General features: G+C 44.0%; 1 protein-coding gene across 2 annotated transcripts; it reads right to left on the bottom strand.

Moving 5' to 3' along the window:
* Nucleotides 1–80,279: 80,279 nt before the first annotated feature.
* On the bottom strand, nt 80,280–128,732 carry LOC144495903 (cytosolic non-specific dipeptidase-like). Of its 2 annotated transcripts, none has more exons than XM_078216698.1 (12): nt 128,520–128,732; nt 111,689–111,778; nt 104,556–104,699; nt 104,106–104,268; nt 99,794–99,882; nt 97,038–97,238; nt 96,266–96,350; nt 94,689–94,849; nt 92,547–92,711; nt 86,618–86,759; nt 82,034–82,181; nt 80,280–80,724 (listed from the first exon to the last, which is right to left on the bottom strand). In XM_078216698.1, the coding sequence occupies exons 2-12, from the start codon at nt 111,746–111,748 to the stop codon at nt 80,658–80,660; spliced, it is 1,425 nt and encodes a 474-aa protein (XP_078072824.1). In that variant the 5' UTR covers nt 111,749–111,778; nt 128,520–128,732; the 3' UTR covers nt 80,280–80,657. The 2 variants fall into 2 exon arrangements, with proteins under 2 accessions (XP_078072824.1, XP_078072825.1); XM_078216699.1 differs by lacking the exon at nt 128,520–128,732 and adding an exon at nt 117,011–117,140.
* Between the last annotated feature and the right edge of the window lie 15,447 nt (nt 128,733–144,179).

Genomic DNA, 144,179 nt, shown 5'->3' with positions numbered 1-144,179 from the left:
TGAGAAGGAATTTCTTCAGCCAGAGAGTGGTGAATCTGTGGAACTCTTTGCCACAGAAGGCTGTGGAGGCCAGGTCATTGGGTGTCTTTAAGACAGAGATAGATAGATTCTTGATTAATAAGGGGATCAGGGGTTATGGGGAAAAGGCAGGAGTATGGAGATGAAAAAAATATCAGGCATGATTGAATGGCAGAGCGGACTCAATGGGCCGAGTGGTCTAATTCTGCTCCTATGACTTATGGTCTTATGTCTTCAATGATAGGTCCATTGCAGTGATGTTAGCCTCAAACAAATCAGCACTTTTCCATTCTTGCTTCCCATATGTTGAGAGCAACATTATAGGTGGTGTCTCAAAGTATGTTTCATTTTGCTTCTACACTCTGTGGGAATGCCAGGGAAACCAACTGTTCAATGGAGTTGGGGGACTGTTGGGTTTTATCTGGGTAGGCAGTATGGTTGATGTTGGTACAAGAACAACATTTTTGCTTTGAATGAAAGAGCTTCAAGGATTGCATCCTCACCCTAGCAAATACCAGGGAGTGATCTGTATCGCAGTCAGTGCGGTGATCTCTGCGCGTGTTGTGAATATTGTTCAGAGAGTTACATCTAGTGATGATCGGATCCAGCTGGTGCCAATACCCTGATTCTTGGATGTCTCCAGGATACTTCGTGGCATGGTTTGCTCTGAAATAAGGTGTTGACTACACAAGTTATGCTAGCAACAAAGCTCAAACAGTCTCTTTCATTCTCATTCATCTTTACCAAGTCATGAAGTCTGAGCCAGGGGGGCCCGGTCTCACTGACCACATTCATTTTGGATTGAAATCCTCCAGTCGATAATGATGTTCTAGCTTAGGGATTCTGTTGATTGCAGTGGCAAGCTCCTCAGAGCTGATCTTTCCCCTTTGTAGTGGGGTACAGCATTGGAGCATAAATATTCATGGGGTTAAGTGGCCCTGTTTGAGTTAAGAGGCAGGTGGTGAGAACATGTTCAGAAACATTTGCAGAGGGTTCTATCATCGAGCGTAGTGAGGTCCTTACCACCAAGCCTACATCTTGTTTATGTGTTTTCTCTTCTTTCAATAACCCACTCTCTAAGAGCCTTCCTTGCCTTTTGTTTGGAAACCATGTCAATGGTCCAGCCTATCAATCTGATCACATCTGTCTTGTACATGTTATCAACCAGCTGCAACTCATCTGCCAATCTGTGCACATTGCCCTGACTTGTATTGTGTGGAATCTTGCTGTGTGTCAAATGGCTGCTGCATCATGCCACATTAGTTCACAAGTTTATTTGAATGTGCCCACAGTTTGATGTGATGCGTTTAGTGTGCAAGTGAAGAGAATTAGCATGCTTCCAGCTTTTATGTGCTAGTTCCAGCTTGTCAGTCAGAATTGTTATCTTCTTTCTTTTTAATTTGTTTCCTGTGTTTGATGAATGAGTTGAGACTTTAACTAACCTCCAAACCTATTGAAGCAGATGGACTGTGGCGGTCAGCAGCTTACTAGTCAAGGACTGCCTAACATGAGGTGGGCTGTGACAAACCATGATGATCCATTCCACCGTTGGAGGCAATCCGTCTATTGCACCCGCTCTCTGTGCCAATCGAGTTGGGCTTGTCACTTGTATCTGTTGTTTCCAGTGCTGTATTAACACTCTACAGTGAAACTGGAATGTCCTCTCCAGGGTGGAAGCTGGATAAAATTTATGGAGACACTGGGCTGCCCAAATATCAGGGTCTCTTTCTCTCCCTAGTTGCCCAGTTGGGTTGGAATGTGAAGCACTACATTTGTCAATGGTTTGGTTATAGGAATTGTCAGAAAGAGGATATATTTAGACATCAGTCCATCTTTAGGCTCCACACCAGATTTTTTTGTCAGTGTTTACCCCAGGATAGTTTGGTTATTAAGTGCTGGGGTGGGTCCACATGCTGATGGGCCTGAGGGTCAAACCTCCACCAAGTTCCTCTGAGCCTTTAGCCTTGGACCCAGCTTCCATGTGTCACTGCAGGGCCGGCAAAGCTGAAGACTTGCTGATGGAGAGGCTGTACACTGACAAGAATGACACTTATGTCTCCTTTTCCCATTGCTACTAACCTATAGTGAAAGCTAATGCAAAATATCTGTTCAATTTATCTACCACCTCCCTACTTTCCATTATCAATTCCTTAGATGCACTTTCTATAGGAATGTCATGTTCTAAGAAACTATCCCAAAACTTTTCTACGCTATCATTGATTTTTCTAGTCTATGTGTGGATTACAGTCCCTCATGATTATCACTGAACGTTTCTGACAAGCTCCTATTATTCCTTCCTTTATACTCTATCTTACTATTGTTGTTACAATCTGGGGGCCTGTACATCACTTCGACAAGTGACTGCTTGCCTTTATCATTTCGTATCTCCAAATGGCTTCTGTATCCTGGTTTCTTGAATTTAGGCCTTCCTCTCTAATGTGCCATAATTAATTAACAGAGCCACCCCTCCACTTTTTCCTAACTTCCTGTCCTTCCTAAATATCAGGTGCCCTTCAATATTCAGGTACCAATCTCTGTCGTCCTCTAGTCATGTCTAATAATCATCAGATCGTACTTAGTCATTTCTATTTATGCTATCAGTTTATCTCTTGTGTTTTGAATGCTACGTGTGTTTAGATACCGAGCTTTTAGTTTTGTCACTTTATTATTTTTGTAGCATCTAGACTTATCTGTTGATTCACTCTTAGATTTGTATGCTCTGTCTCTTCCTGTTACTGCCAATTTATCTTTTTCCAAGAAGTGGGGCATGGTTCCCAATTGTGGATTAAGTCCAATTTCTGCAGTGTGTTACAATCAGGGAGAGGAGCCCGATTGTGGGGGGAAGAGTCCTAATAGTGGTTGGGAGGGCTAATTGTGGATAAATGTCCGATCGTTGTTAAAGAGTCTGATGGTGGGAGTATCTGAAATTGGAGTGGTGTACAGCAGATGTGGGTGGGGGGATAGGGAGCAGGGTGGATGTCGCTGGTGGTCAGATGGGGTGAGTAGAGAGAATGACGGGCGAGAGTTTACCAAGTAGCTTGTTTGACCTGGAAGAAACAGCCCTGATCTACCTGGCCCAGGAGCAGCGCCGCCAGGTTTTCCGAGGCTTGTAAAAGTTAGCCAACGTGAGATTAAAAATAGAATGATTGTTAAAAGGAAGGCAAGTGCCTCATTATAATATATCAATATACCCAACTCACCTCCAGCAAGCGAATTGCTCATCCACCCCTCATCTTGCATGTACTAAAACCTGAAATAGGCAAATTGGTGGGCTCCTGTCTCAGAGTGTCTGCATTTTAACCTCTGACCTGAATCCAACCCACCCATTTTTGGGAGTTAAGATTCAATCCATTGCTTCCACTAAGAAAGATTGATTTTTAACTGCAAATCAATAGCAAGGAGGCATAAAGATCATAGATACCCTCCAGTGCAGAAAGAGGCTATTTGGCCCATCCGGGTGCTCCAGTTTCCTCCCACGTTCCAAAGATGTGGAAAAGTCTACTTTTCCATATTTAGTCACCTTAACATTTGCTTCCCATTAGAAACTTTCAGAGTACTGAGGTTAAGTTGATTGGCCATGCTAAATTGACCCTAGTGTCAGGGGATTAGCAGGAATGTGTGAGGCTATGGGGATAGGGCCTGGGTGGGATGTAGTCAGTACAGACTTGATGGGCTGAATGGCCTCCTTCTGCACTGTAGAGATTCTATGAATAAAAGGGAAAGGGGAGGAAAGTGGCATTAGAGTAATTGGTACATCAGCACTGGCAGAATAAGGGGAGCTCTGACAAAGGGTCATCCAGACTCAAAACAGATGCTGTCGGACCTGTTGAGATTTTCCAGCTTTTTCTATTTTTGTAAGTGGAATGGTCCTATTCTATGTTAATTTAAAAGATTCAATTTCAGAATAGCTCTCTGCTTCTTCCCTGACTGATGTTCTTTCTTACTTGCCTCACAGACAACATCAAAGACACCACCATGAATTCCTTCTGAACGATGCCGCAGAATAAGAGTAAGATTGTCTGATTAGTGTGTTTGCTGGATTTTACAGAATGGTTGTAAATGTGATAATCACAGGACTGGGACTTCCTCTGGCTGTAAATTTTCACCCTGGAAGCAGCTGTTCTACACATGTGCTAATTGCCACATTTCACCTTCAGACGCTGTGAACCAACATTTCTCCCCTGGTGAAACTTCAAAACTCAACTTTCTCTGGGCTCATCTCTGTTTATATTGGAATGCAGGAAAAAGATCAAATAGTTATCTCTCCATAGAATACAGTACTCTGAAGGTTTCTAATGGGAAGCAAATGTTAAGGTGACTAAATATGGAAATGTAGACTTTTCCAGAAACATTTAGATTACTTGGTCATTAACGTTGCTCAGATAGCTTAATCATTTTGTGTATTTGCTACCGATCTGTTGTTATAGGGCAAGACCTTCTATTACTTTGAAGTTACTGAGATCTCCACAGCTATATGCAAACATATGAATATACAATTAGGTGCAGGAGTAGACCACTTGGACCCTTGTGCCTGCTCTGCCATTCAGTAAGATCGTGGCTGATCTGATTGTAACCTCAACGCCACATTCCCACCTACCTCCAATAACTTTTCACCCTCTTGCTTGTCAAGAATCTATCTATCTCTGCCTTAAAAATATTCAAAGCCTCTGCTTCCATCACGTTTTGAGGACGAGAGTTTCAAAGACTCACAACCTCTGAGAGAAAAAAATTCTCCTCATCTCTATCTTGAATAGGTGACCCCTTATTTTTAAACAGTAACCCTTAGGCCCTGATTTTACTGACACACCTGCTTCAAAATCGGGGCAGGCAAGGCTCACAGAACAGCATTCTCTGTTGGCCTCAGGCACGATCATACAAGCCTCGGGCGGGCGTGCCGGTAAAATTCCGGCCTTTGTTCTAGATTCTCCTCCAAGAGGAAACATCCTCACCACATGCAACTTGTCAATACACCTCAGGATCTTATGTTTCAATGACATTCCATCTCACTTTTCTAAACTCCAGCGGACATAAGCCTAGCCTGTCCTCATAAGACAACCGGCCCATTCCAGGTATTAGTCTAATTAATCTTCTCTGAACTACGATGATATTGGTATTTCAGGCTATAGAGGGTTCCTCCTATGGCCTAGTGGTATAGGTCATTGAACTAGTAAACAAAAACCTAGAGCAATGCTCTGGCATTCCAGGCTCGAATCCCACCATGGTAGATGGTGAATCATCCTGCGGCAGGCTTGGGTGAGCTGAAAATTTATCAAGGTCTCAGCTGTGGAGAGCTAGTGGTTTGTTTGATTCCATCTTGAATTGGAGATGGAATAACTGCTCAAACAACCAAAGCGACAAAGGCTAAGTTTTTCAGTCCCACCCACTCTGCGACAGGTTTTCCAACAGCAGAGATGGCTCATCATTGGCTGCCAGCAGGATCTTCCAGTCCCACCAAAGACAATGGCAATTTACATGGCTCTCTCATCCCGCCACCAGGGCACCCTTGGCTGGGTGTTGACTTTGTTGGGATTGGAAGATTCTGCTGGTGGGAAGGGTTGGAAAATCCCACCCAAAGAGAGGTAGAAAATCATTATTGTTCGTTGAGATTGCTCAGTAACATAACTTTGCTCCAAAATCCATTTTCTTCTGTATCTGGAGGGCTACATGAGGAAAAAATGAGTGTGGGTGAATCAGAAACTGCAACAAAACTTTGAAATTAAAAGATGAATGACAGATATTGATTCCTGTGGTGCTTTTGGCAGTAATTTTCAGGCACAGGCTTGATCCAAATGTCCTTAAACTGTTCAGCATTTACATCGAGACTATAAATATTACAGATGCTGCATGATTTATGATAGCTTTGGCTGGCTTCCACAGAGAATAATGATGGAAAGAAATAAAGCCAACCCATGTCATACTTTTCAAACTGATACTGCCCATAGCTGAAGCCTATACAACCTCAAATACCACTATCACCACGGAGATCGCAATAGCTCTGGAGTATGTAGCCTTGTCTTAAAACACAAACAGGCCGGATTTGTCAGGCATAACCTTGATCACTTAAACTAGTCAGAAAACATAAGAAGTACTGAACACAGTTGGAATGATGATCAATTATTAAAGAACTCTATTTTTTTTTTGTTTCAGCAATCCAGTTGATCCAAATTGGTCCTTAATTATTTTTAACATGTAATCCAAACATGACAACTAAAAATGACATCTTTAAAGCTAAGGATTTCCAAGTTAAATATAACAATCTTTTATTTCAACTACTCAGCTACAGTGCATGTAAGTGATCAGTGTCAAAATTCCAGCAAAACATTGAACAAACTCTGCATCTTTCATTTTAAATGATGCGAAAGATTCCTACTTTATATTTAATTGGAAAATCTGCCACGTGCCATCTATCTTCAGGAGATGGCCAAGTCCCAAGAAAAAAAATGAGAGTATATTTCTTTTCTTCCTGACAGTAATCTCTATCTCTACCCTGAAGAAGAAGGGGCTAGCATTTTCCCAGCACGGGCTGATCAAGTCCCAGTTTCAGCAACTCTCCAGCCTGTGCAAGTAGCCAGCAGGACCAACTCAGAGGTTGCTGCATGACCTGCCATCCTCGGGCTGGCTCTCAATGTTCACTCCACAGTCAGAAGCCTCCACATCCTCTGCAGAAGTACCAGGAGAGGTTGCTGATGATGAGCGTGCAAGGAGAACAAAAGGGCCCCTCTATATGGAGGCAACCTCACAGGGGAGATAATTCCTGTGCCAGGGCCAGACTGGTAGACCCTGGCATTTGGAGGGGAAATCCCTTCAGTGGTGGTGCAGAGGCAATCGCCAGGAACCCCCTTTTTCAGCCTCTGGATAATATGCTTCCCATCCCTTGGGAAGCTGCTGGGAGCTTGCCTCCATGCAACTGGAAGCCTCCACTTGTGGTAGGAGCCCACGATACCGCTAGCAAGATACCATGCTCCTATATGCATCAGAGACCTAGACAACGTACAGCAGGCACCTCAAAGCACTGAAGAAATACCACCAAAGATGCCTTTGTAGGTCAGTGGCAAGAAAGACAGTCCAACAGCATCCCAAACGTCGTGCCGCTCACTCAAAAACAGCTCCACTGGGCAGGACATGCATCTTATGTGCCTGTTACCAGACTCCTGGGACAACTGCTGCTCTTGGAACTCAGTTGCAGCAGGAGACTCCTATAAGGTCAGCATTCCTGTAGCGTTCAAACATACTCCCCAACTGGTGGGATTCCCTGACAAAAAGGAGATTTGTCTGGGAAGACATTGCGAAATTGCATGAGGAACATGCAGAAATGAAGTTGAGGTGTAGCACGGAGTGCACAAACCTCTAAACAACTCAACTATCCAATCCTTCAAACAATACCTGCCCCACACATGACAGAGCATGCATTGGATCTCAGAACCCATCTGAATGGGAGCAAGTCATCCTCCATCCGAAGGGACTGCCTAAGAAGAAGGAGCAAAATGCCAGCAGCCTGGGAAAGTACTGCCAACTGGCCTTTAAATTGGCAGCCCATCACCTGTCAGTAGGCAACATTGCCAGCTACCATTCCTGCCATTAGAAAAAGGTAAGAAGTCTCACAACACCAGGTTAAAGTCCAATAGGTTTATTTGGTAGCAAATACCATAAGCTTTCGGAGCGCTGCTCCTTCGTCAGATGGAGTGGAAATGGAGCACATTTCCACTCCATCTGACGAAGGAGCAGCGCTCCGAAAGCTTATGGTATTTGCTACCAAATAAACCTGTTGGACTTTAACCTGGTGTTGTGAGACTTCTTACTGTGTTCACCCCAGTCCAATGCCAGTATCTCCACATCATTAGAAAAAGACCCATTGATGAGACTGTATCAGGAATCCCTCTGCATGTAGCTTCCTGGCACTTTATCAGTCATCCCTGCCTCATAGCACTCTGTCTGAGAGCTGGTAAAATCTTGTTCCAGCGTCTCAATACAATTCAAGTGTGACTCTTCATCAGAATGTTTCCATGTATGATTGTTCACTTGCAGGAATGTTAATCTCTGCAAAGTAATCAATAATGGGAGCATTTTAAAGTTGGGCAAATGCCACATTTTGCATTTGCCAAGTTCTGATGCCAACTTTGATGTAACAGTTATTTGTCTAGAAGATAATTGTGCTTTCCTTCATTATTATAGTGTTTGGTTACTTTAATTTGGCTCTTTTTATACGTATCATGTAAGAGATCTGATGCAATGTTATTGTGGGAATTAAGTTACAACAACAAGGCAACTCTGTCAGCAAAAATGGAAAAAGTTTATTCTCAAACAAGGCCTCATTGAGGTCAGCAGTTGCATATTCAGGAAAGAGACTAATCTAACCTTGCGTCAGTTTCATAAACACTGCATTCCCGGCTTTGGCCACAGGATGAAACAAAGACAGGTTACCATGACAAATGATATGTCAACATATTACGCTAATGAAGGAGACAGTTTTCTATTGGATAAGAAAGGCAAAAAGCTATGCTATGATTGGCAGACTATGTATGCAAATGAAGGATTAAAAAGTTGTTCATTTCTCATTTGCTGTAACTATTAACTAGAACTGCGAATTATCTGTATGAATAGGGAGAACATCAAGCAGTGCATTGTGCTGAATGTGTGCTCTCCTTGCTAGCAAGTAATAAAGCTTGGAAAGATTGAGTACTCACTGTGCATTGTCTGGTTAATCCTCAACAATATAACTTCAGAGATGTTGCGATTTGTGCATGATGTACCATGAGTCATTTCAGTTGTTATAGCAGCAAACGTAATGGGAATATTTAAGAACAACACTTTCCTGCAACTCAGTAACCTGATGCCCTCAGCAATGGATCACTGAAATGCACATGGATGATTTGAAGTTGACATAGAAAATCTATTTTTTTTAAAAATACACTTCTGGATACCTGCTGTACTTGATAATAATGTTTCGTATACTTTAAAATAAAGATGCCCTCAATGCCAGCAAAACTCTTTTCATCGCACTGCTCTCTTTTTGCATGGAGATTAGCGAGTATATGTGAAAAATGAATGACTTGCCATCTTAAACTGTTGCTTCCAGTGCTAAGATTATACACACTTTCAATTCTGTGCAGTTCTTCCAATTCCAATCATGAAATTCTCAGCCGTCAATCTGAATGTTGCTTTCATAAAGCCCTATTCTTAAAGTCTTATGTTGGAAGAAGTGATAGTGCAGTTTGTTTTCAGATTTTCAGCTTCACCACCTGGTTGTAATCTAATGGAAATCAACGGCTTGAAAGGCAGCCAATTTCTACAAAGAATGGACAATCCCCTCGAACAGAAATCTTCACAGCAGCAGTAGTCTGCATGTGCCACTGCCTCATAGGTTTCTATAAATTCTGCCGTAGGGCTACTTTTCATGGAGGGTCTCTGTGTTGATTTGTGGTGATTGTCCCTTTAAGGCCAGCACAGCAGCAAAGGGTCACCTGGCTTGGATGACCAATTGGGACTCAGAGTGGGTAATCATCCCGGGGGGAGGGGGGAGACCTCAGGAGACAGGTAAGGAGCTAGGTATAGCCATGAGGCTGCTGTTCTCTTATTATTAATCCTTTCTGTGTTCTCAAATGGAGTCTGTGAAAGTGTACCATTACGGTCTCCTTTTGACCAAGATACTGGGGGATTAAAATACAGGATGCTATTGCTGCTAGTGAACTTAGAAATAAATTGCGGAAGGTTATATTGAGACATTATGAAAATACAGTGCTCCATGCTTACAGAGAATAGGACAACATGCTGCCTCAATCTCAAATGGCAATGCTGCCATTCATGTAGCAGAAGGACAGGCACTTGTGTCTCTTCTTTGTGTGAGGCCTATGCCAAAACCAGGCTCTGTACGAATAGTACACGATGCACCTGATTTCCCAGGATTTAAAATACAGAACGTTGCGAGTCCAACTTAATCCCAAAAAATAAGTACAGCTCAGGTGCCAACAAAAATTCCAAGATCATGCTTAGGACACCACACGGGCATCTTTCGTGTCCATTTCTTCTATTAGAAATAATTTACAGCACAGAACATGTGGTAGATCAGGATATCAAAAAGTATTTGCACAGCAACACATCATATTGCACATACCAGAGGTGCGTACTTTTCCACCACTAAACAATCCTTCACTGAATCCTAGCAGTACCATATTTATTTACAGTTTATCTAATCTGTCTCAGATTTTGTACAGATGAGAGTACTTCTGCACCACAATACTTGCAGTCAATAGAAGCAAGATTGTTGTAGAATATCAGGTGTTCTGCTCTTCATCCACTGGTTGGGCCTTGTCCTGTCTTCACAAATTCACTGTGTCTTCCCTGGAGCAGTGGAATTTGAGGTTTCATCTATTCGGTGTTACTCTTCAAGTTCTGAAGAAATGCCTAAAAACAAGTTTCTATTGTGAAGCATTCAGTTGTTTACTGCGATAACGCGGCCCCTTTAAGGGGCATTCCTTTGCAGGCCTAGTGTTCGGGCTGGAAGCCATGGAGAGGCCGCATGGGAAGCTGGGCCAATCAGGAGTGTGAGCGCGTGTCCTGGGAGAAGAAGGACCTTTAGCTGAAGCCAGGGAGAGAAGAGAGTAGAACCATGTAAATGTCTCTGTCAGATCCTTATCTTGCATATATATATATTTATATTAGTTAAGAGATCCTTCATTGTTGGAGCCACAACTAGTCGCCTCCAGTTATTACAATTACTTTGCCAAATCTTTCTGAGGCTTATTGTAAGATTCCACCATGACAGTTTAAGCAGTACAAAAGCCCATAGCAATGGCTCTCACAGGGACTGTCTGCAGTTGTCTTACAAGGTAAAAGCTAGTTCTCTGAACTGTAACTGCCAGTGCCACAACAAACTTAACAACTTCCTCTGTAAAGGTCCTATGTTAACAGATGGTATACAGCAATGATACCCCTTCATCATAGCCTGAGCTCCCAGAAGGAAAAAGCAGTAAAAAGGGAAAATAAGAATATTGGTCTCAACTGGTCTTGTATAATTTAAAATGGAACACCAGTGAAAAGGGGAAGTAAGAATACTGGTCTGAACTGGTTTTTTTTCCTTGTGGGCCACTGGCCCTTTTCCACTGAGAGTCTAGGATTGTTGACTTTGGGCCAATACACTCCATGGTCCCAGGCTGCTGCCTGCTCATCTTTTGCCAACTCTTAAGTGATGTTAGGACTGGCTGCTTACCCCATGTTGTGTATTAAAGAAAACAAGCTGTAACTCAAACTGACTTGCCAGTTGGATCAGCAACCAGCACAATTCCAACTGCCAACTATTTATGGAGAGAAATACAAAATAACCATGATTAAAGAAAGGCCATTGAATTTATCCCAATCTCCCATTAATTGACACTTAATGAGAATTTAACAATCCTAAGAAGGTTGATTAAGCAAACTAATACTCTGGGGGAAAGAATACAACAATATTAATATTTATGTTATGAATAAGGCCACTTTACGCTGTTACAAAATCTTAATTATGCAGACGTAATGCTGAAGTGCTTTATTAAGTCTGATAAGAATACTTCTAGTCCTTATTCCTTTGTTCTCAATGGTTTCCATTCATACTAGTGAAACCTGGCAATTACTTGTTTGCATTTGGATGCCGAACACGTTCATGTGACATTTATCTTCAACTTTAGCCAAAGCCTCAATTTTAAATAAGTTAATACTTCTATTAAAATAACACATAAAGGAATGCTGAAAGAACTCTTCAAACATTCATGCATTAATATAACAAAGTGCCATTTCTACTTATTTAAGGTCCTCATCTCTCTTTATTGCCTGTTGTTCCTTCCATCGTTTCTACTTACTGCTTAAAATTTAACTGGCCTTGCTTTTATTTTGTTCAGATGACTGATTTCAGTCATTCCAGTTATTGTCCATGCAGTCTCATTATTCATAGAATCCTGCAGTACAAAAGAAGGTAATTCTGCACTGACTCTCCAAAAAACATCCTACTCAGGTCCACCCCCAGGCATACTCTGCTAATCCCCCTGACCTACACATCTTGGGACACTGAGGGGCAATTTAGCATGGCCAATCTACCTAATCTGCCCATCTTTGGACTGTGGGAGGAAACCGGATTACCCAGAGGAAATCCACCCATGGAGAATGTGTAAACTCCACTTATTCCTCATTCTCAACTTTCCCAATTCTTTCCCTCTCGGAATGTCTTTTCCTCAAATGATCAGCACTGTGGGCCTTTCAGGGAATCTTTCTTCTTGAATTTCAGTCTTCCTCTATCATTCTATTGCAACCAATGCTTTTCTGAGATCACTGCAGAAGGCAATACTCCCCTGAGGTACTTGGTGTTATCCTTTGGCCACTGGATTTCCAGCCTGTCACTGCTTGCGGGGCTGACAGTCTGAATAGCTGTCTCAGGAAACAATCAGAACAATGAGCCACTCCAACAGAGTTCCAGCAAGACAACACTGCAATTCTGTGGCAAAATCTCCTTTACAATCAATGCGCTGACTGTAAATAGGCTACTATTCAGCATTAATTGGGTTGCATCTCACATACACATACACTGCAAGAGAGCATCTGAGGAGAATTGGAAGACCAACCCACCAGTGCTGTCATTACCAAAACTGATTGGCAGAGGTAGCATATGTTTATTGGATCCAAGGAAATTACACATATTTTTCACTACAAAAGAGTGCAGTGTTAGACCCTGAGAACAATGTTTTTAAGTATTAAGTAATATCTCTAAAAAGTCTAAATATAATTTTTTCACCATGCTGGAAAGGAATGTTCGTTATGCATATTCCAATCTAGCCTACAACTGTAAAGTGTAGAAGTTAATGATTTGGACCTAAAAGTTCTTACCATCGACTGCTGACATTAGTAAAATTCAGCGTTTTGTTTTTGTTTTATTGCTTGTTCCTGACACAATGGGGGGAGTTTTCCATCCACCACGGGAATCGTAGTGGGCGGTGAGGGGGGGGGAGGGACCATGCAAAGGTCCATTGATTTAGGGCTGGATTTTCCGGTTTTGGGGCAAGCGCAGCCAGAAAATCCCACCCAAAGGCTTTGAACTTGTAGTTTGTGATATAGATAATACCATATATAACATGAATATCATGTCTTTAAAGAATGTATTCATAGAATATATAGAATATATCAACAAAGTGATAGAGCATTTGGATATCATGCCACCTTTTCTGGGGAGTAGCTGTCAGTAATGGTGATTTTTATTGCTCAGGATAAACAAAGTTCCAGAATACTTATCTCCGAAGTAAAATATATATCAAAAATATGTTGAATAGCAGAAATATTCTACTTATGACCCTCATAGTATAACTTTACAGAGATAATGCAATAAATATTTGATGTACACGGTGCTTCAATGTAACAAATTTTTGAACACCAAGAAACTGTAGCATTAATCTTTTAGGCATTTCGTTCAGTATTTTAAAATTTATGACATTTTCAGGTCTAATTGGGGGAGAGATCAAATAACATTCACATATCACTGACTGCATGATTTGAAGTAGACTTTTGAATTAGAGGTCAAGCACATCAAAGACAGATTCAGTTTCCAATTTAACAGTAAATCTTGTCAGAGCACAAAGAGTTGTCAGTTATAAGAGAGTTGAACCTCTAGATCTGTGATGTGCTGTGTTCCATCCATTTGGCAATCACAGAATGAATACAGACATAAACTGGTGCTAAAACTTTCACTTTTGTTTAAAAGTTATTTTTTCTGATATTGAAGAGGTGAGTTTAACTTCCCCTTCAGCTTAATGGGATTGGTACTGGAGCAGAGTTAACATTTGGACTACTTGCACCTCTTTCTCACTCGATTTCATCCCATTCTGCCATCCTACCCATGCCATTCTTCTGCACAGCAGAAGAGGATGGGAGCTTCATGAATGCTTGGATGTTTGGACCGAGATGCAATTTTAAAATGTGAAAACAAAGGATATATCCAGCACCAAATTTACTGAGTGAAGCCTAGTGGCATTTGTTTCCAAGGGAAGCAATATTTAAAGAGGTGTTTGCCTGCCAACAGTCAGATCATAGGTATCTGTTTCCTGCTGCATTTTTTTGGGGAGACTCTCAGAGGAGAGTTTGCCATTACTTCTTCCAAATTCATCTGTTTCCATATCCTCAATATGGATCTGATGAATGTCAGCCTTGGAATTTTCCTATGATCACAAGTAAAGGAGCAGGAACAGCAGTAGTAGACACCCTTCCTGCAGGGAGAAGCAATTGGCCTGTTAGAAATCAATGTGTGCCAAGGTCTTTGCCTGAGAAGTGCATGGTGAGGCTGCACTTGTCCAGATGGTTATCCAGACACCTCTGCAACCATCTACTCATACTGGGGCATGCTTTTTCAGTGGAAGGCACCAAACTTGTACTTTTTTGCTTCAGGATGCCAAAAGATGCATTTCGGGAATCTTTCAACCTGCAACTTATAAATTTATCAAACAGAATGCCAGGTCCAAAACCTACTTTAGTTTCTCAGTTGTCAGAATGGAGTGCTGTATGGATTCACTCAGTAGCTAGTTGTTTCCCTTTATAAACTAGTTAAAACCAATGTTCAACTGATTTTCCTTGAGGTATGAAGCTATTAGGGCATGGGCATTGTCACAAAATCATTCAATGTGGTGGCCAGGTTTCCAGCCACTGTAATGATTGCTTCATTCTACAGTGGTCAACCATTCCCTCACCATAATCCACCCATCATGAACATTACATGATGACTGCAAGGGAACAAGGGCTACCCCCATTATATATCCCCACTATATGTGGCTTTAGCTACTATTCCATAACCCCAGCATGCCCACAGTGTTGAAGTACAACCAAGATCTATGGGAGCTACCTACCTCTTCATTGAATGTATGGTTGGACTCCTGCAGCATCAGTTTAGGTACCTGGAAAGGTCTGTGGGCTCACTTGAGTACAATAATTAATACTTTCTGAACTGCATATTCCAACATTTGTTTTTTTCTGTGAATTTCTAAAATCCTAAAACACGTCAGTTGGAGAGCTCTGACACTGAATCCTGGTATGGCCCCTCAGCCTCTGGATTTCCAAACAAGTCTGATAGAATTGTTTCCAGGTAAAAGAACTGCGCAGTAACACAGTATTCAAAATAGCTAAATGAAACAATGATCTGACGATAGGAAACCTGAGACTACAGAGATCCACAAATTAAAACAGTACCAGCTTCAATTTGAACTATTTGTCAATTGAGAAGTGTAACTCAAACAGGTGGGCTACATAGACCTTCCAGGGGATTTAACAGAAGAATGTGCTTGATATTTTAGATCTGAGATTGATAGGTTTTTGGAAACAAAAAATACTACAGGATAAGGTTAAAGGCAGGTGTATGAAGTTAGGTGATAGATCAGCTGTGATCTCATTGAGTTGTTGTACCAGCTAAAGCGTCTAAATGGCCATACGCCTCTTCCTGTGTTCTGAATGTGAGTATTAAGTGAACATGTGGTGGCTGCACTACCTCCTAGTTCACACCAAACCCACTTCCAGCCTGTATAGCACATGCATGTACAATATAGACAGGTCAGGCGAGTCATTTATTCCATTTTATTTTTCTGTGACAGTGAATCATGCATTATGACAAATAGTGAGAGACAGCAGGCTGCCTGATTAATCACACATTGTAAAGTAAATGGCTTTGAATTTAATTTTATAGCATATCCTACATAATATGGCCATAGAGTGGAAACTCTAAGATCTGTATTTCAATTATCTGCCTTCATGACTGTCAGAATTTTAATGGGACAGAAAACTTACATGATGCATCAAAATTGCATGATGTTGGTCAAATTTACATTATAATTGCTTTACTTTCTTGTATAGGGAAAAGCTTATGTGTAATGGGGGTCATCAAGGCCAACACTAAGAGGGTGGCATCCGCGGTGGAGACCTTGGCATGGTTCTGTCATGACCTCCATATCTGAGGGCATGAGTTCCATGGTGCATGGCTTTGACTGCATGGTGCAGGCCTGGTGGGAATCCACAACTGTTAATGCCAGAGGACGGCGGGGCTTCGGGATCTCACTCCAGCTGCCCCTCCATCCCCTGGAGGAGCACAGGGTCTCCCGGGGACCTGAAGGGAAAAGAATCAGCAGAGCTTCCACCCTGACTGTTAATGCCACCAAACTTGGGGAACCGTTCACCCGGCACCTAATCTTTGTGGGGTGTGAGAATGGTAGTGTTATGTCCCTCCCACACTGCTGATGCAATAAGGAGGCGCTGCTGCTGGCACCCCTCTGCTCAGAGCCCATCCACCAAACCCCATCCATGAAATGATGAACCCCTTCTCCCTTCGCCCCCTCCCCTTAATCAAAGTGTACCCCTCTCATGTCTAATTGTGTTCTCTAGTGATCACGAGGTCAAGGGCTCTCAAGGTGCTGGCTGCCAACTAGGATGTAAGATGGATGTGAACACCAGGACCGCTGATGTACCTGGGACCTGTAGCAGGTGATACTATGCATCCCACCTTTCCGAGCCCTCTGATAAACCCGTTCGATGGCAGCAAGTGTAAAGTTCTCTGTCAGGCCGGAGTCAGACATATCGCTGAGGATGAGAGGAGCATCGCACTGTCCTCAATACAATTCGTCATCATTCTCCCGCAGAGTCCAGGCAATAGCTTCAGCACCCTGCCCTGCTGGCATCTGCTGGCAACAGCATGGGAGCATACGGTTGGCACCACATTACTGGTTAGATATTAGTCTCCATGGTGGGAGAGCTCTTTGCTCCCGTGTCCTGTTCGTCCCCGAACCGAGACGGCATGAGGTCATTCCTGGATCGTCAGCCCAGTCGGTCCCTGTCCATTGCTCAGGGTTCTTCCACCTCCTCCTCTGCGTGGTCACCCTCACCACCCTCCTCAACATCTTCCTCATCCAAGGAGATGTGGCACTCTTCCATCTCCTCCAGGTTCTCTTCCCTCTGCAGCGCCAAGTTGTGGAGGGCACAGAACACCACAACAGTGCAGGAGATCCTCTGAGGGCTGTGTCGTAGGGCACTCCCCTGACTGATCCAGCAATAGAAACCGCATCTTCAGAGTCCAATCGCCTGCTCGACCAGCATGCACTTTGCTGCGTGAGCCTCGTTATAACGAGTCTCAGCAAGTGTTTGTGGCCTCTGCACTGGCATCATCAGCCACCTCCTAAGTGGGTACTCCTTGTCCCCAAGGAACCATCCCTCCAGCCGTCTCTCTCAAAGATGGCTGGGATCTGAGAGCACCCCATGATGTAGCTGTCATGAACGCTTCCCGGGAAACAAGCATACATCTGCATACAACGCATCGTGTGGTCACAGACGAGTCTAACATTGAGGGAGGTGTAACCCTCGTGGTTTATGAATGGTGTCGTGTGATGCTACGGCGTGCACTTGGCCATGTGGGTGCAGTCAATCAAACTTTGTACCTGGGGCAAGCCTGCTAAGCAGGCAAAGCCAATGGCTCTGGCATCTTGGCATGCCTGGTCCCGGTCCAATTTAAAATACAAGTGAGCCCTCGTATGAAGGGAATCTGTAACTTCCCGAATGCTTTTGTGTGTTGCTGATGAGGAGATGCCACACAGGTCACCCGTGCTGCCCTGGAATGAGCCACTAACATAGCAATTCAGAGTGAGTGTGAGTTTAAGAGCCACAGGGAATGGGTGTCCTCTCATTCCATGTGGTGCCAGCTCTTGCAGGATCTGGCAGAGGTGGTCCACTATCCTCCAAGATAGACAAAGTCTTCTACGGCACTCCAAAATTTGCAAGTAGGAAGATTGACATTAGAATACCCTTTGTTGGTACCTGCGAGGCTTATGCACCTGTGCTGTCACTCCCAGAACAGTGACAGGGCCAGTCTCTCCCTCCTCCACAGGGCGCTGGTCTTGGCCAGATGCCACAGCATGTTGGTGTCTCTGCCACTGCTCTATGGTGATGAGTTGGATAGCCTATACGAAAGGCTCCATGATCCTCCAGCCCATGCACTGTAAAGAATGAGCTATGAGCGTCCGTTAGAGAACCCTGACCCTCATTCCCTCAATTCTGCTGGGATTACCACCCATTCACAGCCCACTCAGGTGCCTCAACGCCATTCCCCCACTAAGGAAGGCACTCCTCTCAGCTGCACTATGGACAGGAACCCCGTAAGGAGGACAGAGGAAGCGTTGCCTGCATACCAGCCTTCACAACCCCTTTAGCGCAAGGGGCGCCCTGACATGAAGGGACGGTAAGGCCCCTCTCCCTGAAATTGCGATTCTGGGACCCCCCACACCTGGATCTGACTTTAATTTATCTGTGTCCGCCGAGTCCTCTCTGGTGCCCCCTGAGCAATGTACATTGTGGAGGGAGTTGGCTGCCTGAGTGCTCACATCGGAAATCTCCCTTTGAGGTGAAGCCACCAGATTCACGCTTATGTAGACCTGTTGTAAATGGTGCCAGCATGACATCACACCAGCGTCTGCTGAATATTCAGTTTGGGGGGAAGTTCAGGGGCGAGTACTCACTAATCATAGAATCATAGAATTCATACAGTGCAGAAGGAGGCCATTCAGCCCATTGAGCCTGCACCGACAACAATCCCAGCCAGGCCCTATCCCCATAACCCACATATTTACCCTGCTAATCCCCTGACACTAAGGGACAATTTACCATGGCCAATCAACCTAGCCCGCACATCTTTGGACTGGAGGAGGAAACCGGAGCACCCCGAGGAAACCCATGCAGACATGGGGAGAATATGCAAACTCCACACTGACAGCCACCTGAGGCTGTAATTGAACCCAGGTCCCTGGCGCTGTGAGACAGCAGTGCTAACCACTGTGCCACCGTGCCACACTTAAATGACACGGTAATATATTAAAATGAGCTTCCTGGGATCCCGTGGTGTGCTTCACTCGTGTCTGCCAGTGAGGGGGTTGGGAAATTGGAAATTGGAAACTCGCTGGCGAGAATGGCATTTTCGGAGTTTCTCCAGACATTGCGCCCACGCCACCAATCCTGCACATTGGAGAATGTGGACTCAAATTCCCCCCAAGAACTCAACATTCTGCCAATTTGCAGTTCAGAGCAGATAAAGAACATTTCACTGGATGTATGGTTACAATATAGGGTATTTTCCTCACATTATGCGTGAAATGAGTACATGCATTATATGTGTACAATCAACACTTATAACTGTGTTAATAGGTCCAACTCTATGGGCACATTTATAGGCGGCACCTGGTCTTTAAGTCAGAAAAACCTATTTAATAAAGGGGTACTTTATACAAGTGAGCCCATTATTTACTGTGTATGAATATGTGCTTTCTCCCCATATAAAGGCTAAATAAATGTACCTGAACACAGAATGAGTCTTAAACATCACTTCGCATTTGCAGAACACAAGTTCAAGTAAAAATACCATTTAAAGGTTTGTGAGAAACAACTCCTAGATATGTGTTTGTACAAATGCTGAGTGAGGTTGGGGAGGCCGGGTGGGAGGGGAGTCCATGATAGCTAGACGTTTGAAAAGGGCCAATTCGACTGGTCTAACAAGTAGTGCTATGCAGACCAGTCTCAACGTGCTGTAACATTTTACTGTTCTTCCCAGCTGTACCTGCACTAGATCAGATTACTATGCTTTCTTCTGGTTTTTGACAAAATCTTCACTTCAAACTGAAGGACATAAGTTGTATTGTAAATGGGAACTGAAAGGAGAATGCAGTGGAATATAAACTGACACTGTATACACAGTAACGTATTATTTTGCCTGAAGTGATTGCTATAATCCTTCTTATCCTCTCGGAATTCTCAGTCACTGGAAATAATTGCCAGGTCAATAGAAATCCTTTGGATATGTAGAACATAACTCATAAGATTTAATTAATATCAGATTTCTCATCAGAACAAATCAATTATTCTTATTTATGATTGTTTTATTCTTTATTGAAAGTAGTGCTCACTTTTTTCAGATTCGGAAAGTATTCACTAGAACTTCCACACCTCTTAGAATTTGAGTATTCCTAAAAAAAGACATTTTGTCGAAGATTTTCATCGAGCACTCATCAGGGCAATTGTAAGAATACCAATGTCAGGTGGAACAATATTTTTTTCTGTATAAGAGTGCTGATTGGTTGGCAAGTGGAGTCTGATTGGTAGAGGCTTCGCCATGGAGAAAACACCAGTTAATGGTGACTGACAGTTAACTGCCAAAAAAGCAAAAAAACTGTGGATGTTGGAAATCTGAAACAGAAACCGAAAATGCTAGGTAAACCTGGCAGGTCTGACATCAACTGAAGATGAGCCATATATACTTGAAATGTTAAGTCTGGTTTTCTCTGCACAGATGCTGCCAGACCTATTGAGTTCATGCAACATTTTCTGCTGTTAAGTGCCAAACATTGTTTGAAAGTTTAAAGTAAGCAGTTTGATTCTGATTGGTCAAGGCATTGCTCTGAGAAATGAATCAGCAGATGATTATCAATTACTTTGTTTAGCTGAAACAGGCACAACGTTCCTTCTGAAACAGGCACAACGTTCCTTCTGAAACAGGCACAACGTTCCTTCTGAAACAGGCACAACGTTCCTGTTCCTTCTGTCTGCAAAGAACAGGGCTCTGTGTGTTAATATATGTAGCTTCCAGAAGATGCAAATACGTCACGCTATGAACCTGATTGACAATCTTAAATTGCCTGTCAGTATAATTTTGGCATATTGAGGATTATTTAACTAAAGTTGCCAAATCATAGAATCACATCTAATGTTGGATACTGTATTTTGAGCTTTGCAAACATGAGCTGGGCTGAGTACAGTCTGTACCTTGTCCATTGTGAACAGCAGAAGAGATTTGCTGTTGATACAATCCAGCAGTCTTTAGGACTTACAACCTACATACCGAGCATCACAGTGGCACTGAAATCCATATACTACATAACTCATTTGTGTGATGGACAGAACGTCTTTTTGGCTTGACAGCAGCATTCTGTTAGTGGCGAATACCACTTGTGTTGCTACTGCACAATAGCTCTGTGAGACAACTAGCTTCGTCTGTTGCTCAGATGTTTGAGATACCTTGCCCTTCCAGGGTAATCAGAAGTAAACTGGGCACTTTTCAGGGCTGAAAGTGACAGTCTTGGTCCCATTCATGAAATTGTGCGATATACAGTGCAAAATAATACAGTCAGAGGAACTCCTCCCTGTCCTTGACGTACAAGTTGAGAACTCTGCCAGGTATTTCTCCACTACTGTCTACGACAAGCCTACCTTCACTGATCAATCCACGCATCGGAAATCTTACAGTTCCGTGGTATAAAATTGGCCTTATCAGCAAGGTTGTGAATGGGCCCTGAGCCATTTGTTCACTGTGCAAGCTTGATGCTGAAATAGGGCATGTCAAAGATCAAAGGCATCCTGTGGGATAATGGTTATCCTGATCAGATCATTTTGCATGTATTTTGTGCAAACTCATGAACTGGCCCAAGACAGTCAATTCCAGCCTTACAAAATGCCAGTTTACCTCCAATTACCCTGGAAGGGCAAGGAAACTCAAAGCTTTGAGCAAGCAAGTTATCTCACACTGCTACTATACCGTCGCAACACAAGTGGTATTCGCCACTAACTGGGTGCTACCATCAAGCCAACAAAAACACATTCTGCCTGCCACACAAATGAGTTATGTGCTTTATGGATTTTGGTGCCACTGTGATGCTAGGGATGTAGGCCATACACATCAAAGATTGGTGGATCGAATCAAACATAACCCTTTCATTGTTTGCAATGGGCAAGGTACAGATCACACCCAACTAGCCCTGGACGGACTTAAAACTGGGAGAGTTTCAGACCTGACTTTTAGGCCTGCTTTTAGCGCCCCCCCCCCCCCCCCCCCCCCCCATATGCACTCTGCCTGCAAAATTTTGAGCGCATCAGATTCACACTGCAGAAGCTGGTGAGCGGGGCTTAACAAGACCTAAAGCCTGCAGAGGGAGGAAGTACGCATGTGCAGGCCTCTGATGCTGCACATGCGCATTAGCAGTAGCAGGGATTTGACAGACAAAGAGAGCGTTATCAGGCCCCTGCCACTGCAGGCACCTTGAAGCACCTCCTCTCCCCCCGCAATCGCAAGGGCCCACGGCCCAACATACAGCCCCCGCCAACCGCCCCCACCTTCCAGACCGATCGCGGACCCCCTCCCTCCCCCATCAATTGCAGACCACCGTCCTCCCCCCTCCAATCACTGTAGAGTAGCACCGGGCCCCCTCTCCCTCCGTCCCCCCACTGATCGCTGCAGAGTGGCAGCGGGCATCCTCTCCATCCCTCCCCCCACTGATCCCTGCAGAGTGGTAGCGGGCCCTCTCCCCCCATTAGCACTGGCCCCTCCCCAATAGCCCCACCCCCATTGCCCCCCATTAGCCCTGCCCCTAATCTATTTCTCGCCAGCAAGAACCTTTCCCAACGAGGTCATTAAGGGGGGCGAGCCCAGATAACTGAGCGCTGGACTCACGAAGCAGATGCAAATTACCATTTTAATAAATTTAAACATATTAACCTGCTTCCCGCCCATTTCCGGTGAGAGGCTGATCGCACCAGATATCTGCCACTCGTAAAATGGCGCTAGCCGTGAAAACCAGCGCCGATCGCTTTCAACACTTTATGGCCCACTTTACCATCGTGTCACACCTGAAAACGGGCACAACGTGATGGTACAATCGTCCCCAGGGTGTCCAACACTAGATGTGATTCTGTGATTGGGCAACATTAGCGAAATAATCCTCAGTGTGCTAAAAACTATGTTGACAACTGTAACATCCTAACTATGTCAGGGGTTGTGGGTTTTAAACAAAGAGAAAAGATGTGCTTCATGCAACCAGTTAACCAATTTAAGATTGTTAGTCGGCTCACAGTGTGGCATATTTATGTGTACTGGAAGCTACATATATTAATATTCAAGGCCCTGTTCTATTCAGACAGAAAGAACATGTACACACTTTGTGCCTGTTTCATTTAAACAAAATAAGTGATAGCCATTCACTGGTTCATTCCTCAGAGCAATGCCTTAACCATTCAGAGTCAAGCTGTCTGGTTTAAAGTTTCAAACAATGCTTGGCAGTTAACTGTCAATCATCATTAACTGGTGAATTCACCATAGCAAAGCTGCTATCAAACAGAGTCCACTTTACAATCGGCACTCTCTTGTACATTGGTGTTTCTCCTGAAATTGGTATCGTTGCGATTGTCCTGATGACCTCAAGCTTTGATCAAATGTATTTTTCAGCAATACTCAAGTTCTGTACTACCAAATGACGAATCTTAAACTCCTCGGTGTATATGGGCGAGAAGAGGATATCAGCAGGTTCATTCTAGTTTGATTAATGTCACCAATGAAAATAATTGGTAGGGTGCCTGGTTAAGAGTGAACAATGAGAATAACATGGATGATTTACTGTTTCTATCATTAACTGGAACCATGGAAGTGTTTACAAAAAGTCACTGACCAAAATTGAATAATATAGTCGGGGTACTACTATCCTGTAAATGGTGATTATAGCAAAATTGTGCAGAAAACTATCTTGCTATAAATATATGCAGTTGAGTGGATTCGGGGCATGAAGCAAGCCAGGTAGAGTCCATGGCAAGAGTAAATTATATATTGGCTGTGGAAGGAAAGGTAGTTTAGTTGATCTTGTGTAGATCATCTGCTTCTGAATAGTTTAGCTTTTAAAGTTTATTTTATTAGTGTCACAAGTAGGCTTATATTAACACTGCAATGAAGTTACTGTGAAAATCCCCTAGTCGCCAAACTCCGGGTGCCTGTTCGGGTATACTGAGGGAGAATTTAGTATGGCCAATCCACCTAGCCAGTACATCTTTCGGACTGTGAGAGGAAACTGAAGCACCCGGAGGAAACCCATGCAGACACGGGGAGAAGGTGCAGAGTCCGCACAGGCAGTGACCCAAGCCGGGAATCAAACCCAAGTCCATGGCACTGTAAGGCAGCAATACTAACCACTGTGCTACTGTGCTGCCCAAAAAATAGTTAAATTGCTGTGTGCATACAGAACAGAAACCATATTTTTCATGCTTTACATGAACTCTGTTTGAAATTATAGAATCAGCGTGTTGTGAAGAGACCCATGTGGTAATGAATTCACGATGTGGAGATGCCAGCGTTGGACTGGGGTGAACACAGTAAAAAGTCTCACAACACCAGGTTAAAGTCCAACAGGTTTATTTGGTAGCAAATACCATAAGCTTTCGGAGCGCTGCTCCTTCGTCAGATGGAGTGGAAATGAGAGCACATTTCCACTCCATCTGATGAAGGAGCAGCGCTCCGAAAGCTTATGGTATTTGCTACCAAATAAACCTGTTGGACTTTAACCTGGTGTTGTGAGACTTCTTACTGTAATGAATTCACTCCAGAGGTTAATATAGAAATGCTCAATTCTGCATCTCTTCAGTCTGTGAAGTTTCACCCCCACATCAACATTGTACCATGATTAATGTGCAATAACAATGTGATTTTAAAAACTATTTTAAAAGTCAATACAAGTGTAGATCTGTGGGTGTTTCAATCATTTTGTGGCACATTGTCACATTATGTAAGCAATGTGGGGCTGAAATAGTGGCAGTGTTGTTATGACTGCCGTTTTAAGATATGCATCAATGCATGCTTTGGGTTACAAAAGAAGTGCTGCATAAAGATGAGAAAGGAAAAAATCAGGTAAGGTCAAAAAATCTAAAGCAACATATCACATTGCGTATTATCTATCTAGTAGGCTGGATAACTGGACACTTTTTTAGTTGAAATATGTTTGGTGAAATATGTTCATAAGTGTTGGAAAGGAAATATCTCATTCAGAGATGAGTGAAGCCACTACTTTGGGTGAAAATTGATGAAAGCTAAGTAATTGAGCTTGCATTGTGTTGACAAATGGGTTGACAGTTTGGATGTTATCAGTGCAGGTGATAGATCTCAGCCGCAGGTTCTTTTCAGAACTAACCACTTTAAAATGATCTATGGCACCTTCTCAGCAGTGTGAAGGCCTGGGTTCATATGACATTTCTGCACTCCATACTCCTTAGGACAGAGATGAGGAGAAATTTCTTCACCCTTAGGGTGGTGCATCTGTTGAATTCACTATCACAGAAAACATTTGAGGCCAAAGCATTGTATGTTTTCAAGAAGGAGTTAGATATGGCTCTTGGGGAGAAGAGGATCAAAGTTTACAGGGTGTAGGTGGGATCAGACTATTCAATTGGATGACCAGGCATGATCATAATGAATGGCCAAGCAGGCTCAAAGGGCTGAATGGCCTCCTCCGGCTCCTATTTTCTATATTTTTCTAATGCATTTTCTTGTTTAAAAAATGTTTTATTCTTTGTATTAAAAGTTCATCAGCAGACTCCTGTAAGTTTGTTCAGTAACTGTCCACCATGGTTTCTGTTTAAAACAAAGAGTAAGGCCAGAATTTTATCACCCCGCCCGCCACGGGAATCGAAGCGGGTGAGGGGTGGATAACGGAAAGGGCCGTTGACCTCGGGCAGGTCCCTGGGTGCGTTGACCTCGGGCGGGTGAGACCGGAAAATTTGCCTGTTTGCCTGGAGAATGGCATAGACCATTCTGAAGTTACCGGTGCAAAATCTTGTGGCCAAAATATTCAGCACTAGCATAATACATATATGAACTAAAGACGGTCTGATTTGACAGACATTCTCTGAAACGTTTCTAAAGGATTTACCAGAATGAAAGCTTTTTGCTGTGGTAAGCTGTCCTTCCAACAGAACAGCCATTCAATGTTACTGACATTGTCTGCAGGTTATTATGTAGGAGATGAGACACTAAAGATAACAACAATTTTCATTTAGGATATATAAATATCCCCAGGCACTTCACAAAAGCATAATCATACAAAAATGCATGTCAAACCAAAGTTAGAGATACTTGGAAGATGTGGCCAAAAATGTGTTCAAAAAGGTGTGATTTAAGGAGGGTCGTAAACAAAAAAAAACATGTAGAAAGTAGGAGAGGTTGATGAGGGAATTGTAGAGCAAATTGCTCAGAAAACTGAAGGCACATCTGCCAACAGTGGGACAAAGGTTTTTGTGTATTATTTTCTCATCCAAACCATGCAGTAAGGAATCTTTAAACAAATTCTTATCCTCAGCACGCTGATGATATTTCAATGATAGGAGCAATGAGGAGCAAGAAAGTAAAACATGGGGTGAATTTCTTTTTACAAATTCCGACCCTGTTGCAAAATCGACGCCCAGACATTTGTGCAGCAATATGTTACTGTAAATGGAGGGACGTGATGGTGCAGCGATATTATCACTAGACTAGTAACCCAGAGACCCAGACCGCAATTTTACCATTGCTCCCTGCCAGTCTGTGGTGAACCATCGTTGGTTCCCACTGGATAGTACTGAGCCAGGGTCTGGCCAGTACTACAAGGATGTCTTTATGTTACTGTTGGGTTGTGCTACTTGTTGCTGTTGGGGTTAGGGTGGGGTTGTTACACCTTTGTACTGTAGTGTTGTGGTACATCCCAGTCGGGCTCCGCCTCCTGGGAGAGGTATAAAAGTCCCTGCTCTGGCTGGGACCCCTCAGTCTGGGATCGTGTATATAATTATTGACTGCTTCATTACAGTAAATAAAAGCCTTTATTTCCCGAGCATCTAGCCTCGTGTTTGATAACGCGCATCAATTTTATTTACTGTCGTTAAACTCTTGTCAAAAAAAAAAGAGAGTATGGAGCAGATCCTGAAGCCGGAACGCCTTACATTAGATCCACGTGCGGTGGGCGCCTCTAACACCTTCGACCACTGGCTGAAGTGCTTCGAAGACTACCTGGCAGCCTCCGCAGCGGTCACCACAGATGATGACAGACTCCGGGTCCTCCATGCGAGGGTAAGCGACACTGTCTACCTCGCGATCCGTGCGGCCACCGATTATACAAAGGCCCTCGAGCTTCTGAAGAAGCGTTATATCAAACCGCCCAATGAAATACACGCTCGACGACGGTAGTCTGGCGAAACGATGGAGGAATATGCGAACGAGCTCCTACAGCTAGCCAGGGGCTGTAACTGCAAAGCTGTGTCGGCTGAGCAGAGCATGAACGACCTCGCTCGAGATGCGTTTGTGGCGGGAGTCGGATCGTCGTACATTCGACTTAAACTATTGGAGAAAGGTAACCTTGACCTTACCCAGGCAATCGAGCTAGCAGAGATGGTGGAGACGGCCTCCAAAAGCTTAGTATTGTATCCGGAAGACCACGTGGAGACAACGTGGCAGGAGCAGTCGCCAATCCCTCCTCGTCCCTCGGGTTCGAAATGCTGCGTAATGGCGTGCTCACACTCGGGCCAGACAACAGCAGCAGCTCCGGGCGGCCCGCGGTGTTACTTCTGTGGGGGAGCGAAGCATACTCGGCAACGGTGTCCCGCTAAGGCTGTGTTGTGCTCTGCCTGCGGTAAGAAAGGGCACTATTCGAAAGTGTGCCGATCTAAATCTAGGAACGGCAGTGCGGCCTGCGATTCTTCAGAGCTCGGCTCTTCGTCGTCGAAATCATCGAGGGGTTCGTCCACGTGCGAGGCCAGGACGACGCCATTACGGTCGACGGAGTCGGAGGTGTGTGAGCACCAGGGGTCGCTGAGTTTGGCGCCATCACCCACGTGTGACTTATGGGAGCGGCCATGTTGGTCGGCACCGACCGCGAACGACCAGCAGCGGTCCTCCTCGTCGATTTCAGCTGCCTGCAGTGGTGCTCAGGAACCAACGGTGGCATCGATCATCCTGGACCAGGCCAAGCCTCATAGACTTGACAAATCTATGATGAATATCCAGGTAAATGACCACGTGATTTATTGTCTGTTTGACAGCGGGAGCACTGAGAGCTTTATCCACCCAGACACTGTGAAGCGGCATGGACTCCGGATTCAACCTGCCAAACAGACAATCTCTATGGCATCGAGGTCCCGGTCTGTCACCGTGCTAGGGAGTTGCGTGGTAACTTTGACGGTGCAAGACACAGTTTACGAGCGTTTCAAGCTCCTAGTGTTGCCGTACCTTTGCGCGCCAATACTTCTTGGACTAAACTTCATGGTCCACTTGAGGAGTGTAACCCTACAGTATGGTGGGCCACTCCCTTCACTGGCAGTGGGAGAACAGCAGCAGCCTCCAAATTGCCTGTAGCCTCTCGACACTGAAGATCACCACACCCTCCCTGTTCCAGAATCTTGTGCCAGGCTGCAAGCCCATCGTGACTAAAAGTAGGCGTTACAGCCCTGAGGATCGGATCTTCATTAGATCTGAGGGTCAGCGGCTCCTCAAAGAAAGGATCATACAACCCAGCGCTAGCCCGTGGAGGGCGCAGGTCATGGTGGTCAAGAGCGGGAACAAACCCCGGGTGGTCATTGACTATAGTCAGACCATTAATCGATATACGCAGCTGGATGCGTATCCTCTCCCGCGCATATCTGATATGGTCAATCAGATTGCGCAGTACCGGGTGTTCTCCACCATAGACCTCAGGTCTGCCTACCACCAACTCCCCATTCGCCCAGAGGACCGACAATACACGGCTTTTGAGGTGGATAGTCGCTTGTATCACTTTCTCAGGGTTCCCTTTGGTGTCACCAATGGGGTCTCGGTCTTCCAGCGTGCTATGGACTGAATGGTGGACCAGAACGGGCTGCGGGCTACCTTCCCGTACCTGGATAATGTCACCATCTGCGGCCATGACCAGCAGGACCACGACACGAATCTCCTGAATTTCCTACGCACTGCATCTCGCCTGAACTTGACCTACAACAGGGAGAAGTGTGTGTTTCGTACACGCCGTTTAGCCATCCTAGGATACGTGGTGGAAAACGGGGTCATTGGCCCTGATCCAGACCGTATGCGCCCCCTTTCTGAACTTCCCTTGCCTGCTAGTGCAAAAGCACTGAGAAGATGCTGAGGCTTTTTCTCTTATTATGCGCAGTGGGTTCCCAATTACACGGACAAAGCCCGTCCGCTCATTAAGTCCACTACTTTTCCCCTAACGCCAGAGGCCCGGTTGGCCTTCGATAAATTAAAAGCCGACATCGCGAAAGCCACGATGCACGCTGTTGACGAGTCCATCCCCTTTCAGGTGGAGAGCGATGCATCTGATTTCGCCCTGGCCGCCACACTTAACCAGGCGGGCAGGCCCGTCGCATTTTTTTCCCGCACCCTCCAAGGCCCCGAAATCTGGCATTCAGCGGTGGAAAAGGAGGCCCAGGCCATTGTGGAGGCCGTCAGGCACTGGCGCCATTACTTGGCGGGAAAACGGTTCACCCTGATCACGGACCAGCGGTCCGTGGCATTCATGTTTAATAACACGCTGAGGGGCAAGATCAAGAACGACAAGATCTTGCGGTGGAGAATTGAACTCTCCACCTATAACTACGACATCATGTACCGTCCAGGGAAACTCAATGAGCCCTCGGATGCCCTCTCGCGTGGAACATGCGCCAGTATACAGGAGGACCGTTTGCAGGCTCTCCATAATGACCTATGCCATCCTGGGGTCACTCGGCTCTACCACTTTATAAAAGCCCGCAAACTGCCCTACTCGGTGGAGGACGTCAGGTCCATAACAAGAAGCTGTCGGGTATGCGCGGAATGCAAACCGCACTTTTACAGACCTGACCGGGCACATTTAGTCAAGGCCACTCGTCCCTTCGAGAGACTGAGTGTCGATTTTAAGGGCCCCCTTCCCTCAACAGACCGGAATGTGTACTTCCTCAATATCATTGACGAGTACTCTAGGTTCCCTTTTGTCGTTCCCTGCTCTGATACATCCGCTGCCACGGTTATCAAGGCATTCCGTGATCTCTTTACCCTGTTTGGGTACCCCGGCTACATCCATAGCAACAGGGGCTCATCGTTCATGAGCGATGACTTGAGGCAATTCCTGCTCTCATACGGGATTGCCTCTAGTAGGACCACGAGCTACAACCCTCGGGGTAACGGACAGGTGGAACGTGAGAATGCTACAGTCTGGAAGGCTGTCTTACTGGCGTTGAAGTCAAAAAGTCTTCCAGTCTCCCGTTGGCAAGAGGTGCTCCCTGATGCGCTCCATTCTATTCGCTCCCTCCTGTGTACGGCAACCAATGCTACTCCCCATGAGAGGATGTTTTCATTCCCTCGGAAGTCTTCCTCGGGGACCTCATTACCGTCTTGGCTGACGTACTCAGGACCCGTCCTCCTGCGGCGACATGTAAGGGCCCGCAAGTCCGTTGGTCGAACAGGTCCATCTCCTCCACGCCAACCCTCAGTATGCCTATGTGGCATACCCTGACGGGCGAGAGGACACGGTCTCGATCCGAGACCTGGCGCCAGCAGGGGACGTAGCAACTCCTGTCGCTCCCATACCCCCTGTTACAAACCCCTTAACTCTTGTTTCTCCCCCGGACACAGCGCGGGCAGCATCGGGACCATTGCTTAACCCTTTTACTCCCGTGTACAGCTTGCCTGAGTCCAGAGGATGGTCGCCACTGCAGGGCGTGTCAGGACCCCATGGACTACCGTCACCTCAGGGTCAACCAGCCTGTGAGTCCGTGGAAGAACAGCTGGACGCCGCCTTGGGGAGAACGCCACCGCAAGTGCCTACTCCGGTGTCACCGCCGGTATTGAGGAGGTCACAACGACGGTGCGGTCCCCCTGACCGTCTGAACTTATAGACTGCTGACACTTTATTCTGTTTTTTGTATCCCGCCGGCCTTTGTTCTCAAAGGAGGGGTGAATGTGGTGAACCATCGTTGGTTCCCACTGGATAGTACTGAGCCAGGGTCTGGCCAGTACTACAAGGATGTACATATGTTACTGTTGGGTTGTGCTACTTGTTGCTGTTGGGGTTAGGGTGGGGTTGTTACACCTTTGTACTGTAGTGTTGTGGTACATCCCAGTCGGGCTCCGCCTCCTGGGAGAGGTATAAAAGTCCCTGCTCTGGCTGGGACCCCTCAGTCTGGGATCGTGTATATAATTATTGGCTGCTTCATTACAGTAAATAAAAGCCTTTATTTCCCGAGCATCTAGCCTCGTGTTTGATAACGCGCATCACAGTCGATGGGCGGGGCAAGCTGGTAAGATCGCGAGAGAGCCAGGAAATCAGGATCGTACCCGATTTCTCACCTCTCGTGATCTGACTTGCACTGGATATCCGGCGAGATCATCCTTGTGCTTGAAAAGGGCACGAGGCTGATTGGAATATTTAAATCCCACGTTAAATAGAATTTATTCCCATATTACAAGTGAGCCTGAGGCAAAATCGTCCAGCAGTGCCAGGCTGGTATCCTGGCACTTCCAGGTATCCTGGCACTGCCATCTTGACACACTGGCAATGCCCACCGGGCACCAGGCAGTGCCAAGGGGGCAGGGCCTGCTGGGAGTGTGTGGGAGCTGAGGGGCTGGTCGACTTCGGGGGTGGGGGGAGGGAGCGCTACATGCTCTACAATCGCGATGGGGAGAGTGAATGCTGCACGTTCTGCAACTGGCGATTGGCTGTTCTGTGTACGGGGCAGGAAATTAGCGATTAACCGTGGAGACCCTGGGGAGGTGGAGCATGCAGGGTTGGGGGGATCAGATGGCCCAAGCAGATGGCCCAAGCAGATGATCGATCCGGGCGGGGGGAGTGATTTCCCCGTGGAGACCAGCGGTAGCTGGGGGAGGAAGCAAATGACAGAGATTGGTGTGCACAGAACACAGAGATCTAAGCATGCACAATGGCATTCTCTGCTGCTATCTGCCGGCTTTCAGTGAGCTTAGGCCCCGCACCCCTCCCCCTTGCTGGCAGAAACAGACTTTGCATGATTTTTTCTCTGAGTGAGGTAAGATTCAATTTTTTACTTGCCCCCCATAAAAGCAAGACTCTCTCCTGTTTTCGCGCTTGTTTGGCATTTAGAAATTTTTTGGTAAGAGATTGACCTGGGTTCAAATCCCACCATATGGCACATGGTGAAATTTGAGTTCAATAAAAATCTGGAATCAAAAGTCTAATAATTAAAAACACTATTGCAGAATGGTTAACAAAACTCCCCATAAGACTAAACCTCAATTTCTGCAAGCCCTGAAAATAAAGCCATTTTTAATTGTAAAGTTCCGAAAGCATATAGATAGGGCACACTATCATGTATGACAAGCAAAGAAACTTGCATCTATATGATACCTTTCACCACCTCAGGATCTCCCAAAGCACTTCATAGCCAATTTTGCTCTGAAAAAGAGTCATCCAGGCTCGAAATATTAACTCTCTTTCTCTCTAGCTCCATTTCTCTTTCCACAGATGCTGCCAGACCTGCTGAATTTTTCCAGCATTTTCTGTTTTTTTATTTTATACTATATAAATGATTTTGCAATGTAAAACGGCCAATTTGCAGATAGCAAGATTCCACGAACAGCAAAAGGATAAATAACTAACTCTTACTCAAATTGTACTGAAAGAGGGCAAAGGAGGCCTTGCTTCAATATTGCAAGTCAACACATCTGACAGTGCAATATTCCCTAAATACAGTGCTGAGCCATCTGTCTGGAATACATATTTAAATTTTGGTGTGCATACAAACCCACAACCTCTGACTCCAAAGCAAATGTATGACTACTGAACACAGGCTGATGTTTAAATACAAAATATACCAGCCTAAAACTATGATAGCTCTGTGATGGTGTTACAAACACTAAACGGATCCCTAAGCATCCAATATTGTCAGTGGAATCCACGTCGACATACCACACCAAAAGTGGGCTGTCCACATTAATGGTAAAGATCATTCATAGGAGCCCAGAACCAACACCTGAAACAGGTGTTAGACCCATTGTATGTGCAAATAGAGCATCTCTGACAGTACAGTGCTCCCTCAATGCTGCCAGGGCGGCAAGGTGTCACAGTAGTTAGCACTGCTGCCTCACAGCACCAGGGACCTGGGTTCGATTCCTGGCTTGGGTCACTGACTGTGCTGAGACTGCATGTTCTCCCTGTGCCTGCGTGGGTTTCCTCTGGGTGTTCCGGTTTCCTCCCATAGTCCGAAAGACGTGCTGGTTAGGTGCATTGGTCATGCTAAATTCTCCCTCAGTGTACCCGAACAGGTGCCGGAGTGTGGCGACTAGGGGATTTTCACAGTAACGTCATTGTAGTGTTAATGTAAGCCTACTTGTGACTAATAGATAAACTTTTTAAATTATGTGCTCACCCCTCAGGAGAAGGGATTCAAGCCTATGAATTTTTGATTAAAAGTCAATAATATCACTAAATCAAGGTTGATGTCTAAGTGTTCTTATTTTATTAATAAAGGCAAAATGTTTAATTTGAAACTACTCAAATGGCATCATCAAAATATTTGATTGTATAAAAGTATGTTCCTCTAAATAAATGAAGGAAAGCAGTTGTGTAGAATTCTGACTGTAACCTTGAAATAAATAGGGATGTTTCCATTCTCAAAAAAAATATTAAAAACTCAAATTAACTTTAGCAAAACTGGGGTGTGGCACAGTGTCACAGTGGTTGATACTGCTGCTGCCTCTCAGCACCAGGGACCCAGGTTCAATTCCAACCTTGGGTGACTGTGTGGAGTTTGTACATTCTCCCCGTATTTGCGTGAGTTTCCTCCGGGTGCTCCAGTTTCCTCCCATAGTCCAAAGATGTGCAGGTTAGGTGGGTTGGCCATAGCTAAATTGCCTCTTAGTGTCACCAGATGTGTAGGTTGGGGGAATTAGTGGGGTAAATATGTGGGGCTACGTGAGTAGGGCCTGGGTCAGATGCTGAAAGAGGATGGTGCAGACTTGATGGGCCGAATGGTCTCCTTCTGCACTATAGGGATTCTATGATAACCATGAAATCATTGTTGATTGGTTCAGCTTGTCTGGCCTACATGTGACTCTAGAACCACAGCAATGGAGTTGACTCTGAAACGTTCGAGCAAGCCCCTCAGTTGAAGGGCAATTAGGGACGGGCATTAAATGCGGGCCCAGCCAGCAGTGCTCACATCCTTTGATTGAATTTTTTTTTTAATGCAAATACTGCAAACATCTGAAGTAGCCTATAAGAATAGGTAGAGTGAAGGAGATCCACGATGAAAGTTATGAAATTTAATGTGCTGCTTAACATCAGTCCTTGCTTTGATCAGTGTATTGTCTGTACCAATGAACACAAAGGAGGGGAACTGCCCGTATTGCATCTTAATGCTTCCCATAATGGTTCTTTAGAAAACACACGGCAGTCACTCAGTGAAGGCTGATGTTCTTTCCAGTTTGTTGGAAGCTACATGGTCTCATTTGAGACCATGTTGCAACTTATTTGTGTTCACATTCCCTTCCTGCTATTTTTTTGGCCACTGCAAGGCAATGAGAGTGAATCCCACATCTTGTTTTCCCAGGCTGTCCCTCTTACAGTTTGAGAGCCCTCACCCAAGCACCAATGCCTCTTATTGAGCCTTAAAATAGTTTGATCATCTTATATCAACAGGCTTGAATTACACACTCCCTGGCCAATGGGTTCCTAGGGAGGAGGCAGCGTGAAATTGAAGAAAAGGGATTCCCTCCGACTTATTGCCTGCCCTGATCTCACAGCGAGGCAGGCAAGGTCTCGGAAGAAATGTCTGTCCTTGCCTCAATAATTGGCCAGTAAAGGGCTGTTTCTTACCCTGTCTCAATTTTCAGGCCGGCATGAAGATTTATCTGGCATAGAGGTAGCGAGAGTTAAGCCCCCTTCTGACTGCTGCCATCCCGGGTTCGAATCCTGGCTCAGGTCGCTGTCTGTGTGGAGTTTGCACATTCTCCCTGTGTCTGCGTGGGTTTCGTCCGGGTGTTCCAGTTTCCTCCCACAGTCCAAAGATGTGCAGGCTAGGTTGATTGGCCATTCTAAATTGCCCCTTAGTGTCCCGGGATGCATAGGTTAGAGGGGTTAGTGGGTAAATATGTAGGGATATGTGGATAGGGCCTGGGTGGGATTGTGGTTGGTGCAGACTCGATGGGCCGAATGGCCTCTTTCTGCACTGTAGGATTCTATGATTCTATCCCTCCTTAAGCTGCAGTGGCCCCTGGACCTCCCTCCCCCGGACTTTTCCCCGATATCCAATCCCCCCCTTTGTTCCCTCCAAGGCCCTCCCTGCCCTGGGACCTCCCATCCCGGGTCTTAGACTCTTCAGTCCACCGCAGGTCATGTAACTGCACAGATTGGCCCGCAACTCAGACTGCTCTTTAAGGCAGGTCTTCCTCCTGAGTGGAAGGTGGAGGTCCAGCCTGCTGCCAATTGATGTTCTTTTGAGCATGAAATGGCTGTGGGGCACTCGGAGTTGGCGAGGATGTGTTGCCCGCCAACCCTATGGATGGTGAGACTGGAAACCCTGCCATCTGAAAAAGGTCCCTGATTCTGGAACTGAAAGTGAGTGATGGAACATGTAAGCGTGCTGTCGTTGAATGGTCTGACTTGTGATCATTTATCATTCTGGCTGGGCGGGGGAGCGATGCTTACATACAAGGAAAAGCATTTGAACATGCCTCTGTGACCCTGAAATGAACTTTGCACACACGTATGGTGAATTGGAAAAACCTGTCCATAAATGTTTTGTTTTATTTAATGTTGAATTCAAGCAGAGCTTGAATTACAGATACCATCACCAGTTAAGCATGACTGATTTCTATTCAAGTCAAAAAATTAAGCAAAAATGGATTGGTATTTAATATATACAAACATGAAGTTCCCAATTGTTTCCAGTGAGAAACTGATTGTCGTGAAATGAAGTGTTATCAAGTTTCACTGTGTCAATAAAATACTCTGAGTTCGATCATAGGAGACTGGCAGAAAAATATTGTTCATAATAACACTGGGTTCAGGAGACTGCTTTGCAAAAAGAAAGCCCAACAGTTAGCTTTCTTTCTCATTCTCATTCTCTTCAATGCAAACAGCAATGGTTTGTTTTCTTAAGCAAATCCCATGACATTCTATACATGGCCCATCAGTCTCTATTCACTTTTTAGCATTGAATATGTGCACTGAACGCAAAGAGTTTTTTGAGGCTGTTTCTCACCCTGTTTATCAATTATTAGATAGCAGACCTTCACACTCTGTTCAGCTGTATCTGCCACGCAAATATTTGTGACTACACTGAACCCATAGTGGAAAAGATTGAGTTTCAGTCTAGTTTCAGTGAGACAACTGAAATGCTCAGCGCTACTTTAAGTATTTGCTGGTCGGTCGAGATCAGAAAATGACGTGGAGACAGCAGACTTGAGCAGCTCTTAGTAAACAAAGCCTTACAAAGTGATACTCAGGAGACTGCATCAAGGAAAATTCAGTTAAAGACAAGCCAAATTGTTGTTCTTTGAGAGCTTTGTTTCATCCCCTGCAGGATTTCAAGCCGATATGTATCAGACCCCCATTAGCTGACTGACAGGTGTTCTGACACACATCGGAATTGATACAATGCTGAACTGATGTTTTCTCTTTCAGGCAATATTTGTCAAAATAGCAGGATCAATTTTAAATGATTCCTCCTGGATAGGGCAGTAACGGTCTGACAATGCAGTCAGGTCACTTATCACTCCTGTACATTCCAATCCAAAGGTTTATTTATTTAAAAATCCACTTCCGTCACAGCTAAGTGACCAGCTTTACAATCGATCATTCCAAGCAAAATAAAAAATACAAAATCTGAGTTTTCAAAATTAGACTAAAGTACCGATCATCAGATTAGGGTCTTTTGGGGTTCAAAGTTCAACAGTCATTAGAATTGTTCATTGTATGGCTGAGATATGGCATTGCATTATTCTTAAATCTTGTTAGCCTATGGGGCCATTCTCCCAGCCGACAGCAGTGCAGCAGGCAGGAAGATATAAGCGGAGGCCATTTAGCGGGCTCTCCGTTGGGCGCTTCGGCCTCCGCGCATCTCCAGCCGCCGTAATTCCAGCATCGTCAGCTCCACGCCGGAAATTGGCGTGGAACTAATTAAAATATGTAAATTTAAATCCCATTAGCGGGCCCAGGACTGAAGTCTCCAGGCCCGCAAGCATCTTCCCCCACTGCCAGAAGTGTTTCACTCCAGCGAGGCTTACAACAGCTCCCCACTAATGGAGAACTGGCGGCCCAGCTCTGCTGGAGTGAAGGAAGACAATGGAGGCCCCCAAGGATGTCGGGGGTAAGGGGGGGGTGCCCCTTGGACATTGCCAACTTGGCAGTGCCAGCCTGGCCCCCTGGCACTGCCCCAGGGACAAAGTAGCAATGCCCACGAGGCACCTTGACACTGCCCACCAGGCATTGGGCAGTGCCAAGGGGAGGGTCCAGAGTGGGGCGTGGGGCCTGTGGGGGGGGATTGGTGAGGGTGAGGGAGTCCCACTGCACTCTGCACTTGGGATCAGTGACAGAGGGAGGGAAGGGCTGATTGGGGCTGGCCATCGGGGTGGGGGTTGGGGGTCAGCCTGCTGGGGAGGTCACGTCTGCAGGGAGGGCAAACAGGACTGTGGGGGGGGGGGGGGGGCTGTTTAGGCTGCTGGAGCTGGGGGCGGTTTGGGAGATTGGGAGTGCTGTGGGAGAGAGGTTGGAAGATCGAGACAGGCTGGGAGAGGGGGGTTTCGGGGGCTGGCCCGGAGACGTCTGGGAGGCCAATCATCGGAGGGTAGGGAGGTCAGAGGGGTCTCAGGGCTGGCCGGCAATTGAGCTGGCCAGCGATCGGGATGCCAGCAGTGAGGGGCCACTGCGCATGCGTCGATATCCACTATGATAGATGGACGCTTGCACAGTGGCTCGCTCAGCACTATTCTGCCGGCCTCTCCAGCGGGAATAGGCCCCGCCCACAGATTTTGATCGAGATTCATGTATGCACTCTGTATGCAGTGCGGGAGATTCATTTTGAAAATCCCACTATAAAAACCAGTGGGATTTACCCCTGTTTTTACCAGAATTTGGCACTTCGAATTTGTTTGGGAGAATCCTGGTATCTTTATTCAGTTAGTTGCTTTGAATTCCGTACTTGGTAGTCACACTGAGACTTGTCTGCAGGTAACAAGTAGTCAAGTTTGGAGTTCAGCAGCAGCTACCATAGAACCCATAGAATCATAGAGTCCCTACAGTGCAAAAAGAAGCCATTCAGCCTATCGAGCCTGCACCGGCTCTCCAAAAGAGAATCTTACCCAGGCCCTCCTCTCCACCCTATCCCTGTAACCCTGCACATTTTACCATGGCTAGTCCACCTAACCTACCCATCTTTTGACACTAAAGGAGCAATTTATCATGGTCAACCCACCTAACCTGAATATCTTTGGACTGTGGGAGGAAATTGGGGCAACCAGAGGAAACACACGCAGATATGGGGAGGATATGCAAACACCACACAGTCACCCAAAACTGAAATCGAACCCGGATCCATGGCACTGTTGCAAAAGAAAAGTCGAATTGATGCATCTGTTCTCAAATGTCTTCCAACCACTATTATGTAAGACATATGAGTAACGATGGTAAGTAGGGCCAAAAATGGCTCTTCAGCCCCAATTCTGAACATTGTCAATGGCTTTACATTAATACTTTCAGTCAATCACACAGGTGCCCTCTATTCCAACACAGAGTGAATAACACGTGTAAAAAAGTGTACAAGATCATAACTTGTGAGGAAATGGTATTTCACTTTTTGACATGTCTAGACAGCTATAAGAATAGGACTGACATCTACATTTTAGATTCATTTGGTTAAATATATCCAACAATTCTGATGGCGTTATGATGTTAGATAGTGAAGTTATTCAATGAAAATTGGGAAGAACCAATTGTTTCGAATGAAGCAGATGTCAACAATCTGTCCAAAGCTTTAGGGTTCCTTTCCTTACTGACCATTTGTGAAGTTAATCAAGAACAGCTAGCATGTGTGGGCGCTAAACTTATCAATGACTGTCAGATATTGGCATATTTATCATAGAAACCCTACAGTGCAGAAGGAGGCCATTCGGCCCATCGAGTCTGCACCGACCACAATCCCACCCAGGCCCTACCCCCACATATTTACGCGAATCCCTCTAACCTACGCATCTCAGGACTCTAAGGGGCAATTTTTAACCTGGCCAATCAACCTAACCCGCACATCTTTGGACTGTGGGAGGAAACCGGAGCACCGGGAGGAAACCCACGCAGACACGAGGAGAATGTGCAAACTCCACACAGACAGTGACCCAAGCCGGGAATCGAACCCAGGTCACTGGAGCTGTGAAGCAGCAGTGCTAACCACTGTGCTACCGTGCCGCCGGTAAAACAGTGAATGATAGTGTCAACTTCTCTGCAGCCAGTTCAGCATTAATGCTACTGCTCGGGTTGCTGGTATCTTGTATAGGATCTTGATATGGGTGACCAGTCTTAGGTGGAAGGTTACTTGTAATCTGCATATTAGAATTCTGAGTTGTACATTGATTGCAAATATTGTGGCTCAAATCAGTGGAGCAGGCCCAATTTCTAATTTATTCTTTCATGGGATGTGGGCATCATTGTCAAGACCAGCATTTGCCGCTGTTATGATGGCCATGGGAGATCATCAATAGATTTCCCCGTGGGCCCCGTAGAACACAAGTTCCCCAATAGGCAAGTGGAGGCCAGTCGAATAGGGAAAGAGCAGTTGCGGGGGGGTGTTTAAAACCAGTTGGCTCCTCTCAGGCTGTCAGTCACAAGATGTGTATTTTGTAGCCACTGAACGGCATTTTGAACCCACTGTAAATAAAGGGTGATTGGTGACGGAAGTCTGGCTTTGGTAAGATTATTATAGCCACTTATCCCTAATTTTTCTTGAACTGAGTGGCTTGCTACACCATTTCAGAGGGTAGTTAAGAATCAACTGCAATGCTGTGGGTCCAGAGACACATGTAGACCTGAGGAGTAAGGACATTAATGAACAAATGGGCTTTTACAATAGTTTAATGGTCACTATTACTGAGAGTCACGTTATATTCCAGATTTATTAATTGAATTCAAATCCCACTAGCTGTCATGGTGAGAATTGAACTCATGTTCTCAGAGTATTCTCCTGTGAGCCTCTGGATTACCAGTTCAGTGACATTACCACGATATCATCATCTCAATATGGGAAGTGAGCAGACTAACCGGCAGTGCTAAAAGGATTGCAGGAAACCAGTGGACATGATTCACAAAATCAGTCAATCTTATAATGGGAAGATGGTGGACTCTAGGAGGATGAGATCACATATACCGCACCTAATGCCAAAATCTTGTTCCCATTCACACTGGCAGGATCTTACGGTCCTACCGATGGTGCACCCCTGCCGCGGGTTCCCTGGCAGCGAGGGGTGTGTTCAATGGGAAAACCCATTGACATCTCATCGCCAACAAGCAGTACGCCACCTCCCACTGCTGCCAAATATGCCGTGGAGAAGGGGAAAACTCCCACTCTGAACGTTTCTTGTGCTCTTGTAATGTGAGGGACAATTCTCCCAGTCACTGTTTTACATTCTTAGTTCTGTATTGTGTATTTGAATAAATATTTAAGGAGGAACAGTTCTCATTAAAAAAACCTCTGCAGACATTTTGGAGGGGATTCTAGTCCTACCTCTCTTGCAGAAACAGATAGGCTTTCTTACATAGCAGATTAATGGCCAGGTCCAACTGTTCCCAATGTTCACAGTCGCTTCAGGTTAAGTTATTTGAACAAAGCCAGCAGGGTCCAATCAGGGCCTAATGACTTTGCCATATCCTGGCTGTGATTATAACTTCAGCCTGAGTGGTGGCTGTTCAGCAACTTGCTTTGAACAACTCTGGGCTGAACCCAGGAGTAGTTCCTCTGGTGAGGCAGCAACTGATGATTTGGCCTTTTAATTTTATTAACAGTTTCTATTCTATTCAAGGATAGGCATTGGCACAGTGGAATTATTACTGGATAGCAATCTAGAGACCCAGGGTAATGCTTTGGGGACCCAGGTCCAAATCCCACTGTAACAGATGGTGAAATTTGAATTCAATAAGAATCTGGAATTAGTGGGAAGCAATCGTAAACACCGTTGGAGGGAACCGCTCCCAGCAGGGGGCTGGAGACGCTAGTGGGCCCAGAGAATACCATCCTGAGCCCGCTAATCATACTGAAATTCTAACTTCAATACGATAATCAGCTCCATGCCGATTTCCAGCATGGAGCTGATTATGCTAAAAGAAAAAGCACCTGGGAGACTCAGGACCGGCGTAACACCGGTCGTGAATCTTGCTAAAGGTTGGTGTCTCCTGGCCCACTGCACTGCTCGAGCAGCACAGCGAGCTGGAAAAATCCCAGCCATTTAATCTGGAAGCGGATTGAATGAGGGAGGAGAAGGTAAAGATTCTGAGTATATTTTGCAAGATGAGAAACTACCTGTTTTAATGACTATTTTAATGATTGTGAGAAAATCTGCACATTGGGTTTAGAATTCAGAGGGTTCAAAATCTTGTTTATGTGGGAAAAAAATTGACAGAGGTGAATTTTCATAGAATCGTAGAATCCCTACAGTGCAGAAGGAGGCCATTTGGCCCATCAAGCCTGCACCGACAACAATCCCACCCAGGCCCTATCCCGATACCCCCATGTATTTACCCCATTAATCCCCCTGACACTAAGGGGCAATTTTGCATGGCCAATCCACCTAACCTGGACATCTTTGGACAATTTTGACAAGAGTTTCCCACTCAACACCACAATGTTATTGTAAGAGCTATTGAAAACCCAGAACAAAAATGTACATTCTCAAGTAGCCTGCACTACGATTCATACCAGTAGAATCTGCATGAGCTCCATAAGTAATCACTAAACAGTATGAACACACACACACATGCACAGAATGCCAGCATTTGTATGAAGTCATCCCTAACAAAACCAGGAACATCTGTAACTTTGCACAGAAATTAGTTCAACTATCATACTATTCATCTCCCATGTCAGTGCCAGAAAATGAATTATTTGCTCTGGGGGCTGCAAGTGAAGCAAAGGCCTCGTTCAGAAGTGCAAATCAGAATGCAGCAACCGTTAACATTTTGGTTTTCCATGACCACATCAGAAAATTTGGAGGCAATCATGTTTTACCTCTCCATGTTACACCGTGGGACCTGTAAATACCTTCCTGTCATTTGAAAGCAATGTTACTTCTCATGCCCATTTTGTTACTCCACTATAGCCTGGACTAAGAAATCTACAGTCAGCTGCATTGTCTTTGTGGCCATTATTAACAATTGATGAATGTTCCGATCCATGCACAAAGCTAGTCGGACTGGATCACATTATGCCCTGTGAGTTTTACTGGATAACCATGTGAGATCAGCCCAGGTAAATAAAATGTTGGACTCCCTGTGAGCATCGCACCTTGTTCAGGGAGCTTGCTAATGGGCAATCCTTAAAAACAGCTGGAAAGTTAAAGGCATGTAGCTACTTAAAAGTAAGTGGTCAAATAGGGGAGCTACATTTTATTATTCTTTTTAATGGCTCCAAATAGAAACATAAAAATAGGAGCAGGGGTAAGCCCTTCGAGCCTGCTCCGCTATTCACTAATCATGGCTGATCCTCTATCTCAACATCATACCCCATACCTCTTGACTCCTTTAAGGTCCAGAAGTTTTTTTATTTCCTTCTTCAATATATTCAGTGACTTGGTCTCCTCAGTCTTCTGTGGTAGAGAATTATTCAGGTTCATCATCCTCTGAGTGAAAATGTTTCTCCTCACCTTAGTCCTACATGGCCTATCCCTGTGTCCTAAGACTGTGACCCTTTGATCTTAACACCCTCCTGTCAGAGGAAACGATATCCCTGCATCCAGCCTGACTAGTCCTGTCAATATTTTATGTTTCAATGAGACTCCCTCTCAATTTTCTAAAGTCCAATGAATACAGGCCCAGGTGACCTAATCTCTCCTCATACCACAATCCTTCAATCCCAGGAATCAGTCTGGTGAACCTTCACTGAACTCCCTCTATGGCAAGTATATCCCTTCTTAAAAACTTAGCAGCAACCTTTGCAAAGAGTGTATATGGGAAATGAAGTGGAGACTTATGCATTGTGTAATGCTCCTCTGCATCCCACAAGAAAGCCTCCATTGACTCTACATCTCCTGTGATCAATCTTTTCTGGAACACCCACACCACTACCTAACTGACTGTTGGATTATAAATATATAAATGAAACCTGTTAAGAACCCTACTAATGAGAGGTTACCCTATACCCAAGATGGGCTGTGCAAGATGCGGTTCAGGTGCCTGGACCAGTTGGGAGATGCCCTACAATACAACTCCAGGAGGTCTCCCACATTATTGTGATTTGCTGTGCTCTCCACAACCTAGCACTACAGAGGGGAGACAACCTAGACCTGGAGGAGATGGACGAGCACTGGATCTCCTCGGATGAGAAGGATGTTGAGGAGGGCAGTGGGCCTGATGATGCCGAAGAGGAGGAAGAATGCTGGGCAGTGGACAGAGCCAGAATTGGCCGTCAAGCAATGGATGCCCTGAACATCTCTTGTTTTGGGGAAGAGTGGGAGTAACAGGTGGTGGGCGTAGTGTCAAGTTAATAATGTAGTGCCATCATTATCTAACCATTTGGTTGCACATTCTTATTGGTAGGGGTCTGCAGCTGTTGGCCCAACACTGCAGTGAATGATGATGACTTGCAGTGAGAACAATGCAATGGTTCTCTCATCCTCAGCAATATGTCTGACTCCTGCCTAACAGAGAGCTGCATGTGCCATGCCAATGAATGGGCACATCATGGCGTTCATCAAAACTGGAATGATAGTCTCAGGCACTGCAGGCACCTCTAATAATGTGATCAGGTTTTCACTTTCATCTTACACCTGAGGTGGGCAGGCCATCAGCTGGCGCTCAGACCTTAGCGTTCAGGTAAAGAGATGCAAAATTGAACTGCTCTAGTCTGGATGAATGGGTACAGGGGAGTTTGCTCCTTTCGGTCAGGGGGAGGGTGGCTGGGTATTGGGGGGGCCATGAGGTTGCCTGCAGCAGGGCTTCTTTACTCTGTGCTCAATGTGGGAGAGACATAGCACAACCACCCTCACACTCCACAGGAATGAAGCACTGGGTGTGTGCGTGGGTCCACTGGGCTTGGTGGCATGAAATGACAAGGTGGGAGCTCTGTGACATGTGAGTTTAGTAGGTGGAATCAGGATTTCCTGGGAGGAGAGATGGTTCTTCTCTTCTGTGTCTGCAGGCATGACACCTTCAAACTACTTACAACAGATGCCATGGCTGTTTCCAATTGACTATCTCTGTCTGTCCCTCTATTGAAGCATTTTTCAAGATGGTTCAATGTAGTCCTGCTTTTTTCCTGCTCTCTTCAATGCTTCTCTCAGGTAAGGCAAGATGGCCACCATTATCATATGACCTGCAGAACAATGCCAAGTCACTTTCCATATAAGGCAAGTAGTAATTCCATTACAGTTAACTGAAGAATAGAATACAGTGCAGAAGGAGGCCATTCGGCCTATCAAGTCTGCACCGACTCTTTGTCAGAGTATCCCACCCAGGCCGTATCCCCGTAATCCAACACATCTACCCTGCTAATCTCCCTAACCTACACATTTATGGACACTTGACCGGTACATCTTTGGACTGTGGGAGGAAACTGGAGCATCTAGAGGAAACCCACGCAGACACAGGGAGAACATGCAGACTTCACACAGACAGTGACCCAAGGCCGGAATTGAACCCAGGTCCCTGGCGCCGTGAGGCAGCAGTGCTAACCATTGTGCCACCATGCCACTCATAAAGTCTTCTTGCCCCCTATAATGACCAGAATGGTCAAGGTTGTTAACACTTTATAGTGGCTTATCGGTTAGTCTTGTCTGTGCTTGGAGAAAGCCATCAAGTCATTGAGTTTCTGTTTAATCTTTTGGAATGCTCATTGAATTTTAAAAATGTAAATGTCTGAGGAATGCATCCTGGACTCCTCGGGAGACAAGAGAAAGATGACTGAAATCCATATGCTGTCTGGTAGCCTGGAGCCATTTTGAGAACAATCTTTAAACTCGGTACAAGGATTTATTTTTTAAAAAGTGACCTTCAGAAAGAGTTTTTCTAAAAAGATTTTAATACTCATAACAGTATATATCTTAAAATTGCAATGGACGAAAGGTGGCATCGTGGTTAGCACTACTGGCTCACAGTGCCAGGGACACAGGTTCAATTTCCGGCCTTGGGTCACAGTCTGTGCAGAGTCTCCCCATGTCTGCGTGGGTTTCCTCCAGGTGCTCCAGTTTCCTCCCACAGATCCAAAAGACAGACTGGTTGGGTGCATTGGCCATGCTAAATTACCGTTTAGTTTATTTATTATTGTCACAAGTAGAGAGATCGAGAGAGAGGTTTACAGCATGGAAACAGGCCGTTCAGCCCAACTTGTCCATACCGCCCTCTTTTTAATGACTAAGCCAGTTCCAATTGCCCGCGTTTGGTCTATATCCCTCGATAGCCATCTTATTCATGTAACTGTCTAAACGCTTTTTAAAAGACAAAATTTTGTCAGAGCATCCCTACTGCTACCTCTGGCAACTTGTTCCACATACTCACCACCCTCTGTGTGAAAAAATTGCCCCTCTGGACATTTTTGTATCTCTCCCCTCTCACCTTAAACCTATGCCCTCTAGCTTTAGGCTCCTCTACCTTTGGGAAAAGATATTGACTATCTAGCTGACCTATACCCTTCATTATTTTATAGACTTCTATAAGATCACCCCCAAGCCTCCTACACTCCAGAGAAAAAAGTCCTGGTCTATCCAGCCTCTCCTTATAACTCAAACCATCAAGTCCTGGTAGCATTCTAGTCAATCTTTTCTGCACTCTTTCTAGTTTAATAATATCCTTTCTATAATAGGGTGAGCAGAACTGCACACAATATTCCAAGTGTGGCCTTAACAGTGTTCTTGTACAACTTCAACAAGACATCCCAACTCCTGTATTCAATGTTCTGGCCAATAAAACCAAGCATGCTGAATGCCTTCTTCACCACCCTGTCTACCTGTGACTCCACTTTCAATGAGCTATGAACATGTACCTCTAGATCTCTTTGTTCTATAACTCTCCCCAATGCCCTACCATTAACTGAGTAAATCCTGCCCTGGTTCGATCTACCAAAATGCATCACCTCGCATTTATCTAAATTAAACTCCATCTGCCATTCATCAGCCCACTGGCCCAATTGATCAAGATCCTGTTGCAATCCGAGATAACCTTCTTCACTCACCACTATGCTATCAATCTTAGGTGAAATCTGTAAGCTTACTAACCATGCCTCCTAAATTCTCATCCAAATCATTAATATAAATGACAAATAACAGTGGACCCAGCACTGATCCCTGAGGCACACTGCTGGTCACGGGCCTCCAATTTGAAAAACAACCCTCTACAACCACTCTCTGTCTTCTGTCATACATTCATTCATACATACTGCCAAACAAGTAGGCATACATTAACACTGCATGAACACTGCAATGAAGTTACTGTGAAAATCCCCTAGTCGCCACACTCCAGCACCTGTTCAGGTACACTGAGGGAGAATTTAGCATGGCCAATGCACCTAACCTGCACATCTTTCAAATTGTGGGAGGAAACCGGAGCACCCGGAGGAAATCCACGCAGACATAAGGAGAATGTGCAGACTCTGCACAGACAGTGACCCAAGCCTGGAAACAAACCTGGCTCCCTGGCGCTATGAAGCAGCAGTGCTAACCATTGTGCCACCACACTGCCCCCTTAGTGTACCTGAACAGGCACCAAAGTGTGGCAACTAGGGGATTTTCACAGTAACTTCATTGCAGTGTTAATGTAAGCCGACTTGTGATACTAATAATAATAAATCAATAAAATAAACCTGCTATTTCACCCATAATGACTTCTTGGATGAGTTAATGAGGCCAGTGCTCAGGTGAGGAGGATTCAGTGCATTTGGGCCAATGGAGGGGAGAGCGTTAGGAAAAATTAACAGTTGTACCTTTCATTGAACTAACACAAAAATTTCAAACAATTTGATGGGTCTGTGGTTAAATTATTAGCCGATTGCATGGTTTCATTGCCTCTATAACTGAGAAATTATCAAGTAATTCAGATGAAGGTGATAGACAAGCTGGAATCGGAAAAGGTGTTTCTATCAATGTTTTTACTGCCTCATTCTACTTGACAATAATACGAGTTTACGTGAACTGGAGTGGTTGCTTGGAGATAAAGTCTGGGTGCTAATCCTTCCCTCCGGGCTCTAAAAGTAGGTCACTAATCACTTGGTTTTAAAATCCAGGCAACTCACACAGGATCAATGTCATTTAGAAGAAATATTACTTTTAGCCCTTCCACCAGTTACTTCCAGTCACACACAACGCATCAGCACTTTATTTGAGTCATTATGGAGTTGTAATTATCAGGATTGTTTTGAATGACTGGACAAAAATATTCAATATATCCTAATTTCAAAACACTCTGTGCAGTTGTAAAATTATTTCATGGAAAAAAATAAGCTGCCAATTGACACAAAAATTCCAGGTAAAACTACCTGTTCAAGATTTTTTCCCCGTGGATTTGGTAGACAGAGAAATTGTTCCCATTCACTGATGAAGCAAGAACTAAGGGACATGAGGTTAAGATTTTGGGCAAGAGATGCAGGGGGAATTTGAAACAAAATTTTTTTTGCACAGTTGAAGGGTGTTTGGAATTCATTGTTAACAAGAGTGGTCGAAGTGGAGACAATCAATGATTTCAAAAGGGAATTGGATGGACACTTAAAGGAAATGTGCTTGCAGGGTCATGGGAATAAAGTAGGGGTGTGGGGCTGACTTGATTGCTCCATAGAGAGCCGGCTTAAACCCGAATAGCCTCCTTCTGTGCTGCAAATGACTTTATAGACTCTATACCATAAACAGGTGGAGTAAAGGGGCTACTTAGTTGTTGACTTTAACTGGAAAAATCGAAGATACAAATTAACAACAAAAATACCAGGAAAAATAGAACTAGAGAATGTAATTCCAGTCATCAAACCCAATCCTTTCACAGAACATGGATCAGCTGTACTATGAAGCACTGCTGGATGCAGCATCTCTCAAAGGAGACATTTGGTCCACCTGTTCAAGTAGATACCAAGATTTCATGACTGCGTTGCTTATGTTATCTGTGATGTGGAGATGCCGGCGTTGGACTGGGGTAAACACAGTAAGAAGTTTAACAACACCAGGTTAAAGTCCAACAGGTTTATTTGGTAGCAGAAGCCACACAAGCTTTCGAGGCTCTGAGCCCCTTCTTCAGGTGAGTGGGAATTCTGTTCACAAACAGAACTTATAAGACACAGACTCAATTTACATGAATAATGGTTGGAATGCGAATACTTACAACTAATCCAGTCTTTAAGAAACAAAACAATGGGAGTGGAGAGAGCATCAAGACAGGCTAAAAAGATGTGTATTGTCTCCAGACAAGACAGCCAGTGAAACTCTGCAGGTCCACGCAACTGTGGGAGTTACAAATAGTGTGACATAAATTCTGATTCTAGGATCGCATGATAAAGACTCAGGAGGAAAAAAGCAGAAATATTTATGTGAAATAGTGTGACATAAACCCAATATCCCGGTTGAGGCCGTCCTTGTGTGTGCGGAACCTGGCTATCAGTTTCTGCTCCGCGACTCTGCGCTGTCGTGTGTCGCGAAGGCCGCCTTGGAGAACGCTTACCCGAATATCAGAGGCCGAATGCCCGTGACCGCTGAAGTGCTCCCCAACAGGAAGAGAACAGTCTTGCCTGGTGATGAACACCGCTCGACAATCACCAGGCAAGACTGTTCTCTTCCTGTTGGGGAGCACTTCAGCGGTCACGGGCATTCGGCCTCTGATATTCGGGTAAGCGTTCTCCAAGGCGGCCTTCGCGACACACGACAGCGCAGAGTCGCGGAGCAGAAACTGATAGCCAGGTTCCGCACACACAAGGACGGCCTCAACCGGGATATTGGGTTTATGTCACACTATTTCACATAAATATTTCTGCTTTTTTCCTCCTGAGTCTTTATCATGCGATCCTAGAATCAGAATTTATGTCACACTATTTGTAACTCCCACAGTTGCGTGGACCTGCAGAGTTTCACTGGCTGTCTTGTCTGGAGACAATACACATCTTTTTAGCCTGTCTTGATGCTCTCTCCACTCCCATTGTTTTGTTTCTTAAAGACTGGATTAGTTGTAAGTATTCGCATTCCAACCATTATTCATGTAAATTGAGTCTGTGTCTTATAAGTTCTGTTTGTGAACAGAATTCCCACTCACCTGAAGAAGGGGCTCAGAGCCTCGAAAGCTTGTGTGGCTTCTGCTACCAAATAAACCTGTTGGACTTTAACCTGGTGTTGTTAAACTTCTTACTATGTTATCTGTTCCAGCCTAAATTGTGATGGAATACTCTCCACTTGCCTGGATGAGTGCAGCTCAACACCATTGAGAAAGAAGTAGCCCGCTTGGATTGCAACCCATCCACCACCTTCAACATTCACTTTTTCCACCACCAACACACAGCGGTGGCAGCTGTGTGCACCATCTACAAGATGCACTGCAGCAAATCACCAAGGCTCCTTCATCAACACCTCCCAAACCCATAACCTTTAACACCTAGAAATATAAGGGCAGCAGATGCATGGTAACACCACCACCTGCAAACTTGCCTCCAAGTCATCCTGGCTTGGAACTCTATCGATGTTGCTGGGCCAAAATCCTAACAGCACGGTGGGTGGACCAGAACAATTTTCACTCAATTTAAATCAATGGCAGGGAATTCAGACTGGTTCTATTACCAATGGATAATCCTTATCACCTTATTTTTCTCCCTGTGTTTTTCCCAGACAATAATTTACATCCTGGTAAGGAAGAGGGAGGAAGGTCTATCTCATACCTCCATCCCCCCACCCCACTTCAAAACAGCAAACCTCATCTATGATATATTGATCTGTGACAAGAGCTCAGATTTTCTAACCTGGTACCAGGAAGAGGAGCTGGACGCCTTTTTCGTGCAAACCCAGCATGTATTTAGAGAGAGCAGGTGTCAGGTTCCAGTCAAAGAAACGCAGGAGTAATTTTACCGGAAAGAAATGTGCTTATTTTCCAGAATTCAAATGAAGGGGTGAGGGATCACTGCATTGCTGCAATGGAGTAAGTCTCACATCCTGACTTAGCAATGCACATCAATTAGATGGATGAAATGCCCAGTGCGCAGTGAATAATGTAGTTTGTAGGCAGGATTTGTAGGCATGTATTGATCTTTAACTTGCTTGAAGTTTTGGGCCAGCTGCCAAAAAAGGAATGTGATATTGAGAGCGTTTATTTCAGATGGAAAGAATTAGCAGGGCACATATCTGCTTGCAGTGTGCGTGCTTACCAATGACTAATTGCACCACAGTTTTGCAGTCTGACCTGGCTTACATCTTTCATGCTGATTTACTCCTGGATATTGCAATAAGGTCAGGAGTCAGCTCAGTGCAACAGCACAGCCAGAAATCACATAAATTTTGGCACAGTGAAAACTTTCAACAACCAAACCTGGCTACCAACACATTTTTCCAAAAGCATTTCATTAAATGAGATCAACTAAGTTTAACCATCTTTCTGTTAAGCACACGTTATGAGTTTAAACTGTTACAAATCCTAATATGTTCATGAAATTATTTATTTCAGGCTCACCAATGGTATCCTCTTGGAGGCCTGTAAGTGTGCTGGTGCTTGTAAAGGGTGCTGGGTGCGATTCTCCCATCTCGCCCACCATCGATTTCACAATGGACAGGAGTGGAAAATTGAGTGAGAGCCAAAATGTTGGAAACCCACTGGCATAAAACACGTTGCAATCCTCCCAACGGTGAGTTAATGGATGTTTGGTCTTCCCACTGGCTGGTGGCGTGAATGCCTTTTTCACCCTTTTCCACACAGCAATGTCTATCTGGACAGTGCTGTGCTGCAGAACACATGCAGCCACCACAACAAAGGGCTAAAGTTCGACCAGGAGTGGGGGGGGTGTTGTGGGGGAGGGGGGAGGTTGAGCGATGTGAGGCCCTTGGGGAGAGGCAGGTGTTGTGGGATGGCAAACACAAGGGGGCAATGTGGAAAGGGTGCTGTGCAAGCAGGGCAAGGAGGGGGGAAGAGTGAGGTCTCACAATGGCAGGCATAAGGACAAGGAGATGGATGATGGAAGGCAGTGGGGAGACCAAGGGGAAGGAAGCTGGACCTTGACAGGACTGTGTGAAAGACAAACAAAGGGGTTTAAGGGATAGCACATGTATTACTGGAAAGGGATGCACACAGACAGCTGATTATGGGGTGGGGGGCTGTTACTGTGACATATTAGGGGTGGTTAGCATCAACACTTAATAGCTCAGGGCTGCAATGCTTTGTGAAGGTCACTATTGTCCTCAGCCCTCTTTGGAAATGGGAACAATATCAAGGCTCCCATTTACATTTAGGGGCTGGCAGATAGGAGTGAGAAAGTGCAGACATTCCTGATGTGAAATGGAAAGGAGTCACAGATCAGAGGCAGTCCAGGGACTACGTGACCACACAGTCTGAGGTCAGAATTTGGAGACAGTGCAGGAGGAGAGCGGGCATGCAGCAGGAACAACCATTGGGAGCATGGTGCTTGGTGTGTGCGGCTGTCCTACAGCCAATATTTCTGGGCTTGGCAGGCTCCATACTGGGCTGCAGAGTATGGTGATGGTCACAGGGGACATCGACAGCCATGTAAATATGGAATAAATAATACAGAGTGCTGGGGCTGTGGTATGTGAAGCTGGCATGGGAAGTGGGGGAGAGTAACCCCTGTAAATGATGATGTACACGGCCTCCCGATGGGGGGTACAGGTCCACATGTGGCATGGGTGCCTTGCCTCGCAGATGATGGGTTCAGGAGGGTGGGTGTGTGTGTGTGTGTGTGTGTGTGGAGGGGGGAGAGGGTTGGGGGGTGGGGTCAGGGAGTATGTTTCTCAATGTCCACCACCACAGCAACAGCATCCAGGATAATTGGGGTAGATTGGAAAATAACACTGCACACTGTGAAGCTCCAGGTAAATCAGAGGTACGTGGACCGTGACAGAGGGAGGGCGGAACTCTGTCCTGTAATAAAGGTGTAGCACCATCATCTCAACACACAGGTAAAATGGCATCTTGTTAGATGTTTGAGTCACTTAATGACTTATTCTGGTGTCTACCTAAGCTCGGAATTGTTGATGAGACTGTAAAATTATCGATTCACAATTCGTGTCAAAGCATCTCTGAATTATAGTGATATACCAAGTGATGAGAAATATATATCTCATCTCCCACTCCCAACAAAACTCTGTCCACATAATATTTGTGTTATTGCAGTTCTGCTTTATACCTCAGAGATTGGTGCCGTTTCACAAACAGACATGGTAAAAATTGATTAGACATCAAGTGGTTCCTGTGATGCATTTGCTGTATTCGATTGAGTGACTGTGTCACCTACAGATTTTGTTTTATTCATTCATGGGATGTGGGTGTCGCTGGCTCAGCCAATATTTATTGCCCATCCCTAATTGCTCTTGAGAAGGTGGTTGTGAGTTGCCTTCTTGAACCGCAGCCGTTCATGTGATGCAGGTACACCCTCAGTGATTTTAGGGAGGGAATTCCAATATTTTGACCCAGGGACAACAAAGGAATGGCAATATATTTCCAAGTCAGGATGGTGAGTGACTTGGAGGGGAACCTCCAGGGTGGTGGTGTTCCCAGGTATCTGGTGCTCTTGTCCTTCTAAATGATAGTGGTTGTGAATTTGGAAGGTGCTGCCTAAGGAACCTTGGTAACTTCCTGCAGTACATCATGTAGATGGTGCATACTGTTGTGCGGTGTTGGAGGGAGTGAATGCTTGTGGATGGGATGTTAATTAAGCAGACTGCTTTGTCCTAGATGGTGAGATTCTTGAGTGTTGTTGGAGCTGCACTCACCCAGGCAGGTGGAGAGTATTCCATCATACTCCTGACTTGTGCCTTGCAAATGGTGGACGGGCTTTGGGGAGTCAGGAGGTGAGTTCCTCGCTACAGAATACTGTGGTAGTCAAGGTATTTATATGGCTACTCCAGTTCAGTTTCTGGTCAATTGTAACCCCCAGGATGTTGATAGTGGGGGATTCTGTGATGAAAATGCCATTGAATGTCAAAAGGCAATGGTTAGATCCTCTCTTGCTGGAGATGGTCATTGCCTGGCACTTGTGTGGCATGAATGTTACCAATAGATCACCGATAGATTAATCTTCCCCAGTGCCACAATTTACCATTGTTTGGACACATAGTCATACAACATGTCCAAGACAATCAGAGCCTGTTCGCCAAAGATCTGGATGCACAAGAAAGGCCTGAACTTCTTCTCCCCTACCCATTCTCACTTACATCTTAATGCCAACCAAATGTCTTGTGGCCTGTTTCAGGCAGGCTGCTGGTTGTCAGGTGTAAGTGAGTCCTGATGTTAAAATCCAGGAAATCTCCCATGGAGACTCACATGTGGACCTGATTGTGTATCTTCCCAGCCGAGGATTAAAATTTGCTGTTACATGTGATGCGGAAACTAAGCCAAACCATTTCAAATAACATTGTTCTTTTGAGATTTGCAAGCTGCTTGGGAACAAGGTATTTTCTGAACTGAAGAATTAGCAGTATGAATAAGGAGTAAGATTTGTGCATGAGGAGTTAGGAGGGAGCACATCCTGAGTGAGGGAGAACCTTTTGGCCAACATGTCCTACAAGAGAGGGGGCAGTGCTAGACCTAATTTTAGGGAATGAAGCAGGGTAGGTGGTAGAAGTGTCAGTGGGGGATCATTTTGATGATATTGACTATAACTCAGTAAGATTTAAGGTAGTTATGGAAGAGGACAAAGATGAGGCTCTGAATTGGGAGAAGGCCAATTTTAGTATGATAAGACAGGATCTGGCCAAAGTGGACTGGGAGAAGATACTTGTAGGAAAATCCACATCAGAGTAATGGTAGTCATTCAAAGGGAAATAGAGAGAGTAGAGGATCTATATGTTCCAGTAAAGGTAAAGGGTGGGATTAAAAAGTCCAGAGAACCCTGGATGTCAAATAATAATGATGTGGAGATGCCGGCGTTGGACTGGGGTAAACACAGTAAGAAGTCTCACAACACCAGGTTAAAGTCCAACAGGTTTATTTGGTAGCACAAGCCACTAGCTTTTGGAGCGCTGCCCCTTTTTCAGGTAAGTGGGAGTCCTGTTCACAAACAGGGCATATAAAGACACAAACTCAATTTACAAAATAATGGTTGGAATGCGAGTCTTTACAGGTAATCAAGTCTTAAAGGTAGAGACAATGTGAGTGGAGAGAGGGTTAAGTACAGGTTAAAGAGATGTGTATTGTCTCCAGCCAGGACAGTTAGTAAGATTTTGCAAGCCCAGGCAAGTCGTGGGAGTTACAGATAGTGTGACATGAACCCAAGATCCCGGTTGAGACCGTCCTCATGTGTGTGGAACTTGGCTATCAGTCTCTGCTCAGCGAATCTGCATTGTCATGTGTCGTTAAGGCCACCTTGGAGAACGCTTACCTGAAGATCAGAGGCCGAATGCTCGTGACCGCTGAAGTGCTCCCCAACAGGAAGAGAACACTCTTGCCTGGTGATTGTCGAGCGGTGTTCATTCATCCATTGTCATAGCATCTGCATGGTCTTCCCAATGTACCATGCCTCGGGACATCCTTTCCTGCAGCGCATCAGGTAGACAATTTTGGCCGAGTTGCAAGTGTATGTACCGTGCACTTGATGGATGGTGTTCTCACGTGAGATGATGGCATCCATGTCGACAATCCGGCACGTCTTGCAGAGATTGCTGTGGCAGGGTTGTGTGATGTCATGGTCACTGTTCTCCTGAAGGCTGGGTAGTTTCCTGCGGACAATGGTCTGTCTGAGGTTGTGCGGTTGTTTGAAGGCAAGTCGTGGGGGTGTGGGGATGGCCTTGGGCGAGATGTTCGTCTTCATCAATGATATGTTGAAGGCTCCGGAGAAGATGTCGTACCTTCTCCGCTCCAGGGAAGTACTGGACGATGAAGGCTGCTCTGTCCACCGTGTCCCGTGTTTGTCTTCTGAGGAGGTCGGTGCGGTTTTTCGCTGTGGCGCGTCGGAACTGTCGATCGATGAGTCGAGCGCCATATCCTGTTCTTATGAGGGCATCTTTCAGCATCTGGAGGTGTCTGTTGCGACCCTCCTCATCTGAGCAGATCCTGTGCAGAGTCACTGAGCAGAGACTGATAGCCAAGTTCCGCACACATGAGGACGGCCTCAACCGGGATCTTGGGTTCATGTCACACTATCTGTAACCCCCACAACTTGCCTGGGCTTGCAAAATCTCACTAACTGTCCTGGCTGGAGACAATTCACATCTCTTTAACCTGTGCTTAACCCTCTCTCCGCTCACATTGTCTGTACCTTTAAGACTCGATTAGCTGTAAAGACTCGCATTCCAATCATTATTTTGTAAATTGAGTTTGTGTCTTTATATGCCCTGTTTGTGAACAGAACTCCCACTCACCTGACGAAGGGGCAGCGCTCCGAAAGCCTCCGAAAGCCTCGGGCTTACCAAATAAACCTGTTGGACTTTAACCTGGTGTTGTGAGACTTCTTACTGTGTCAAGTAATATACAGGATTGGATAAGGAAAAAAAGAGAGCTTATCGCAAATACAGGGGGCCCCAAACAGTGGATACCCTAGAGAGTATCGAAAGTGCAGGGAGGTACTTAAAAAGGAAATTAGAAGAACGAAGAGGGGACATGAAAAAATACTGGCGGGCAAAATAAAGGAAAATTCCAAGGTGTTTTATGAGTATATTCAGGGCAAGAGGGTAACCAGGAAAAGAGTAGGGGTCATAAGGGACCAAAATAGCGAGCTCTATGTGTGGAGCTGACTGATATAGATGAGGTATTAAATTAATATTTAGTATCTGTGTTCACTATGGAGAAGGATGATGTAGGTATAGAAAGCAGGGAGGGGGACTGCGATATGATTCAACAGATTAATATTGCGAGGGAGGAGGTGTTAGCAGTTTTAGTGGGATTAAAAGTGGATAAATCCCCAGCCCAGATGAAATGTACCCTAGGCTGCTGTGAGGCAAAAGAGGGCATTGCAGGAACAATTTGGCAAACTGGATCCAAAATTGTCTTAGTGGCAGGAGACAGAGGGTGATGGCCGAAGATTGTTTGTTGTGACTGGAAGCCTGTATTCAGTGGTGTACCACAGGAATTAGTGCAGGGTCCCTTGCTGTTTGTAGTGTAAATTAATGATCTAGATGTGAAGGTGGGGAGTATGATCAGTGAGTTCGCAGGTGACACAAAAATTGGTGGTGTGGTAAATAGCAAAGAGAAAAGCCTTAGACTACAGGACAATGTAGACAGACTGGTCAGATGGTCAGAATGCTGGCAAATGGAATTTAACCCTGAAATGTGTGAGGTGATGCATTTTGGGAGGCCTGACAAGGCAAGGAAACACACAGTAGGATGCTAAGAAGTAGAGAGGACCAGAGGGACATAGGGTGCATGTCCATAGGTCCCTGAAGGCAGCAGGGCAGGTAGATAAGGTGATCAAAAAGGCATATGGGATTGTTGCCTTTATTAGCCAAGCCATAGAATATGAGAGTGGGGAGGTTATGATGGAGCTGTATAAACCACTTGTTAAGCCACAGCTAGAGTATGCAGTTCTGGTCGCCACAGTATAGGAAGGATATGATTGCACTAGAAAGGGTGCAGAGGAGATTCACCAGGATGTTGCCCGGGCTGAAAGCTGGTTAGGCTGGGACTGTTTTTCTTAGAACAGAGAATGCTGAGGGGGGGGGACCTGATTGAGGTGTATAAAATTATGAAGGACATAGATAGAGTAGACAGGAAGGAATTCTTCCCCTTCATAGAGGAGTCCACAACCAGAGGCCGTAGATTTACGGTAAAGTGTAGGAAATTTAGAGCGAATTTGAGGAAAACCTTTATCACCTAGAGGGTGGTGGAAATCTGGAACTCACTGCCTGAAAGGATGGCAGAGTCAGGAACCGTCACAACATTTAAGAAGCATTTAAATGAGCACTTGAAACACATAGCATACAAGGCTACGGACCAAGTGCTGGAAAATGGGATTAGAATATATAAGTGTTTGATAGTTGGCACAGACACAATGGACCGAAGGGTCTCTTTCTGTGTTCTATGGCGATCACTCCATGGACGGGATCTTGACCCATATTCTCCCTGCATGCGACAGCCAGCAGTGCCTCAAATCTGGCAAAAATCGCAAATCTCGCTGGTGAGATTGTGATCTCTGGTTTTCCCCACTCCTCACCAATGACTTCATCAGGTTCACACCCAAATCTGATTTTAGTACATTAAAAATAAACTTAAATATAATGATACACCCCATCACCAAATTATCCCCCTCACCAAACTATCCCCCTCAATCAATTTTCATCCCTTGGCAACATGATGTCACGTTGACGAGGTTTACAACAGGTTTATCCAACATAAACCTGTCGAGAGGATCCTGCCAGGGGCACAAAGGTAAGTATAGCCACAGGGGAAAGGGACATGGCCAGGGAGTGCCCTGGCAATACCCCATGGCACTGCCAACTGGCCCAGGTTGGCACTGCCAGGTCGGCACTGACTGGCGGTGCCAATGACACTCAGGATGATGGGGATGCCAGGGATGATCAGCCATTGGGGGGAGGAGATGGGGATGGTGGGGATGATTGGGGGGGGGGGGGGATATTTCCATGGTGGGGAGGACAGGGGGTTAATTATCATTTGTTATCATGGTGGGGGTGGGGTTGGGGGGGAGAGTTAAAAAGGGTGTCCTGATCTCTGTGGAGCCGGTTCCTGGCTCTCAGAATCCCCACCAGAGTGATGACGTAAACTCCACCCATTTATATTTTCTGCTTTCAAAGTGTCAGGAACTGGATAGAAAGCAGACCGGTGAAGCTGAAGAGTTTCACACCAGTTTTCTCATCAGAACTGACACTTTGACAAATTCTCGTAGGATTCCCCCAGTGACTCTATGATACCTGACACATGAATGATAAAAAGTAAAATAAAGTTTATTTATTAGTCACAAGTAAGGCTTACATTAACACTGCAATGAATTTACTGTGAAATTCCCCTAGTCGTCACAGTGCAGCGCCTGCTCGGGTCAATGCACCTATGGTTTCTGAAATAAGACTTATTGGGAAAACCTTTCAGGAAAACAAACGAAACAAATTCTGGTCATGGCTATCAATATTTATCTCCAATTTCATCAATCATTCAGCTCACATGGTGCCCGCCTTAGCAATGCTGATGAAGGCTCACACATTGGCTCTGAGGATCAAGCTAGTGACAGTGTGGTCCCTTGCACATAATAGAAGAAACATAGAAACATAGACCATAAGACATAGGAGCGGAAGTAAGGCCATTCGGCCCATCGAGTCCACTCCACCATTCAATCATGGTTGATTTCAACTCCATTTACCCGCTCTCTCCCCATAGCCCTTAATTCCTCGAGAAATCAAGAATTTATCAATTTCTGTCTTGAAGACGCTCAACGTCTCGGCCTCCACAGCCCTCTGTGGCAATGAATTCCACAGACCCACCACTCTCTGGCTGAAGAAATTTCTCCTCATCTCTGTTCTAAAGTGACTCCCTTTTATTCTAAGGCTGTGCCCCTGCGTCCTAGTCTCCCCTGTTAATGGAAACAACTTCCCTACATCCATCCTATCTAAGCCGTTCATTATCTTGTAAGTTTCTATCAGATCTCCCCTCAACCTCCTAAACTCCAATGAATATAATGCCACGATCCTCAGACGTTCATCGTATGTCAGGCCTACCATTCCTGGGATCATCCGTGTGAATCTCCGCTGGACCCGCTCCAGTGCCAGTATGTCCTTCCTGAGGTGTGGGGCCCAAAATTGCTCACAGTACTCCAAATGGGGCCTAACCAGTGCTTTATAAAGCCTCAGAAGTACATAGAAAAACTGCAGCACAAAACAGGCCTTTCGGCCCCACAAATTGTGCCGAACATATCCCTACCTTTTAGGCCTACCTATAACCCTCCATCCTATTAAGTCCCATGTACTCATCCAGGCGTCTCTTAAAAGACCCTATTGAGTTTGCCTCCACCACCACTGACGGCAGCCGATTCCACTCACCCACTCCTGATAATGATCAGGAGTGCCTGTTGCAATGCTGCTGATGAGCATCAAGTAATCCACCTTTCCCAATTCTTGACCATCATGAACTGCAGCATGTCCTGATTATGTATTCCCAACATGTATGTGCAGCAATAAGAAATCTTGCCCTGTAAGTTGGACCCTGATCTTGCTGATATTAGGACACATTTCACAGTTGTTGATCAAGACTCATGGAGGAAAATGGAGTGGGGAGGATTGCACTGTCAGAACAGAATCAGTATGATTTTCATAATTGCAGAGTGTAACTAGACAAATGCGGTAATCGGAAACTCTGCCCAATGGAGTTTATGCCAGTATATTGTCGCCCTCTACTGGTTTTCAGGATGAGTGCAATTTGAAAAATGCTTTGAACAAAACCAAATATTTCCTTTTTATGTCCCTGGCAAAGGATTCACAAAGTAACATGGATTTATTCATCTTAAGATATAGGAGGTTGCTATGAATCCTCATTCTCTACTAATTTTAGCCTGAATGGTCTGAAAGGGAGGCATGGTGGCACAGTGGTTAGCACTGCTGCCTCACAATGCTAGGGACATTGGTTCAATTCCAGCTTGGGTCACTGTCTGTGTGGAGTTTGCATGTTCTCCCTGTGTCTGCGTGGGTTTCCTCTGGGTGCTCCGATTTCCTCCCACAGTCCAAAGATATGCTGGTTAGGTGCATTGGTCATGCTAAACTCTCTCTCAGTTTACCCGAACAGGCGCTGGGGTGTGGCGACTAGGGGATTTTCACAGTTACCTCATTGCAGTGTTAATGTAACCCTACTTGTGACTAATAAAACCTTTACTTTGACTTTTTACGTTGATTATCATTTCTGTCATGAATTAAAATGTAAAATGTATGTGCATATATACAACTCAAATGTATATATAGATGTGCATATATCACATTTTCAACTTACTATTTGAAATGGTAAGCTAAATTAAATGCACATGTGACACTGTTACCTCCTTGATTGCTATTTCTGGGGTTGTGGTTGATACTGGCACAGTCATGAGCCACTAAGTTGTGATTGACGTACAAAGAAACAAAATAATGTCACGGGAAAACATTGCATTATCTATTAATTAGATTCAATGTTGATTTAATTTAAGGTACAATGGGGAAGGAGAGGAGAGAGCTGTGGATAGTGTGGAGAAGTGTTGGGGAGTAAAGCTGAATCATCTTCCATCAGATATATGATGTGGATGATCCATCTTCAGCCTCCTTCTGATATCATCAGCATCACAGATACTAATTTTCAGCCAATTCAATTCACACCAAATGACATCAAGAAATGGCTGAGCACGCGGGATACTGCAAAGGCCAATAAGGACACCAACAACATCCCAACCATAATGCTGAAGACTTACACTCCAGAACTAACCACATTGCTAGCTAAACTGTTCCAGTGCAGACACACCGGCATCTACCCGGTAATGTGGAAACTTGTCCAGCCATGACCTGTCCACAAAAAACATGGCAACTCCAATCCAGCTAATCACTGCTTTATCAAGTCTTCCAGCTAAATCCAAGTTAATGACCCATGTGTGACTAACCACGGACCACCCTGGGTACAGATGAGTTGAAACAAGCCCAAGAGATTTATTAATGCATTTCATGATAAGTGCAAAGTGTGATACTTAACAAAGGCAGTTCAGTTGAACATCATTCTGTGAAGTGATCAATGGCAGCACTGTCTCATATTATGTCCAGTTGAGCCATGGTCTTCTTGCTCTCTCTTGGGCTTTGTTTATTATCTTCTTGGCTTTGGCCTTGTGCCATATTAGGTGACATTTGTTTTAGGGCTTACAGTTAATTTAGCATTCATCCATAAACATACAACAAGCTTGCATATTCCTCATAACCCTCTGAAAGAGTATTTCCTCTTCTTTGTCTTATGCAACATACACCTTTAGCTGATACAACCAACTCAACTCAACTTCTACCATTGTTCTTTTCATAAATATCAGTACAAGAAAGCAAATGCTTTTCCTCAGGTTTTAAGCACAGTTATCGGTCATGTTTTGCTTACTGAATTACAATCATATATTGCTTCACAGCATTTCATAGATTTAAGATTTCCCTAAATCTACACTACTCTCAATCATCAGCAGAAGGAAGGAAGGTGTAACTGACTGTGTTATCAAGCAGCATTTGCTCAGCAATAACCTACTCACTAATTCTCCGGGCCACTCTGCTCTGAATCTCCTTCCAATCTTGGTCTAAACACAAACAAAATGCATGAATTCCAGAGATGCGGTGAGAATGACTGCCTCCTTGATGTCAAAATTGGAGCCAGAACATAGAAAGGTTTCGATACTTTTTTGCTGCCAATGTAATAACTTTGAAGATAAGCAAAAAGTTATTTTATTCACAGTTTGAAACCCAGCAACATATAACCTCATAAGAAGACTGACATCTCCAGGGGCATCGGATGCTAAACCTTTTGGCAAGCTAGTCGCATTTAGTGAGGGACCACTACAATCCCTGATCCTCTAATATAATGCAACATTTTAAATTCCATTCAGCCATTAGGAACCCAGGGGAGACAGTTTCTGCTTTTGTCATCAGGCTTCACTAAATGGCTGAACACTGTGAGTTTGGTCTAACCAAATTGATATGTTACATCATCATCTCATATGTAGTATTATCAGTTTGAACATTCAGAAAAAATTGCTGGCAGAAACTAAAATATTCCAAGACAAGGCAGTTGAATTGACTCAAGCGACTGAAAGTGCTGAATAAGGTGCTTTTGAACTGCAAAGTGTGCAAAGTGAAGTGAATCAAATTTGGTGAAAAACAGCGACCACTCGAAATACCAGTAGTGAGAGCACAGAGAAAGGGAAGAGAAATCATCGGCCACACGGGTTTGACAAGTGTTATCATTGTGGGGGGTGACCATCCCCCAGATAGGTGCAAATGTAAAGAGTTTATTTATTCTAGGTTCAACAGGAAGGACCACATACAAGCCAGATTCAGAGTCAAACAGACTACGTCTAGTTTCTTAAAAAGAAAGATGGGTCCAGTGAAGAGGCTTGAGGAAGATTTGGAGAGAAGCCCGAAGTCAGGTCAGATGTTGTGAATTCTACAGTGGGAACTCATTTCCTGATTCTCAAAGCATGTCCGCCATCTGCAAAGCACAAAGTAATAAGTCTGATGGAATGTTCACGAATTGCCAATATGAGAGTAGCTCTAACAAAACTTAACATGATCCAGGACAAAACAACCCACTTGTCCGACACACCATCCAGGCCTTGAATATAGACTTCATCCACCATTGACAAACAATGGATGCAATACGTGCCAACTTTTTTATTGGTGAATTGGTGATTAGCACTGGTGCCTCACACCTAATCTGCACATCTTTGGAGTGTGGAAGGAAACCGGAGCACCCGGAGGAAACCTACACAGATGCAGGGAGAATGTCCAAACGGCACACAGACAGTCACTCAAGGCTGGAATTGAACGTGGGTCCCTGGTGCTGTGAGGCAGCAGTACTAACCACTGTGCCACCGTGCCGCCCCAACCTTTATTTCAACCTTTTTTTAAACATTGGGGCAGCCTTTAAAAACCTAAGTTGCTGACAGGTGAACTCAGTCAGAGCCTGAGCTGCCAATATGACATCCTGGGACCCACCACTCTCATTCTTTACAGCAAAGAGTTTAAAATATGATGGGAAAATCCGTCAACTATGCTAGAGAGCTACCCTCCATTTTTCCTGTCTGGGATGACACTTTGCCAAAAAAATGGCAAAATTCCACCCATTGTTTATGTTAGAAACCACCTCTAGCTGATGCTGAAACAGGATGCCGTTTGTACCTTTTCAGTTATGATTTGTTGATGTTTTATGAAAATTAACTTCAAACTCATCAGGTCCAATTCTGGTTTAGACTGTTAGGCTGGGTGAGAAGGAATGAACTGGCTCGATCTCCTTCACACAGCTCCCTCAGTTGGTCCCAACAAAGGTTTTTCAAAGTTTCTTTTCCTTGTAGATGTATTTTCCAATCCAAATATGTTTGCTTTGTAATAAGGAGCCAATCAAACCAGATTTTCCTGATCCTAAGACAGAGTATGTTCTTTGCCGAAGTAATTTGTGGAAAATTAGAACTTTTCTACTGTTCACATATACTAGTTCAGAAATTAAATTTTCTTTGAAACTGAATCTAAACTATTCCAAGAATAGGTGGAGTATTAATTTTGTTCAATGTTTAAACTTTAATCTGAGGTGCAATCTGTGTTTGGGCCATGGGAGTTCCCTGATGCAAAGTTGACAAGGTAATCAAAACTCTTGTTTCAACACCTTTCAAAACCATCCACCTCTATTGTTTGGTAACTGCTTTTAAAAACTAAAATAATTTATTATTTTAAGACAGCCCATCATTTATTAGAACAGGTGCTTTCACTTTCCAAAGTTTACTGATGGTTTCATTTCATTAGTTACTAAACACAAGAAGCAACAATAAAAGATGTGACAACTCACACATACAGATCTCAGAAATAAGAAAAGTTAGAATCCAAACAAAGTTAGTAGGACATACAATTAAGTCCTTTCCCATTAATTTTGGCATAGATTATTGAACATTGCAGCCGTTTGAAGCTAGCTGGTTCCCTTTAAAATCTGGAGGTGAACTGAAGTTCAGGTATCTGCGTTTTGTTGGAGACAATATTAATTTCTGAGAGAGAGATTCCTCACTGCCTCTTTCAGTAGCTTTATCCAGATTATGTCAATTACTTCTCTCACTGTGAGGCTTCGCAAAACAAGTTCTTAAACCTCCTCTCTGTTTTGTTACCTAAAGAAGAGCGTTTGATTTAAACAGTCCTGATTTCTCATCTCATCACCCATCATCTGTAAGCAGAAAGATATTTTGATTTTTTTCCCCCCTTTATAATCAGTGGCACATTTCCTCAGTTTTGTGTGATCCAATTTCTATTAATACCTCCACAGAAAACTTAATACAGGATGAACTCAGAAGATTAGTTTATTCAATAATGCAAATCTCAAATTCCCACCTTGCAGTGTGACCTTTCTTTCAATATTTTGAATTTTGCATCTCCATCTTCGGTTTTTTTTGTGAGCTACATGTGAGGTTTCAAAGGTGAATATGTCCAACAATCTGAGGGTCGTGTCTTACCCCTCCCACTAAATGTCCATTTTGGGTAATTTCCAATTTCTGAGTATAAGCAAATAATGAAGGATGCACCAAAAAACTATTTGTGATTTAGCCTAAACCTGATCAGAAGCAGGTCGGTGTGAGAAACTCCACACCAACCACACCGCTCCACCCCCGCCCAAACGCCCCCCCCCCCCTTCCCCCCACCGCCACCCCATCAATGATCGCACAAGTGCTTTGAGTCATTGCTGCAAACTCAAAGTAACAAGTAATTAGAAATTTTCTACTATTAACTTATACTAATTCAGAAATTACATTTTCTTTGAAACTGAAACAAAAATATTCCGAGAATGGGTGGAGTATTAATTTTAAACTTTAACCTGAGGTGCAATCTGTGTTTGGGCCATGGGAGTTCCCTGATGTAAAGTTGACAAGACAATCAAAACTCTTCTGTTTCAACACCTTTCAAAACCATCCATCTCTATTGTTTGATAACTGCTTTTAGAGGCTATTTTAAGTCTATGGTCAGAAAGCACCTCATTCATTAGAACAGGTGATTTCACATTCCAAAGTTTACTTATCTGATGATTTATCTGATGGTTTCATTTTGAAAATCAGAAAAGAATGACTTGTTTAAACAAAATAACATAACGTTGTAAGATGTTAAAGCTGACAACCATCTACTGTGTTACCTTAGCCTGACATATCCAGTCCAAAGACCAGTGCATAATTCCATCAGAGCTTACACCCTCGAGAGTTTTAGTGTTCATGTGACACTAACAGGGTTTTCCTAACTAAAATCGGAGTGGAATCTGTGTTTAAAACTAACATTACAGCAAAGTTGCATGAGACTCGAGGCATGGAGTGAGATTTCACCTCCAAGGTTTCTCATTCCATATTGTTCCAATGTTTGCTCAAACCCTGATACTAGATTAAGTCTTAATTTACTCTTTAATGCCAGTGTTTTTGCACAGAAAGCAGTTTTCTAGTATAGGGTACCCCAGGGTTATTAGGTTGATTTCATCATGCTAACACAAACCATGTATAAACAGATTAGAGTTGGGGTGTGGTGCAGCCAGAGCACACCACAGTACCGGAGAACATAGTGCCGGGGAATGGGGCCCATAGTGGATGCTGTGTCCTCAGGAAAAGGTGGCTGAGAGGCCCACAAGTGAGATGCTGTGGAGCCCCATGTTGGGGGAATGGAGGTGGGGTGGGGGGTGGATACTAACTAAAGTGTATATATGTTTATGGGAGTGTATGTGTGTTTGTATAAGTAAGAGGAGGACAGATTCACAAAGCAGGACAAATTCAATCCAGCCAATACCTCCACATTAGTTCACTCTTGATCGGCAGCAGAGTGTTGGATGTTGTCTTCAACAGTGCTATCAAGCGGCACTAACTCAGCAATAACTTGTTCACTGATGGTCAGTTTGGGTTCTCTCTGGTCCATTCAGCTCTTCGTTCAAACATGGACAAAAGAGCTGCACTCAAGAGGTGAAGTGAGAGTAACTGCCCTTGACATCAAAGCACTATTCGACTGAGGGCATTAAGGAGCGCTAGCAAACTTGAAGTCAATAGAAACCACGGGGCATACCCTCCACTGGTTGGCGTCATATCTACTGTGACTGTACTGTGCTTTTAAGAAATGTGTCATGTTTCTTATGCTGGATATTTTTTAGCATTCACTTCTATTTATTGGTGCCACTTTGTCTATAGCCAATATCCACTATTTTTACCGCAGCAGCGTAATTGATCTTAATTGCTGGAATGCTTGTTCTAATCTTGACTAATGCAGAGCTTTTTTTTAGTGTTTACCCCTGGGGTTTTCAGAGTGGAACTTCATTGGGTTGATTGATAAGTAAGGTCATAAGACTGGTCGGGGCTAGACTCTGAGAGAGAAAAACAGCTCAGTTGCTGTTTGGGATCCGTAGAAAGAACAAATAGCTCTCTGTCTGGCTCTTTCCCTCTCTGGAGATTGGAGACTGGAATCTGCCCAAAACTAGGTCTCTTTCTCTGAAATTCTGCTGCTTGAAGGTAGATCTTTCTCTGAAAGCTGCTGTATGGGAGTCAGAAGATAGGTGTCTTTCTGTATCTGTCCAGAGGGGTTAACAGGTTGAAAATCCAGCATCCACATGAACATATCCGTTTTTGGTACTAATTGGTTCTGAAGAAGGATGATTGTCTATGGAGATATTGCTTAAACTGGAACTAGAGAGATAGATTGGTGTTAAGAATTATCACTTTTCTTGTTTAAATATTTTATTTGATAAAGGTTATGCCAATTCTTTTTGATATATTTTAACTGTGTTGTTAGAAATCATAGACATCATAGAAACCCTACAGTGCAGAAGGAGGCCATTCGGCCCATCGAGTCTGCACCGACCACAATCCCACCCAGGCCCTACCCCCACATATTTACCCGCTCATCCCTCTAACCTACGCATTTTAGGATTCTAAGGGGCAATTTTTAACCTGGCCAATCAACCTAACCCGCACATCTTTGGACTGTGGGAGGAAACCGGAGCACCCGGAGGAAACCCACGCAGACACGAGGAGAATGTGCAAACTCCACACAGACAGTGACCCGAGCCGGGAATCGAACCCGGGACCCTGGAGCTGTGAAGCAGCAGTGCTAACCACTGCGCTACTGTGTGTTAAATCAAGTCAGTTTTAATAAAAGCTTTCTAGTGGGTCAAATGAATTATACCTGGAGCGAAACATCTTATGCTCACCCTAATGCCAAAATCAAAAAAAGTTGGGATCTAATCTAACTTCATAATATACCTTGGAGGTTCTGATCTGGTCCCTAACACTACCACAAAGGAAGATGCTTGTGGTTGCTGGAGGTTATCCTCAGACCCTGGACATCACTGCAGGAGTTCATCAGGGTTGTGTCCTCAACCCAAACATCTTCAGCTGCTTCATCAATGACCTTCCCTCCACCATAAGATCAGAAGTCCAGATATTCACTCATTGTGGCACAATGTTCAGCACCATCTGTAACTTCTCAGCTACCAAAGATTCTGTGTCTATATGCAACTGGACCCGGACAGCATTCAAGCTGAGGCTGATAAGTGGCAAGTAACATTCATACCACATAAGTGTCAGGCAATGCCCATCTCCAACAAGTGAAAAATTAACCATTGCCCCATGACATTCAATGGCACCACAATCACTAGATCCCCTGCTATCAACATCCTGGGGGAAACCATTAACCAGAAACTGAGTTGAACTAGCCACGTAAATATTGTAGCTACATGGGCAGGTTAGAGGTTAGGAATTCTGCAGCGAGTGACTCACCTCCTAAAACCCTGTCCATCATCCACAAGTTACAAGTCAGAAGTCTACTGTAATATTCTCAACTTGCCTGGATGAGTGCAGCTTCAACAACACTCAAGAAGCATGACACCATCCAAGGTAAAGCATTCTGCCTGGTTGGCACCCCATCCACCATCTTAAACATTCACTCCTAAAATGCACACACTGGCAGCAATATATACCATATACAATATGCACTGCAGCAACTTACCAAAGTTCCTTTGACAGTAGTTTCCAAACCTCCACCAGCTGGAAGGACAAGAGCAACAGATGCATGGGAACACCACTATCTACAAATTCCTCTCCAAGCCACTCACAATCCTTATTTGGAACGAAATCTCTGTTCTTTCACTGTCACTGGGGCCAACTCCTGGAACTTCCTTTCCACCAGCACTGTGGGTGCAGTGGACCACAGGGACTGCAGTGGTTCAAGAAATCAGCTCACCACCATCTTTCCAAGGGCAATTAATGACGGGCAATAAATACTGGCCTGGCCAGTCTGCTCAGTCTCTCCTCACAATCAACACCCCTCATCTCCGGTATCAACCTGGTGAACATTCTCTGCACTCCCTCCAAGGCCAATATATCCTTCCACAAATAAGGGGACCAATACTGCACACAGTATTCCAGCTGCGGCCTCACCAATGCCCCGTACAGATGCAGCAAGACATCTCTTCAGCTCAATAATTTTCTTCTACACTTTCTTGATATCTGAAAAGGAGGAATGTGCAGAGATGTGAGGAGAGGGTAGGTGAGTGGCAGACTTCGAATTGTTTCTTGAGAAAACTAGTACAGCCACAATGGCCTTCTTCTGTGCTGTAAGGACAGACATTTATCATATTTCTGGGTTTTTGTAACTCGAGGTTTTAAGATGTTCATTTTATAAGATCAAAAATAATTAGCAAATGATAACATGCCATAAAATTGAATAGAATTTTGCAGGCTAAAACCAGAACGAAGTCAGGAGCTGTCATAACATTGATCTAACCTTTCAGTTTACCATGCTGAATATTTCAAAACACACCTTTTAGATCATGAGATATATTTCCCAATACTACAAAAACAAACTAGTTGTAAATAACATTCCAAAGTGACAACACATAATTGTAATAGAATTACAAACACTATATCTTAACTGAAAGGTCAGAAATCTGTTTTTGGTTGATGTGATGCTGTCAATCTATTCATTTTATTTTGAATTTTTGAACCTGCAAAGATATTGACAGATGAATTCTTTCTAAAGTCAGTTGAGGAAAGCTTTGCAATCCGTTTCTTCCGAGATTCTCTCATTAGCTTGGAGTCAGTTTATGAAGTCTGGGAATCGTTGAAAGACTGACTTGAATACTTATCCTCCTCCACCACCTGTCCACCATGATTATGACATTATTCAATTTATTCAAATTATTACCATGGTTCTGAGATTTCCTCAGGTGTAGGAATGATCTTTTTGGAAGAAGCTTGTACTCAGAAATAGAACAATGGCAATTGGCTTTCAAAAGTTAAATGATCACAGCCCTCACATCCTAACAATGCTACTTGCTGCACCGAGAAAACAAATCACTTGTTCATCTGTTTGAAAGGATTTATTTTATTCATTCCAGTTCTCCTGTTGGTGCACTCCCATCACAGATTTCACAGCAGTGAGGGCGGCATTCAATGGCAAAACCTGTTGTCAATGGCGGGACCAGTAGATTCCGCTGCCGGGCTCACGGTGGATTCGGTGGAAATCCCGCCCCTCATTTATTGCCCATCCTTAATTGCCCTTGAGAAGATGCTGGTGTGCTGCCTTCTTTCTCACTGCAGTCCATGTGTTGTAGGAACACCCACAGTGTTATTAGGAAGAAAGTTCCAGTATTTTGACCCAGTGAAGGAACACTGATATTGTTCCAAATCAGGATTGTTCATGACTTGGAGGAGAATTTGTAGGTGGTGGGCCTTCTATGCATCTGCTGCTCTTGTCCTTCTAGGTCCAGTTTTGTACACGCCACTCTTCGGAACATGGCTGTATCTGAAAGCTCAGAAGGCCCTCCCTTCTAAGCGTTGTAAAGGAAATAGTCCCAGATCACTCTCGATGGAGATAATTGCAATGTTATCGCTGAATTCAAAGTTTTGTAAGGATGGTGCAGAATCTGATTTCTTGGGCTTGGTAGGCGCTTGATGTATGTCCAAGTGTGATACAGATGTTATCAGGACAGGTATTCACCAGCAAATGTGTTTGACAAAGCTCCATTTCCCTTGCTCTTCTAGGTGGTAGAGGACACAGGTTCAAAAATATCTCTGCCAGGGAGAGTAGCAGGGGTTTGTCTACCCTAGCAGCCAATAGATCTCTAGTAATGGGACAATTGTCATGTAGGTGCTTCACTCCTGAGCAATTTAGGTGTTTGTTAGCTTGTCTTTGGTATCCATGCATTTTTCTCCATGGCTCTGGCACCCAATAAAGGCTCATACAAATTCATGGACTCCTCCTCAAGCACATCCAATTCATCCTCAGCTGAGGAGCAGTGCTGCTCCTCCCATTTGGAGCCCTGGCCACAGTGTGCAGTGCACAGTGGTCTACAACTATTTGTGATAGCCTCTGTGCTGTGTATTGCAAAGCCCCTTCAGACTGGTCAAGGGAGTGAAAGCTCATTTTAATCATTGATGTGGAGATGCCGGTGTTGGACTGGGGTGGGCACAGTAAGAAGTTTCACAACACCAGGTTAAAGTCCAAAAGGTGTATTTGATACCACAAGCTTTTGGAGCGCTGCTCCTTCATCGGGTGAGTGGAGAGTTAGGTTTCACAAACAGGGCATATATAGACAAAGACTCAATTGCAAGATAATGGTTGGAATGCAAGCCTTTACAGATAATCAAGTCTTTACAGGTACAGACAATGCGAGTGGAGAGAGGGATAATCACAGGTTAAAGAGGTGTGAATTGTCTGAAGCCAGGACAGTTAGTAAGATTTTGCAAGCCCAGGCCAAATGGTGGGAGTTACATGTAGTGTGACATGAACCCAATTTCCCGATTGCGGTCATCCTCGTATGTGGAACTTGGCTTTCAGTTTCTGCTCAACGATTCTGTGTTGTCATGTGTCATGAAGGCTGCCTTGGAGAACTCTTACCTGAAGATCAGAGGCTGAATGCCCTTGACTGCTGAAGTGTTCCCCGACAGGAAGGGAACACTCCTGCCTGGTGATTGTCGAGCGATGTCCATTCATCCATTGTCGTAGCATCTGCATGGTCTTGCCGATGGTCTCGGGACATCCTTTCCTGCAGCGTATGAGGTAGACAACGTTGGCCGAGTCACATGAGTGTGTATCGTGTACCTGGTGGATGGTGTTCTCACGTGTGATGATGGCATCAGTGTCGATGATCCGGCAGGTCTTGTAGAGGTTGCTGTGGCAGGGTTGTGTGTGGTGTTCTCCTGAAGACTGGGTAGTTTGCTGCGGACAATGGTCTGTTTGAGGTTATATGGTTGAAGGCAAGTAGTGGGGGTGTGGAGATGGCCTTGGCGAGATGTTTGTCTTCATCGATGACATGTTGAGGGCTCCGAAGAAGATGTCGTAGCTTCTCCACTCTGGGGAAGTACTGGACGACAAAGGGTACTCTGTCAGTTGTGTCCCGTGTTTGTCTTCTGAGGAGGTCGGTGCGGTTTTTCGCTATGGTGCGTCGGAACTGTCGATCGATGAGTCAAGCGCCATATCCTGTTCTTACAAGGGCGTGTTCCCAGCGTCTGTAGGTGTCTTTTGTGTTCCTTCTCATCTGAGCAGATCCTGTGTATACGGAGGGCTTGTCCGTAGGGGATGGTTTCTTTAACGTGTTTAGGGTGGAAGGCTGGAGAAGTGGAGTATCGTGAGGTTATCTGTGGGCTTGCGGTACAGTGAAGTGCTAAAGTGACCATCCTTGATGGAGATGCATGTGTCCAAGAATGCAACTGATTCTGGAGAGTAGTCCATGGTGAGTCTGATGGTGGGATGGAACTTGTTGATGTCATCATATAGTTGCTTCAGTGATTCTTCGCTGTGAGTCCAAAGGAAGAAAATTTCATCGATGTATCCAGTGTAAAGTGTCGGTTGAAGGTCCTGTGCGGTGAAGAGGTCTTGTTTAAACTTGTGCATGAAGATGTTAGCATATTGATGTGCGAATTTGGTTCCCATGGCTGTTCCATGTGTCTGGATGAAGAATTGGTTGTTGAAGGTGAAGATGTTGTGGTCCAGAATGAAGTGGATGAGTTGTAGAATTGCATATGGAGATTGGCAGTTGTTGGTGTTGAGTACTGAAGCAGTTGCAGCAATGCCGTCATCGTGGGGGATGCTGGAGTAGAGTGCTGAGACATCCATTGTGACATGGATTGTTCCTGGTTCAACTGTTCCATGGCTGCTGAGTTTCTGTAAGAAGTCCGTAGTGTTGTGACAGAAGCTGGGGATTCCTTGTACGATGGGTTTCAGCATGCCCTTGACGTAGCCAGAGACGTTCTCACACAGGGTCCCATTGCCTGATACGATGGGATGGCCGGGTGTGTTGACCTTGTGCATCTATTGCCTCCCGAAGATACACAAGGCCAACACACCCAGTCGTCCCGTATCAGGCATTAGGAATCTATTTGAGAACCTCTCATGAGGTACACACTCATGAGACTCGGCCAACGTTGTCTACCTCGTATGCTGCAGGAAAAGGATGTCCCGAGGCATGGTACATTGGCGAGACCATGCAGACGCTACGGCAATGAATGGACACCGCTCGACAATCACCAGGCAGGAGTGTTCCCTTCCTGTCGGGGAACACTTCAGCAGTCGAAGGCATTCAGCCTCTGATCTTCGGGTAAGAGTTCTCCAAGGCGGCCTTCAAGACACACAACAACACAGAATCGCTGAGCAGAAACTGAAAGCCAAGTTCCACATGCAAGAGGATGGCTCAACCGGGAACTTGGGTTCATGTCACACTACGTGTAATCCCCACCATTTGGCCTGGGCTTGCAAAATCCTACTAACTGTCCTGGCTTGAGACAATTCACACCTCTTTAACCTGTGATTATCCCTCTCTCCACTCGCATTGTCTGTACCTGTAAAGACTTGATTACCTGTAAAGGCTCGCATTCCAACCATTATCTTGCAATTGAGTCTTTGTCTATATATGCCCTGTTTGTGAATGCAACTCTGCACTCACCTGATGAAGGAGCAGCGCTCCGAAAGCTCATGATACCAAATACACCTTTTGGACTTTAACCTGATGTGGTGAGACTTCTTACCATTTTCATCAAGACAATGGTTTGCTTGATGATGCCTCTGGTGGAGATGTGAGCTGCATTGTAGTGCTCTTCCGCTGCGCTGTGCCAATGTCTTACTGATGCATTCAACCAGATCTGGAGGGGACAGTCATTGTTACCCAGATCCAGCTGTCAACCTGAGCAGCTACATCAAAAAGCCCTGGGCCTCATGAATTGCGCAGATTTGTGAATTATGAGAGCTGCCCCGGAATTAAGCACAGACATGCATGGTTTTTTGCCCATGATTGCAGATCAGTTGCATGTTCAAAGATTGAATGCCGTTGTGATTCACAAATACTTATCCCAGTTTGATCTAACGGTCACAAGAGTGCAGTCATTGGCTCTTTGCACACGAGAGAAGTGAGTGATGGCCCCAAAACCCAATGACATTGTTACCTGGCTATTCTCATCTGTATAGTACTTGATGAATTCTTGATATATGATGGAAGAGGGCTTCCATCACATCCATTATGTACCTGTGATATGACATATGAAACGTCATCGATGAAGCTCTAGAAAGTAGCAGTGGCAAATTAATTCAGGGTTGTGGCCACCTTGAGGGCCATTAACATACAATTCTGTTAAATCCACATGGCTACAGGTCTTGTTGCACAATGCCACATATTTCAATGACCACTTCTAGTGACAGCCTCAGTCGTCTCTGGCATTGCCTCTCTGATATCTGCAGGACGTTAGTCCTCATCCTGAGGACACGTTGGCCCATTGACCCACCAGATATCGCCTTCTATGTTGCTTTCCCTGGATGGTTACATCCTGACCAACCTCCCCTTCTGGTTCGGCCTGCTTCTGGCTTTGCAGCTTCAGTTGTTGACTGTCAAGAGACCTCTTTTGTCACATCCTCTCCACCTGATCCTGACATTGCAGGAATATTGTGTCTATGATACCCATAGGTATTCCAGCAATTGAACTGAAGAAGGCAGACAGTGAGATGAGAACATGTAGGTCCATGGATTTCACACTTCAAACTGAGGAGCACTGAGATTTTCAACTCCTTCCATTGTCCACAACCAGAACTCCATCCAACAGACACTCAGCGACTTCCACTTCAGTATCCAATCCTGGCACTGCAAGAGACATTGAGAAAATGGCACATGTAAGGGCCTATGGTATATGACAGAGCCTTTTACCCTCCACCCTTCTCTTGCTGCATTCACTCTTGTCTCCATCACCATTAACCCTCTCAATATCATTTTGCACCTTCCCTCTATACCTCTTCAAGATCCTCCCATTACCAGTTGGATCCTCCCTGATTTTACACCCACCCCGTCAACATTCCTGCTCTGATCTTAGATCCTCCTTAGAGTTTTTTTTTAGATCCTGTGACTCACCCATCAAGATCTTTGTTTGCCCCAACTTCAGACAGATGCTGTCCCCTACTGAATCCTTGTGTCTATCCTTGTGTCTGTGCAAATTCCTTCTGCCAGCCAACCCCCTGAGTTGGACCCACATGTGGGCATTACTGACCCCATTCTTTAGACCTCTCATTTTCATTACAGATCTGTCAAAGTTCTTTGATTCCATCAACCATGAAGCTCTTTGGAAAGTTCTCCAGAGATTTGGATGTCCGGCAAAATTTGCTACCATTTTGTGACAGTAACTGTCCTCAGCAATGGACTGGAGACCAATCTAAATCGTACCCAGGTAGGCGAGAAGCAAACCTGGGTGATTTTGCCAACTCTCTTCACTATCTGACACAGACATAATCATGACAAGTTCCACAAGGGGTCATGATTAAGCTTCAACTCATCGAGGAACTTTTTAATCTTAACAGGCTGAGATCCAAGTCTTAGGTGACTCGCCAGTATATCCAAAACTTTCAATATTTTGACGCACGGTTGTGGACCACACTGCAAGTGACATTCATACCACCCTCAACCTCTTCAACTCTATGTTGGTCTCTTGCTCAACATTAGCAAGGCCAAAATCCTCCATCAGCCCTCCTCTGGACAAGCACCAACACTCCAGCAATTGTTAATGATGGAAAGACCTTGGACGTTGCTGAGCAGTTTCCATAGTTACCTTTCTCAAAAGGCCAACATCTACCATTTAGGGCGTCACATTGGCACAGTGATTAGCACTGCTGTCTCACAGCACCAGGGACCCGGGTTCAATTCTGACTTTGAGTGTCTGTGTGGAGTTTGCATATTCTCCCCATGTCTATGTGGGTTTCCTACAGGTGCTCCAATTTCCTCCCACAGTCCAAAGTTGTGCAGATCAGATGAATTGGCTGTGGTAAATTGCCCCTTAATGTCCCAAGATGTGTAGGTTAGATGGATTAGCCATGGTAAATGAGTGGGATTATGGGGATAGGGCAAGGGAGAGAGCCTGGATAAGATACTCTGTCAGAGAGTCGTTGCAGACTTGATGGGCTAAATAGCCTCCTTCTATACTGTAGGAATTCCATGATCTATGATATCCAGAACAGAATCAGCTGTGCCAGTTAAAGCTTCTAAAAATTGCACAACCAGATATCCAACATTGGAGATCCGCATAAGAGGACAAAGGCTTTATTGCACAATGCTGCTGTTGTCACCACCTTTCTCTATGGCAGAGAAACGTAGGTCACCTATCCAAAGGCATCTCTGGGTGCTGGAGAATTTCCACCAGTGGTGTCTCCACATGATAATCAAAGTCAAGTGGGAAGACAAGCGAACAAACTCCAACATCCTCACTAAAGCCATTTCCTCCAGCATCACAATGATCATGTGAAATCAGCTCTGCTGGTCTGGACACAGGATCCACGTGCCAGGTAATCAGCTTCTGAAACAAATCCTCTATTCATAATTTAATGATGGTGACGATCTCAAGGAGGACAGAGAAAATGGTTTATGGAAGTTCTGAAAGGCTCATTGAAAAGGGGACAAATTGACATTGGTGCGTGGGATGAACTTTCTGCAAACAGTGCCATGTGGTGGCACCTCATCCAACAAGCCACAACATAGTCAGATACCGTCCACATAAACTTTGCTGCAAAGAAATGACTAAAGCAGAGGGAGGGAGAGAGAGAGGACCCTAGCTCGAGAATTACCCTTCCTCAGCGCAACATTTGCCCTCTCTGTCCAAAGGCCTGCAACTCCAAGATTGACCTGCTCAGCCACCTGAGAACACACAAACCAGGGACTGATGACATCGATGACTAAGAATATTATTCGATCCTTCCTACTAAGAAGCTAATTTCTACCTGTTTTCCAGTAAACCTACAAATTTCCCTTTGACGAGTCTTATAGGAGCTTCTCAACACGAGTGACATGATTGTGTGGGTAGAGGCTGCAACAGATTATCACGCATAAAAAGATTCTGGTTTTGGAAGGCACTCAAAAACTCAATTAATGACTGAAAACAATGAGGGGTGCAATAGGCAGGTCGAGTATCTGTGATCCAGATGAGTGATCCCATGAACACACTTGTTTAAAACCTTCATTTTGCTTCCCAAATGAGCGGGGTGATGCTAACAAAGTGGGGAGGTTGCAACAAGTAAACTATTGTTGCTATTGCTATGGGTGTGGTAGGGTGCATTTATTGCTCCTGGGAGGCTACCTACATCTCATTAAAAAAACACTAAATCGGACAAAGTGTAAAGGGATCCAGAGGTACAGGTTCACTATTCATTTAAAGTAACAGTGCAGTGAACACCATACTAAAAAGTCAAACAAAGCCACTGGAGTTCATTGTTGATTGTAGGAACAGAACTTAAAAGAATATTCATGTTAAACTTATATGGAGAAACCCCCTCCAAATAAACAATAAAGGAGTGTGTATAATGCAATGTCAGGAGAGCTCTTCAACCAAGAACCAGGGCAAAGGGTAAGTTAAGAGGAGAAGTGTCGATGAAATAAAACCTGGCAAAGTGACAATAAGAGGATCAAATATCTTCCCCTCTCTCTTTTCAGGTACCATGCTCTGAGAGGCATCGGAATTTTGGATTTCCGTGTGTTGATGATCAATGGTCATGCTTGATAAGTGCTGCTGTGGTTTGCTACTGAATGGCTGTTAACGTAAAAAAATAACCTAAACATGTTAATAATAAGCTGGTAATGGGTGGAACCTATTAGGACAAAGAGGGTAATATATGCTCAGAGGCCCAGGGTAAGGTTACAATACTTAATGAGTACTTTGTATCAGTGTTTAAGAGGATGCTGCCAAAAGTTCAGCAGAAGTGGAGATGCTGGAGTAAAAGCAATTTGGCGAGGATGCTTGAAATAGAGTCATAGTCATAGAATTATACAGCGCAGGAAAGGCCCTTCAGCCTATCGAGTCTGTACCAACAATATCTACCACTAAAGGTGCGCTAATCCCATTTACCCCGCTTGTCCCAGTGTATTCCAGATTCTCACCACCCTCTGAGTGAAAGTGTTTTTTTCTCAAATCCCCTCTGAATCTCTTGTCCCTCACCGTAAAACTATGCCCCCTACGTGATTGACCCCTCAACCAAGGGGAACAGCTACTTCCTATTCACCCTGTCCAACCCCCTCATGATCTTGCACACCTCAATCATGTCTCCCGTCAACCTTCTCTGCTCTAAAAGAAAACCATCCAAGTCTATCCAGTCTCTCCTTATAGCTCAAATGTTCCATCTCAGGAAACATCCTGGTGAATCTCCTGTGTACCTCCTCTAGTGCAATCACATCCTTCCTTTAGTGAGGTGTCCTGAACTGTACACAGTACTCCAGCTGTGGTCTAACCAACATTCTGTACAGCTCCAATATCACCTCCTTGCTCTTATCTATGCCACCACTAATAAAAGCAAGTGTTCCATACGCCTTTTTAACTATCCTATTCACCTGCTCTGCCGCCTTCAGGGATCTTTGAATAAGTATCCCAAGATCCATTTGTTTCTCTGAGCTTCCTGGTGTCTTCCTCTGTCATTCATTAAAAGCTCCCTTGTCTTGTTATTTCTTCCAAAGAGTGTCACCTCGCAATTATCAGGATTAAATCTTATCTGCCATTGCTCTGCCCATCTGACCAATCCATCTATATTTTCCTGTAAACTAAGATCTTCTTCTTCTATTAGCCATCTTACCAATCTTAGTGTTGTCTCCAAACTTACTTATCATCCCCCCACATTCTCATCTCTATCATTTATGTATATAATAAACAATAAATATGAAACAAAACAGAAAATGCTGGAAATACTCAGCAGGCCAGACAGCATCTGTGGAGGGAGAAAAACAGAGTTAACACTTCAAATGAATGATTTTTCTCAGAACTCTGTTCACAGCCCAGCCAGAGTTAAAATTGCCCTCAGTGTCTCTAAGGGAATCCAGAATAGAGGCCATATGTATAAGGGTTCACATTTTGCAGTGATAATGGTTGAAGCTGTCGGCATTTGCCATCATTGCACCTCTGAAAACTGGTAGCAACTTCCAGAGTCCACATCAGCACAGAATGATGCAGAGAAGAGGAAGTTGTCCGTATTTCGAGGTTGGAATTAACGTAGATGACAACGCACAGTTGTGAACTTGCACCAATTACTCACTCCTTCACCAGGAAACTTTAAGTCTTGTGGAAGTAGGTGTAAGGAGCTTGTTCAGGCATTCGCGAATATTTAGGGAGACAACCATTGCATGAGATTTATACAGAATTTACTTGCCTGAATGGCTGTCAAATCTTTCAATTCCTTTCCAATTGTATGAATTTGTTCATATTTAAATTACTTTTTGATGTAATTTTTCTCACCCTGGTAGCAATGTGTTTTTAAGTAACTGTATAGCTTATCTGGCCACTTCAGAGGACAGTAAAAGTCAATAAAGAAATGTTGGGCTCAAGTCAAATATAGGTTAGATTGGGTAGAAGTGGTAAACTCAGTTTTCTGAAGACCATTTGCTAAACAATTGAGTTTTAAAAACAATCCTGTGGCTTTGATCATTTTTCCTGTGGTGCTAGCCCATAAAGTTTTGATTCCAATTAACAGATTAGTAGAGTTTAATTACCAGATTTATTGAATTCAATCACCATTGATTTTCTGGACTGGTGGAAGGTATACAATGGGGTCCTTTTCTTTATCTATATTAATGACCTAGACATGGGTGTACTATGCACAATTTCAAAATTTGGGGTCAACACTAAACTTCGAGGTATTGTAAACTGTGAGGATAGTGATACCTCCAAGCTAATAGAATAAGTGATCATAGAGTAACAGAGTCTGTAGAGCAATCCAAATCCCATGCTCTAACCCCCACAATCCTCCAAGCTTATTTCCCTTGCAGATGGCGATCTTCGCTTGCATTGCTGCCCTTGACCTTCTAGGTGGTAAAGACCACAGGTTCAGAAGGTGCTGTCGAAGAAAACTTGTTGTGTTTAGGCAATGCATCTTGTAGATGGTACAAGTGTAAATGCCACTTTGCATTGGTGGTGGAGGGAGTGAATGTTTAAGATGGTGAATAGGGTGCCAATCAAATGAACTGCTTTGTCCTGAATAGGGTTGTTGGGCTTCTTGCGTGTTGTTGGTGCTGCACTCATCCATGCAAATTGAAAGTATTCCATCACACTCCTACCTTGTACCTTCTAGATGATGGACAGGCTTAGGGGAGTCAAGAAGTGAATTATTCTCTACAGAATTCCCAGTTTCTAACCAGAAACTAAACTGATCCAACCATATAAATACAGTGGCTACAAGAGCTGGTCAAAGTTAACCTCCAGGATGTTGATAGTGGGGATTTCAGTGATGGTAATGCCATTGAATGTCAATGCTAGATAGTCTTTTGCTGTAGATGGTCATGCCTGGCACATGTATGACACAAATGTTACTTGCACAAACCCGAATGTTGTCCAGGTCTTGCATGTGGACACAAACTGCTTCAATTTCTTAAGAGTCACAAATGGCACGGAACATTATGTAATCATCAGCAGAAATCCCCACTTCTGACTTTATAATGGATAGAAGTTCCTTGATGAAGCAGCTGAAAATAGTTGGGCATAGGGCACTACCCTGAATTCCTGCAGTGTTATCCCATGATTGATATGATTGAACTCCTCCTTTATGCTAGGTACGACTCCGACCAGTGAGTTTTCTCCTTGATTCCAATTGATTTCAATCTTGCTAGTGCTCCTTGATACCATATTTGGCCAAATGATATCTCGATAGCAGCAAGTGGCCATCACCATTCACAACTGGATGTGACAGGACTACAGAGCGTAGGTCTGATCCATTGGTTGTGGGAACACTTAGCTCTGCCTATTGCATGGTGCCTCCACTGTTTGACGTGAAAGAATTCATGTTGTAGCTTCACCAGGTTGATACCTCAGTTTTAAGTATGCCTAGTGCTGCTCCTGGCATGCCCTCCTACACTCATTGAACCAAGGCTGATCCCCTGGCTTGATGGTAATGGTAGAGTGGAGGGTGTGAAAACATAAAATACAGCTGGAGATTTACCATTGGTTGCTCTGGTAACCTTAGTACAAGACTGCATCAGCAAAGCTGTATGGACTAGGAACAGTGCAATTGAAGAGATTTTAATCAAAAGGTGAAGCTAATTTTATTTCTAATGAATCAAATCTCTTGCATTCCTATTATTTTCAAACAGAAATTCCATATTTGGAGGTTTGAAATTTTAATCACAGCCATGTCAGCGCACCATTTACAACATGGTACAATAATTCACAAGAACGATTGAGCCGGACAGGTGATTATTCAGCACATTCAAAATGTAATCTTACAGTTCAGCAATAAAGAAACCAAGTCAGGATCTTTAATATTTACACTTTGATTGTGCAGTTATGTATCTGCTACATAACACATTATCCAGTAATTATGTCATCATACAGTATATAAAGGAATTCTGTTGGATGTACAGTTTTAGAAATCTATCAATCTGGCACCGTTTTCACTTCAGCAAAGAGATTTCATGGAAGTAAGCACCAAGCACCTTGATTCCCTGAATATAGTTGGTCCTGTTGGAGAAACAACAATTTTTAAAAATCTATACACTGAAGTCTCCATTGTGGCAACATTCCTCCCTATTCCCAGCAATGTCTCCAGCTTGCACAGTGCTCCTCAAACTCAATATTCCTCATATGGATTCCTCCTGTCTTTGTCCCAATGGCAGCAGTGCCTTCTGTGTCCAGCCCCAAGCTCTAATTCTCTCTTTAAAACCCTCCTATGCTTCCTTGAAATCCACCTCTTTGACCAAGATTTTGGTCACCCCTAATTTGGCTCAGTGTTCTTCTGTTGATTCCTCCTTGGTCAAATACTTTGTGAGCGTTTTCTACATTAGAAGGTGCTACATAAATCTAAGTTGTTGTTGTAACTTTCAAAGTATTCTGCCAAGTATCCATCCGTCTCAGTGCTGGAACAGGTTAAAAAATAAAACTGAATGGGCAGATTAAAAATGGAATAAGCTGCAAACAGAAACTAATATTTATTTGATGAAGTTGCATTTTGATGGTCTCTGCTTTGTACCATTTTAAAGGGAAGCTTGATGGGGTATGTGGGCAAAGGAATGGAAGGGGTTGCCGACAGGTTTAGATGAAGAGTGAGCGGAGGCTCAGCACCTTAAAGACCAGCAGCAACCAAATGGCCTGTTTCTGTGTTGCAAATTCAGTGTCGTACTTTTATTTTACAGCCATATTCCTAACTTCACCTTAAAGCACAGGGTTCTCGTTCTGAGAACAGAAATTTCAACCTTGTATCCATTTGGAGCAACTTAGCTCCTCTCAGTATTTTGACTGTTCCTGCAGAGTACAGCAGAAAGGTCACACACACTTAGTAAGCTGCTAAATGTGACTTGATCCTCAAAAGAAAAGGGAATTGTTTACAACCCCCCTCATGCACTGTTTTATAATGGTAGAAAGATCATCAGGAGCCATGAGAGGGAATAAAAAACATTAATGGAATGGGATGGTGTGCTTGTACATAGATAAAGTATAATGGACTAATGTGGCAATAATGCAAACTCTGGCTTGCCTCAGTGCGCTTAGCTGTTGTGGCTGGGCAAGTGGGGGTTAAAAGAGAATTAAAAAAGCATCTGATATCCCTATTTATTCTGAGGCAGGGTTAGGCTTCCCCTGCTTTCTCATCCCAATACAGGGCAGCAAAAACCCATGGACCACAGTCCAACATTAGAAAGGGAGAGCTTTGAGGAAGAAAACTGTAGACGGGAAGAACTTAAATTATGTAATTATATCAATTCACATATTATCAAGGCTATTCGACCAACAATCTCAAACGAGGACAATGTTTAAGCAGAATATTGCCTCTTACCGGTTGATTTTCTCATTCTGTGAATGAGCTCCATCATCTGCAGCTCCAATCGGCAGTAACATAACATTCTTTCCTGTAGCTTCCTGGAATGTCAAAGTAACTGGAATGCTGCCACCTTCTCTGGTCATATCTGGCTCAACTCCGAATACTAAACAGGAAAAGCAATTATACAATTTACATTGTAAACACAATTAAAAACAGTGTGATGTATACAAACTGCAGCATCCATGACCCATGTTCTAATCAAAAACTAGAATTTTGACAACAAAAAGCTTTGTGCAAGACGTTTCTCCTTTGCTCAGATCAACATCTCCAACTTCAAGTCCAAAAAAGGGCAAATTCAATATATTTGCTTTGTCTTTTCTATTTGTGTGTTGCTATAAAATGTAACATTCTTGATCTGTTGGTTCCCATTATCCAACCAGAAGTCTTCTCCATGGTAGTAAATTGAGATTCACTGTCGCAGACTTATCCGACAGCAATCTAAAAAGCAGAATGCTGTGGATACAGGAAATCTGAAATAAAAACAGGAAATGCTGGAAACACTCAGCAAGTTATGGCAGGATCTGTGGAGAGGGAAACAGAGTTGATGTTTCAGATCTTTGACCTTTCATCAGAACCTACAGCACTTGTTTAATCTGCTACCTTTTTCTAACTTCACTTGTACATTTCCCCTGTCTTGTCTTCAGCAAACAATGTAGGCTGCATTTTACACTTTGCACTCGTGATGCAGAGGTACAAACTCCAGCAGGTACTGCAGGATTTCTGTGGGCAAAAGGGTATTTCTGTGCAAGCCCCCCACTTGAGAAGTCAATTTTCAATCCAATTATACCCGTTTCACTGCAGATGCGGTTTTCGCAATATTAAACGAAAGCTGAATTACTGGGGTTTGTAAAAAGTGTAAAGGGACAAATATTAAGAGACATGTGACATCATTACACAGTATATTGAGCGAAGCTAGATTGGGTGGAGGCAACACAGTCCCAACTTTATATTTCAAATAAAAGATTCAAAAGTTTATAAGTGGAATAATTTTCGTGTCACCATTTTAAAAGATGCAAATGTGTTAAAGTTTATTTATTAATGTCACAAGTAGGCTTACATTAACACTGCAATGAATTTACTGTGAAAATCCTCTAGTCGCCACACTCCAGCGCCTTTTCAGCTGCACTGAGGGAAAATTTATCATGGCCAATGTACCGAACCAGCACGTCTTTCGGACTGTGGGAGGAAACCGGAGCACCCAGAGGAAACCCATGCAGACATGGGGAGAAAGTGCCGACTCCGCACAGACAGTGACCCAAGCTGGGATTTGAACCCGAGTCCCTGGTGCTGTGAGGCAGCAGTGCTATCCACAGAGCCACCAATTTATATAATTTACATTGTAAACACGATTAAAAACAGTGTGATGTATACAAACTGCAGATTAACATGGGGTTTTGAACAGCAATTGGATCTCTTCCCCGCATATTAAGGTGAGTAATGAAGCCTCCTATGGATTGGGATTTGCTAGTGCTTTCTGGTGCAAGTAGTACTGCTCTTGGCATTGGGGTGAAATTTCACTCTATAATTCAACAATAACTTGCAGTTCAGTTGATTTTCTCCCTCTTTTTCGCTTTCAGGATGTCGCTCTTCATGGTTGCGTCATTCACACCTCCTCTAGACATTGTTTTTTCTGCTTCTCCATTACCATTCTCTTCAGCTTTGTATTGTCAAGTCTTTTGCCACTTACTAACTCATGTCACCTACAGGCCTCTTTTTTTTCTCACCCTCCCTCCTTTTCCTCTGCTTAAAACCTATCATATTTTGAACTTCTCTTAATTCTGATGAAAGGTCATCAACCTGAAATGTTAACTCAGACACTGTCAGACTTGCTGAGTATTTCCAGTTTTCTTTCTGCCGCTATCCAACATCCAGGCTATTTTGCTCTTGGTATTGGAAAGGATAAAGTTCTGGGCCAATAGATTGCACTCACACTTATTAAAAGAAGTTGTGGAAGTAATAGCAGAGGCACCATTACACTTACATAACAATTCATTCGGAAAGGGAATAGTGCCAGATGATTGGCAAGCAGCCAATGTTATTGCAAAAGGGAGATTGAGCTGGTTCAGAGAACTATACAACAGTTAGAATATATGGTGTTGTTGCCATTACAGAGACTTGGTTAAGGGAAGGACAGGATTGGCAGCTTAACATTCAAGGATACAGATGTTTCAGGCAGGATAGATGGGGATGAAAAAAGGAGTGGGGGAATTGCACTACTGGTTAAGGAGAACATTACGAAGTCTCACAACACCAGGTTAAAGTCCAACAGGTTTATTTGGCAGCACTAGCTTTCGGAGCCTCAAGCTCCTTCTTCAGGTGAGTGAGGACTTGTGTTCACAAACAGGGCATATAAAAAACTTTATATGCCTTTATATGTCACTTTCTATGTCTTTATATGCCCCGTTTGTGAACACAAGTCCTCACTCACCTGAAGAAGGAGCTTGAGGCTCCGAAAGCTAGTGCTGCCAAATAAACCTGTTGGACTTTAACCTGGTGTTGTGAGACTTCTTACTGTGCTTACCCCAGTCCAATGCCAGCATCTCCACATCAAGGAGAATATCACAGCTGTACTGCAGGAGGACACCTCAGAGGGTTCATACAGCGAGGCAATGTGGGTAGAGCTCAGGAATAGGAAGGGTGTAGTCACAATGTTCAGGGTTTATTATAGGTCTCCCAACAGCCAGCGGGAGATAGAGGAACAGATATGTAGACAGATTTTGGCAAGGTGTAAAAGTAACAGGGTTGTTGTGGTGGGAGATTTTATCTTCCCCTATACTGACTGGGACTCACTTAGGGCTGGGGCGTGGATGGAGCAGAGTTTGTAAGGAGCATCCAGGAGGGCTTCTTGAAACAGTATGTAGATAGTCCAACTAAGGAAGGTACTGGACCTGGTATTGGGGAATGAGCCTGGCCAGGTGGTCGACGTTTCAGTAGGGGAGCAGTTCGGGAACAGTGACCACAATTCAATGCTGATTTTAAGGTACTGATGGATAAGGAATAGTGGAGTCCTCAAGTGAAAGTGCTAAATTGGGGGAAGGCTAATTACAATAATATCAGACAGGAACTGAGGAATGGGGAGGTAGTGGAAGCAGATACGATAGTGACTTTTAAGGGGCATCTTGACAAATACATGAATAGGATGGGAATGGAAGGATATGGTCCCTGGAAGGATGGGGGGTTTTAGTTCAGTTGGGCAGCATGGTCGGTGCGGGCTTGGAGGGTCAAAGGGCCTGTTCCTGTGCTGTAATTTTCTTTGTTAGCTGAATGTCACTGGGACCAAAAAAGTAGAATCTTTATTCAAAGCTGTAGCCTAGAAACTGAAAATATAATAAAAAGTAGTCCGATGGTCCCGCTTGGCCAATCTTATTGAATTACTTGAAGCAACAGACAAGGATAATGTAGTCAAAGTGAAATGTTTGGATTTTCAAAGGTCTTTGATAAGATCTACATACTAGATTTATGACTTTAGAGCAAAGGAGTCAGGACACAGAACTGTATGGTTAACAAACTGGCTACAAGACAGAAACAGAGTCAGGGTTAAGAGTAGTACACAGACTGACAAAATTTGGACAGTAATTGGTGCTGAGACCACTGTTGTTCACAATTTAGTGTTATTTTATAGAATCATAGAATTCCAACAGTGCAGGAGGCGGCCATTTGGCCCATCAAGCCCACACCGACAACAATCCCACCCAGACCCTATCCCCCAATCCCAAGTATTCACCCTGCGAATCCCCCGACACTAAGGGGCAATTTAGCATGACCAATTAACCTAACCTGCACATCTTTGGAGTGTGGGAGGAAACTGGAGTACCCGGAGGAAATCAACACAGACACAGGGAGAATGTGAAAACTCCACACTTGACAGTGACCAGAGGCCGGAATTGAACCCGGGTCCCTGGCACTGTGAGGCAGCAGTGCTAACCACTGTGCCACCATGCCACCCCAGTGGAAGCTTCACTGTTTTGTAGAATTGCTTAGGTTAATTGTTTCCTGGTATGTTAATGAAGTTGAGTTGTGGAGCTGGTATCTGGTAGCAAAGACCTCCAGCCATATAGGCTTATATTCACACCAAAGATTTGTTCAACCTTGGAGCTAATGTAGAATAAAAAAATACACCAGTTTCCTTTCAAGTCATTTCTGTTAGTAAATGATATGTGTATGCAAAGTTGTTTTTGAAACCCTTTCCATTCAGACCTGATACAAGGTAACAATTTATACAGATGGAGAACACATTAGTAAAACTTAAGCTGATTTTAAAATTTGCAGGCAATGGTTGGTTGTGAATTTCAGTAATTTAGAACACATGCACAATGAATAAGAAAATATTGATGAATAAGCACTCACACTGTAACCTGAAACTGTATCATTCAGATACAAGCTATCTCAATTGTTAAATCTGCTGCACCCACCATACTGGGAAAAGTAATTTCTAATACAACTTTAACAATAACATATGGAAGACTTGAGTAGATGTTAAAGCATGTTAAAGTTGCTATAAAAACAGAGCAAGTGTTCAAATTGGATTCCTTCACCAACCTGTTTTCATTGCATTCCTGCCAGCTCTGTAATGAGGATGGTTACAGTCTGCCAGCCAAGCCTTGGCACCATGACCCATGTATACCTTCAATGTGTTGGGACTCCCATGTTCAGTAAAATTTTTTTTGATGTAATCCACTACCTTAGGAGCAAAACAAAAGCAGATGAATAAGAAGGGAGGGGAAATGGGAGGGAGAGAAAAAGCTGGAAAACTGCAATTTATATTTAATAGAAAGTATCCAAATCCCTTTATAATTTTTGCTCCACAATAAGCTGTAATCAGGTTCCATTTTATCACAGAGCATGGGATTTAACAATGGGGAACAGAGGAAATCAAATGACCAATGAAATAACATATTTCTAACCAATGTACTATTAAACCAATAAAGGCCATTCACCTCCCTGCTGTTCGCATAACATATTAGAACATAAGAACATAAGAAATAGGAGCAGGAGTAGGCCATCTAGCCCCTCAGGCCTGCTCCGCCATTCAGTAAGATCATGGCTGATCTGATAGTGGGTTCAGTTCCACTTACCCGCCCGCTCCCCATAACCCTTAATTCCCTTAATGGTTAAAAATCTATCTATCTGTGACTTAAACACATTTAACGAGGTAACCTCTACTGCTTCATTGGGCAGAGAATTCCAAAGATTCACTACCCTCTGGGAGAAGAAGTTCCTCCTCAACTCTGTTCTAAATTGACTCCCCCGTATTTTGAGGCTATGCCCCCTAGTTCTTGTTTCCATTGTAAGTTGAAATAACCTCGCTGCTTCTACCCTGTCTAGCCCCTTCATTATCTTATACGTCTCTATAAGATCTCCCCTCAACCTTCTAAACTCCAATGAGTACAGGCCCAGTCTACTCAATCTCTCCTCATAAGCTAACCCCCTCATCTCTGGAATCAACCTGGTGAACCTTCTCTGTACCCCCTCCAAAGCTAATGTATCCTTTCTTAAATAAGGGGACCAAAATTGTACACAGTACTCTAGTTGTGGCCTTACCAGTACCCTGTACAGTGCAGCATAACCTGCTTTTATACTCCATCCTCTTCGCGATAAAGGCCAACATTCCATTTGCCTTCTTGATTACCTGCTGCACCTGCAAACTGAGTTTGTGTGATTCATGCACAAGGACCCCCAGGTCCCTCTGCACAGTAGCATGTTGTAATTTTTCACCGTTTAAATAATAGTCCATTTTACTATTATTCCTTCCAAAGTGGATAACCTCACACTTACCAACATTATACTTCATCTGCCAGATCCTTGCCCACTCACTTAGCCTATTCAAATCTCTCTGCAGACTCTCCGTGTCCTCCACGCAATTTGCTTTCCCACTCATCTTTGTGTCATCCACAAACTTTGTTACCCTACACTCGGTCCCCTCCTCCAGATCGTCGATGTATATGGTAAATAGTTGAGGCCCCAGCACCGATCCCTGCGGCACGCCACTAGTCACTGATTGCCAACCGGAAAAGCACCCATTTATTCCGACTCTCTGCTTTCTGTTAGATAGCCAATCCTCAATCCACGCTAACACTTTACCCCCAACTCCGTGTACCTTTATCTTATGCAGCAACCTTTTGTGAGGCACCTTATCGAATGCCTTCTGGAAATCTAAATACGCCACATCCACCGGTTCCTCTCTGTCAACCGCATTCGTTATATCCTCAGAAAATTCCAGTAAATTAGTCAAACATTACTTTCCCTTCATGAATCCATGCTGCGTCTGCTTTATTAAACCATTCTTTTCCAGGTGTCCTGCTATTTCTTCCTTAATGATAGATTCCAACATTTTCCCAACTACGGATGTTAAGCTAACCGGCCTGTAGTTACCTGCCTTTTGTCTACCTCCTTTTTTAAACAGTGGCGTTACATTAGCTGTTTTCCAATCAGCTGGCACCTCCCCAGAGTCCAGTGAATTTTGATAAATTACAACTAATGCATTTGCTATTACTTCTGCCGTTTCTTTTAGTAGCCTGGGATGCATTCCATCCGGACCAGGGGACTTGTCTACCTTTAGTCCCATTAACCTACCCAGCACTACCTCTTTAGTAATAGTGATCGTTTTAAGGTCCTCATCCCCTACAGTCCCATGACCGTCAATTATTGGTATGCTATTTGTGTCCTCCACTGTGAAGACTGACACAAAAAACTTGTTTAAGGCCTCGGCCATTTCCTATTATTAAATCCCCCTTCTCATCTTCTAAGGGACCAACATTCACTTTAGCCACTCTTTTCCATTTTATATATTTGTAAAAACTTTTACTCAGTTTTTATATTTTGTGCTAGTTTACTTTCATAATCTATCTTTCCTTTCTTTATTGCTTTCTTAGTAGTTAGTGCATAAATTCAGTGCATAAATTTTCCTACAAAAAAGTGACACAGCTCAAAAGTAATTCTTTGGCTATGATGTACTTTAGAACATTTCTTTTTATGTTTATCATCGGGTAGCAATTGGTTGGATTGGATTTGAAGAGTTTTGTTTGGACAGGACATAGAACTGAGCAAAATTGTTTCTTCTCACTTTTATTCTTTTTTTTATTCATTCTTTAGACATGGGCGTCGCTGCTGGTCAGCATTTATTGCCCAACCCGAGTTTCCCCGAGGACAGTTTAGAGTCAACCACATTGCTGTGGCTCTGGAGTCACATTTAGGCCAGATCAGGTAAGGACGGCAGAGGGAGGTCATGCCTAACAAATTGGATTGAATTTTTTGAGGTGGTGACCAGGTGTGTAGAAAAGGGTAATGCCATCAATGTAGTTTATATGGATTTCAGCAAAGCCTTTGACAAGGTCCCATATGGGAAACTTGTAAAGAAGATATATTCACATGGGATACAGAGTAATTTGATAAAGTGGATATAAAATTGGCTCCATTGTAGGAGAGAGCGTGATGAATGTAGACTACTTTAGTGACTGGAAGCCAGTGTCCATATCATACCACAGGGATCTGTGTTGGGCCCCCTATTAATAGAACATAGAACAGTACAGCACAGTACAGGCCCTTCGGCCCTCGATGTTGTGCCGAGCTTTGTCCGAAACCAAGATCAAGCTATCCCACTCCCTATCATTCTGGTGTGCTCCATGTGACATTGATGATTTGGGTTGGAAGGGGGGTTGCGGTAGGATTAGTAAGTTTACAGATGACAGAAAGATTGGCCAGATGATTAACAGTGAGGCGGAGTGTCTTCGGGTGCAAGAAGATATAGTGAGAATGGTCAAATTGGCAGATGGAATTTAACCCTGAAAAGTGTGAGGTAATACACTTTGGAAGGAGGAATTGGACAAGAAAGTATTCAATGAATGGTAGGACACTAGGCAGTTCTGTGGAACAAAGGGACCTTGGCGTGCTTGTCTACAGATCTCTGAAAGCGGAAGGGCATGTTAGTAGGTGGTGAAAAAGGCATATGGGACACTTGTCTTCATCAATCAAGGAATAGATTACAAAAGCGGGGAAGTCATGTTGGAGTCGTATATAACTTTGGTGAGGCCAAAGCTAGAGTACTGTGTGCAGGTCTGCTCGCCACATTATCAGAAGGATATGATTGCACTGGAGGGGGTGCAAAGGAGATTCACGAAAATGCTGCCTGGGATGGAACATTTAAGTTATGAAGAGAGGTTGTGTAGGCTTGGGTTGTTCTCGTTGGAGCAGAGAAGACTGAGGGGCGACTGATCGAGGTGTACAAGATTATGAGAAACATGGACAGAGTGGATAAGGAGCAGCTGTTTCCCTTAGTTGAAGGGTCAGTCACAAGCGGACATAGGTTCAAGGTGAGGGGCAGGAAGTTTAGGGGGGGGATGTGAGGAAATTCGTTTTTACCCAGATGGTCTGGAATGCGCTGCCTGGGAGGGTGGTGGATGCGAGTTGCCTCATGTTCTTTAAAAAGTATCTGGATGAGCACTTGGCACATTATAACATTCAGGGCTATGGGCCAAGTGCTGTTCAGGTGGGAGTTCAGGTGTTTCTAATGTGTCGGTGCAGACTCGATGGGCCAAAAAGCCTCTTCTCCGCTTATGATTCAATGATTCTAGGACATAACCAGTCATATTTTCTATTTCGTCAGCTAAGGGTTACAAATATTTCAGCCTCATCTTTTGCACAGACGTGCTGGGCTCCATCATTGAGGATGGGAAGATTTTGGAATCTCCTACTCCTCTAGTTAGTGATTTAATCATCTCCCACCACTCTCAATTGGATGTGGCAGTCTCCAGATGTTTGACCTAATGTATTGGTTGCAGGATGCGTAGTGCTGTTTATATGCTGTTCCTGTTATAATGGAGCTATATAATTGCAAACTAATTTTTTCAAAATACAGTAGATGATTACGCAGGAAACTGCCTAATCTTTCAAATTTTATTTTTCCTGAATTTAGGTTAAAAAGGGCTCTGGTGGATTCAGCTATTGGCAATAAAATATTTTCTTTCCCCAGATTATTGTTTGTTATCAGGAAACACTGGGTCTAAGCAGCAAATCTGCCATAGAAGGAAGCAACACAATTACTTTCCAGTATAAATATCATTCAAAATAACATACCATTATTAATGGTCCTAATGGCACGGTGGCACAGTGGTTAACACTGCTGCCTCACAGTGCAAGGGGCCCGGGTTCGATTCCGGCTAGGGTCACTGTCTGTGCAGAGTCTGCACGTCCTCCCAGCATCTGCGTGGGTTTCCTCCGGGTGCTCCGGTTTCCTCCCACAGTCCGAAAGACATGCTGGTTAGATGCATTGGCCATGCAAAATTCTCCCTCAGTGTACCCAAACAGGTACATGAGTGTGGCGGCTAGGGGATTTTCACAGTAACTTCATTGCAGTGTTAATGTAAGCCTACTTGTGACACTAATAAATAAGCTTTGAAGTTGTAAATGCTATAGATAACTCCTTATAGTATTACTGCAATCTGGATGACAGAACACAATTTCAACTGCTGGAGTTTTGCTCACTCACTAAAGCTGTTGATGTCCTTGTCAATTTCATCGACACAATCTACTGTGCCAGTTAATTTAGTACCATCTGCAAACTTGGATATACAGTTCTCAGCTTCCTCGTCCATGTCATTAATAATTATGGTGAAAGGTTAATGCTCCTCAGTGTGGTATTTATCATATCTCACCAGTTAGAAGCATTCCTTTAATCTATTTCATTAGATCTTAATTTCAGTTCACCAACCTATCCTCATTATTAATACTATTAGCTCCTTCACATATTTAGACATAAGCAAAGTATTAAATCAAAAGGTTTCATTTTCTCAACTTCCATCTACAGGTGGGTCAGGGCAGAACTCATCAGAACTCCAAAAGAATTATCTGAAAGCAAGTAACTACAATTTTTCACAAATTGTAGTGTTGCATAATTTAATTTTTATGCAGGCGATTCAGTGATTGTAAAGTGTAAAGAAACAACGTTACAAATTGTGGTATTTTATAAATAGCAAACTGACTCTCTCAAACTCTTCAATCCAATAGGTTCATTCAATCACAGAATTGTTCACCAATTAAAGTAACAACTGCTGCATCAAATTGCTTTTGAAGCAACAAGATCCAGCTCAAATTGCAAACAAAAACTCAGTCATGCTCACTTTTAATTATGTTCATGAGGTTGCCAATACTCAGTAATAGAAATGTGTTTGTTATTCAATTAGAACAGAGCCAGATACACAGCGGAACTCCCCCTGTTCAAATGATAGAAATACGAAAATTACACACTCTTGCATTCATCACTGAATAACTTGGATAAACGGATTCCAGTCGCTCAGCAGTTAAAAGTATCAGAATTTTTCCGAGGACGCACAATGTCTTGGCAGCATGTACAAGTGAATAAGGGGGTCTAAGGAGATTCTGCAAAGTGTAGCGGGTCGATGAAGGACGACTAGGCAGATACAGTGCAAGAATAAATCAAATATCTGTTTGTTCCGCAGTAAAAGCTCAGTACCTGCTTCTCAACCACCGCTGGATCCATGTCAGGCACCAATCGAATGGAAAACTTCCCGATAACTTTCCTCGGAATGACAGTTTTAGCTCCGGAACCAGCGAAAGCCCCCTCAATTCCATGTAAAGACAAGGATGGATATCGCCATCTGTGCATCAGAATTTGTTGCTGTGAACAATAATCAGAAGGGGTCCCACAGTTTAACAGAAGTGAGCATCAAAGCATACAGGATGTTCAACAAGTTACAATAGGCCCCATGAACATTGATGTTTATCAGGTCAGACATATTTAAGATTAAGTGGCATATTTGATCTTGATTTCTGTATATATTGATGTGGTGTCAAGTTGCAACATCTGATTTCATGCCAACAGATTCAAAAAAGCTCCTTAAATGCTTACAGCAAAGATGTAGAGATGCCAGCATTGGACTGGGGTGGACACAGTAAGAAGTCTCAACACCAGGTTAAAGTCCAACAGGTTTATTTGAAATCACGAGCTTTTGGAGTACTGCTCCTTCATCAGATCAGTGGACTCTCCACAAGCTACAAAAACTCGACATTTAAAATAAACCTGTTGGACTTTAACCTGGTGTTGTGAGACTTCTTACTGTGTTTACAGCAAAGCCCAGTGGCAGAAATCAACCTTTACTGAAACATTCACAATTCAGCATTCATTTTCAACTTTTTATTTCAAAACCAGCATTGTGTTTTGTACGTTTGAAGCCAACGATGGTAGTCACAGAAATCTTCAGCCTCAAAAACTATTTTCAATATGGTCTAATGTGATTCTGGTAAGAGTTTATACATAACTCTTTGAAAACAATTCATATTGACTTGTAACAGCAATTCACAGCTCAATATCAGCATCGATTTAAATGCAGCAAATAGTTTTCTTTGCTTTTAAAAAGTCAACCCTTCTGAATGTTAAAAGGCAACTTTTTCAAAAGTTCCTGTAGTTAAGAATTTGCTATCACTACAAGTTTTAAAATGATCACCTGGGCTGATGTCATTTTAAAACACTTACACTCTGCTAACTTAACTGGTTAACCAGATCTCCATGATACCAGAGTCGAAAATTAATGGACTGGATTTTGCGGTAAGAATAATGGTGAGGCTCAGTGCTCACCATTGCTCAGGAGTAAACCAGCAACATCTGGTGTCTCCACACTCACACATCAGGACCCTGTCAAGACACTCCCATTCAAACATGACAGAAATGAAGCTGAAGTGCTTAGATATTCACTAAAGATGCCAGAAAAGACTAGAGATTGTCCATTGAAGTATAAGCAAATTTTAAATTACTGCCAAACAGGCTCTTGGGCAGAGAAAATTTACTGTTCAAGATAAACTTGAGTTTATTTAAAATTTATTTATTAGCGTCACAAGCAGGCTAACATTAGCACTGCAATGAAGCTACTATGAAAATCTCCTTTCGCCACTCTCCGTCGCCTGTTCGGGTATATGGAGGGAGAATTTAGCGTGGCCAATGCACCTAACTAGCACATCTTTCGGAATGTGGGAGGAAACCGACGCAGACACGGGGAGAACGTGCAGACTCCGCACTGACAGGAGTATCCCAAGCCGGGAATCGAACCTGGGTCCCTGGCGCTGCGAGGCAGCAGTGCTAACCACCGTGCACCCACTTTTACTTGTTGTTTATCTCTCACTTAACCCTACTTTTCTTTCATTCTCTTTAATTTGCTTTCTGCACATGATTTTTGCATTGAATTAAGTATTCTAAATTAGACTTCCTGGTTTAGATTTCATGTGTCTCAATAAGGATTGTTCAACCTGATTGGTTAGGGAGTCACTCAGTTGCTTCCCCTGTTCACAAGGTTCTACATCTCCTGAAGGGGGGGCTATGATGCAATGGCAGGTTCCAATGCAAAAGCTCAGAGATTCTCTGGGCAAGTGTAAGGGCCATAGTGAGTGTTCTTCATCTATCACAGACCACAAGAGCCAGGCCAGTGTGAACAGTATCAACAAGTACAAATATAGACATGCACAATTGTTAATGATTGCAGTTTCAGTTCCCTTCAGATTCCCATCCTATAAATTCACATCAAGTGTATTCAAAAAGAGGAGAAATATGCAATTCAGAAAGATTAAAACTGTCTATGGAAAGTTTAATTACATAAAAAATTACCTTAGTCTCATGCAGCAGCTTACAGGCACCTGTGTCTTTACAGTATTCTTCCATATCAAAGTCTATTTTATCATACAACTTCTTTTCATCATCTGTGAGTGGCGCCACTGATTCATCAACACCAGGAATGAGGATTTTTCCCTTTCTGTCCACCAACTTGCCTATTCAAATCGGGAGTTTGGTTAGATTGTTGGCGTGAAATGCTACAAGTCCGAGTGCCTCTGCATCAAATCACATGCAATCAGCACCAAAAATGTCAAGCAAGCAAAGGAGCTAAAACTTGGGCTGAAGGGACTTTGGAATTCATAAAGCTGGTTTGCTCTATAATTGGGCCCTTCAGCACAACAGAGAATGTATATTACATACCCACAATTATACATCCTCCTCTTGAAACTTTAAAATATGTAAAATTCCTGGTGTATCTCATCCCCAAATACAAACGTCTTTTTAGATTCGTGTGATTCAAATAGCAAATGTAGGATACATGTTTGTGACTGAAAACACTAAATTGCTGATTTCAGGGTTATTATTGGCCATCGGAAGTTGAAACTTCTCAGGCAATTCCTGCAGAGACCTTGTTTTGGGACTTTGGAGGAGTCCCCAGCACATTAGATGACATGGTGGCACAGTGGTTAGCACTGCTGCCTCACAGCGCCAGGGACCTGGGGTCAATCCCTGGCTCGAGTCACTGTCCGTGTGGAGTTTGCACGTTCTCCCCGTGTCTGTGTGGGTTTCCTCCGGGTGCTCTGGTTTCCTCCCACATTCCAAAGATGTGCAGGTTAGGTTGATTGGCCATGGAAAATTACCGCTTAGTGTCAGGGGGACTAGCAAGGTAACTATGTGGGGTTACGGGGATAGGGTTTGGGTGGGATTGTGGTCAGTGTAGATTTGATGGGCCGAATGGCCTCCTTGTGCACTGTAGGGATTCTATCTTCCGGGGCTTCAACCATCCAGAAAATGTGAGCTCAGATCTTTGACCGTGCCTGAGCCAAGTTTGAGGTTTTAGAAATTCATTGCCTTAACTCAAAAGAAGTTTTGTTAATTTTGTGGAAAACATCATTGCAGAGAACTAATTAACATTTTTACTGCATTTAGTCAGCAGACCACAGTGGCATGGTGGCGAAAATGGAAGCACACTTATCTTTTTAAAAAGATAAAAAAGTGCTGCAACTCTCCTTTACAAAAATATTTTCACTTAAACAATAAAACAACAAACGGTGTTGTAAACTTTCTTGTTAGCAACAAATCCATGCTGTTTGCAATGTTTGGGGAGTGGGGGGGCGGGGGGGGGGGGGTGTGTGTGTGGAGAAACAGTTCAGGATGAGGTCGTGCATGTAAGCTGACCATATTGATTTCTTAAGGAACAGTGTCCCTAATGTTTCTTTCCTCCCAGTGAAAGGATGTCAATATCCAACGTGTGTGGAAATTGAATAAATAAGGACCTAAAAATTCTGGTCTTGTATTTCAAGAAACTACGTATCTAAATAACCAATGTATTACAGCAAATACATTCTTGAAAACAGGATTAATTACTGTTAGTCCATTTATTGTAGAGTTAACAATTCATGAGTTCTTACCCAGTAAATATATCAGGTCTGTCATTGCTTCGTGTATTGTACCACCAAAGACACCAGAGTGCAGATCCTTATCAGAGCATTCAACCTGGACATTGAAACCATGTTAACATCTGATACTTCATATTTACACAGCACATTTCCATTCCTTACTGCTAGGCTACTGCAGCAATGTCTAATACAGCATGATTGTGGGTCTGGCTCAAATGCAGATCCTGAGGTACAGGGTGTACTAAGGCAGTTACATCCAGCAGAGCTCTTCCACTAAAGCCTTCACCACACTGATCCAGAATCAAAAAACATGAAGCAAAATACTCCAGATGCTGGAACTCTGAAATAAAGCATTTTTAGATTTTATCTGTTTCTTTACTATTCCATGCCAATCATTCTTTGGCCTTGCACTATTATCACTTTCTTCATTTAATCAATCCCACCCTCCAATCGACCCTTCTGTTGCTTCCACCCACAACCCTATTTCTTCCTGTCTCTGCACTTGCTTAGGAGCTGTTAACTTGCTAACTTCCAGTCCTTGAGACACAATCATCAATCTGAAATGTTAATTGCTTCTATCTCTACAACTGCACCTCAACCTTCTGAGTGTTTCCAGCATTTTCTATCTTTAAAATGTAACAATATCGAATCTGAAATTTAAACATTGCCAGGATAGAAATGAAACAACACTTAATTTAACAAGCATAAAATTCATCTTTAAACATTTGACGAATGAAAAGAAACATCTAGGACCATTTAAAATGAAAGAAACTGCAAGATGTACCTCCACAAAGAAGTAGCAGATGCCGCGAAGACCATACGTTATACAGGGTTTTTTCTTGCCAAGCCAGTAATTATCGGAAATGCAGACAAAATCTACACCCTTGAAGAAGGTGTCCTTGCGAGCATACACGAGGTCATCAAGACCTTCTGATCCGGACTCCTCCATTCCTTCAAAGCAGAACTTGATATTAACCGGGATATCCTACAGAAAAATCACAAGGAATCAGTCACAGCTCTCCAACAAGCAACTGGCTGCTTCTATTTACACAATCTGACACTTCAAATGTGTTGCATGGAAATACAAGCCACCAGTAAAGCTTCAGCACAGAAATAGGAGTTATTTACTGGTCCAGTAGTACAGAAAGAAAGTAAAAATTAAATATAGATATTGAAACAAATCTTTCATCAAATCAAACTTGACTAGTTAGCCATGCTTAATCACAGTATTTTGTATTAACTGATAATTGCATTTAATAGGTAAAATTCACCCATATATAAATAACATACAAAAATAACTACAAATAAACTAACAAGAGCTACGGTCTCCAATGCACAATATTCTGAAGGACTATTACTGATTACAATAACTGTACCATGTTCAGTGAACTGCTTTGTACTGCTGAAGAAAGGTGCAAAGCTAAACAAAATCACTAGGATCATTCTTCTTGTCAATAAAGAACTAAAACATAATAGAGACATTGAATAACTCGTAACATAGCTGGTAATCCATACAGCCTCATTGCAGCTTTGTAGAGAAGCAGTGGCGTTCCCCAAGGTTGGATTCATCATCAGATTTATTATGTATTCAGAGTTGCAGCAGCAATTAGAGAGATGGTGGCATAGTGGTGACATCACTGGACTAGCAACCAACAGGCTTACGCTAATATTCTGGGGACATGGGTTTGTATCCCACGTGGGAGTTGGTGGAAATTAAATTCAATTAAAAAAACTAGTTTCAGTAACAATGATCGTGAAATCTTTGTTGATTGTTGTAAAAACTCATCTGGTTCACTAATGCTCTTTAGGGAAAGAAATGTGCCACCTGACCCACATGTGACTCCTGACTTACTGTCCTCTGAAAGGGCCTAGTCCTAGGGCAATTCGGGGCGGGTAACAAATGTTGGCCTTGCCAGTGACACCCACATATAATCATAGAATCCTTACAATGCAGAAGACCATTTGGCTCCACGAGTCTGCACTGACTCTCCAACAGAGCATCTTAGCCAGGCTCACCGCTCTATCCTATCCCCGTAACCCCATGCATTTACCCCATTAATCCTCTAACCTACACATCTTGGGACACAAAAGGGACAATTTTGCCAATCCACCCAACCTGCACATTTTTGAACTGTGGAAGGAAACGGGAGTATCTGAAGGAAACCCACGCAGACACGGGGAGAATGTGTGAACTCGTACACAATCACTCAAGGTTGGAATCGAATAAATCTTTTTTTGAAAATCACACCAGGCTGAATCCTCTTCAGGAGCTTCACTCACCTCAGCACCATTTTTTTCATTGTAAACCATGGATTGAAACAAACTAGAAGTTCCTAGGTATTAGCTACAGCTTACACTGTTCTATCTGCTCTCATCAGGAATGTATTAGGGATGCTGTCAGACAGTTTCCACATCCATGAATTTTAAGTTGCCTAATGTTCCAGTTCACGGCTGCTTTCAAAGGGTCTCCTACTTGAAACATAGGCTGCTGACTGCAGCAGGATTGAACTTTTACTGCTGGAATACAATTCTGTCTCCCAAATCAAATCCTCCTGAAATGGTATCCTAAAGAACATAAGAGCAGGAATAGACCATATGGCCCGTCGCGCCAGCTTAGCCATTCAGCAATTTGGACTTCAACTCCAAGTTCCTGCCCGCTCCCCATAGCACTTAATTCCTTGAGACACCAAAAATCTGTCTTTCTCAGCTTTAAACATATTCAGCAATGGAGCACCTACAACCCTCTGGGGTAGGGGGTAGCAAAAATTCACAACCCTCGCAGTGAAGAAACTTCTCATCTCATTTCTTAAATGATCGGCCCCTCATCCTGAGACTCTTCTCTTGTGTTTTAGATTCCCCGACCAATGGGAACCAGGTTTCAAGAATGAAGTGGAGAAAACGGAAGGGGTTGGGGAAAGAGGAGGGAAGTTGCATTGTTTGCATCTGATTCTAACAGTTGAATAAACATTACAAAATTTTGAATTGGGAAGAATCATTTTATAAAGTTTCCCCGACCAACAATGCTTCAAGATTTAATTAACTCTGTCCACATGCTCATACCTTGAACCAAACATTTTACAGATTAAGGATGGAATTCTCCGGTTTCGCATGCCCCACTGCTGCTGCCATCGAGAATGGAAAATCAGCCAAATCTCCGCCCACAGCTGCAGGACAGGATAATCCCAGCCACGGCTAAGGTCAGAGAGTTCCGGCCCAAGTCTTTATTCAATGAAAATATAGATTTTAACCTAGTCACCTCTGAGGAACACAGCATTTCGAGCATTGAACCTTTCGGGAAAAAGACAAACATCACACTTTTGCTGTAATAAAGCGTCTACTCGGGAAGTTCACATTCCAAGTTGTGTCCACACAGCAATCGTCATGTTCAGGACCCATCATTAAATTTTGCACCAATTACTGGAGTGAGAGTTTAGCAACTGGCAAGGAAAGACTGCGGTTAGCAGAAATCTTTGAACTTTTAGGGATAACGCATTACAGCACACACAACAAAAATTTATCACTAAAGATAACATTTATTACCTGCTTTAGTTTTTGAAGAGCTTCAATACAGTTCAGCCATGCCAGCACTGGTCCTTTGTCATCAGTGGAACCTCTCCCATATAGTTTTCCTATAAAAGTTTCAAATATTAGAATTTTTTTTTGACAGTCAGGGTAGTCTTTTGATTCAATTTATCCACAGGCTGTGGGAACATTTGCAAGGCCAACATTTATTGTCCATCTCCAATTGCCGTCAGGAAAGTGGTGGAGACATCAGGATATTGATGGTGAGAGATGCAATGGTTGTAATCCTATAAATGCCAAGGGGAGGTGGTTAGACTCTATGGAGAATATCATTGCTTGGGTTTGGTGTGGTATCAATATTACATTCCACTTATCAGTCTAAACCTGAACATTGTTCAGGTCTTGCTGCCTGCAGCCATCATGTAAGGAGTTGTAAACTGCGCTGAACATGGTTCAATCATCAGCAAACATCTCCACTCTGACCTTATAATGGAGGGAAAGTTATTTATGAAGCAGCAGATAGTCGAGCTTACAACACTACCCTAAAGAACTGCTGCAGTGATGTCCTGGGGCTGAGGTGATTGGCCTCCAACAACCACAATCACCTTGCTTTGAGCCTGGTAGTACTTCAGCCAGTGGAGAATTCCACCCCCCCCTCCATGTCCACCCCACCGATTCTCACCAACTGAAGTTTCACTAGGCCTCCGGCATACTCATCCACTCTCAGCTTACCTCATGAAACCAGCTCTTCTGTCCATGTTTGGACTCCAGCTATAACGAGTGATCCTGGCAGAATTCAAACTACCGTCAATGATCCCTTCAATCAATGCTGATGACTGGCAATGTGCTGATGGGGCAGTTTCCAAAGCAACTTAAATAAAATTAATCTGATGATATGCCAGAGTTCAGAACATTTTATCAGCCTTCCCACTTTGCCAATAATCAGCTGACTAACAGGTAGAGATCTAATTACCTATCAATTCCTGTATCAATAATGGACATTTCCAAGACAGGCATGTCTTGTCCAACTGAACTCTAAACATCAGATGACAGCATTAATGAGTGTTATGAAATCAGTCAGCAGAACCCAACACTCAGCTAGAATCTTGAGCTTGGGAGTTAGCAAATGGAGGTCAGGGATTGAAACGGAACTTGCTGAAGACTGCGCTGGGACCCCCTAAACAGAACTACAAACCATTATGTGGATTGGGTGGAACAGGCGAGGTCTTCTTAAAGCAATAAACAGAAACACAATAAAAGGCCACTATGCCAAACAGAATGATTTTAAAACAAACTTATCTAGACAATCTAGTTAGGTAAAACAAGGTTCCAGAATGAAAATCTTTTATACAATTACATAGAATTTAGCCCAAGCGTGTTTGAAAATGAGAAGTCTGATTTTAAGAAACAAACAAAATGGAGATGGTGTCATTTTGAAAAATGCTCAATAAGATTTCTGCATTTATTCCAGTAATAAAAATGTGAATTCTTTCCTATCAAGCTCCATGAACCTTCAGATCTTACTTCATCTCATACCATCAGCACATTCTTCTACTCCTTCCTTTCTGCATGAATTCATGTAGCTTCCCCTTAAACACAACCATAGGCGGCACAAAAGAAATTGCAAAAGATCAGGAAGAGCAATATTCCAAAAATAATGTCTCTTCATGAAAATAACAATCACTCATCTTAAATGATGAAACTCATCTGTGTTTCAGTGTCTGTAATGGAGGAATGGAGTATTTGTTTGTAATTTTAAAATCAATATTAAATATCCCATCCTGTTACCTGCTGAATTTGTTCATATATTTTTTGTTACAACACGATAGTGCCATATTTGTACACTCCTAACCGGATTATTTTATATACATATGAATTTTTCAATGCAATGTCGCACTGCAATTCAGCCTTTGGACTGCAAATGTGTTTCCCAAGTTAAATATTTTATATAGAGCTTAATAGAAATAAATAAATTTAAATTTGATTATTGAAATAAATACAGGAATCCTACTGAACTTATTTCTTTTGTTACAACTTCTTCATTTTGTTTCAGTTTCTCTAAATCAGGCTTTCCATTTTCAATAAACTTCACTTCAGAGTGTATGCAGTGGGAAGTACATGACTTTCTGCACACTTCCTGTTATTTAAAAACTTCATGTTCCTAGCAGCTGTTTCGTTCATTAATATGAGAACCTATTTCCTACAAGTAATACTTGTGTCCACACCCAGCATTGCGTTAGCTATAAGCATGTGATAGAGTATTAATGTGCTTTTGTGTGTTGCCGGAGTAAAAATTGCACCAACATCTTACAAACTCCTGACCTCCAGTGATATGCAAACAGACCACTTTTAGATGGAAGGAAATCTGATCCCTCTCTGTACTTGTGGCCTGCCTTCTAACTTGAGTAAGAAGTCTCACAACACCAGGTTAAAGTCCAACAGGTTTATTTGGTAGCAAATACCATAAGCTTTCGGAGCAATGCTCCTTCGTCAGATGGAATGGTCCACATCATGACTACCTTCTAACTTGAGAACAGCATTGGCAGAGTCCAGGAACAACCAAAGAAATATATAAGCTTTTAACTAGCATCCCTCCTCTAATTAATAGATGAAGTTTGCATATTCACATCAACCCTTTTCCTTTGTGTACAAAAATCAATTAGAAGGAACTGTTTCATGATTGTTGCCAGCAATGCAACCGTAGGTTAATTTGGTCAAGAACAGTATACAGGGTCAGAAGGAAAATCAGTAGAAAAATCAAATCATTTTCCAAAAAGGCACATGTGTAATAATTAGGGAGGCTGTGCGCAGTAACTCAAAAGGCAATATCTGATGTGGTCCATACATCAAACATGAATAATGAGATTGACGGTGCTAATCTTTCTCCAATGGACAAGGATGATTTGTGGCCTCTGTGTAGCTTTTCAAAAAGGGGGGGGAAAAAAAAGAGGTCAGCTTGCTCTCAGTCACCAACTCTTCCAGTACCTCTCAAAGGCCATGCAAGAGAGAAGAAAATATGCAAACATAGTGTAGCAGCTTCATGTAACCATCCTTTGATTTCTCAATATTTAAATAGCAAAATCTCAATTTTAATTAATTCTGACTTTTAGTACAAGCAAAGATCCATAGATCTCCCCAGCAAATAAGAGCAGATGGTGACAATGAAAACAAAAGCAGGAAATTATGGAAACACTAAGCAATCAGACATTTGCAGAATGAACAGACAATTTACCATTCTGTATACATATCCTAGTTAAAAATTGAAAATACTAAGTCAGGAGGTGTATTACTATCATCAAAAGGTGTACTAAATATAAGACCATACAAAAATATGGGCAAAGATTTGGAAAAGTGTAAATAAAACAAGGATAAAGTTGATGAATAATGGTTGTCAGATCTATGCGGAACTCATTCTTTGACAATTTGCTGACTTTTTTTAGTGTAACCACGACCCTCCAATGACAAATCTTCACATGATTTTTTATGCTTTCAGTTCCAGATTACTTCATATTTTCCTTTGCGTTTTTAAACTGCTGACAGATTTTTTTTTAAATTACTGGGAACAGGATCTGGATACCAGATAAGGGGGCTGATGTTAAAATATTAAAATGCATTTTCTCAGATCAAAAACTAATGTCACATTTAGGGTTTAAAGGCAATTAGGGAAATGAATATTGTTGCACATGACCAAACAACAGTGATTCGGATCAAGACTTAACCTCTACTGAAAGAAAAGACCAATTATCTCTGCACTGTCTTAATTAATCTTTCATGGCTGTGGGAGATAGAAGGGTACTTCTCAAAAAGCTTTAATTCTCTTGTTAGTCAAAAATCTATCTACTTCTGCCTTAAAAATATTTAGTGATCCTGTCTCCACTGCACTTCAGAGAAAGAGAGATCCAAAGATTCAAGAACCTCAGAAAAAAAAGTCTTCTCATCTCCATCTTGAATGAGAGAGCCCTTATTTTAAAACAGTGATCCCTAGTTCTAGTCTCTCTCACTAAAGTAACATGTTTCAATAAGATCACCTCGCAATCTTCTAAACTCCAAAGGTAATTATTCAACTTTTCCTCATAGGATAACACCCATTTCGGGTATCAGTCAAGTGAATCTTTCCATAGAATCATTGAGCCCCTACAGTGCAGAAGGAGACAATTCAGCCCATTGAGTCTGCATCAATTCTCCGAAAGAGCATTTTTACTCAGACACACACCACCCTATCTTCATAATCCCATGCATTTACCGTGGCTAATCCACCTAACCTACACATCTTTGGGCAGTAGGAGGCAATTTAGCATGGCCAATCCAATTGGAAAAAAAACCTTCTTACCATCTTTTTCTACCAGGGTGAAGGGCTCAGTGTCCCAGCCATCCTCAATTTGGGCCGGCTGAACATCCAGATGACCATAGATGCATAGTGTCTTCTTTTTTGGGTCATTGCCGAGTGTGGCCAATATGATTGGAGGAAGAGGAATCTTTGTTCCATCAGGCAGCTGAAAATAAGCACATTGTGTGAGATCAAAGTTATGATTTGCGGAAGATTGTAAAACGTGATTGCAGAGAGTACCAATTAGTAATTTCAGATGTTCAATCCCAAAGAACTGATTACACAAATAAAACTATCAAGTTATTGAAAGGTGTAAAGTGGGTTGTCAGCCCCCAGGAAACCATTCTCAAGATTCAACATTCTGAGGAGCAGAAAAGAGAAAAGGAAAGAACATTCGGAAGAGACATATGTATAAAATTGAAGGGAGTTTCAATGTGATCAATTGGTTCTCACCGTTTGTTGTCCAATATCAGCCAGTTCCACAGATCCACCCAGTCGTTCTATCTCTTTGCCAACAAATTCCACCATCCTTCTGGTTTCGCCCCTCTTCTCTGGCCATGCCGAGACACTCTGAATTGCCACCCAATCTGCCAGACGCTATGGAAACAAGAGACAGGGAACTGAACTCAAAAAGCTGCCTTGACGTCTGGGATTTTCTCCACAGATTAAAGGTGAATTAGCCGTCAAATGGACGGTTATGATGAGGTCTGTTTTCTGCAAACACTCCCCAATATGAATTCTATCTATACAGCCACAGCCACACACACATTACATCCATTTTGTAGCTATTTAATTATCTGGGATTTTATGCCTCATTTCTGGCACACTAACCATTTTAACCGAGTATTACAAGAACACAAGAGACAGGAGCAGGAGGAGATCACGCTCCTTAACTAGTGAAAGGCTGAGGTTCCATGGATAACCAGTGAAGTTACAGCACAAATGCAGTTTTAAGCAAGCTTTACAATGGATATAAGGGGAGGATATCGAGAAATTGGAGAAACTAAAAGTCAGTAGGAAAGAATTAACATTGAATCAAATCAGCACAAGCATACAACACAATCTCCAGACTAAACACTGAGATTCATTTCTAGAGGAACAGTGTTAAAAAATAGAGAAGTAATGTTAAATTTGTATCAAACCTTGATTCAACCATTCTTGGGAGTGCAGTGAATAGCTCTGTTCTCCATATTAAAAAACTATTGAGGCATTGGAAAAGGTGCAATAAAAGTTGACAGAAGGTGATAAACAGAATTGAGAACTTATAATGACTCTTTTCTCCAGGAAAAAGAAGGATGAGGAGTGATCTGATAAAAGCCTTCATGGTTATGACTTGCGTAGAATTACAGAAAATGATTCCATTTGTAGGGGTGGCCAAAACAAGCGATGATACATACAAAACAGTCATTAATAAATGTAATAGTGAAGGCAGGATCAAAAAGATCCAAAGCAGTAGGGAGACAGAAGAGAAGTTTGAGGACAGCACAGAAGTTAAAAGGGAGCACATTAAGTAGTAAAGGGAGTGTCAGTAATCCTAGTACCAGACAGATCAGGCAAAAGCAAGACAGAGAGCAAGGGAAGTCCAGATTAAACTGCATTTATTTCAATGCAAGAGGCCTGGCGGGCAAGGCAGATGAACTCAGGGCATGGATGGGTATGTGGGACTGGGATATCATAGCAATTACTGAAACATGGCTAAGGGAGGGACAGGACTGGCAGCTCAATGTTCCAGGGTACAGATGCTATAGGAAAGATAGAACAGGAGGTAAAAGAGGAGGGGGAGTTGAACTTTTGATTAGGGAAAACATCACGGCCGTACTGAGAGGGGATGTATCCGAGGGTTCAGCCACTGAGTCTATATGGGTAGAACTGAGAAATAAGAAGGGGAAAATCACTTTGACAGGGCTGTACTACAGGCCCCCAAATAGTCGGAGGAAAATTGAGGAACAAATATGTAAGGAGATTACAGATAGCTACAAGAAAAATAGGGTGGTAATAGTTGGAGATTTTAACTTTCCCGACATTGACTGGGACAGCCATAGTATTAGAGGGTTGGATGGAGACAAATTTGTTGAGTGTATTCAGGAGGAATTTCTCATTCAGTATGTGGATGGCCCGACTAGAGAGAGGGCAAAACTTGACCTCCTCTTGGGAAATAAGGAAGGGCAGGTGACAGAAGTGTTAGTGAGGCACCACTTTGGGACCAGCGACCATAATTCTATTAGTTTTAAGATAGCTATGGAGAATGATAGGTCTGCCCAAAAGTTAAAATTCTAAATTGGGGCAAGGCCAATTTTGATGGTATCAGGCAGGAAGTTTCAAAAGTTAATTGGGGGAGTCTGTGGGAAGGCAAAGGGATGTCTGGTAAGTGGCACACTTTCAAAAGTGTGTTAACCAGGGTTCAGGGTAAACACATTCCTCTTAGAGTGAAGGGCAAGGCTGGCAAAAGTCGGGAACCCTGGATGACTCGGGATATTGAGGCCCTGGTCAAGAAGAAGAAAGAGGCACATAACATGCATAGGCAGCTGGGATCAAGCGAATCCCTTGAAGAATATAGCGGGTGTAGGAGTAGAGTTAAGAGAGAAATCAGGAAGGCAAAAAGGGGACACGAGATTATTTTGGCAGATAAAGCAAAGGAGAATCCAAAGAGCTTCTACAAATACATAAAGGGCAAAAGAGTAACAAGAGAGAGGCCTCTTAAGGATCAACAAGAGGCCCTTAAGAGGGCCTCTTAAGGATCAACAAGGTCATCTATGTGCGGATCCACAAGAGATAGGTGAGATCCTAAATGAATATTTCTCATCAGTATTTACTGTTGAGAAAAGCATGGATGTTGGGGAACTTGGGGGAATAAATAGTGATGTCTTGAGGAGTGTACATATTACAGAGAAGGAGGTACTGGAAGTCTTAAAGCGCATCAAGATAGATAAATCCCCGAGGCCTGATGAAGTGTATCCCAGGATATTATGGGAGGCTAGGGAGGAAATTGCGGGTGCCCTAGCCGAGATATTTGAATCATCGATAGTCACGGGTGAGGTGCCTGAAAATTGGAGAGTGGCAAATGTTGTGCCTTTGTTTAAAAACAGGGCTGCAGGGAAAAGCCTGGGAACTACAGGCCAGTGAGCCTCACATCTGTGGTGGGTAAATTGTTGGAAGGTATTTTGAGAGACAGGATCTACAGGCATTTAGAGACACAAGGACTGATTAGGGACAGTCAGCATGGCTTTGTGAGTGGAAAATCATGTCTCACAAATTTGATTGAGTTTTTTGAAGGGGTAACCAAGAAGGTAGATGAGGGCAGTGCAGTTGATGTTGTCTACATGGACTTTAGCAAGGCCTTTGACAAGGTACCGCATGGTAGGTTGTTGCATAAGGTTAAATCTCACAAGGTTCAGGGTGAGGTATCTAAATGGATACAAAATTGGCTTCTAGACAGAAGCCAGAGGGTGGTTGTAGAGAATTGTTTTTTCAAACTGGAGGCCCGTGACCAGCGGTGTGCTTCAGTGCTGGGCCCACTGTTATTTGTCATTTATATTAATGATTTGGATGAGAATATAGGAGGCATGGTTAGTAAGTTTGCAGATGACACTAAGATTGGTGGCACAGTAGACAGTAAAAAAAGTTATCTCCAATTGCAACAGGATCTTGATCAATTGGGCCAGTGGGCTGACGAATGGCAAATGGAGTTTAATTTAGACAAATGCGAGGTGATGCATTTTGGTAGATTGAACCAGGGCAGGACTTACTCAGTTAATGGTAGGGCATTGGGGAGAGTTACAGAACAAAGAGATCTCGGGGTACACGTTCATAGCTCCTTGAAAGTGGAGTCACAGGTGGACAGAGTGGTGAAGACGGCATTCAGCATGCTTGGTTTCATCGGTCAGAACATTAAATACAGGAGTTGGAATGTCTTGTTGAAGTTGTACAAGACATTGGTAAGGCCACACTTGGAATACTGTGTGCAATTCTGGTCACCCTATTGTAGAAAGGATATTATTAAACTACAAAGAGTGCAGAAAAGATTTACTAGGATGCTACCGGGACTTGAAGGTTTGAGTTATTAGGAGAGGCTGGATAGACTGGGACTTTTTTCTCTGGAGCGTAGGAGGCTGAGGGGTGATCGTATAGAGGTCTATAAAATAATGAGGGGCATAGATTAGCTAGATAGTCAATATCTTTTCCCAAAGGTAGGGGAGTCTAAAACTAGAGGGCATAGGTTTAAGGTGAGAGGGGAGAGATACAAAAGTGTCCAGAGGGGCAATTTTTTCACACAGAGGGTGGTGAGTGTCTGGAACAAGCTGCCGGAGGTAGTAGTCGAGGCAGGTACAATTTTGTCTTTTAAAAAGCATTTAGATAATTACATGGGTACGATGGATATAGAGGGATATGGGCCAAATGCGGGCAGTTGGGATTAGCTTAGGGGTTTTCAAAAAAAAAGGGCGGCATGGACAAGTTGGGCCGAAGGGCCTGTTTCCATGCTGTAAACCTCTATGACTCTCGGAGAAACATTTTTTCCTAAACAACGATGAGAATATAAAATTTACTACCACAAGGAACAGTTCAGCTAACTGCATAGATGTATTTAGCAGAAGCCAGATAAATAAGGGGGAGAAAGAAACCTAAATATCAGCAGAGTCCGTTGGACCAATTGGTTTGTTTGTTTGCAAACTCAATGCAGTTCTGGGAATAGAAGGTTTCCAAACTATGACTTGAGACTCCAAATAGGGTTGCAGAGAGAGACAGTATGGCATCACGAGTTCCCCCTCCTGAGATTCCACACCGTCCCAGTTCCAGACAGTGTCCAGTCCTGCCCTTGCCTCACCAGCTCCGAGCTGGTCAGGAGAGTCCAGTCTGGTACCGAAATTATGAACTATGAGCTTGACGTGCAAGTCATGGATTTTGTCCTCCCCCACTTTATCTTTCTCCCACTGAATCTTTCGACTTGATCTGATCTCAGTACTGGTGGCCTGGATCCCACCAGCTTCTTTTTTAAAACCTTCTCCGCAAGGGCAATTAAAAAATAAAGAGCATAGTGGACTCACTAACTCAGAGCTCCTGTTCCTTGACTTATATTGGAATCTGGTACACACTAAGAGATAGGTAGGTGGATCAACAAATGGATTGGTCTGAAGCAATTAACTGCAGCCTGAGGAAGAGTAAATTCTTACATTGATAAGCATGTGGGCAGTGACCGAGAGTGCATTGGAAGCTTGGTCGGGGTGGGGAATAACCTTTGTAACTATATGATCACGTTTGAAAGCGGACAGCATCAATTACAAAGCTTTCCTCCTTGCATTAGATAACTCCAGTGGAGTGTGGAGGAGTCAACTTTACAAGAATAGCAAGATCATAATTTAAAATATGTCAAGAAAATATGAAATTCTTGATGGAAAATAACTGGCGGCACAACAAGAGCATAGGACTGGTAAAGGTGCTGATTAGAGAGTGCGCTTCGGGAGGTGGGGGGGTGGGAGGAAAGAGGAGAACAGGTGAAAGAAGGTTCACTGAGTCTTCTGGCACTGAGGGACAAGGGGAGCTCTGCTGAAAACCAAGTACATAAATAACCTTTTTCAAAATATTTTAATAGATTTTGATGCATGATTTTTCATATTTATAAGTTACTCTATAATACATGAACTTTTAATTATATACTGCTGTTAGTGTGCTGCTTTATTTGCTGTTTAGTTGGCGACTGGGGTCATGTTAATTTTCAAGTGTTAAAATGACGTCACATTAGAAAATGGAAAGCACTGGGGTTGACCACAGTACCACCCAGGCCCTATTCCCGTAACCCCGCATATTTCCCTGCTAAGTCCCTGACACTAGGGTCAATTTAGCACAACCAATCAACCTACCCGCACATCTTTGGACTATGGGAGGAAACCAGAGCACCCGGAGGAAACCCACGCAGACACGGGGAGAATGTGCAAACTCCACACAGACAGTGGCCCGAGGCTGGAATTGAACCTGGTCCCTGGCGCTGTGAGGCAGTAGTGCTAACCACTGTGCCACCGTGCCGCCCAAAGGGACCTGATCTCAGAGCTCCAACTATCAAAAGCAAGGAGGGAAATCTCTTTCCTGGCTTGAGTCACACCCAGCACACTGGAAGAATGTTGTGGTTGTCAGGGCTAATCATGTCAGCTCTGGAGTGGATTAAATGTACAGGGAGAGATCTTGCGCAATGATTCCTACAGCCACACTTATTTTGAGGTAGGTAAAAAAAGGTCTGAGTGTGTGTTTTAAAAGAAAAACTTTAATCTAGATTGAGCTGAGATTTGATTTCAAGTAAGAATTGGATTGCAGTTTTCAGACCTTGTACACAATTCGGCCAAGATTTCAGAATCCCGCCTTCACACTTCAATAATCTTTTCTCAAATTACAAAATTGTAGTTTGCAGGTTTCATCTCCTAAAGGGTAGCCTCAAGGATGCAAAGAAGACACTTGCCAGTAGAGTCTGACAGCAGAGACATAGCCCCCGTGGTGACATGCAGGGTGCTGGGGATGGGAGGATCTGGGGGAGATTTGGGGGAAGATGCAAGATGGGGTTCAGCACTCACCCTTGCTGCACGGATGAGGTCATTGACTTTTTTCTGGCACTGTTTCCAGGTTCAGGGGGCCAGTGCCCCGGCACTGACTTCCTCCCAGGGGGAGGGGGCCACACATCGGTGTCCGGAGGAGATGGGGGCCTTGTGCAAGAGGGTCCGGGGTGGGGGTGAGGGGGATCACCCTGCCTGATATCTGTAGAGTGGAGGGGGGGGAGTGGATCTCTCTGCCGGAGATTGGTGGGGGGGGGAAGGGGGAGGGGTCCGAGATGGCTGGCAGGGGGGGGGGGGGAGGTGGGGATTAAGGGGGTCAGTAATGTTGTGGGGGGTGGGGCAATGTCTGTGGGGTCCAGGGGGGGAGGCATTACCCGCCCAGGAGGGTAATGGCAGGGAAGCATTATTCGATCATTTTTATTTGTGCATGCGCAGTTGGAGGCGCCGATTGGAGCTGCAGGATTTTGGGTGCATTAAGCCCCGCCCACAGGCTGGTGCAGCGCGATTCAGAATCGCTGATATTTTTTCAGGCAGAGTGTGTATGGGGGTGTCTGACAACGGTTCTAAGAGTCAGATCTGAAACACTCCCAGTTTCAAGTCCGCCCAGTACTTAGAATCAAAATGGTAAAATAGGGCACTAGATTTACCCTTCTGCGCTGTGCTCCCAATCACAGATGGTCTTCTCATTTAGAAGTAACTTTGAACTATGAACTGTACACTGCACGAGTGCCAAAAGTTTTTTTTTAATTAGAGTACTGAGGAGCTGCCTGTTCTACAATCGTATGGAAGTAGTGAGCTTATACTGGCTGACATAGAATTACTAGACTCCTCAAAAAGGACAAAGATTTCTCTATTAAACTGCACAAACATTAAACACTGTCTGGCCAGTGCACTCCCAATAATAACTCACAATCAACTGATCAAATGTTCAACTCCAACACCATAACATTCTTTTTACCCCAGATCATTAATGCTGAGTTATTTTAAATACTACTGTAAAAAGTGTTTGCAGAAATGTTAAAAAAGCAGTAACAGTAAAAATAAACTTACTTTGATGTACAACTCCTGATTGTCATCGATGTGCTTGAAAAGTTTGGGAAGGTATGACATCGCTCTGGTTAGCAGACTGCAGCTGGAGCTCTGAAAGGAGAATTGTGCTGAGTAATGCCAGCATCTTCCTGTTTATAAAGGCTGAGAAAACATGAAGCTCCACCCACTCAAAATTGAAACCGCTGCACAATATCAAATTAAGACATGTCGTAATTGAGCTAACTAACCCTTTTGTCACTTTTTTCAAAAAAGACAACAAGGTAGAAAGGTGACAGCAATATGAAACCTTCCTTTTATAGAACAGAGGCAGGGTTCATGCAAGCTTCTATTAACCACCTTTTTATCAATGCTTCATTCTGACTCCAGACCTCCAGAATGTATCAACATCTGCTGAGGATAGCCTTCCCCTATCAACAATAATTTACTTCTCCCCTTGACTGTGCAGGAGCATGGCTGTAAACAAAGGTAGGCAGCTGCAATGAAAGATGAAACTGCAAAGCACAATTCTGTTCTATTCCCACATATCAAACGTGTTATACATAGAACAGTGCAGCACAGTACAGGCCGTTCGGCCCTCGATGTTGTGCCGAGCTTTGTCCGAAACTAAGATCAAGCTATCCCACTCCCTATCATTCTGGTGTGCTCCATGTGCCTATCCAATAACTGCTTGAAAGTTCCTAAAGTGTCCGACTCCACTATCACAGCAGGCAGTCCATTCCACACCCCAACCACTCTCTGAGTAAAGAACCTACCTCGGACATCCCTCCTATATCTCCCATCATGAACCTTATAGTTTTGCCCCCTAGTAACAGCTACATCCACCCGAGGAAATAGTCTCTGAACGTCCACTCTCTATCCCCCTCATCATCTTATAAACCTCTATTAAGTCGGCTCTCAACCTCCTCCACTCTAAAGAGAAAAGCTCCAGCTCCCTCAACCTTTCCTCATAAGACCTACCCTCCAAACCAGGCAGTATCCTGGTAAATCTCCTTTGCACTCTTTCCAGTGCTTCCACATCCTTCTTATAGTGAAGTGACCAGAACTGCACATAATATTCCAAACGTGGTCCCACCAAGGTCCTGTACAGTTGCAGCATAACCCCACGGCTCTTAAACTCAAACCCCCTGTTAATAAACGCTAACACACTATAGACCTTTTTCACGGCTCTCTCCACCTGAGTGGCAACTTTCAGAGACCTGTGGATATGAACCCAAAGATCTCCCTGTTCCTCCACATTCCTCAGAACCCTACCGTTGACCCTGTAATCTGCATTCAAATTTGTCCTAGCAAAATGAATCACCTCGCACTTCAGGTTTTAACTCCATCTGCCATTTTTCGGCCCAGCCCTGCATCCTATCAATGTCTCTTTGCAGCCTACAACAGCCCTCCACCTCATCCACTACTCCACCAATCTTGGTGTCATCAGCAAATTTACTGACCCACCCTTCAGCCCCCTCCTCCAAGTCATTGATAAAAATCACAAAAAGCAGAGGACCCAGCACTGATCCCTGTGGTACACCGCTGGTCTCCAGTCTGAAAATTTTCCATCCACCACCACCACCCTCTTTCTTCTATGAGATAGCCAGTTACTTATCCAATCGGCCAAATTTCCCTCTATCCCACACCTCCTTACTTTCTTCATGAGCCTACCATGGGGGACCTTATCAAATGCCTTACTAAAATCCATGTATATGACATCAACTGCTCTACCTTCATTTACACACTTAGTTACCTCCTCAAAGGATTCAATCAAATTTGTGAGGCAAGACTTACCCTTCACGAATCCGTGCTGACTATCCCGGATTAAGCTGCATCTTTCCAAATGCAGTAAGAAGTTTAACAACACCAGGCCAAAGCCCAACAGGTTCACCCGGTAGCAAAAGCCACAAGCTTTCGGAGCCTTAAGCCCCTTCTAAGAAGTTTAACAACACATGGCTTCAACAACACGTGGCCGAAAGCTTGTGGTTTTTGCCACCAAACAAATCTGCTGGACTCCAACCTGGTGCTGCCAAACTTCCCACTGTGTTTACCCCAGTCCAACGAATTTTATTCTATTTTTTTTATACATAGAAACTAGAAGCAGGGGGTGGCCATTCGGCCCTTCGAGCCTGCTTCACCAATCATTTTGATCATGGCGGATCATCAAATTCAATATCCTGATCCACCCCTCCCCCTTCGCCCCATATCCTTTGTTCCGTTTAGCCCCAAGAGCTTTATCTAATTTATTCTTGAAAATCAGACAACGTTCTGGCCTCAACTACATTCTGCGGTAGTGAATTCTACACATTCACCACCCTCTGGGTGAAGAAATTTCTCCTCACCTCAGTTCTAAAAGATTTACCCCTTATACTCAAACTATGACCCCTAGTTCTGGACTCCCCCATCATTGGGAGCATTCTTTCTGACCCTGTCTAACCCTGTTAGAATTTTATATCTTTCTATGAGATCCCCTCTCACTCTACTAAACTCCAGAATGTTGTTCTTGAAGATTAACAGTCTTCACTTATTAGTTATGCGCAGATTAGAATCACACTAACCACTGAAGTTACCAAAGGGCAGAGGAAATTCACCACCGTAAGTAACACAGGGAAGGGACGAATTCTCTGGAAAGGGACGAACGAATTCTCTACCATTTGATGCAAGCTATGGAGTATAAAAGTAAAGGGAGGTGGGGGAAAAGTGGTTTTAAATAGCACTGGAGAGCGAGTGAATCCACATTGCTTTCACACTTCTCAGAATATAGGTGCTTCTGTTTCCAAATGCAGGCCAAAAATATACGAGTGGTTTCTGATTTGCACGTATTTGGAGACCTGGCATAAATTATGCTCGTTTCAAACTCTATTTGCATATCAGCTCTTTGAAAGTGGAAGGGCATGTTAGTAGGTTGGTGAAAAAGCCATATGGGACCCTTGTCTTTACCAATCAAGGCACAGATTACAAAAGCAGGGAGATCATGTTGGAGTTGTATAGAATTTTGGTGAGGCCACAGCTGGAGCAGTGTGCAGTTCTAGTCGCCACATTATAGGAAGGATGTGATTGCACTGGAGGGGGTACAGAGGAGATTCACCAGAATGCAGCCTAGGATGGAACATTTAAGTTATAAGAGAGGTTGGGTAGACTTGGGTTGTTTTCATTGGAGGAGAGAAGACTTAGGGGGCGACCTGATCAAGGTGTACAAGATTATGACGGACATGGACAGAGTGGATAAGGGGCAGCTGTTCCCCTTAGTTGAAAGGTCAGTCACGAGGGGATGTAGGTTCAAGGTGAGCAGCAGGAGGTTTAGGGGGATGTGAGGAAAAACCTTTTTACTCAGAGGCTGATGACGGTCTGGAATGTGCTGGAGGGTGGTAGAGGCGGGTTGCCTCACATCCTTTAAAAAGTACCAGAATGAGCACTTGGCACATCATAACATTCAGGGCTATGGGCCAACTGCTGGCAGATGGGATTAGGTGGGAGTTCAAGTGTTTCTAATGTGTTGGTGCAGACTCGATGGGCCAAAGGGCCTCTTCTGCACTGTGAGATTCTATAAATCTGCCATGAACCAGCATAATTGGACAGGGTTTCGTAAAGCAAATTGTTTTAAAAAATATTCCTTGATATATTTAAGAGACAAGTTGGTGCTATTTGATTCACCCAGCTGAAATGGGCTTATCACAAAAAACAAGCATTTTAAAAATCAGTGTTTAGTCCACTACCTGTTACAATTTAAAATACATAATGACTTATGCTAGCAACATTGGTATACTGCTATCAGTTTCTTCACAAGTTAAAATAAACTTATATTCAAAGTTTTAATGCTAATATACTAAAAACAGCTTAATTTTAAAAGCTTCATTGAAGCTCACAACCAGAGTAATTAGTGCCACCTCCCAGTGGTGATTAATTTAATCAGGAGAACAATGTTGAGTGGGTCCAGCTTCTAGAGCAAAATGTCATGGAAACTCGATTTGAGCTGAACTTGTGCTCATCTCTTTTATTCCCTTCCTCAACCTGCCTTGGTGTGGTCTACAGGTTGCATTCCAACCTGATGCCACCCACGTTCTGCACTCCACTATGCTGTTACTTAGTGGTGAAAGCCATTATCTTTTGCACTGCTTTTGTCGATAAACAATGCGATCGAATGCAAATCTCCAGCCCATGTTGTCTATGCATCAACAGTTGCAGTAGGAATAACAAACGCATTATTAATCTTTTCTGAGTCTTAGGAACTGCTACAAGATTCAGCAGCTCAGATTTAAGCAGGAGAATGTGGTGAAGTGGGGGCAGCTGGAAATATAAATGGGGAAAATGGGGGTCACAGCACCAGTAAAGTGTGAACACTGAAAGAAATTTGCCCAATCCTTATAGCAGCTCAACCCTTAAAACAGATTAAAGTTGATGTTAAGAAAGCCAGTTAGCACATAACCAACAAATCATTGTACACAAATGGGGTAATTTAGAAGCTAAAAAATGTTTGTAGAAATTAATTTGCAATCCTCCCCCCTCCCCTTCATATGCAGGGACATAGAAGATTTTCACCACAACCATTAAAAAATTACAAGCAAAGTAACTAAGTAACTACAAGCAAAGGAAACTAGAACTAGAGGGCACAGCCTCAAAATAAAGGGGACACAGTTTAGGACAGAGTTGAGGAGGAACTTCTTCTCTCAGAGGGTGGTGAATCTCTGGAATTCTTTGCCCACTGAAGTGGTGGAGGCTACCTCGTTGAATATGTTTAAATCACGGATTCCTGATCGGTAAGGGAATTAGGGGTTATAGGGATCAGGCGGGTAAGTGGAACTGATCCACTTCAGATCAGCCATGATCTTATTGAATGGCGGGGCAGGCTCAAGGGGCTAGATGGCCTACTCCTGCTCCTATTTCTTATGTTCTTATGTTCTTTTTTACACAAAGTTGCAAGATTCTTTTGTCCTTATCTTCACTCCTCTACAGTTGAACAATAAAAGTCCTTTATGTGGGACTGAATATCAATGCAATGGTTACAGATTTCAGATAAAATGGAGTTGTGGTAGGAAATAAGCAAGATAAGAGTATGAAATCAAGGTACATGCAAAAAATAACCTGGCAGTCTGCAAGAAAGTGGACTTTATACCCTTTGAACAATGGCTAATGAGCACTGATTATTTTTTTTAATTGACGGTTAAAAATTTAAGGCTAGTTATGCATTTATATATGTATTCTAACTCTCATCTACCAATTTTGGTGGCTTATACTATTAAATAATGCAAATTTTTAACAACCAGTAGTTCCAGATTTGCAGTTATTAATTAAGTCAGCAGAGTGGCAGCGTTGAGTGGCTCTGAAGCTGAGAAAACTTCTCACCAGTTGATATCAGTTTCGCTCAGATAGCAAAACAACACACTTGCGTCACATCGATGCTGAACACAAACTGTCATCCCTTGGCCTCTTGTGATCAGTCACTTTAAACCTGTCAGAACCACCTCTGTGATGACTGCAAGATACAAACCATGGGAACCAGTTAATAACTCAAGTGCTTTTCTGCAGCAAGCACCTTGCTGAAGAACCACCTTGGCAGCAGGCTTTCATCAAATGACAGAAACATATCACAAAGTTTGATAGAGGATCAGACACACACACAACCATGGTGTACAGTGTCAGATAAAAAAGAAATAGGAACTTCTTTAACCTGTGCTCTTTGGAGACAAGAGTAGGATGACATAGAGATGCAAATTTATCCACGGTTCAAAGGTAGCCAGGATAGCCTCTTAGTCATTGAATCCATACAGAACTATCAAATCATCCACAGGCTTCAGCTATGGCAGATTTACAGACCTCATCTGGAGAAGACATTGTAGCTACCAGGACAAAGTTGTTTTGGAAAGAATAAGAATCAACCTTCTCCCTTTCTAGTAAGTTGCAAATCTACTCATTGAAATGGTAGAGTTCGGCCAAAGTTGAACAGACAGAGGAACTGAAAGGGCGTTTAGCAGTTTAAAGTACATTTCATGCTCTGCAAAACTCCAAATCCCCACATTTACACAATAGTGCCTCATCACTATTCACTTAGCTAGTAATAAAAGTAGTAATTATGTTGATGGGATTCATTCTACACTAAACCAGGCAAACTGTTTATTTTATCTTTAAAGTGCTCATTTTGCTGCTATTGTTTCAGGGTGAACGCCATGTTGTGTAAAATAGTTTTGTGGAATCTTTAAAGTCATTTGAAAATGCATACTAGAGTTTGGTTTAAACAACTCCAGCTAAGCATAGCATTTCTGTCAACTCAGCTTCAGTAGAGAACTGGAATGAATAGGAATATATGGAGGGAATTCTCTGGCTGTTTACACCAGCAGGATTCTCTGGTCCCGCCAGCAGCACACTCCCTTATGTGGGTTTCAAAGTGGTGTGAGGTAACATCAATGGGAGATTCCATTGACAGCGGCGGAACCAGAGAAGCCCGCCGCCAGCGAGCAGCACGTCACCTCCCGCTGCAGAGAAATGCGGCTGGGAGGCCAGAGAATTCCCCCTATAAGAGACTATTCTGAGCCCACATTGTCCATCTGCAGGATCGGCGGCAGAGGCTCAAGATCCGGTGAAACCCTGAAACCGCTAATCTCACCGGTGACAGAATCAGGTTCACGGTCATAAATGGGTGAGAACCTGATTTACATTCATTGAAATAAATTTAAATATAGTTAACCACCCCCCTCATCAGATCTGGCCCCCAACTAAATTTTCATGCCTCGGGTGATGTGACGTCACATCGGCGGGGTTTACAGCAGGTTCCCCCAGATGTGAACCTGTCGGCGGGTGGGAGATCTCTCTGGGAACAGTAAGTTGAGTATAGCCTCCAGGGGAGAGGGACATGGCCAAGCAGGTTAGAACCTGTGGCAGGGACAGCAGACCCTAGTGGGAGCCTCACATGCAGGGACTCATTTATTTGTGGCGGTGGGGGACAGCAGACGTGGGAGCGTTGGAGACGCTGGCAATGTTTGGGGGGAAGGGGGCCAATACTGGCAATATAGGGGGCTGATGGGGGGAGGCAATGCTGGTAATGACTGTTTGGGGGGAGGGAGGGGGTGGGGAGACCATACCTAAAGTGCCATAAAATCTGGAGAGAAAACCTGCCTGTTTCTCTAGTGCTCAAATGCCTGATTAAAATTGGATCTTTGATACACACCCAGATAACCAAACAGTATAAACATTGTGGGGCCAGTGTTTGTCACAACAAGGCATCTTATTTGGTAGGTTTTTTTTAAAAAGCTCATCCTTTGGCACAAAAATGCTCCATGAGACAAACTGCTGGAACCGTGAGCTGGCAACAAGGTCAGTGGGTTATCATCATAGAAATCATAGAAACCCTACAGCACAGAAAGAGGCCATTCGGCCCATCGAGTCTGCACCGACCACAATCCCACCCAGGCCCTACCCCTATATCCCTACATATTTTACCCGCTAATCCCTCTAATCTACGCATCCCAGGACACTAAGGGGCAATATTTAGCATGGCCAATCAACCTAACCCGCACATCTTTGGACTGTGGGAGGAAACCGGAGCACCCGGAGGAAACCCACGCAGACACGAGGAGAATGTGCAAACTCCACACAGACAGTGACCCAAGCCAGGAATCGAACCCAGGTCCCTGGAGCTGTGAAGCAGCAGTGCTAACCACTGTGCTACCGTGCCGCCCATCAAAGGAAAGGTCATCTGGGACCATTATGAAAGACAGGGATTTACGAACATGAGAAACTGGACTGGCAGAAGCAGAAATTAGGTGAATTTGAATCAGATGAGATACATAAAAAGAAAGAAGAAAAAGTTGGACTGAGAGAGAAAGAGAGACAGGTAGGGGAAAATAGGTCTATTTTAAATTTCAAAATTCTCTGGAAACAATGTACTACTTGCAGAAATGAGCTTCTACATGAACTATTCCTTTCTGGGCCAGAGAGGTTAATGATGAGCTCCATTTTTGCACGGCTCATAGCAGAGTGGTGGAAATTATCCAACATTTTGTAGCGATTTGTAACTGAAGAAGGGAAAGGGTTAATTTATTTTTGTACCTAAAAGGTTGAACTTTGAACCTGGAATGTATCACAAACATAACCCTTCCTTATGGCTAGTCTCCCCTTTGTTTATATTGCTCCTGGTAGTAGTATAAGCCATTTGCTCTTGGTTTCATCTTTTACTTTTAGTAGTATAAGCCATTTGTTCATGGTTCCCTCGCTTGTTTATATCATTCTGATAAAACAGACAGTTAAATATAAATGTTGGGTTGTAAGTCTCACTTTTCCCGTAGGCTTGTGTATGATTTAAACAAAGGAAGCAGCTACCAAATGGTAGAGTGCGAGAATAGCCTTTTGAAGGAGGACTCCCACTGGGACAGCTGCAATTGCACACAGTCACTTCAAAGGAAAAGCTGCGGGAAGAGCGGGGGACCACAGGTTGCATCTTGACTACAACTACCAGGAGAATTGTGCTTTATGACCCAAGGATACCAGATAGTCTCTAACCATAAACCAGAGTGTATCAGAAGCTGTTAAAGGAACTATAATTTATGATCAAGGACTGTTAATTGGACTTTGCTTCATGACTTGTATTGGGAACCCTGATGTATAAATGTCCACGCTTCTTGTGTTCAGAGAGAACTTTGGCTTCCGCCTTCAAGGGGTCAAGTTCTCCCGCAAGCTTGTGAGAATAAAGCCTGACTGTATTTTGACTCAAACTAGCCTCAGAGGTATTTTTACCTACTTCATTTGGTGCCGAAACCCGGGAGACACCCCGGGATCTGTTTGCGGGCTCAGGTTGAATGGCCACAACCTGGGTACTGGAATAGAGTTCTGAACCTAATAGGGTGAGTCGAACTACAGTGGGCTGATCATATGTGATGAGAGAGTGTGAGAGTGAAAGACGTCTGAACTGAACATATACGGACAAGGAGGCATTTGTCTTTAATACTCAAGTGGGTATAAAGACTGGAGAAAAGTTGCCTGAGTTGTGATGTTCAGACGTGAGTGAGAAAGAAACTGTGTGAAAGAGAAACTGTCTAAGTGATCACTGGAGTAGAAGTAAGCTTAATGGTGTAAGCTTAATAGTGTAAGCGGTGGTACGGAGGGATTTGATCACCCCTGACAGGTAACACCGGACTCTGATAAGAGCGACCTAGGAGTGGGAGAGTGAGAGAATAGAAGGCTCCAGGTGGTGAGTATTAAACTTATCTGTATTATGGCGGGATCACAAAGACAGTGGGGACCTCCGGAATCCCTGATAAATGAGTGTATGACTAAGAGGAACAAATTCATTAAACAGATGAGAAAAGGGGGGGTGGAACTTATCCTGCCCTCTGGGCCAACAACATAAGTAGCTGGGTAAAGAAAAGAGAAACATGACAAAGAAAATAGGAGCATTGTTAATACATCAGTTAGCTGGACTAATTGAGCAAATAGTCACCTCTACTAAGAAGTGGAGTGAGGATAAAGAAAGGATTAAGGAGTTAGAATGCAGAGTAAGGGAGCTGGAGAAACAAAACCAAGTATTAGAAGAAAAGCTATGGAGAGGGGAAACCGTTCCTCTACCTCCTTTTGAGTCCACACAACAGGGACTAAACGCTCTTCCAGAGGAATGGGAAGCGCTAGAACACAACTTAGTGCTAGTAACCCAAGGGGGAACAGATGCGCAGCCAAAAGTAAATTATGAACCATTCACCCCAGTGAGAGGCAGCAGATAATGGCTTCCCTGGGTAAATTACAACCTAGAAGCGCAAACACTAAATTCTGGGAAGAATTAGACACAATCTGGGTAGGACACCAATTACACCTGAGAGACGTACACCAGCTGGTAAGGGCAGCCTGTCCAGCGGGTAAGTGGAGGTAGGTAGCAGGTAGACCCGCCGCTCCTCCAGCACAGGGTTATAGTGGGGGACGGTGGACACATGTAGTCGACCTAACATCAGAGATAGATGCCCAACAGACACCCTTCGCCCAGTTTAAGGTAGAAATTCTGAGAGTCTACTAACTGGAGCAGAATGACCACAACGAAACAATTAAAAGGAGAAGGAGCTTCTGAATGTGGGGGATGGTTGTTCCAGGTATATCAGGAGTGCTCCGGACAAGGAAACCCAGGTAGAGGAGATCGAGCGTTCATCCAGGCTTTTAAGGACAAATTCTTTAGTGTTCACCAAAAAATCCTTAAAATGGGAATTCTCAGTACCCCGAACTATGATGAGTTGGTAGAATGGGCTAACGGCATACCTGGAGGTGGATAGGAGAGATCTTAGTTTTTGTATTTCAGTGTGTTTGTGTGATCTGGTTTCTAGTCAAATGTAGGTGGTTGTTGTTGGATTAAATTGAGAGCCGGAATTGTTGAAGCCTTTGTTTGTTCTTGTGGAGTGTTTATTGCGGGTAATAAATGACTTTAGTTTAGCCTCAGGAGAGCTGGGGAGGTGTTAAGACTGTTAAAGATTAAAGTGATAAGATTTCTTGCATTTACTTCTGTTTTGAGTTTCAATTACAGTTTGGAAGAAAGAAGAATAAAAGTGACTGTCTTAATCCAAATTCTGTATTCTTTTAAATGTTTTACTTACATCTCAGTTTAAGATGTTAAGTTTGAATGAATGTTGGAAGCTTCCATGTGTGTGTCTAAGTGTGTTTACAAAGTTGTTTGCTTTGTTGTGATTTTACAACAATGGGTTTGATACAGAGTTTGAATAAAATTAGGAAGTAAATTGAAATTTCAAAATCAAAGTACATAAATTGAAGTTGGAAATAGCCAATTTGAATTTTGATTAAACCTGTGTTTGAACTTTGTTAGGAAAGGATTTAAACCTTGGAGGGAACCGTGTGCTCTCTCCTTTGTTTTGAAGTGAAGATTATGAGAGAGTTAGTTGAGAAATTGAGAGACGAAATTAAGTAATTTTATGGAAAAGTAGATAAACAAGAACAAAAGAATGAGGTAAATGTACTGTCTATGAGTCAGTTTAAAATATTTTAAGTTAGTGAAATGAATCGTAATTCTGCTTATTTCAAGTTCCAGCATGAGATTAATCAATTAAATCTTAGTTGCCAATGCAAATTGCCTTTACGAATGTCTGATAGTTTCATATTCTGTAACCTGGTTAAAATTATGTACTGCCGTTGGAATTTTATGTGCTATCTATTGTTCAAAGTTTGCCAAATATTGAGCACTGTCAAGCTTAAAATCTAGCCAGTTAAAATCAAACCAAAATGTTTCTGATTAATTAACTAGTATGTATTGTACCTACTTTGGTTTTGATTTGGCGCCTGTTGTTTTCCTCGAGTACGGGGGTGTTTGATCTGGAGCTCAGTTTAAAATTGGAAACGGCTTGAATTAAAAGGGTTTGGATATTACGGTTTTGCTGTGTAAAGTGGTATGATACAATTGCCACTTGATTATTTTTATTATACAGTATAGCACTGCTATATAGACCCGAGAATAAAATCAAATCGTGAAAAGCCTTCACCAATTTTGTATAATATAGTTATATATTATATGTTGTGTATTAATAAAACATAATTCTGTAGGAGCTTCCTGTTTTCCTCGCCATACAAATAAATAAATTAGAGATAATGTCGGGGTACATTATATAAAGATTGGAGCTGTATGGCACGTGATTTAATGGGGAATGCGATGTCTTTTGATGAGATTATATACAAATGAATGGATGTCCAACTGCAGCCAAAAAACCAGTGTAAAGTGTTATTTAATTCACACTAGGCTTCCTATGGAAGGGGGGTGTGTAGTTAACTGTATAATGTACTAGCTAAAGCCATACAGATATCAGGAAATTGTGGACAGAGATACTGCCCACTATACTGATGAGATTAAGAGTTACCACAAACCGGACAACCGGATTAACCCTGTATGAATTAATGACAGAATGGGCGATGATGTAGGTTCACTAAAAGATGAATTCAGGAGATATGTTTTGGAACTAAGCACCCAACTAAAAGGGACACGCAAATTGGTAAAAGACAATCCGGAACAAAGAGACACAGAGAGAGAGAGCTTGAAATGCTCCCTGACGGGCGGGAAGTTACGTCCTAGTAAAAGCACTACTTGAAACCTGGGTTCGCCCCTAAATGGAAGGGCCCTATGAGGTTAAAATTGTGTAGTGTGCTTAATTCACAGATATGTGAGACGGCTGACCTCCAAGCAAGCTGAACGGGTTCGCGGGCGGTGGCGCACGGGCGGTATAGCCTTTGGACCATTGTATAACGGTCGCGCGGGTTATTAGTGAAGTGATAGGATGATTTTCTTGCTGCTTCTCACGACCCTTGCCCTGCTAGTTACGGAGGGGAAGTATTGATGGAATTGTGTAGACTTGAGGATAGAGCATCGTAAGCATCTCTGTAACGATGGCTCTGTCTATTGTAACCTTCCGACACATGGAATAAGTCCCTGGGGGCTAACCCGTAGGGATCGCTGCTTGGGATTCCTTAACCATGCCATGTTGCCAACTCTGTTGGAGGGGCGAGGTGATTGGGGTCTCCCATGCAATGTAACGTGGTGTAATTGAAATTTAGGGTGTTTAGCCGAGGGACCGGGATGGACCTATACCCGGCATCAGCGGAGGGCTCGGCAGGATGTGTACATTAACACGAGATTTGGCCGATCCAAGCGATCATTGTACCAATCCTCTAAAATCCGACCCTATCGCATGAACACTTTCATGTATATGTCTCACTTGTATGTGTTGCAGTCAAAATTTTGAGCAAGTGCTGAGTCTGCTTACATATTCCCATGCACGAAGGAGGAGGGGGGGGGGGGGGGGGGGGGGGGGGAGAAGAAGAGTCCTTTATTCCCTATCCCTTTGTCAACTCCAGGAATGGTAGAGGGGATTTCAAATCAGAATGGAACCCAAGATGGGACAAGGAAAGTGACATTTAAAACCCCATCAGGCATGTTGTGAAAAACCAACAAGGGGGGGATCTATCTGCTTGGTAGGAAACGGAACCATACCTGTGGGCCTCAGCTACTGTACCCAGCAGGTTAATGTCACCAGTGGTGCCTGGGCTTTGGTGCAACAGATTACAGTCCGTTGCCCCATTGCTGATGTCCTGATCAGTCTCTCCTCTACTTATATGAGGGGCATGACTGCATATAATGGTACCTGTTGTGTCTGTGGAAACAATGCCTACCCATGGCTTCCTTGGGATTGGGTAGGATCGTGTTATGTAGCATATGTGGTACCCTATATTCACCATTAGTGAGACAGAACTGTTCTTTATGATAGCTTTCCCACTTTATGGGACAGCAAAAGCAACTCAGGAACTTATATATATGGCCTCGACCTTGGAGAGAATTGCGAAGGAAACTAGAGACGGGTTCGAGGAGATGAACACAGCCTTCTCTGAAGTATCAGCCGAGGTTGTAGCTATCCGGACTGCTGTTTTACAGAACCAATTGACACTTGATTATATGTTGGCTTTCCAGGGAGGAACATGCGCTATAATTGAATCCGAATGCTGCACGTATATCCCAGATGTTTCGGAAAATATAACTCATTTTGCAGATCATATCAAACGAGTAGCAAAGACAATACGGGATGAAGGGAGCCAATATCATAATTATAACCGTCCGGAATGGCTGGGGCAATGGTTCGGGTCATGGGGATCGTACCTGATGCACGGGTTAATTGTATTGTCATTGTTATCGCATGTTGTATTTGTGTGGCATTATTGAACGCTTGTTGTAAAACGGTAACAGCCCGGATTATGCCAAGTGCAAGTATGCAGGCAGAAAGGGCAGACTTCCTGACGAAGTGGGTCGGCCCATATGCTGGTAACATTTGGCTCTAAATTGGTCATGGGGTCATGTTTGCACTTGGCCTCTGACCAAAAGGGGGGATTGAAGAAGGGAAAGGGTTCATTCTTTTTTGTATTCAATGTATTTTGTACCTGGAATGTATCACAAACATAACCCTTCCTTATGGCTAGTCTCCCCTTTGTTTATATTGCTCCTGGTAGTAGTATAAGCCATTTGCTCTTGGTTTCATCTTTTACTTTTAGTAGTATAAGCCATTTGTTCATGGTTCCCTCGCTTGTTTATATCATTCTGATAAAACAGACAATTAAATATAAATGTTGGGTTATAAGTCTCACTTTTCCCGTAGGCTTGTGTATGATTTAAACAAAGGAAGCAGCTACCAAATGGTAGAGTACGAGAATGGCCGTTTGGAGGAGGACTCCCACTGGGACAGCTGCAATCGCACACAGTCACTTCAAAGAAAAGGCCGTGGGAAGAGCGGGGGGCCAGAGGTTGCATCTTGACTACAACTACCAGGAGAATTGTGCTTTATGACCCAAGGATACCAGATAGTCTCTAACCATAAACCAGAGTGTATCAGAAGCTGTTAAAGGAACTATAATTTATGATCAAGGACTGTTAACTGGACTTTGCTTCATGACTTGTATTGGGAACCCTGATGTATAAATGTCCACGCTTCTTGTGTTCAGAGAGAACTTTAACTTCCGCCTTCAAGGGGTCAAGTTCTCCCGCAAGCTTGTGAGAATAAAGCCTTACTGTATTTTGACTCAGACTAGCCTCAGAGGTATTTTTACCTACTTCAGTAACTGTGCACCTCTTTTTTGCCACAAGCTGCTGTTATTTAGACACTAATAGTGGCAGGGACATCAACCTCACTAGGATTTTCCCAGCAAGTTAGCGACCACCCATATGTATCCATCAGCCCTTCATTCTGTGAAGAACCAATGGTGACATGAGGCAACATTTTAAGCAGTGAACTGGAATGTGTTACTGGAATGTTTTGAGGATATAACGAGTGCAGTTGACAGAGGGGAACCAGTGGATGTGGTGTATTTAGATTTCCAGAAGGCATTCGATAAGGTGCCTCACAAAAGGTTGCTGCATAAGATAAAGGTACACGGAGTTGGGGGTAAAGTGTTAGCATGGATTGAGGATTGGCTATCTAACAGAAAGCAGAGAGTCGGAATAAATGGGTGCTTTTCCGGTTGGCAATCAGTGACTAGTGGCGTGCCGCAGGGATCGGTGCTGGGGCCTCAACTATTTACCATATACATCGACGATCTGGAGGAGGGGACCGAGTGTAGGGTAACAAAGTTTGCGGATGATACAAAGATGAGTGGGAAAGCAAATTGCGTGGAGGACACGGAGAGTCTGCAGAGAGATTTGGATAGGCTAAGTGAGTGGGCAAGGATCTGGCAGATGGAGTATAACGTTGGTAAGTGTGAGGTTATCCACTTTGGAAGGAATAATAGTAAAATGGACTATTATTTAAACGGTGAAAAATTACAACATGCTACTGTGCAGGGGGACCTGGGGGTCCTTGTGCATGAATCACACAAACTCAGTTTGCAGGTGCAGCAGGTGATCAAGAAGGCAAAGGGGATGGAGTATAAAAGCAGGGAGGTCATGCTGCAACTGTACAGGGTACTGGTGAGGCCGCACCTAGAGTACTGTGTACAATTTTTGTCCCCTTACTTAAGAAAGGATATATTGGCTTTGGAGGGGGTACAGAGAAGGTTCACCAGGTTGATTCCGCAGATGAGGGGGTTAGCTTATGAAGAGAAATTGAGTAGACTGGGCCTGTACTCATTGGAGTTTAGAAGGTTGAGGGGAGATCTTATAGAGACATATAAGATAATGAAGGGGCTAGACAGGGTAGAAGCAGCGAGGTTATTTCCACTTACAATGGAAACAAGAACTAGGGGGCATAGCCTCAAAATACGGGGGAGTCAATTTAGAACAGAGTCAAGGAGGAACTTCTTCTCCCAGAGGGTAGTGAATCTTTGGAATTCTCTGCCCAATGAAGCAGTAGAGGCTACCTCGTTAAATGTGTTTAAGTCACAGATAGATAGATTTTTAACCATTAGGGGAATTAAGGGTTATGGGGAGCGGGCGGGTAAGTGGAACTGAACCCACTATCAGATCAGCCATGATCTTACTGAATGGCGGAGCAGGCTTGAGGGGCTAGATGGCCTACTCCTGTCCTATTTCTTATGTTCTTATGTGTTGTCTAGTCAAAGCCACTGACCTTTGTGCTGCTATATCTTTATGCCACTATCGGCACTTTCTTTAGTCCTCATCGCAGCCATCAAGCCACGTCTTGTGATCTAAACAGCTTTTTCCCCAATCTCTCCTCTCTCACAGAGCTTCTACTTTGCTCCATCCCCGAGGGTCACTTAGATTCGAAATATTGGTCTTACTCTCTGGCCACAGATGCTATCAGACCTGCTGAGATTTTCCAGCATTTTTCTGTTTTTGTTTCAGATTCCAGCTTCTGCAACATTTTCTTTTATAAAATCCATCACTTTTCTCCCTCTCTTCAGCTCTGAATCACAATGACTCAAAAGGTTCTTCTCTACATTTATGTCACCAAACCTGCTGAGTTTATCCAGCACTTTGTTTTTCTATTTCGGAGTCAATGGCGGACTTGGATAAATACTTGACTATAAAAGAATTACAGGGCTATGGGAAAAGAGCAGTTGGGCTAATTGGATAGTATTACCAAGGAGCTGACACAGGCACGATGGGCCAAATGGTCTCCCTTTCTGGTGTATCATCCTATGACCACTAATTAATGATTAGTTAGCAGCTACATCAGCTTCGAGAGGTGGCATTTGTCTGTTTCCAAGTGCCTCTCCACCTTGGGCAGTGCAGAAATGATGAGCCATTCATTCCGAACATCACACACACACCCGACTTCTCCGCTCCCGGCCCAAAGCCGCCACGCCTGCAGTGGCTACAACTTTGTTTCGTTCTATGTGTCTGCGCGAAAGAATTGGGGGGAGATTAGACAGACTCTTAGATCTTGAGCATATCTTGGTGATCTGGCTCCATTCAGGCAGGAGGCTAGTGGCACCCAGCACTCACCTAACCTGAACGTTCCAAATTCGAACGCAGCCCGGATAGACAGAACGCCGGCAATGTTCCAAATTCGAACGCAGCCCGGATAGACAGAACGCCGGCAACGTTCCAAATTCGAACGCAGCCCGGAAAAACGGAACGCCGGCAATGTTTTAAATTCGAATGCAGCCCGGACAAACAGAATGCCGGCAACTTTCCAAAACTTCCGGAAACCGCGCTGACTGACAGCTGAAGAAAGCCACTCACCGCTCAGCAAATAGTAACAACTTGAGGGCCAACTTCCTGAGGGGACGTAGTTGGAAGGATGTTTTTTTCCTTGGATATTTATTACAGGGAGCAGGTGGGGAAGAAATGAGATCTTGCACATTCATTTTAAAAAAGAACATTACTCAGTTGAAAGGTATGTAAAGGGTTGGGAGAGAATAGTGCTCCATTGCCCAGCTAATTCTCATACTTCCACTTGTCTCTCTCCCATAGGAGCCCTGTCTGCTACTCTGCAGTTATCCGGCATCTGGAAGATTATCTCGTCACTAAACTATTGACCATTTCTCTTTCCATGCGAACACCTACCTACGCCAACGGATATTTCAAACAGTTTTTTTTTCTTTGGCGCTAACTGCTCCATTCCAAATAGCACTGTCATTACCACCTCCCCTGAAGAAACCTGCTTCTCCGCTCTTACTAAGCACTACCACGTCTTCAATTTCCCATTCATCTCCCAGATCCCGAGTGTTGTTGCCTCCAATCTTCCAAGTTCAGGATTGCATCAAATGTCTGTCCCTCCCACTGAAATTACCCAAATAAAGCCAAGAAATGCAAATACAAACCCACGTGAGCCATCGAAGTTCCCCAATGTAAAATTGGTAATAATAAAACCATAAGAAATAGGAAAAGGAGTAGGCTGTTCGACCCCTTGAGCCTGCTTTGCAATTCAGTAGGACCATGACTGATCCAACATCCTGCCCTTTCCCTGTAACCCTTGATTCCCTTACTGATCAAAAATCTATCTCAGTCTTAAATATACACGAGAATTCTGCCCCTCACCCCCCCAAACAGATCTCTGTGAAGGGGATCCAAAAACTCTCATCCCTCTGAGAGAAGAAGTTCCTCCTCATCTCAGTCTTAAATTGGCACTCCTTTATTCCGAGACTGTGCCCTCTGGTCCTAGACTCTCACACAAGGGAAAAGATCCTCTCAGCATTATCTTGTCGAATCCTATGTTTCAATGAGATCACCTAAATTCCAATGAGTGCAATCCCAATCTGCTTAACCTTTCCTCATATGACAATTCCTCCATACAGGGGATCATTCTAATGAACCTTCTCTGAACTGCCTCGAATGAAATAATATATTTCCTTAAATAAGGGGACCAAAACTGTTCTCAGTACTCCAGATGTGGTCTCAACTGTACCTTGTACAGTTGCAGCAAGACTTCACTATTTTTCTTCAAACCCCTTGAAATAACGGCCAACATTCCATTAGCCTTCCTGCTTCACCTGTGTGCTAGCTTTCTGTGTTTCGTGCACAAGTACCACCAAATCTCTTTGTGTTGCAGCTTTCTGTAGTTTTTCTCTATTTAAATAATACTCCAATCTTTTGTTCTCCCTTCCAAAATGAATACCTTCATGAACGGGATCTCGAGTCGCCTCTCACCATCCGCGGGAATGCCGGTGGAGGCTCAAGATCCAGCAAAACCTGGAAGTCGTGAATCTCACCGGCAAGATTGCAATTTCCAATTTTCCTCATGATAATGGGCGTGAACCTGATTTGAATAAATTTTAATATAATTAAACACTCTCCTCGCCATATCTTGAGCTGAAGAGTATTTACAAACCTTGCTGTCGTGATGCCAAGTCAGTGCGGTTTACAACAGATTCACCTAGCTTTCATGGGGATCCCCCCAGGGGCATAAAGATGAGTATAGCCCCCGGGGCAGAGGGACCTGGCCAGGCAGTGCCCGGGCCATGCTTTTTGGCAGTGCCAATGTGGCAATGTAAATCTGTGCCGGGGACAGTGCTGGGGTGGACCTTAATGGGAGCCTCATGGGGGAGGGGGATGACTGATTATTTGTGGTGGTGGGTAGGAGCGGATGTGGGAGCTGGGGATGCCAGTGATGGTTGCTTGGGCGGGGGGGGTTCGGGAGAAGGGGTCCAATGCCAGCGATATTCGGAGACAAGGAGTGAGGCGCCCGAATTGACTGTTTGGGAGGGACAGATGCCGGCTCTGATCGCGGAAGGGAGGGTTCGGTGAATGCCGGCTCTGATCACAAAAGGGGACAGATGCCAGCTTTGATTGTGGGGAGGCGTGCTGGGAACCCTGATACCTCCATTGTGTTGGGGGGGGGGGGCGGTTTTTTTGGTGTGATCAGGACACCGTTTAAACATGATCTCAGTGCAGCTGGGCTTTGTTGGCATTTAGGCCCTGCTCCTCTACATGACAACGTGAAGTACGCTCACCTGTCTTTTGTGACTGAGTGTCGTAAGATCTGGAGAGAAACACGCCCTTTTTCTCGCTGGAACCGACACTTTGCCTAATTCTGGTAAGATGGCGCACACCCGCCCCCCCAACATTTTCTCACATACTCCATTTCCCAACTTTTTGCCCACTCAATCTATCAGTATCTCTTTGTAAATTGTTTGTATCCCTCTCACAACTTGCTTTTCCACTTATTTTTGTGTCATCTGCAAATTTGGCGACAGTATTTGTTTCCTTCCTCCAAGTCAGTGATATATATTGTAAACAGTTGTGGTTCCAGCACTGCTCCCTGTGGAACCTCACTGGTTACAGGCCGCCAATCTGAGAAAGAATCCCTTCATAGAATCAATCATAGAAACCCTACAGTGCAGAAAGAGGCCATTCGGCCCATCGAGTCTGCACCAACCACAATCCCACCCAGGCCCTACCCCCATATCCCTACACATTTACCCGCTAATCCCTCTAACCTATGCATCTCAGGACACTAAGGGGCAATTTTAGCATGGTCAATCAACCTAACCTGCACATCTTTGGACTGTGGGAGGAAACCGGAGCACCCGGAGGAAACCCATGCAGACACGAGGAGAATGTGCAAACTCCACACAGACAGTGACCCAAGCCGGGAATCGAACCCAGGTCCCTGGAGCTGTGAAGCAGCAGTGCTAACCACTGTGCTACCGTGCTGCCCAACCACTGTGCTACTGTGCCGCCCTTATCCCCACTCACTATTTCCTGCCCATTAGCCAATTCTCTATACCATTATACTACCTGTAACATCATGGGCGCTTATCTTATGACTTTACCTTTAGTGCGGTCCCTTGTTAAATATCTTCTGGAAGTCCACATACAACACATCTACTAGTTCCCCTCTAACCACTCTGGTGCAACTTCCTCAAAAACACAAATAAATAAGTCAAACATGATTTCCCTTTCACGAAACCATGCTGACTTTGCTTGATTAAATTATGATTATCCAAATGTGCTGCTATTACTTCCTTAGTAATTGATTCCAACGTTTTTCCAACGATAGATTTCAGGCCAATTGGCCTATAGTTACCCGTTTTTTGCCTCCCTGCTTTTTGTGATCATAATTGGATAATTTGAATTCTCCCCAACCCATTCATCTCTATCTTTTGACAGTTCTATAGGTCAAAATCATTCTGCCTATTATTGTAAGATTGTGATCAAACTGCACATCGTGCATTAGGACAAATGCTTTCACATTCCAGAGCTGATGTTCATACTTACCTGAATGTTTAAATGGTTTTGCTTTCGAAGTTCAGAAGAGAATAATTTCCTTTAAATAACAAAACACAAGGTTGTGAAATGTCACAGTTAATAGCTGACTGCCTTGGCCAAATGAATTTATCCACCGAAAATACCAATCCATATTTCTATCAGAGCATTTGTTCACCACAAGTTTAGTGTTTGCGTGCTCATAAAGGATCTTTGTTGAACACAGAGCAAAATTCAGGTTTAGAAACAAAGTATGAAATGAGTAGGGAATGAAATTGCACCTCCAAGATTTCTTATTTAATGTTATTCCAATGTTATGTAGAATCTTGACGCTGGATTCAGGCTTAATTTACTCTTAAACACCAGCGTTTTTCCAAGTGAACCCGTTTACCAGTATAGAGAACTCCTTGTTATAGATTAGTTATATTTTGCTAACAGCACAAACCCTGTGCAAAGAGATTGAATGCATGCCAGTGAAATTTAATATCGTAGAATTCTGCATAACGTAGAAGTTGAGTGACTGCGTAAATTGTATCTCCAACCATTTCTCCTGGCACGGGCGCACAGCGGTTAGCGCTGCTGCCTCACAGCGCCCAGGATCCAGGTTCAATTCCAATCTTGGGTGACTGTGTGGAGTCTGCATGTTCTCCCCGTGTCTGTGTGGATTTACTCCGGGTGCTCTGGTTTCCTCCCACAGTCCAAAGATTTGATTAATTAGCCACACTAAATTGCCCCTTAGAGTCAGGGGGACTAGCATTACGGGGATAGGCCCTGGGTGGGATTGTTGTCAGTGCAGGCTCGATGGGCTGAACTGCTTCCTTCTGCACTATTGGGATTCTATGTCTGGCAGCGTGCAACAGCTTGGGAAAGGGTGCTTATGTGGGCATCTCCTGTAAGCAACAGAACTGGTAATACTTGAAATCACACAATCCTACTGGTTGATGTGATGCCCATTTTGAAAACTTGGATCAAGCAGATTCACTCAGCCAATTAGCACGGCACTCAACAAAGAATTAGGGCCAGATTCTCTGACCTCGCTTGCAGGTGAGATTCTCTAGCCCCGCAGCTGTGAATGGAGATTTTACTGAGTGTCATATTCTCCATTCTCACTGGTGCAAGACCAGAGATTTCAGGCCTAGGTATCCAGCTGTGAGTTAGGCCCTGCACCAGCGCTATTTAAAGGACCAGTGACCAAGTTGCAGTGAGGTACTATTAATGTGCTGCTGAGGTGAATTTGTTAAAGCACTGTTTGTGTATGTAGTGCTGGTGCTTATAGTCAGGGAAGATAGAGGAATACCTAACTTACGTAATAGTGCACTTTAATCAACCTTCTCAATTTTGACACTAGATGATGTCCCTACACCAGAAGGAGCACTGCTACCATCAGGCAGCCATTCAGCCCATTGATACAACTTTGTGATGATGGGATTGTAGGTTTTCCCCAATTCCTTCTGTCGGTGCTCATGTTCATTCCATTACAGCAGTCTGGTTTTGTCTAGCCAGCTGATAACTTCACTACATTTGTCCAAAATCTTCTGCTTATCATCATCCCAGCTTTTCCCTTTAGTTTTTCCTTAGTTGTTGTCTTCATATTAGAAACATAAGATTCCAAAGTATTCTGAGATGGTGGCTGTGGTGGTAGTGCCTCGTGGTCTGCAACATGACTGAGAAATGAAGCTGAGGAAGCCGAGGAAGAGGGCTCTACCCAGAAGGCTCTATCCACCAAGGATGTTTCGAGAGATATCCTCGTACCTGCATCTCACCTGAGGCGACTGAGGTTCAACAAAATTCAGCTGACCTCAAGCTTCGTAACAGGGTGAAAATGGCTCTACTATAGTGGCCAGTAACTTGACACTATTTATGACACTATTTATGCTTCAGGGTCCTTGCAAGCAGAAGTGGGACACGTCAGCAAAATTTTCCAGTACACCGTCCATCAGAGCATCCCATGTCAGAGGCCATCTACCCCAAATGAAGGCAGTTCATCATCTCTTTGCTGAGCAGGAACAGGCAGGATGAAAGGGTGTTTGGCTTTCATGATGTGGAGATGTGGTAGGCTGGTGAAAAAGGTTGGACCACATGGGATAAAGGGGGAGGTGGTTAGATGGGTGGAGAACTGGCTTGGTCACAGAAGACAGAGGGTGGTAGTGGAAGGGTCTTTTTCTGGCTGGATGCCTGTGACTAGTGGTGTTCCGCAGGGCTCTGTATTGGGACCTCTGCTGTTTGTGATTTATATAAACGATCTGGAAGAAGGTGTAACTGGGGTGATCAGTAAGTTTGCGGACGACACAAAATTGGCAGGACTTGCAGATAGTGAGGAGCATTGTCAGAAGCTACAGAAGGATATAGATAGGCTGGAACTTTGGGCAAAGAAATGGCAGATGGAGTTCAATCCTGATGAATGCGAAGTGATGCATTTTGGTAGAAATAATGTAGGGAGGAGCTATACGATAAATGGCAGAACCATAAAGGGTGTAGATACGCAGAGGGACCTGGGTGTGCAAGTCCACAGATCCTTGAAGGTGACGTCACAGGTGGAGAAGGTGGTGAAGAAGGCATATGGCATGCTTGCCTTTATAGGACGGGGCATAGAGTATAAAAGTTGGGGTCTGATGTTGCAGATGTATAGAACGTTGGTTCGGCCGCATTTGGAATATTGCGTCCAGTTCTGGTTGCCACACTACCAGAAGGACGTGGAGGCTTTGGAGAGAGTACAGAGGAGGTTTACCAGGACGTTGCCTGGTATGGAGGGGCTTAGTTATGAGGAGAGGTTGGGTAAACTGGGGTTGTTCTCCCTGGAAAGACGGCAGATGAGGGGAGACTTAGTAGAGGTGTATAAAATTATGAAAGGCATAGATAGGGTGAACGGTGGGAAGCTTTTCCCCAGGTCGGTGGTGACGTTCACGAGGGGTCATAGGTTCAAGGTGAAGGGGGGGAGGTTTAACACAGATATCAGAAGGACATATTTTACACAGAGGGTGGTGGGGGCCTGGAATGCGCTGCCAGGCAAGGTGGTGGAGGCGGACACACTGGGAACGTTTAAGACTTATCTAGACAGCCATATGAACGGAGTGGGAATGGAGGGGTACAAAAGAATGGTCTAGTTTGGACCAGGGAGCGGCACGGGCTTGGAGGGCCGAAGGGCCTGTTCCTATGCTGTATTGTTCTTTGTTCTCTTTGTTGAGATGCCGGCGTTGGACTGGGCTAAACACAGTAAGAGTTTTAACAGCACCAGGTTAAAGTCCAACAGGTTTATTTGGTAGCAAATGCCATTAGCTTTCAGAGCGCTGCTCCTTCGTCAGATGGAGTGGATACCTGCTCTTAAACAGGGCATACAGAGACACAAAATCAAGTTACAGAATACTGATTAGAATGCGAATCTTTACAGCTGATCAGGTCTTAAAGGTACAGACAATGTGAGTGGAGGGAGCATTAGGCACAGGTTAAAGAAATGTGTATTGTCTCCAGACAGGACAGCCAATGAGATTCTGCAAGTCCAGGAAGCAAGCTGTGGGGGTTACCGATAGTGTGACATGAACCCAAGATCCCAGTTTAGGCCATCCTCATGTGTGAGAAACTTGGCTATCAGTTTCTGCTCAGCGACTCTGCGCTGTCGTGTGTCGTGAAGGCCGCCTTGGAGAACGCTTACCTGAAGATCAGAGGCTGAATGCCCGTGACCGCTGAAGTGCTCCCCCACAGGAAGAGAACAGTCTTGCCTGGTGATTGTCGAGTGGTGTTCATTCATCCGTTGTCGTAGCGTCTGCATGGTTTCCCCAATGTACCATGCCTCGGGACATCCTTTCCTGCAGCGTACCAGGTAGACAACGTTGGCCAAGTTGCAAGAGTAGGTACCGTGTACCTGGTAGATGGTGTTCTCACGTGAGATGATGGCATCCATGTCCACTCCCTCCACTCACGTTGTCTGTATCTTTAAGACCTAATCAGCTGTAAAGATTCGCATTCTAATCAGTATTCTGTAACTTGATTTTGTGTCTCTGTATGCCCTGTTTGAGAGCAGATATCCACTCCATCTGACGAAGGAGCAGCGCTCTGAAAGCTAATGGCATTTGCCACCAAATAAACCTGTTGGACTTTAACCTGGTGCTGTTAAAACTCTTACTGTGTCTGGCTTTGCCAGGACAAGCATATTCCTGATGGTGCAGGGTGTTACTGAGTGCACATACATGGCTCTGTGAGCAACCATGTCAATGGGGAGAGGTTTAGAAACCACAATCATTTCCATTCCATAAATGTGCTGCAGGGGTGTGACCGTACCAAGGCCTATTCAGCCAATGTCTGCTATCTAGGCAGCAGCCATGATGTATTCATCCTCCACCAGCCAGCAGGGACAAGTTATCATTTTAATTGACTGAAGGGACTGGATTATCAACCTGATTTAAATGAAACAATTCCCCAGGCCATAATTGGCCCACCATTATATTGACCTGGGACATCAAGGAATAGTGACCCATTGACCACTATCCAAAAATAAAAGCCACCAACCAAATCTTATCATACCATCTTTATCCAGCATCATATGCAAAGAGAAATTAATGGTTCATCCCTGTGCATTCCCTTGGTGCCTGTCTTGGGTGTCTTTAACCTGTCCTTGTGCTCCTATGCAGCACTACCTGTAGAATGCCTGAAGGAAAGCATTCACTAACTCATACTGCAGAAACCCAGAGTGTGGCGGACTCGGAGTGTGAGTGTGCTGGTTCAAATCCTGGTTCAGCTGAACAGCTCCGGGAATGGTTCAGGCACTGAGTGGCTGATGTTGAAATTTCAGGGAGAGATCCAGTCCTGGGCCACAGCATTGGCTATGGGGAGATGAGAACCCTCAACATACTGGAACGTGGAACGCTCACTGAAGCGATCCACCAGCTGGTTGACTTTTATTGACCAGAGAATGTTCTCTTATTGAACCCGTTTGCTTCAATAGGAAAGGAGTATTAAGCACAGGTTAAAGAGATGTCTCCAGACAGGACAGCCAGTGAGATTCTGCAAATCCAGACAAGCTGTGGGGGTTACAGATAGTGTGACATGAACCCAAGATCCCGGTTGAGGCCGTCCTCATGTGTGCGGAACTTGGCTATCAGTTTCTGCTCAGCGACTCTGCGCTGTCGTGTGTCGTGAAGGCCGCCTTGGAGAACGCTTACGCGAAGATCAGAGGCCGAATGTCCGTGACCACTGATTTGCAGAATCTCACGAGCTGTCCTGTCTGGAAACAATACACATCTCTTTAACCTGTGCTTAATGCTCCCCCCATTCACATTGTTTGTACCTTTAAGACTTGATTATCTATAAAGACTGCATTCCAATCATTATTCTGTAAATTGAGTTTGTGTCTCTGTATGCCCTGTTTGTGAGCACTTCTCCATTCCACCTGACGAAGGGACAGCCTGTTCCGAAAGCTAGTGGCATTTGCTACCAAATAAACCCGTTGGACTTTAACCTGGTGTTGTTAAACTTCTTACTGTGCTTCTTTAGGCCAGACTTAAAAATTTGCATGACTCACTCAGCTAATCCGCATAGTTCTAATGTGCTTTATACCATTGAATGTGGTGAAGTTTTGAAACTCAGTACTTGTGAATACTGTTCCATTGTCAGACATATGACTTCAGGCATTCCGTGGGTGGAAAAAATTTGGCATAATTTTTCAATAGTAATGTGCGATGTAGGCGACTTCACCTCAAAATTGTCTATCCACTTACAGTGTGCATCAACAACGAGCAGAAACATCATGCTCATGAATAGACCAACATAATCAATATGGATTCGTACCCATGGCTGCCAGGCCATTCCCAAGGATGCAGTGGGGCTGCAGCAGGCAATTGGCACTATTCACAGTGCTTGACTAGGCTCTCAATGTCAGGCCAGCTCACATAACTTCTGACGAGCATCTTCCTCTTTGAGATGCCCAGATAAGCATTGTGTTAGAAGTGGCTCTCTGCCTGGTACAGGGACAACTACTCTTGCTCACCAGAGTATGATGCCAGCCTAGCAATTCAATTCATCCTTGGTCTCATTTCTTCAGAAACTGGCTCATTCGTCCAACCTGTAAGTATCTTGTGTCTCACTTTGGACAGAAGTGGATCCCGACTGGTCCAATACCTGATTTGCTTTGCTGAGACTGACAACTGGAAAATATTCCACACCATGACAATTTCCTGTGGTACTGGAGCAGCTGTAACACTTCCGTGTAAAGATAGGTGGCCAAGTGCAGCCTAATTCTCTATGTGTGTTCCAAGCCACTATTGGAATGTATATTCGTAGGCAGACAGAATTAATGTCCAACATTGAGTTCTTGCCAGTGCGATTGGCAGAATGGCCTTGTCTTTTTTAAAACACCCCAAGAACAGTTGTGATCAGAAACGATGGTAAAGTGCTACCATGTAAGTACTGGTGGAATTTCTTGATACCAAAAATTATTGATAAACCTTCTTTCCCAATTTGTAAATAACCTTTTTCAGTCTCTGAGAGGGTTCTTGAGACATAGCCTATTGGTCTTTCAGATCCATCATCCATCTCATGGGATAACACCACACCAATGCCATATGGAGATGCATCATAGGTCAATACCAGTTCCTTAGACAGGTCAAAATGTACTAATAAGTTCCAAGAATGCAGCAATTACTTTACTCTATTGAAATTTTCTATCTGGGAAGTCTTCCAAGATCAACACTGATGTTTCGCAAAATATGCAAGGGAGCCAATAATGTCAACAAGTTTGGTTTAAAAAAAATTGTCCACAGTAGGTTACCATTCCCAAAAATGACTTGCGCTCAGATGTGCTTTTGGGGGCCAGTGCCTCCTTGATGGCCTTGACCTTGTCTTCCATGCAGTGTAATCCTTGTGAATCTCCACGGTATGCCAGGTAGGTTACTCAGTGGCTTGAAAAGTACATTTCTCCTTGATGTGAACTCCAGCTTCTTGAAATATCTTCAGCACATCTTCTAAGTTTGCTAGATTCTTGGCTTCTGTTGATCTAGTTATACGATCATCAAGGTATACTATAACTCATGATAACCCCTGTTGTAGATTCTCCATTGTCCTCTGGAAAACAGCACACGCTCTGGACACCAAATGGTAGGTGCATTTACTGGAACAACCCTTTGTGTGTGTTTATCATGACACAACCTTGGGAAGCATTGTCCAGTTCAAATTGGTGATATGCATGACTCATATCCAGCTTTATATAAGATTGACCTCCAGCCAGCTTTGCATACAGGTCTTCAATCTTCAGGATGGGATATTATGGGATATTTATCCAACTGTGCAGACTGATTAACTGTTAACTTGTAATCACCATAAATGCGGACAGTATTGTCGGTTTCAATACGGGAACTATGGATGCTCCCCATTCCAAGAACTGAACTGGCTGGATATAGCCCGGTTCTTCCAATTGCTTTAATTGAATATCTACTTTCTCGCCTAAAGCATATAGTACTAGTCTTGTCCTAAAGAATCCTTTGCTCTCTAGGTCCATATAGATCTTCATTTGCAGGCTTTTTATTTTGCCTAGTCCACCCTTGAATGTGCTTTCATATTGTTGCATCAGTTTAAGCAGTCCTCCTTCCCCACACTTGGAAAATCTCAGTACAATTTAACTTGATTTCCTTAAGCCAAGCATGGCCAAGAAGGCTTACTTCTTTGCCTGTCACAATGATCACTGGGAGTTTGGCAGACTGTTGCCCACAGCTTACATGTACCATTGCAGTGGCCACTATTTTTATTGCTTCTCCAGTATAAATTGTTAACTTGGCCACAGTATGCTTCAAATTCAATGATTGAACTCCTTCCCTCAAGTATTGACATGTATGCTCATCTATCACAGCAGCTGATGCCCCTGTATCAACTTCCATTTTGAGGCTTCCCATTCACCCAGAGCATTACAGTAATAGGGGCTATCTTGTCCGCTTTTATATTAAGCAGTGAGAATATTTAAATCTTTGGTGCTACACTCTTCAACATTATATAGTGGTGATGCATTATTTAATCAGATACTCGGTACCCTTGATTTGTCTCTGTACCTATGCCTTAAGTGACCCCTCCTATGAGAAAAAACACTCAGCCTCCTTATGCCTGCAGGATTCAAGAGCATAGTTAACTCCATATCAGTAACATTCCACTTCAAACTTTGCTGATTGATTGCCCCTTCCACATCTTCTTGTCTTATTTGTAGCTAAACTCGTTTTCCACCTCACAGCTACTTCTTCAGTTCTGGCACTACTGTTGACTGCAGGTTCCCACTCTAATGAATGGTGCCATTTTGTGTGCTTTGTGACTCTTGTGCACCTTTTTCAGTGCTATTTCCATTGCTGATTTAAAATTTGTATCAACCTCTGCAAGTAATCTCTGTTGAATCACCTGGTTATTCCCCCCCAAAGACTAGTCTGTCCCAGGGCGGCATGGTGGCACAGTGGTTAGTACTGCTGCCTCACAGCGCCAGGGACCCGGGTTCAATTCCGGCCTTGAGTCACTGTCTGTGTGGAGTTTGCACATTCTCCCTGTGTCTGCGTGGGTTTCCTCTGGGTGCTCCGGTTTCCTCCCACAGTCCAAAGATGTGCAGGTTAGGTTGATAGGCCATGCTAAATTGACTCTAGTGTCAGGGGCTTAGCAGGGTAAAGATGTGGGGTTACGGGGATAGAGTTGGGTGGGATTGTGGTCAATCCAGACTTGATAGGCCGAATGGCCTCCTTCTGCACTGCAGGGATTCTATGATAACATATATCTTTCAAGGTGGCTAGTGAAAAAGGTTGGATCCCATGGGATAAAGGGGGAGGTGGCTAGATGGGTGGAGAACTGGCTTGGTCATAGAAGACAGAGGGTGGTAGTGGAAGGGTCTTTTTCCGGCTGGAGGCCTGTGACTAGTGGTGTACCGCAGGGCTCTGTATTGGGACCTCTGCTGTTTGTGATTTATATAAATGATCTGGAAGAAGGAGTAACTGGGGTGATCAGTAAGTTTGCGGACGACACAAAACTGGCAGGACTTGCAGATAGTGAGGAACATTGTCAGAGGCTACAGAAGGATATAGATAGGCTGGAAATTTGGGCAAGGAAATGGCAGATGGAGTTCAATCCTGATAAATGCGAAGTGATGCATTTTGGTGGGAATAATGTAAGGAGGAGCTACACGATAAATGGAAGAACCATAAAGGGTGTAGAGACGCAGAGGGACCTGGGTGTGCAAGTCCACAGATCTTTGAAGGTGACGTCACAGGTGGAGAAGGTGGTGAAGAAGGCATATGGCATGCTTGCCTTTATAGGACGGGGCATAGAGTATAAAAGTTGGGGTCTGATGTTGCGGTTGTATAGAACGTTGGTTCGGCCGCATTTGGAATACTGCGTCCAGTTCTGGTCGCCACACTACCAGAAGGACGTGGAGGCTTTGGAGAGAGTACAGAGGAGGTTTACCAGGATGTTGCCTGGTATGGAGGGGCTTGGTTATGAGGAGAGATTGGGGAAACTGGGGTTGTTCTCCTTGGAAAGACGGAGGATGAGGGGAGACTTAATAGAGGTGTATAAAATTATGAAAGGCATAGATAGGGTGAACGGTGGGAAGCTTTTCCCCGGGTCGGTGGTGACGTTCACGAGGGGTCATAGGTTCAAGGTGAAGGGGGGGAGGTTTAACACAGATATCAGAAGGACATATTTCACACAGAGGGTCGTGGGGGCCTGGAATGTGTTGCCGGGCAAGGTGGTGGAGGCGGACACACTGGGAACGTTTAAGACTTATCTAGACAGCTATATGAACGGAGTGGGAATGGAGGGATACAAAAGAGTGGTCTAGTCTGGACCAGGGAGCGGCGCGGGCTAATTGTTCCTTGTTTCTCGTGGAAGTGGAAATGACTAGGGTTGGGAAGCATTTTCCGATCAGGGCCATTGTGATCTCCTGGACTCGTTTCGATCGCCTAAGGGGGTTGGAGAGGAATTTCCCAGATTTTTTTCCCCATATTGGCCCTGGGGTTTTTCACTCTGGGTTTTCGCCTCTCCCTGGAGATCACATGGTCTGGAATGGGGGGGTGGGGGTGAGTTAATAGGTTGTAATGAACAAAGCATCGTAGCTGTGGGGGACAGCTCGGTGGATAGGATATTGGTATGTAGATAGGCTGGAAAATTGGGCGGGGATCCTGGATTCAGGATTCAATCCTGGACCGGGGAGCGGCGCGGGCTTGGAGGGCCGAAGGGCCTGTTCCTGTGCTGTATTGTTCTTTGTGGCTCTAAAATTGCAATACTCCAATATCTGTTTCAATTTAGTGATAGAAGTCGCAATCGTTTCGCCTGAGGCTTTCCCCCTTGATTTAAATTTGAATCTCTGGAGTATGATTGATGGTTCAGGCTGGAAATGCAATTTCACCAATTCCATGAGCTCACTGAATGACTTTGAGTCGGTGCGCTTGCGGCTGTGAGACTGTGAATCAGATTATAAGTTTGGGTTCTACACGCACTCAGGAGAATTGCCTTGTGCTTTGCTTCTCCTATTTTGTTTGTTTGGAAATAATACCCAAGGCGCTTTACATATTGGATCCTATTTTACCATTTTGATTCTAAGTGTTCGGTGGACTTGAAACTGGGAGTGTTTCAGGTCCGACTTTTAGACCCGTTCTCAGGTGCCCCCATCTGCACTCTGCCTGAAAAAAATTAGCAATTCTGAATGGCGCTGCACAAGCCTGTGGGCGGGGCTTAGTGCACCCGAAACGCTGCTGCTCCGATCGGCGCCTCCAACTGGGAATGATAGAATGCTGCTCCTCGCAACATCCCTTCAGGACCGGATAATGCCTCCCCCTCGCCCCCCACAAACATTGCCCCACCCCCACAACATTACTGACCCCCTTATCCCCCCACCCTCCGCCACCCAGACCAATTGTGGGCCCTTCCCCACCGATGTTAGGCAGAGTGGCAGCGGACCCCTCCTTCCCCCCCATCGATTTCAGGCAAAATGATCCCCTTGACCCCATCAATCTCAGGCCGAGTGAGCCCCCTTCCCTCCACTGATCTCAGGCAGAGTGGCAGCGAATCCCCCTTCCCTCCACTCATCTCAGGCAGAGTGGCAGCAGACCCATCTTTCCCTCCACTGATCTCAGGCAGAGTGGCAGCAGACCCCCCTTCCCCTCCACTCATCACAGGCAGAGTGGCAGCAGACCCCCCTTTCCCTCCGCTCATCTCAGGCAGAGTGGCAGTAGACCCCCCTTTCCCTCCGCTCATCTCAGGCAGAGTGGCAGCGGACCCCCCCTTTTCCTCTACTCCTCTCAGGCAGAGTGGCAGTGGACCCCCCTTCACTCATCTCAGGCAGAGTGGCAGCGGACCCCCCTTTCCCTCCACTGATCTGAGGCAGACTGGCAGTGGACCCCCTTTTCCCACCACTGATCTCAGGCAGGGTGGCAGTAGACCCCACCGCCCCCCCCCTCCCCCAAAGATCTCAAACAGAGAGCTGTCGGACCCCACCCACCAATTTCAAGCAGAGAGCCATCGGACAGAGTGTGACAGTTGCTGTCTCAGTGAGGGAGTGCTGCTCGGGCTGCAGTAGAGTGTGACAGTTGGTGTCTCAGTGAGGGAGTGTTGCTCGGGCTGCAGTGGAGAGTGACAGTTGGGGAAGTGTGGGGAAGTTTTTTGTTTTCTTTTTTTCTTGCTGGTAATGGCTTCAGGGATGGCAGTTCAGGCAGTATGCTGCATCTCCTGTGGGATGTATGTGGTGAGGAAATCCAGTAGTGTTTCAGGAGATTTTAGTTGTAAGAAGTGCATTAGATTGCAGCTTCTGGAGGAGCGTGTAAAGGAGCTGGAGGGGGAGGTAGAGGAACTCCGCATAATTCGGGAGGCGGAGGTGGAAGTTGATAGGAGTTATAGAGAAATAGTAACTCCTAGAAATGAGGCTTGGGTCAATGCCAGGAGGAGGGGTAAGAAGCAATCGGGAAGACAATCCCCTGGGGCGGTTCCCCTCCATAATAGGTTTTCGGT

This window comes from Mustelus asterias, chromosome 7 (genome assembly GCF_964213995.1).
Source record: "Mustelus asterias chromosome 7, sMusAst1.hap1.1, whole genome shotgun sequence".
Taxonomy (NCBI): domain Eukaryota; kingdom Metazoa; phylum Chordata; class Chondrichthyes; order Carcharhiniformes; family Triakidae; genus Mustelus; species Mustelus asterias.
Note: the sequence above shows the minus strand (reverse complement) of the source record. Positions and strands in the feature narration are given on the sequence as shown.

Excerpts from the sequence above, each read along its gene's own strand:
- LOC144495903 (XM_078216698.1), bottom strand. The coding sequence starts at position 111,748 with ATGTCATACCTTCCCAAACTTTTCAAGCACATCGATGACAATCAGGAG. Across the intron at positions 97,239-99,793 it reads CTCTTCAAAAACTAAAGCAG|GATATCCCGGTTAATATCAA; the intron begins GTAATAAATGTT and ends ATTTTTCTGTAG. Across the intron at positions 82,182-86,617 it reads CAGGAATGCAATGAAAACAG|TATTCGGAGTTGAGCCAGAT; the intron begins GTTGGTGAAGGA and ends TTTCCTGTTTAG.